Below are 144,179 nucleotides of genomic sequence, written 5' to 3'. Positions count from 1 at the left end.
CGAAGAATCTGTTCAAGCAACAGGTTGGTGCGTTCAGTTTGTCCGTTGGTTTCTGGGTGATACGCTGAGGAAAAAGACAGATATCCCCAATTTTTTGCAGAAGGCCCGCTAGAATTTAGACACAAACTGAGTCCCTCTGTCTGACACAATATTTGTGGGGACCCCGTGTAAGCATACCACCTGGGACAGGAAATATCTAGAGAGCATCTCTGCTGAAGGTAAACTTGTCATGGGCACAAAATGTACCAACTTAGAAAACCTATCCACCACTACCCAAATAACAGTATTACCACGGGATGATGGAAGATTGGTGATGAAGTCCATGGACAAGTGAGTCCATGGCCTTCCTGGGACTGGCAAAGGCACCAATTCCCCGGCAGCAAATCGACCTTAGAACGGGCACATATCCCACATGCTGCAACATGTTTCTTGATATCCGAAGCCATTAAAGGCCACCAAAAGACCCTTGCCACTGCTTCCCGTGTGGCGGCCATACCAGGGTGTGCACTCAACTTCGAATCATGGAACTCCCACAGGAGTTTGTTGCGCAAATGCTGCAGGACAAACAATTTATCTACAGGTTTGGAGCTTGGAGCCAAAGATTAAGCCCCCACAATCTCTCGCTCCAATTCCGATGACACCTCGGCAACCACAAGACTGGGTTGAAGAATGGGGTACGGCGGATCGGGGGTGGATAATGGCTCAAAACTACGCAATAAAGCATCAGCCTTTACGTTCTTAGACCCTGGCTGAAAAGTAATGGAAAACTAAAATCTGGAAAAAAAAAAAGAAAGTGACCAGCGAGCTTGCCTAGGAGACAGTCTTTTAGCAGATTTGATGTACTCTAAATTTTTATGGTCAGTGATAACCGTAACAGGATGAGCCGCCCCCTCCAAAAAGTGCCTCCATTCCTCGAATGCCAGTTTAACCCCTTTACCCCCAAGGGTGGTTTGCACGTTAATGACCAGGCCAATTTTTACAATTCTGACCACTGTCCCTTTATGAGGTTATAACTCTGGATCGCTTCAACAGATCCCGGTGAATCTGACATTGTTTTCTCGTGACATATTGTACTTCATGATAGTGGTAAAATTTAATTGATATTACCTGCGTTTATTTGTGAAATAAAAGGAAATTTGGCGAAAATTTTGAAAATTTTGCAATTTTCCAACTTTGAATTTTTATGCCCTTTAATCACAGATATGTCATGCAAAATACTTAATAAGTAACATTTCCCACATGTCTTTACATCTGCACAATTTTGGAACCAACATTTTTTTTTGCTAGGGAGTTATAAGGGTTAAAAGTTGACCAGAAATTTCTAATTTTTACACCATTTTTTTTTTAGGGACCACATCTCATTTGAAGTCATTTTGAGGGGTCTATATGATAGAAAATAACCAAGTGTGACACCATTCTAAAAACTGCACCCCTCAAGGTGTTCAAAACCACATTCAAGAAGTTTATTAACCCTTCAGGTGTTTCACAGGAATTTTTGGAATGTTTAAATAAAAATGAACATTTAACTTTTTTTCACACACAATTTATTTCAGCTCCAATTTGTTTTATTTTACCAAGGGTAACAGGAGAAAATGGACCCCAAAAGTTGTTGTACAATTTGTCCTGAGTACGCTGATAACCCATATGTGGGGGTAAACCACTGTTTGGGCGCACGGCAGAGCTCGGAAGGGAAGGAGCGCCGTTTGACTTCTCAAAGCAAAATTGACTGGCATTGAGATGGGACACCATGTCGCGTTTGGAGAGCCCCTGATGTGCCTAAACATTAAAACCCCCCACAAGTGACACCATTTTGGAAAGTAGACCCCCTAAGCAACTTATCTAGATGTGTTTTGAGAGCTTTGAACCCCCAAGTGTTTCACTACAGTTTATAACGCAGAGCTGTGAAAATAAAAATTCTTTTTTTTTTTTTTTCTTCACAAAAATGATTTTTTAGCCCCCAGTTTTGTATTTTCCCAAGGGTAACAGGAGAAATTGGACCCCAAAAGTTGTTGTCCAATTTGTCCTGAGTATGCCGATACCCCGTATGTGGGAGGGACCACTGTTTGGGCGCATGACAGAGCTCGGAAGGGAAGGAGCGCCATTTGGAATGCAGACTTAGATGGATTGGTCTGCAGGCGTCACGTTGCATTTGCAGAGCCCCTGATGTACCCAAACAGTAGAAACCCCCAAAAGTGACCCCATACTGGAAACTAGACCTCCCAAGGAACGTATCTAGATGTGTTGTGAGAACTTTGAACCCCCCCAAGTGTTTCACTACAGTTTACAACGCAGAGCTGTGAAAATAAAAAATCTTTTTTTCCCCACAAAAATGATTTTTAGCCCCCCAAATTTTTATTTTCCCAAGGATAACAAGAGAACTTGGACCCCAAAAGTTGTTGTCCAATTTGTCCCGAGTACGCTGATACCCCATATGTTGGGGTAAACCCCTGTTTGGGCGCACGGGAGAGCTCGGAAGGGAAGGAGCAGTTTTACTTTTTCAACGCAGAATTGGCTGGAATGGAGATCGGACGCCATGTCGCGTTTGGAAAGCCCCTGATGTGCCTGAACAGTGGAAACTCCCCAATTCTACCTGAAACCCTAATCCAAACACACCCCTAACCCTAATCCAAACGGTAACCCTAACCACACCCCAAAACCTGACACACCCCTAACTCTAATCCCAACTGTAAATGTAATCCAAACCCTACATCCAAACAGTTTTTAATCGCTTTTTATGCCGATTTTTGTGAGGCAGAATGACCAAAAACCAGCTATTCATGAATTTCTTTTGGGGGAGGCGTTTATACCGTTCCACGTTTGGTAAAATTGATAAAGCAGTTTTATTCTTCGGGTCAGTACGATTACAGCGATATCTCACTTATATCATTTTTTTATGTTTTGGCGCTTTTATTATACGATAAAAGCTATTTTATAGATAAAATAATTATTTTGGCATCGCTTTATTCTGAGGACTATAAGTTTTTTATTTTTTGCTTATGATGCTGTATGGCGGCTCGTTTTTTGCGGAACAAGATGACGTTTTCAGCGGTACCATGGTTATTTACATCCGTCTTTTTGATCGGCGATACGATAATAAAGCGTTGCTTTTTGCCTCGTTTTTTTTTTTTTTTCTTACGGTGTTCACTTTATGGGTTAACTAGTGGGACAGTTTTATAGGTTGGGTTGTTTCGGACGCAGCGATACTAAATATGTACTTTTATTGTTTTTTTTTATTTAGATAAAGAAATGTATTTATGGGAAAAAAAATTTTTCTTTATTTAGGAATTTTTTTTATTTTTTTTTTTACACATGTGGCATTTTTTTTTTTTTACTTTGTCCCAGGGGGGACATCACAGATCGCTGATCTGACAGTTTGCACAACACTCTGTCAGATCAGCGATCTGACTTTACAGTGCTGCTGGCTTACCAGCGCCTGCTCTGGACCCGGAAGTAGTCCCTGAAAGACTCGGATGCAGCCCCACGGCCATTTTGGATCCGGGGTCTGCAGGGATAGGAGGTAAGAGACGCTCGGAGCAACGCGATCACATCGCGTTGCTCAGAGGGTCTCAGGGAAGCACGCAGGGAGCCCCCTCCCTGCGCGATGCTTCCCTATACCGCCGGAACACTGCGATCATGTTTGATCGCAGTGTGCCGGGGGTTAATGTGCCGGGGGCGGTCCGTGACCACTCCTGGCACCTAGTGCCGGATGTCAGCTGCGATAGTCAGCTGACACCCGGCTGAGATCGGCCGCGCTCCCCCCGTGAGCGCAGCCGATCGCGCTGGACGTACTATTCCATCAGTGGTCATACGGGCCCACCCCACCTCGACGGGATAGTACATCCGATGTCAGAAAGGGGTTAATAGCCAGGAACTCTGTTGCCTACGTCATAATTTTTCTCCGCCGGAAAAAATTTGTTAGAAAAATAGGCACAGGGCCTGAGATTCATCAGAGAAGCTGGTCCTTGCAACAAAACTGCCCCACCCCCACCTCAGAAGCGTCCACCTCAACCACGAATGGTTTGGAAGGATCCGGTTGGACAAAGATAGGAGCAAATGAAAAACAGTTATTTAGCATTAGAAAGGATTGTTTAGCTAAAGAGGACCAGTTTCTGACATCTGCCCCTTTACAAGTGACGTCTGTGAGAGGCTTAGTCACCTGTGAAAAACCTTTAATAAACTTGCGATAATTTGCGAATCCCAAGAAGCGCTGGAGTCCCCTAAGGTCACGGGGCTGGACCCACTCCACAATAGCTTGAACTTTCTTGGGATCTAGGCGAAACCCCTGATGTGAAATTATAAGACCTAGAAATGACAATTCCTGAACAAAAAACAAACATTTCTCAAGTTTGACGAACAATTTGTTTTCTCTGAGCCTCTGAAGCACTGTTGTAACATGCAACAAAAGGGAAAATCTGTCAACAGAATATATCAGGATATCATATAGGTATACCACCACAAAATGACCAATGAGATTCCGAAAATACCACTGATAAAATTCTGAAACACCGCGGATGTGTTGGTGAGCCTAAATGGCATTACTAGATTTTCAAACAACCCCTCAGACGTAAGGAAAGCCGTTTTCCACTCATCACCTTCTCATATTCTTATTAAGTTGTAAGACCCTCTCAAATCCAGTTTAAAAAACCATTTAGAACCAGAGAGCTGGTTACAGAGATCAGGAATCAATGGTAGGGGGATATGTGTTCCCAACAGTAATTTTATTTAGTTCTCGAAAGTAGAGGCAGGGACGTAGGCCGCCATCTTTTTTCTTAAAGAAAAACCCGGCTGCTACCGGGGAAACTGAGGGTCTTATGTGCCCCTTATGGAGACTTTCAGAAATATACTGTTTCATAGCTAGGCGCTCGGGGCCCGACAGATTGAACAGCGAAGCTTTGGGCAATTTGGCTCCAGGAATCAGATCGATGGCACAATCAAATGGTCTATGAGGGGGTAACACCTCAGCCTCACTTTCAGAAAACATGTCCTCAAAGTCTCTCAGGTACTCAGGAATACCCTCCAGACTATTAGAAGACACAGAGACAGGTTTTGCGATTTTCACACAACAAATTGATTTATGGTAACAGTCAGTATACTTGGACGCCCACTTAATCTCCCCAGATTCCCAGTCAATCACTGGATTATGGTACCAAAGCCACGGCATGCCCAGCACCAGCCCTGCTGGTAACTTATCCATGACAAAACATCTAATCTCTTCCACGTGGGAAGAACCAATTTTCAATAAACTTTTTGGAAACAGAAATGATCCCATTTCGGGTAATAGGAGATGAGTCGATAGCCATGATTTTAAGTGGTGTAGGAAGCCTGACTGTCCCTATCTGGTATTGGAAAATGACATCAGAGCTGACCAGGTTGAGTGATGAACCACTGTCTACCATTGCTGTAGAGAAAAAACGGACATTGTCTACCAGCAGTTCAACCCTTAGAAAAATTTTAGGACACGAGGAAGAAAGTACCTGCACGTCCGGGCAGCCTCCTCGACCATTACCCAGACCTAGTCGTTTCCCATCGCTTTGGAGAACGATGGGCACAAGAGGCAATCCTTTTTCCAATGACCAGAATCCCGGCAATAAAAACAGAACTGCTTATCCTCTCCATGACAGAAGTGGGACCAATCTCCATGGGTTCAGGAGCGACACCAGTCTATTTGCTGCTGGAGAATAGGGATGTCTCAGACTGCATGACACCCCTAGCCTGAAGCCTGCGGTCCATGCGCACAGCCTGAGTAATGGCATCCTCTAAGGTGTCAGGTGGTGGATGGAGGGCCATAGCATCTTGGAGGCGTTCAGACAGGCCTCTGTGGAATAAGCCCCGAAGGGCTGCATCATTCCATGAGACCTCTGCTGCCCAGCATTGAAATCTGCACAAAACCACTCAGCAGAGCATTTATCCTGACGCACACTCATGACCATATATTCAGCCATACGTACTCTGTCAGGCTCATCATATATGCGGCCCATGGCTTCAAAGAAGGCATCGACTGTCATTCTCTCGGGGGCAGTGGGAGACAGAGAAAAAGCCCATGCTTGGGGGGCACCCCGAAGTAAAGAAATAATGACCTCCACCCTCTGGAACTCATCCCCAAACGGGTACGTAAAGAAAAGAAAAAAAAAAAAAGCTTCCATCCCTCCCTGTAGGACATAAACTCCTTTTTATCCCCTGAAAAAGAATCAGGCAATTTAACTGAAGATTCAGGGGATACCACGGATACATCCCTACTCCCGGAACCAGGAGACCCTGCCGCAACGGCCCCCTGCACGGTGTCCACCAACTGCTGTTGGATATGGGCCATCGTGTGCTGTTCCACATTGAGCTTTTGGAACATTTGGGTTAGATGCTTGACCTGATCGGCCAAAGCCTGCAGGGGATCCATGCTGCTAATTTGAACAGAAAAACACACAACTTTCCCCAACCTAAAAAGGTATGGTCGCTTATAATATCAGGATCCTGTCAGCACCGGCGCGCTGCCACGGCTGAGCAGGGTGACTCACCCACACTGCGGGAGACCCCGGGGTCAGATGCCACGGGGAAAGCTCAGGCAGACGGGACCTGAGCAGCGTGCTGAAGATAGCAGAAAACAGAAGGGGCTTAGCATCCTGCTACTGGAGATGAGTGCAGGATTCTACAGGCACCCTGAAGTAAAGGAGAGGGGAACTCAAGTCGTACAAACGAGGGTCATACATGGAGAGGGCGGCGTGGTACAGAAGGGGCAAGCAGAAAAGAGTCAGAACGTAGGCAAGGAGTCATACACGGAGATAGCAGCGCAGTACAAGAGGGACAGGCAGAACTCTAAATGGGGACAGAGCCAGATCAGAACCAGACAAGCATAAAGTAGCACAGTCACACACACTCGACCAAGGGTCAGAGTATAAGCGACGAGGAATGAGCCAACAATGAGGCTATAAGAAGCCTCCCAGAATCCCATTGTGAGGCCGCCCAGATTAACCTCTGAACTACCTAACCCAGTGATGGCGAACCTATGACACGCGTGTCAGTGCTGACACGCGTAGTCATTTTCAGTGACACGCCGGCCGCGGCCCCATAGAAATTGCTTCTTTCCCAGGGTCTGAAGGAGAGGAAACTCTCCTTCAGGCCCTGGGAACCATATTAATATGTAAAATAAAGAATTAAAATAAAAAATATTGCTATACTCACCTCTCCGACGCAGCCTGGACGTCCGCGAGGGAACCGGCAGCGTTGTTTGCTTAAAAATCGCGGTTTTCCTTCCTTACTTGAAGTCCCGGCTTGTGATTGGTTGCGTGCCGCCCATGTGACCGAGACGCGACCAATCACAGCAAGCCGTGACGTAATTTTAGGTCCTTCAGGATTTTTAAATTACGTTCCGGCGTTGTGATTGGTTGCGTCGCCCATGTGACCGCACGCAACCAATCACAACGCCGGAACGTAATTTTAAAATCCTGAAGGACCTAAAATTACGTCACGGCTTGCTGTGATTGGTCGCGTCTCGGTCACATGGGCGGCACGCAACCAATCACAAGCCGGGACTTCAAGTAAGGAAGGAAAACCGCGATTTTTAAGCAAACAACGCTGCCGGTTCCCTCGCGGACGTCCAGGCTGCGTCGGAGAGGTGAGTATAGCAATATTTTTTATTTTAATTCTTTATTTTACACACATTAATGTTGTTTCGATACCGATACCACAAAAGTATCGGATCTCGGTATCGGAATTCTTGCGGTATTCTTGCGCATACTTGCGGTATCGGAATGCTAAAGTAAACAATGGCATCCGATCCGATTTTTTATCGGATCGGATGCCATGCAGGAGGTCTGTGGGTCCAAACAACAGAGCTCCGGTGCAGAGCGTCTAGGCCTGGGACTTCCGGTAGGCCAGGCGCAGCTCCCGGAAGTCCCAGGCCTCTGCGTCGGATCTGTGTTGTTTGGGCGACATTGCGCTGCTCCCTGCTGCGCCGACCAGAAGTCCCAGGCTGCACCGACCAGAAGTCCCAGGCTGCACTTCTGAGGCCTGAGGAGATAGCTGTCTGGACTCAGGCCCTGTGATAGCTGTCTGGACTCAGGCCCTGTGATAGCTGTCTGGACTCAGGCCCTGTGATAGCTGTCTGGACTCAGGCCCTGTGATAGCTGTCTGGACTCAGGCCCTGTGATAGCTGTCTGGACTCAGGCCCTGTGATAGCTGTCTGGACTCAGGCCCTGTGATAGCTGTCTGGACTCAGGCCCTGTGATAGCTGTCTGGACTCAGGCCCTGTGATAGCTGTCTGGACTCAGGCCCTGTGATAGCTGTCTGGACTCAGGCCCTGTGATAGCTGTCTGGACTCAGGCCCTGTGATAGCTGTCTGGACTCAGGCCCTGTGATAGCTGTCTGGACTCAGGCCCTGTGATAGCTGTCTGGACTCAGGCCCTGTGATAGCTGTCTGGACTCAGGCCCTGTGATAGCTGTCTGGACTCAGGCCCTGTGATAGCTGTCTGGACTCAGGCCCTGTGATAGCTGTCTGGACTCAGGCCCTGTGATAGCTGTCTGGACTCAGGCCCTGTGATAGCTGTCTGGACTCAGGCCCTGTGATAGCTGTCTGGACTCAGGCCCTGTGATAGCTGTCTGGACTCAGGCCCTGTGATAGCTGTCTGGACTCAGGCCCTGTGATAGCTGTCTGGACTCAGGCCCTGTGATAGCTGTCTGGACTCAGGCCCTGTGATAGCTGTCTGGACTCAGGCCCTGTGATAGCTGTCTGGACTCAGGCCCTGTGATAGCTGTCTGGACTCAGGCCCTGTGATAGCTGTCTGGACTCAGGCCCTGTGATAGCTGTCTGGACTCAGGCCCTGTGATAGCTGTCTGGACTCAGGCCCTGTGATAGCTGTCTGGACTCAGGCCCTGTGATAGCTGTCTGGACTCAGGCCCTGTGATAGCTGTCTGGACTCAGGCCCTGTGATAGCTGTCTGGACTCAGGCCCTGTGATAGCTGTCTGGACTCAGGCCCTGTGATAGCTGTCTGGACTCAGGCCCTGTGATAGCTGTCTGGACTCAGGCCCTGTGATAGCTGTCTGGACTCAGGCCCTGTGATAGCTGTCTGGACTCAGGCCCTGTGATAGCTGTCTGGACTCAGGCCCTGTGATAGCTGTCTAGACTCAGGCCCTGTGATAGCTGTCTGGACTCAGGCCCTGTGATAGCTGTCTGGACTCAGGCCCTGTGATAGCTGTCTGGACTCAGGCCCTGTGATAGCTGTCTGGACTCAGGCCCTGTGATAGCTGTCTGGACTCAGGCCCTGTGATAGCTGTCTGGACTCAGGCCCTGTGATAGCTGTCTGGACTCAGGCCCTGTGATTGCTGTCTGGACTCAGGCCCTGTGATTGCTGTCTGGACTCAGGCCCTGTGATTGCTGTCTGGACTCAGGCCCTGTGATTGCTGTCTGGAGGCCCTGTGATTGCTGTCTGGAGGCCCTGTGACTACTACAGCAACCATCATCCAGTGAACTGTGGGGTGTGTTGAGTCCTCTTCCGTCCCTGGCTTCCTGGATGTAGGGATCCAAGTAAATGACACGCAGCACAAAGGTTGTGTGGTCATAAACAGGGTTAGCCCTGGAGCACGCCTCCTTCACTGGGCGCTGCCCCTTCTTTATATAGTAAAAAGTTAGGCATTTTACAGACATGCGCACAAGCGCTCATATTTCACAATCACTTACAAAGCAAATCTATTCTAGTGAAAAGTTACAATATCTGGTATGTGGATGAAAGGCTACAATTTCAAGGAGAAATGCGCGCGTGATTACTTTCCATTAAAAGAAAATGTCAAGTTTGCTCAAATTTCTTGTTGTAAACCAGATTTCTCAGGAGGAAGACAAGATGGATTCTTTGGTTCAGTCTGATCTCCACAATTCCCCCCTTTGACATATTCTTTTATAATCTATCACAAATTCTTGCATAAAGTCTATGCATTTTCTTCTTTATACAGCAGTATACTAAAATATAAAAAACAAAAATTAGTTCGGCAATAATAATTAGAATCACTAAAAGATAACATAAAAACTTTATACTCTTGCATCTATTACACAAAATTTATCGGTGCATACTGAGATACCCTTGAGCACAATCTTGAATAATACATATATGATTACAATAATCATAACTATATGTATAATGCTCTGCATAATCCCAGCAACCCACCCACCAATCCCTCTGAACCAGTTGGCTGGGTTGAGAAAAGAAAAGGTATCTGACCACCAGCTATCCTTATTCTGGTCATTGTCTTTGTCATACTGATCTCTGAGTCGTTGTACGTCCTTTAATTTAAATGTCATACTCATAGTACTATTCGGGTCTATATAATGACAGCAGGTGGGTCCAATGATTTGACACATACCCCCTTGTGAGGCAGTTAGGTAATCCAATACCAGGGTATGTTGGTTGACGACTATTATAAGCTGATTCTGTACAGCTATACTAGTGTTTAGTATATCCAATATATCCCAGATCTGATCATCTAGATAATCTGTGGCTCTAACTAATTTATCCCACATTTGTGTTAACATAGGATAAATAAAAATGGTACTAACAATTTTGTTGGGAATTCCCATTTGTACTATATGTGGCCTCCCCGAGGGGCGTGGTGAGTTATCTGCAGCTCTTTTATACAGTGTGTGCTTGGGCACGGCTTGCATATTTACTTGTTTATTTGAAATTATAAAAGTAGCCGGGGTTAGGCGTCCTAACGTACAAGTACCCTTTATACCTACGGGAAGCCATTTATATGCTCCTTCTCCGCATATCCAAAATGTACCTTCAGGCAGATCCCATAGAGCTGAGTGCTGCAATACCAATCTGTGAGCCAAATCCACAAAACTAGATACATTCTGAAGCATACACCAAGAGGGTTTTTGTCCCAAGGGGCTACAGTACCCGGCTGCGGGATTCCCACATACAAGCATTCCGTTGACATACTCATCGGATTCATTACAAACCAAGTTCCCTGGCTTACTTGTACAACTGTTTGCATCACCTTGGGGGAACAACTCAGAATGTTCCCATTTTCTATTATGTATGTATCTTTCCAATACTACAGGTTTGAAAGCATCAGAGGGATCGGCGGTTGTACTGAAACTGAGCTGTAGATTTTCTGTGGGGACCTGTCCTAAATTAGTTAATCCAGTCTTATTCCTAGGTACCCAGGCCCCACCCTTATAGGCCAAATATTGTAGATGTGTACCAGTCCCTGAGAGATTACCCTGCCACCAAGGAAATTCTACCCATCCCACAATTGGTATGGCGATTGTAGTATTCCACAGCCTAGTATTACCAGTTTGGTTGTTGGCCAGGTTGTCTGAACAATTAGGCCAAGCGAATATTTCTTCAACTGACACGGGAACTGCTAGAAAAGGTATACTTGTGGCTGATACTGGTGAATGGGTACAGATCCAACAATCTGCCAGGGGTTGCGTATTATTTAACAAGTCATGTACTAATTTTCTATGATGTTGTACAAATCTATTGTTCAAAGGGGCTAGAGAATTCAGTCTATCCCATGCCTCCGTTGAGGTTAACATTATTAACATCAATATCATGAGTTTTGTCCTGCTTTTTTGCAATGGCTTGCATGTATCCATGATGCCTTTCCTTCAAGCTTGACTGATGTAGGTGTTGTCAACAGGACTTGGAAGGGTCCGTCAAATCTTGGTTCAAGAGCCTTTCTGGTGTGTCTTTTTACATAGACTTGATCACCTGGTTCCAACTTGTGACTTCCTACAGTGTTGTCAGGATCTGGAAGGGAAGCAAAAACTTGTGCATGCACCTTAGTTAATTGTTTCTGAAGATTTTGTACATAAGAAGTCAATGACTCAATATTTAACACAAGTTGCTGTGGAAAATAACATCCTAAATTGGCAGTCCTGCCAAACAAAATTTCATATGGAGACAGTTTAGTCTTACCCCTTGGGGTATTGCGTATTGAGTAAAGGGCCAGTGGAAGGCATTCTGTCCAAGGCTTTCCTGTTTCAGCCATGGCTTTCTGTATTTTTAATTTTAAAGTTCCATTCATGCGTTCCACCTTACCAGAACTTTGTGGATGATACGGAGTGTGTAACTGACTTTCAACACCCAACATTTTCAGTACATTTTGAAATATTTCTCCAGTGAAATGAGTACCCCTATCTGACTCGATCACTTCAGGGAGACCGTAACGGGGCACCAGTATAGGCCTCTGGCCACCCCGAGAACATGTCCACACACACCAACACATACTCATACCCATTACTTTTTGGCAGCTGGATAAAGTCTATCTGTAATCGCTGAAACGGGTAGAGAGGTCGGACGTGGTGCTTCATAGGGGTCTTTGTTGTCTTTCCGGGATTATGTGCCAGGCATATAACGCATGCAGCACAATAGTCTCTTGCATAGTTGCCAAAACCTGGAGCCAACCAGACTTGCTTTGCCAGTAGTGTCATTGCATTTGCAGACACATGAGTAGGGTGGTGCAATCCACCAACTACAATCGGGTACCAGGCTCTAGGTAGACATATTAGTCCATCTTTCTTCCAAATTCCTGCTTGTTCTCCTGCCCCTTCCTTTTTCCACCTGTCCCTCTCCTCTTCTCCTGCATCTTCCTGTGCTTGTCTCAGTCTATCTTCAGTATTTTCTGTGGGGTTTACAGTATGAACCTGTTGTAAGGGTTTGACTGCTGCTGCTTTGGCTGCTTTATCAGCCCTATCATTTCCCCTAGATTCCCTAGTGTCGAGTCTCACATGTGCAGCTACCTTGATTACTGCTACTTCTTTTGTTTCTTGTACAGCCTCTAAAATCAGTTTGATCAGAGAAGCATGTTTTACAGGTTGTCCTGACGCTGTCATGTAACCTCTAGCTCTCCAGATTACTCCAAAATCAAACACAATACCATGTGCATACCTAGAATCAGTGTATATATTAGCTGTCTGATTCTCAGCTATTTTTAGCGCTTCAATCAATGCTGTTAGTTCTGCTTCTTGTGCAGACTGTTTCGGTGGAAGTGGTTCTGCTTTGAGAGTTTCAGATTCTGATACAACTGCATACCCTGTATGGAAGTTACCTGTGTCATCTGCAAACCTACTACCATCTATAAACAGCTCTAAATCTGGATTTTGAAGTGGTGTTTCGGATACATTGGGTAAGCCTACTGTTTCTTGTAAAATGAGCTCTGTACAGTCATGTGTGTCTGTAGGGAAAAAATTTGCGTGTGGATCAGTGTCCTTATTCCCCCCTTCAGACTCGAGAGGTAGCAGTGTAGCTAAATTGAGAGTCTGAAGCCTTGTAAATGTGATAGTAGAGGGGAGCAGCAAAGAACACTGCAGCCGCAAATGTCTGGCCATGGAAATGTGTTTTGGTTGGACCTGGTTTAATATCCCATAAACATCATGTGTAGTTTGAACTGTGAGTGGATGCTCTAGGACAATTTCTGATGCTTTGTCCAACAATAGTGAGACAGCAACAACTACACGTACACAGGTTGGCGCTGCTCTAGCTACGGGATCTAACCTTGCTGAAAGATATGCAATTGGTCTTTGTTTCCCTGCATGCTTCTGGGTAAGAACTCCTGTAGCATGGGAATCAACTTCTGCAGCCATAAGCTGAAATGGTTTAGTGTAGTCTGGTAGCCCTAACGCTGGAGCTGAAACAAGGGCATCTTTTAATTGTTGGAACGAAATCTGACCTTCTTTTGTCAACAAGTAAGGTTCACTTTTTACACAGTCATACAGTGGTTGCATTAGTTGACTGGCATGTATAATCCATTGTCTACAATGAGACACTATTCCTAAAAATGCTCGTAGCTGTTTATGATTTCTAGGCTCATTCATCTGTCTTATTGCTTCAGTTCTTTGAGGTGTAAGATGCTTTTTACCTTGAGAAATGCAATGACCTAGAAAGACCACTTTGGTCTGACAAACTTGTAGCTTTTGTCTATTCACTTTACACCCTTCTTTTTCTAGAAAACATAGTAAACTTACAGTGGACCTTTCTGCAGTTTCTAGGTCTGGGCAGCAAAGTAGTAGGTCATCCACATACTGCAAAATTACTACCTGTGGTTCGGGTTCAAACCTCTGAAGGACTGTTTGTAGGGCATTTGAATAAAGAGTAGGGGAGTGTATCATTCCCTGTGGAAGGCGTGTCCACGCCAACTGTTTGCCCTTAAATGTAAATGCAAACAAATGCCAACTGTCTTGGTGTAAAGGAACCGAGAAAAATGCATTTGAAAGATCTATTACAGTAAACACTTGAGAACTGGCTGGTATCTGTGATAGTAACGTATGAGGATTGGGTACAACTGGGGTGATTGGATCTAGAACTTTGTTTATTTCTCTTAGATCATGTACCATACGATATTTGGGCATAGAACTCTTATCAAGAGTTCTCTTCTTGACTGGATACAGAGGAGTGTTAGCAGGTGATTGTATCTCTACCAAAACTCCTTTCTCTCTATATTCCTCTGTTTTGTGATCGCTAGTTCCTGCTGGGCACTCACAGGGTATTGTCTGAGCTGTGGGAGAACAGTTCCTGGTTGCACAGATAGTTTTACAGGAGCTATATGCAATAGTCCTACATCAGTATCTCCCTGTGCCCACAGTGTTTCTGGGACCATTGAGAGGTCTAGATCTGTGGTGTACTCTTTTTCTTCAGTATAATCCTCAAAAGCCTGAATTCTGACATATTGTTCTAATGTTTCTGCATCATCAGGGATAGTCAGCATAACTGTGCCATCTTCCCTAAAATTGATATTAGCTTCTAATTTCTTTAGGACATCAGTTCCTAACAAACATGTTGGGGCACCTCTGACATACAAAAATCTGGATGCAAAACATTTAGGTCCTAATGAGACCTCTAGGGGCACAGTATATGGCAGTGTTCGAATTACCCCATCATAACCCTCAGCAAAAGTTGTTTGTTGTGAAATATCTTCCGGATTCGGAAGAAAATCTTGATTCAAAATTGAGGAAGTTGCACCTGTATCTATCAAAAATGGAATCTCTCTCCCCCCTACATTCACCTGTATCATAGGTCTTCTAGCTGGTAGGGAGGTTTGTAACACATTGAGTCAATCTGAATCTGGTATGGGACCATCCACTATGGATGTCTGTTGGATGTCTGAGGGTTTATTCTTTGGTACAAATTTTCCTGATTTTATGTCTGCCTGCTTCTTTCTACATTCTCTCTGGAAATGTCCTGGTTTCTTGCAGTAATGACAAGGAAAATTATGTCTTGCTCTCCCTCCTGTTGTGTTTGCTTGCGCTATTCTGACAGGCTTATGATTTTCTCTTAAATCCAACTCTATCCCTACAGCTTTTTGCCTAGCCAAGTGTGGGTCTTCCAAGGTTCTCCAATCAGGAGTTGCGGCCTTAAGTTTCTCCTTCACTTTTGGAGACAATCCATCTATGAAGGTTTTTGTAATTAACCTCATCATTCCTGGAGTGGTCAGATCTATTCCTTCATCTCTAAAGCTATTTTCTACCCCTAGATAATACTCATCTACTGATTAACCAGGTTTCTGAGCCACCACTCCCGTTGTTCCTCTCTGCCTCTGTTTCTGCCTCATGAAAATTATTAAGTGGTCTACGAACTGATTGCCTGATTCTACCGTTTGTAGGGCACCTTCTCCTGCTTGTCCTACTTGTCCTGCCTGTCCCACTTGTCCTGCCTGTGGCCTATGTCCCTGTAGATATGCCAGTAATTCCTGGAAGAGACCAGGAGTCATTTTCATTCTACATAATTCCTCTCCATCCGCCCAGACTCCTGCGTGAGTCTGCATAATTTGCTGTATATATTGTGCAAATCTGACTGGAAACTGGGTGGGGTCTGGCGCGTTATGCAAGAGAGACATACCTTCAGCAGGGGACCAAGGGAAATATTGCCGAGTTTGATGATACCTAGTTCCCATTACCCCGTCAGCATTTGTTTCCCTAAAAGGTCTTGGTACTACCCTAACAGGAGCAAGTACAGTGCCATGTCTAGGCGCACCACAGGCTAGGCAATCATTCCTCCAATCTGGATTTTGTTGTCCACAGTGTGAACATACCCATCCTCCTACCCCACCAAGATTGGGATACAAGGCTGGAAATTGTTTTCCTCCTTCTGCTCCTCCAGATGGTACAAATGATTGGGCATTTGGATCTAGGTAAGGGGGTGGGATTATGTCACAACATTTTCCCTTCCCCATGATCCATTTGGAAGTGTCTGGATCGTACTTCCAATTCTCCTCTTTAGCTGTTTTTGAGACCTTTATCATACAGTGTATGATTTCTTCCCACCCATTGTCTTTGATAATTCCACCTCGTTCTTTACTCAGTCTTTCCCATTCTGTACTGAACATAAGTGCTTCTGAAATTCCCAATTTTTCTCTTACCCTTCTAATCTGCCTTCTGACTGTCTTTCCACATCTTTCCTGTATGATATCTGCTGCTTCCACTTGTCCTAAGACGGTTTTTGTCTGTTTATTTCCCATTTTGTCCCAATACTAGCTATGACTACCCTAGGTGACGTTTGGACAACCACTTCCTCTGTTGGTGGCGTCTCGTTGCCTTCTCTCCTAAGGAGCTAAAATATTGAAGGGCTTGTCTGCTCCGTTTTTTCTAACGTGTAAAACGTACTTAAGTGCTATTATGCACATGCAAACAGACCTAGCAACACCATACAGATCACAAAACTCTCAATCTCAGATATCATACTTGTCCCAGGCTCATGGGTCCGCGTCCTGGGCTCATTCTATCAAACCTTATCCAGAAATAAAGGGTTTCAAGCACTTAGAGAGAGTCAAGCATGGGCGGAGGTCTCCCCCGAAAGGACGCAACCACATGACCCAGTTAGGCTGACTTTCGTGTATAAGGCTTGTGTCCCAAATATTTTGGCTTATTGTTCTACGTACTTTTGCTCTTCTTTCACAACATGCCACAACCTTCACACTGTTCACACACTGCCAGGGACAAGACTCATAAATCTATACAATATGGTAACCCGAGTTTTATAGGTATCTACTCACTACTAGACTAACCCAGCGTGACACGGCTCGTAGAGATCTTCCGGATAATACAGGGCAGATAAAAGAGAACTAATAATGTCTCTTACCTGGCCAGGTTTTTCAGTTCATTTGCCGTCCATTATCCCAGATCTCCGTTGTCCGTATCCGCAGGTGAATCTCGAGCAGATACTCTCGCCTCGGGTCCCTGTTCGGGCGGCCAAGAAATGTTGAGTCCTCTTCCGTCCCTGGCTTCCTGGATGTAGGGATCCAAGTAAATGACACGCAGCACAAAGGTTGTGTGGTCATAAACAGGGTTAGCCCTGGAGCACGCCTCCTTCACTGGGCGCTGCCCCTTCTTTATATAGTAAAAAGTTAGGCATTTTACAGACATGCGCACAAGCGCTCATATTTCACAATCACTTACAAAGCAAATCTATTCTAGTGAAAAGTTACAATATCTGGTATGTGGATGAAAGGCTACAATTTCAAGGAGAAATGCGCGCGTGATTACTTTCCATTAAAAGAAAATGTCAAGTTTGCTCAAATTTCTTGTTGTAAACCAGATTTCTCAGGAGGAAGACAAGATGGATTCTTTGGTTCAGTCTGATCTCCACAGGTGTCATTGGCCATTACTGAGATAAGTGAGAGGGAGGCATCAGTGATGGCGAACCTGTGGCAGTCCAGCTGTTGCAAAACTACAATTCCCATCATGGCTGGCCATTCAAAGCAAAGGCTTTGGCTGTGAAGACATGATGGGAATTGTAGTTTTGCAACAGCTGGAGTGCCACAGGTTCGCCATCACTGGAAGAATTCCCCCTCCCCCTCACTTATCTTAGTTCACGGCACCCCACACAAGTTAAATAATAGCAAGACCAACAAAAGAAACCAACTGACAGATGAACAAAGAAGTCACTAAGCAGGTAAGTTAATTCTAATTATACATATTTGTTATTTAAACTATACATGTCGCAAAATTATGTTTTTTTATCAAGGTGACACACCACCCAAGTTATGCTCGGTTTTTTGGCGAATTTTGACACACCGAGCTCAAAAGGTTGCCCATCACTGACCTAACCACACAAACTATGCAGATCATGACAGTTCCCCACTGTGTCACCTAATTTCCTGAGGGCTCCCTTCCCCACTGTCACCTAATTTGGAGGGCCCCCTTCCCCAGAGGTGAAACTGTGGGAGAGGGGGGCCCACAGGAAATTAGGTGACACACTGGGGGAGGGGCCCACTTGAAATTAGGTTAACCAGTGGGGTAGGGAGACCACAGGAAATTAGGAGACAGTAGGGAAGAGGGCCGACAGGAAATTAGAAATTTTCTATGGGAGACCACCACCTTGTGTCACCTTTAGATTGCATGGGGGCCCCCTCCCCCTCAGTGGCTGGAGAACTATGCTGCAGGTATCATATATTTTACTTGCCCTCACACTACAGGCTGCAGTCAAACATCCTTCAGCTCCTCTATATGATATTGCTGTGCTGCTTGGGCAGGACAGCTGACCAATCACAGCACAGCTCATTGCCTAAGTTGTGAGGTCACACAAAGAAAACTAATGCTGATTGGCTGCATGTCAGCCAATCAGCATTAGACCACCTCTGTCCAGTTTTGAATAAGAGCCGGAGACACAGGCAAAAAACAGGTGACTGAGGGTCAGCTGTTGCGTGTTTGTCATCTCTGACTCAGCTTCAGTCAGCTGTGCCTCTGACTGTTCTGGCTGAAGTGAGAATGGCACTCCACACACGGTGCACCACTCTTAGCTCATCTTCCATAGAAGTCAGCAGTGGCAGCAGGTGATGTGAAAGCTGCAGCGCGGCTACACTTCATATCATTTGTACAGCCTGCTGCCGACTATAGAATAAAGTCTGCACCGCTCGGTGCACACTATTGTCATGCAGGGCAGGGATGAATGAAAGAGGCAGGAGCTGAGCCCACCAACGGATTCTCCGGTGTCCCAGTCTGACGCTGCCCTCACTGTCAAAGTTTTTTCTAATATCTAATCTGTATCCCTCCTTTCAGTTTCATTCCATTGCTTCTCATGTTTTCATTAGCAAAAGAGAATAAGGGTGATCCTTATACAGTGACATCTCTTCAGATATTTGTTGCGTTAAGTCTCCTCTTAGCCTTTTTTTGCAAGCTAAACATTCCCAGATTGTTTGACCGTTCCTCGTAGGACATACTGTGCAGTTCGCTCACCATCATGGTAGCTCTTCTCTGAACTTGCTCCAGTTTTTCAATGTCTTTTTTAAAATGTGGTGCCCAGAACTGGACACAGTATTCCAGCTGTGGCCTGACCAAGGAGGAGTAGAGGGGGATAATTACTTCATGTGATCTAGACTCTATGCTTCTTTTAATAACATCCTAGAACGGTTTGCCTTTTTTTGCTGCTGCATTAAACTGTTGACTCATGTGCAGTCTGTGATCTATTAGAATACCCAAGTTTTTTTCACAAGTGCGGTTGCTTAGTTCTATATACCATGGACCACTTACATGAGCACACTGTACGCTATGTCCTCTCATACCTTTCCTACAATCCCAATGAAACTAATATTTTCTCTAGGTTGAATATTTCCAGGGACTTCAAGGTTCCTCCAAGAGAGACAAGAGGAAAAAGACCTTGAACGTGAATTGCGACATCAGATCAATTATGAACTCCATTGCACCACTTTAACAGAATACTTACGTGGCCAAAGAATCCCAAGGGGTCTCAGGGTCCCAATTCGCCCTACTCTGTTCCGTGACTCTCCTGAATACTGTCAGAAATTTGAACATTCACAATAAGTGTTCGTTTGACTTGACTCTGACAGTGGAACTTACAGAAAGCCATAGCTTCCACAAAGGAAGAGATCAAAAATACTAAGACTCAATTAGCTTCCGCCGGTATAACTGAGGAACTTGTAAGATACTGACAGACCAACACCGGAGGGACACTGAAATTTAACCTCGTTCTGTTCTAAGAGACGCTGTCGATTACGAGAAAGACTGAGTATACCATTGGTAGAACAGATCTAACTCCCAATCTTATCATACCAGATTTGATTACAGGTCTTCTACTGACATCTCCACCTCGGGTTCCGAATCGGAGAGATGAGAAACCCCTTGTAGGATCCGGCCATTTTTTAGGCCAGAGAGGAAGACGCCAAAGAGGAAGAGGATCCGCTAAGGGCAACAACAGAAGGGACACAGACTCAACCGGAGTGACCCGCTCGCAGGTACATGTCCACTGGTTATAAACCTATCCTCATGGACTTTGAGCATTGCTGAATATAATTTACTACAAAAAGGTCTATCATTTTGTCCATCTTACAGGTTTAATACCTTTAATATGGACATGGAATTACGTTTTTAATCGCCTTCTTAAGCTGAGAGTACATTTTGCCCACAATGAAATAATTCCTTGTCCAACTGATTCTCCTACAAATACTACTCTGACAGCAGCCAGTCTTGGCCTACGAGCCAAAAGCACCTACATTTCACCACGAGGCTCACATGCCCTTGAAACTTTTATTGGCTTTAATCGATACAGCCTTCCATAAACTTAGACAGGACATAGAAAACGGTAGACTACATTTTCCACCCAATTTAAATACTTTAGATTTCCAAGCTCTACAATCACTCCGTGAGGATAGATTGAAATAATCCTGCAGACAAGGGTGCCCCACCTATAGCCCCTATAGTTGTAATGAACAAAACCAATTATTTGAAGATAGCATACCTCCAACTTAACGATTACACAGTATACACTAAGCTCTCGACGGATCCCACAAGGGAAACTCGGGATCTTATTGATATGATTCTAACAGATTTTACACATCGGGGCGTCAGACTCTAAAACACGAGAATTCCTAAGTCAAATCCCATTAGTCCAGTGTTCTACACTCTACCGAAAGTGCATAAGAACCTAGAATGCCCCTCTGGTCGACCCATTGTGGCATCTACTGAGTCTATTCTTTCACCACACCACCTTTTTGGAGAAAATACTTACCCCACTCATCCGCGAGACATCCTCCATTCTGTTGGATACAGGTGATTTCTTATAGAAAATCAGATGTAGGACCCTTACCTGAGGAGATCATCTTGGTCTCTTTCGATGTAAAAGATCTACACACATCCATTCCCCATAGCCAGGGCATACCATGTGTACATCAGCTACTTTATTCATCTCACATGCATATTGACAAAATTGAACTCTGTCTTGAGCTACTTACTGTTGTTCACACTAGGGGACTGCTATGGGCTCTAATGTAGCCCCCCTTATGCCAACTGCTACATGGCATGTTTTGAAGAGGAGATTGTATACACTGACCTCCTCTTCCAATCCCATAGCTTGATATGGAAAAGGTATATCGATGACATCTTCTGTATCTGGAATAGCACACCGGATACTTTAGATACCTTTTTCCAGAGATAAAACACAGCATGGCCTGGCCTTAAGTTTACAATCACCATTCACCAGTAGTAAACAAGTCAGATTCCTGGACACAATGATACTGAAAGATAATCTTGGAAATTTAAGTACGGACCTTTATACCAAACCTACAGATTGGAACAGTCTTCATTTTAATAGCCTACATCCTCCGGCAATAAAAAAAAAAAAAAAAGAAGAAAAAAATCAATTCCACGATCACAATTTAAAAGGACTGCCTTGCTGTCCTCCAGGGTTGGGTAATTTTTAGTTGAATACATGTGGGGATTCCCTAGCAACCAGGCAACCCCCACATGTACTTATGCTGGCTAACAGATGTAAATCATTCAGTTGCGGCACAGAAAACAATCTCCGAGCACTAAAAAATACTCAGAGGTCACCCGAGCATGCTCGGGAAATCTCGAGTAACAAGTATATTCACTCATCACTAGTAATTTTATATCAGCCACATAAATAGCATAAAACATTCATACTTATTTTGGCAGGCAATCACACGTATGTTCATATTAGGTTAGAAACGGTAAAGAGAGGGGTGCAATAACAATTAGTTTACTGCAAGGTAAAATTCTCACCTTTACATGTTGTGAGTATGCACAACACATATATTAAGTATGATAGGAGAGCTGCAGATGGCACCGGACCCGCAAAGGATCTTCAAGAAATTCTGGATAGGATATTCAAGATGCCGACAATTCCACGCTCCTCCAAAATCAGGAAAGGGAATCACAGAGTTCAGAAGAGTTGCATACTTTATTCAGAGCTATAAAACTACATTTCGTGGAAGTCCTGTCCACTTCCTCAGGTACATAGCCAATCTATGGCATCTTGAATATCCTTTCCAGAATGTACAGTGGGGCAAAAAAGTATTTAGTCAGTCAGCAATAGTGCAAGTTCCACCACTTAAAAAGATGAGAGGCGTCTGTAATTTACATCATAGGTAGACCTCAACTATGGGAGACAAACTGAGAAAAAAAAATCCAGAAAATCACATTGTCTGTTTTTTTATCATTTTATTTGCATTTTATGGTGGAAAATAAGTATTTGGTCAGAAACAAAATTTCATCTCAATACTTTGTAATATATCCTTTGTTGGCAATGACAGAGGTCAAACGTTTTCTGTAAGTCTTCACAAGGTTGCCACACACTGTTGTTGGTATGTTGGCCCATTCCTCCATGCAGATCTCCTCTAGAGCAGTGATGTTTTTGGCTTTTCGCTTGGCAACACGGACTTTCAACTCCCTCCAAAGGTTTTCTATAGGGTTGAGATCTGGAGACTGGCTAGGCCACTCCAGGACCTTGAAATGCTTCTTACGAAGCCACTCCTTCGTTGCCCTGGCGGTGTGCTTAGGATCATTGTCATGTTGAAAGACCCAGCCACGTTTCATCTTCAATGCCCTTGCTGATGGAAGGAGGTTTGCACTCAAAATCTCACGATACATGGCCCCATTCATTCTTTCATGTACCCGGATCAGTCGTCCTGGCCCCTTTGCAGAGAAACAGCCCCAAAGCATGATGTTTCCACCACCATGCTTTACAGTAGCTATGGTGTTTGATGGATGCAACTCAGTATTCTTTTTCCTCCAAACACGACAAGTTGTGTTTCTACCAAACAGTTCCAGTTTGGTTTCATCAGACCATAGGACATTCTCCCAAAACTCCTCTGGATCATCCAAATGCTCTCTAGCAAACTTCAGACGGGCCCGGACATGTACTGGCTAAAGCAGTGGGACACGTCTGGCACTGCAGGATCTGAGTCCATGGTGGCGTAGTGTGTTACTTATGGTAGGCCTTGTTACATTGGTCCCAGCTCTCTGCAGTTCATTCACTAGGTCCCCCCGCGTGGTTCTGGGATTTTTGCTCACCGTTCTTGTGATCATTCTGACCCCACGGGGTGGGATTTTGCGTGGAGCCCCAGATCGAGGGAGATTATCAGTGGTCTTGTATGTCTTCCATTTTCTAATTATTGCTCCCACTGTTGATTTCTTCACTCCAAGCTGGTTGGCTATTGCAGATTCAGTCTTCCCAGCCTGGTGCAGGGCTACAATTTTGTTTCTGGTGTCCTTTGACAGCTCTTTGGTCTTCACCATAGTGGAGTTTGGAGTCAGACTGTTTGAGGGTGTGCACAGGTGTCTTTTTATACTGATAACAAGTTTAAACAGGTGCCATTACTACAGGTAATGAGTGGAGGAAAGAGGAGACTCTTAAAGAAGAAGTTACAGGTCTGTGAGAGCCAGAAATCTTGATTGTTTGTTTCTGACCAAATACTTATTTTCCACCATAATATGCAAATAAAATGATTAAAAAAACAGACAATGTGATTTTCTGGATTTTTTTTTCTCAGTTTGCCTCCCATAGTTGAGGTCTACCTATGATGTAAATTACAGACGCCTCTCATCTTTTTAAGTGGTGGAACTTGCACTATTGCTGACTGACTAAATACTTTTTTGCCCCACTGTATATTAAGTTGACATTTCGCATAGTTCACATCTCAATACCTTCATTATATTGCTAGGATTATCATTCTTAAATTGACATTTAGGTGCCTCACATATGCCCAATATGAGGTCCACAAACTCTACTAACAGTGGAGAGCATGTAAATACCTCTTCCCCCTCCTCACATACTTTGTCCGGGAAGGAATGCATATACTGCTGGTATGTGGAATGCAAGATCGCGTCACTTCCGGTTGCGTACTTCCTGTTAGTGTGGATGGATGTCCCACCTCCCGTCTTTTTAAATGTCACAATGTGGACGCTCTCCCATCCAACAAGCGGTGTATACCGCCTTGGAACAGGAAGTCCTCTCACCACGGTAAGCTGTAGTTTCCCCTACTCTTATCCATATTACCACATATGGCACGCACGACTTGAATACTATGGTATAGGGTCAAAAGTAAATAACTTTTCACCTGTACTTTTACAGCAGTGGGCTCATTAACTGCTTGTCCCACTATCAATTATTAGTACAACAGTGCAGCATTATCAACTTACAACATGTGTTAGCTGCAATAATAGACATGAACCTTATAACTTTCCACTTTCTACACACAACCTCTAGCAGTGGTATACATACATCATTACACATATATTTTTCATTGTCTCTCCATTTTCCATACCCGGTAGGTCTTTGGTGACAATGTTAAGGGCACTACGCCCGTTCCATTTGCAACATATCACATGTTGCAGGTACTACTTTATTATACTAATCATAAAATTTCTATAGCAATCGGGTAGGTATCTTGGCCCCATTTCCCCATTGTTCTTAAATCCTTACTCATCATCCTCCTAAAAAAAATCATTAATTGTATATAATATATTCTTTATTGAGAGAAAAGGCAGTTTTATTTTCTTTGTTTCTTCATTTTAAAGTTACAGGATAATATATATATATACACACACACACATATACACACACACATATACATATATATATATATTTACATATTTCTTTTGTCCTGTTTTCTGGGTTATAATAGACTGATGAAGGTCTATGTATGACCAAAATGTTTTTGTTATGTTAAACAGACTGCATTAAAGTTTCTTCTGGATTTTTTTGAAGTTGAGTGCCAAGTTTTACTTTAATTCAAGTTGCTTAGTTCTATTCCTCCCATACTGTAGATGTAATTTTTGCTTTTCTTATTTTTCATTTCTCCCTGTTAAATACCATTCAATTAGTCGCCGCCCATTGTTTAAGCTCATCTATATCCTTTTGAATCCTTTCTCTCTCTTCTCAAGTGTTAGCTATCCCTCCAAGCTTTGCATCATCTGTAAATTTGATTAGTTTACCTTCAGATTACGACACGTGAAGTGTTCTTGCCTCTTACATCAGTGAAAAGTAAAGTGGCTGCTGCAAATGGAGAGGTAGCAGTAGAGGTCTTCCGATCTGCAGATAGATGCGAGATCTGTACTTACCAAACACACAGGATCTCTCATGAAATATACCATAAATACATTAAAATGTGAACAACCCTTTAAGAAATATATAACACCTTGGATAAGATACTGTACATGGCATTGCCAAATCTGGTAGTGTCTCTGCAAAGAGGACTTGTGTTCTAATCTCAAAATTTCTTTCAAGAAAATGTTATTAATTGTGTAACACTCAATATGTTAACATTTACAGTAAAAAAAAAAAAAAAAATGGATATTAGACATCTGACAAACCACTCAATGAAGCCTAGATCTCACTAGTTGTTAGAGATGCCATATTAACATTAACTTGTAACTCCATTATTGCAACATCGATTAAAAAATACAATGAGATTGCAATGCAGTATTTGCTTTAATGCAGAGTTTTTTTTATTTTTTATAAACAATAGACAATTTATTTACAAGTAGCAGGGTTTTTCGTTCATCCAAACTGTTGCTATTTCGGAAATTGACAGGGACACTAAAACCCCTAATACTTTTAAAATAGGAGTGGATAATCTGGCATTTAAAAAAATAAATAAATAAAAATAAAATATAAAAATTGAATGTGCTGCTGTTGTAACCCTAGTCTTGTCACTTTCGCTGGCATATTGCATATAGGTATTCAAAATAAAATTTATTTCAGAAGAACTAATGGCAGTCATATGCACACAGACTCTTTATGTTCCAACATGGGCTGGCATTGGGAGGTATAAAAGGTCTCTCATCTTAACCTAAAATAGGAATTATACTCTAGGACATGCTTATTGCTGCGCTGACTTTCTCCAAACACACAAAAGATTAAACACTCCCTCTTAGATCAGATCCAGCCCATTTTCATTGTAAACCACAAAACATTTTTTGCCATGGCTTTTGATTTTTATATATTGTACTGTGATGGTAAAGAATAAACCTATAATGTTTTACCTGCAGTCTTTATTTTGTGGACAGTGAAAAATTTAAACTAGTATTAGTCTAGAAGTTTTGTAAAAAAAAATAAAAAAATAAAAATATATAACTTGATTTAGATCTGTTCTTTCCACAATCACTGATTAAGACCACCGACAAGACTACCAAGCATAAATAGATCAAGAGTTAGAATTACCGTAACACAAGTTAACTTATAGTTTTGTGGGAAATTATTCTGTTTGTGTTTCTCCCACCTTATTATAACTTCTGCTGGCAGATTGCATGGCTTTTCTAAGCGGACAGGTGCTTATTACAGCAACCCCTTTTTACGGGGTTATATGGGACTTTGGATCTTTTAGCTATAAAAGTTACCAGAAGATATTTGCTACCTGCCTGCTTGTTCTGCCCTGCAACTACTGTATCTGTGCCGGCTCATAATGGTCACGGACCACGCTGGCTGGCAATGTTATGTCGACAGAGCAGTTCTCTCTCTTCTGGTCTGCTCTGTCAACAGGGGGTCATGCTTCTGATGTCATGCTGATTGATAACTGACTGCCCACTGCAGCGAGTCGGCTGATTCAGCAGGACTTCAGCATTGACCCCACATTGACTGAGCAGACCAAAAGAGACAGAACTGCTTTGTTGATGTGAGGTCAAATTAAGCCAAATCACTGCCGGAGGAGGGAGAGAACATCCATGGGCAGAACAAGCAGCTAGTTGGCAACTATCTGCCGATAAGTTCTTAGCCCTATAGCCAAAAAAAAAGTCCTAGAAAACCCCTTTAAGCGTTGACAATAATCAAACGGACATATTTGTCTTTTTGATTACCCTAATATTGAACACTTTTCCATTAAAGGAACCGCTACATTTTAGGGTTATTCTTATGTTGGATGCAGCCCACTAACCATTGCAAGCCCTGACAACCAACTGACCAAAAGAAACTATTAAGATGGTTCATTTTCTTATTTCATGTGGTAACTACTTGCATTGTCCAAATACTCAATTTTGAATTCTAAGGTTTCCTGATCTCGTTAGATTTGCTACCATTAGTTATATGGAGTATGTAATTTACACACACAACAAAATCTAGCCACCAAGTTATGGGGACTCTTGCATTTTCAACACAACTCCATTACATCCTTCCACTGCCTGTATTACGAAACTAATGGTAAGTGAACCATTGCTTTTGTCTTCTGGAAAATCACAAGCAATTTTAGGCTATGTTCACACATAGTATGCCCAGAATACCATTTTACATAGCTTCTTTAAAAATAGAAGCCATAATGCCAAGGTGAGCAATGAATGCAAGTCTGGCTTACATTATTGCCTACCCATTTCTGTAAACAATATTGAGTGCTCATAGTCGATATGGTTGTACCGAGCACATGTATGATCAATAGCTGCACTACATGTGATCATGTAAAAGCATTGTGCTCCACATTTGTAAGAAATCTGATGTTTTTTCTTTTGACCCCTATGTCAATGACACATAAGCATTCACACGAAATATTGAAATAACGCACATATGAGATTTAGTGCAATATCGCCATGATGGTCCTTAATGCCACATTGCACCATCATCACATGGGTCTACACCGAAACTGAATGGTCAGCTATTTTGCCCATGTATACTAGTAAAAAAAAGTGCTCAGCATACTGCACGTTTACAGGAAAGCACACTGATATTTCTTCATTTTCAAATTCTTATTATTTAGTGCACAACCAACCATTGGACAAAAAGTGGAAATCGGGACCATTTTGACAACTTATTCATATAACTGTGGAACCAACGGCTGCTACAATATGGTCACGTGTTACTATTAGTGATGAGTGAATATACTCGTTACTCGATATTTCCCGAGCATGCTCAGGTGTTCTCCGAGTATTTTTTAGTGCTCGGAGATTTAGTTTTCCTCGCCGCAGCTGAATGATTTACATCTGTTAGCCAGCATAAGTACATGTGGGGGTTGCCTGGTTGCTAGGGAATCCCCACATGTACTTATGCTGGCGAACAGATGTAAATCATTCAGCTGCGGTGAGGAAAACAATCTCCGAGCACTAAAAACTACTCGGAGACCACCAGAGCGTGCTAGAGAAATCTCGAGTAACGAGTATATTCGCTCACCACTAGTTACTATCTTAATCCATGTGGAAACATCACAACTGTCTCCTCGCATAGTTCATTTATTCATTATATTTTAACAATTAATTTTATTACAAAATGTCAAAAAAGCAAAAATAAACATCCTACAATACATGTCCACATTAGACTGCCATTTTAGGACTAAAATTCTGTGCCTAGATAGATTATTCAATTTAATGTATAAATCAACACAGTTTTCCCCTCATCTAGGTGGTTGCAGATATTCAGAAGTCCTCTAATTTCAAAGGGAAACATGTCCAGAAACACTGTACCTTCAGTTATATGGGTAATCTACAGGCAAATAGCAGATAATCCTGTGAAGCTGGCTTACTGGAGCAGTGGCAACAGAGAAATTGAAATTATATTCTCCCTGTAGCCACTCGCTTTCAGTCATTGGGGCTGTGCAGGGGGCTACTACAGTCACCACTCACTATACAAAGAGTGCTTTGCAATGACTCCCCTGCCCTGTGTGCACAGAGAAGTCTGTTAATGTATATGGGAGTGATTACAGCATGTTCACGGTGTAGTGAGCAAACACTAACTGTTCTTGCACAGCCCCGATGACTTGAGTCAAGCAGCTGTAGGAAGAATATAACTTAATTTTCTCCTTGTAGCCGCTGCACCAGTAAGCCAGATTAACAGGATTTTAATCACTATTTACCTGAATATTAGCCCTATATCTGCAGTTTATAAAAAAATAAAATAATAATCACATTTTTTGGATAGAACATGATCACTTTAAAAGCAAAAGTCCACCAATCCCCCCCCCCCATATACCCTTGTATTGGCCAATATTGAGGATTAATGTAAAAGCTATTGTGTATGTTTGTTTTAGTCGATGAGTGCCATTTTGGAGTTGCTTGTCATCTTGGTCCCTTTCTCCCTTGGATATGCAGATGGAAACATACATTTCACATGATACTGCTGGCTGTGCAGTGCTGGAGTCTCAAACAGCACTTGTAATGCTGATTCCTGTGTAAAGACAGCAGTGCGATCAGTGACAGAACTGATGAGACTCCCTACTGTAGAGTCTCAGTACATTTATGAATATTCAGTGTCTCTTGGGACTCCTGCTTGAATTAGGTTTCTCCCAGTCAGCTCTTATAAACAAAATGCATGGAAAGTTGTGTCAATATGCATTTCAGACTGAAAACACGTACTTAACTGGTGGTATGACTGGAGGTCACATCACACAAATGCCTAATATGAAGTTCAAAATGTATGGTTATAATATTTCCGGTGAGCTACTATGTGTCAAAAATTGCTGGAGTTCCACTTTAATTTTAAGGCTGAACCTAGATTTGGAGCTCTGCAATAGAAAGAAAGAGCTCCAGCATCGATAAACATTAAGATATTCTTCAGCACAGAATTTAGACAAAAACTTTGTTGGCAGCAATTAAACAGTAACTTTGTTTTACATTTAGAGGGCATGTTGTCAAATACACAAATCTTTACAGAATCACATAGCCCATTTACAGTAAAGGCAGCAAATTCAGGGCATAGGACGTGCATTGGAATGTCTCAAAATATGTTATAATTTAATAAAAAAAATAAATCCATAGCCAAGACTACACCTGCTGCACTACATGCAGATTCATTAGCACTTCGATAAGCACTATTATTGCAGCATAACAGGTGCTTTACTAGTGCAGGGAACGGTAACATCCGCAATAGGCAGCTACTATTATCTCATTACACAAATAGACTTATTGTACAATCTGAACCATAGCAAAATATAAACACCCAGGTTTACCAAAAGTAACATGTATCCTTTTCTCTATCAATGCCTCTTTGTAGGACTGGCCCATGAACATGCATTAAAGAAACAATAGCTATTTTACATTAATGAGTAGACATGATACAAGTGAATTCACAGACAAGAGAAGTGCAAGTCTCCTCAGTCACTAAACAATACCACAAGGTCCGCTTACATACACTGTAAATGCCCTGTCCCCCTCATTACATCATTTATACTTCTGTCTTAGAATGGTCTGCTGGGCTACAGTCATCATATGTATAACGTTGGGCAGAATAGAGTGGCTTGTTCTGCTGTAACCTTCAGTTCTCTATGGGAAACTGCTTGGCAGAAATGGGGGGTCAGTAAGAAAGACCAGAGAATATCTGCTGATAAAAAAAGCCAAGAGCGCACTGAGGTCATATGCCCCTGTCTAGTCACTCAAAAGCACTTCTGACTTATAGCATCAAGGAAGGTCAGACTCACACCCATGTTTAATTGCCAGTAGGTCAAAAATATCCAGTACACTAAATAGTTCAACTGGTTTTGAGTTTGAGAACAGCGGCTGAAAATTTTATAAGGAAATTCTTTTCATTTTCTTGCCCACTGGGCATTTGGAATGCAGACCAAGACCTCAAAATAGAAAATCAAAAGAAACATTAAAAAAAATAATGATTGAGAAAGGGGGTAATTGACCGTACTTGCTGCACAATTTTTGTAGTTTTTTTTTTTCCGACAAATAAAAGTGGAATCAAATTCTGGTTTTGACAGGTTCTACTTGGTGATTCTACCCTTCAGGTCTTCCTAGATCACATCATTTTTGATTTGAGATAAAGGTCAGTTTCAAAAGAGCATATTACAGTCACATTTGTGCACCAATATTACAGCTGTAAGTTTATATACCTAAACAGTTGTCAGCTTGCATCCTTAGCCCTGCAGCCAGGCCAATGCATAAATAGGTCGGTAATATACTTGTCTGAAACTGGCCTTAGTCTAATGAAAAAGTAGTCTGTCCTCAATTTATTCTACAACCCCTGGCAAAAATTATGGAATCACCAGCCTTGGAGGATGTTCATTTAGTTGTTTAATTTTGTTGAAAAAAAAAGCAGATCACAGACATGGCACAAAACTAAAGTCATTTCAAATTGCAACTTTCTGGCTTTAAGAAACACTAAAAGAAATCAAGAACAAAAAATGTGTAATCAGTAATGGTTACATTTTTTAACCAAGCATATGGAAAAATTATGGAGTCACTCAATTCTGGCGAAAAAAATTATGGAATCACCCTGTAAATTTTCATACCCAAAAATATCACCTGCATCAAATTATATCTGCTTGTTAGTCTGCATCTAAAAAGGAGTGACCACACCTTGGAGAGCTGTTGCACCAAGTGGACTGACATGAATCATGGCTCCAACATGAGAAATGTCAATTGAAACAAAGGAGAGTATTATCAAACTCTTAAAAAAAGGTTAATCATCACGCAATGTTGCAAAAGATGTTGGTTGTTCACATTCAGCTGCATCTAAAATCTGGACCAAATACAAACAACATGGGAAGGTTGTTAAAGGCAAACATACTGGTAGACCAAGGAAGACATCAAAGCGTCAAGACCAGAAACTTAAAGCAATATGTCTCCAAAACAGGAAATGCACAACAAAACAAATGAGGAACGAATGGGTGGAAACTGGAGTCAAAGTCTGTGAACGAACTGTAAGAAATCGCCTAAAGGAAATGGGATTTACATACAGAAAAGCTAAAAGAAAGCCATCATTAACACCTAAACAGAAAAAAACAAGGTTACAATGGGCTAAGGAAAAGCAATCGTGGACTGTGGATGAAAGTCATATTCAGTGATGAATCACAAATCTGATATGGGCAAGGTGATGATGCTGGAACTTTTGTTTGGTGCCGTTCTAATGAGATTTAAAGATAACTGCCTGAAGAGAACATGCAAATTTCCAGTCATTGATGATATGGGGCTGCATGTCAGGTAAAGGCACTGGGGAGATGGCGGTCATTACATCTTCAATAAATGCACAGGTTTATGTTGATATTTTGGACACTTTTCTTATCCCGTCAATTGAAAGGATGTTTGGGGATGATTAAATCATTTTTCAAGATAATGCAGCCTGCCATAGAGCAAAAACTTTGACCTTATGTGTCTATTTTCAAGGATTGTTTTCAATGTCATGGCCTGCAAATAGTCTGGATCTCAATCCAATTGAAAATCTTTGGTGGAAGTTGAAGTTAATGGTCCATGACAAGGCTCCAACCTGCAAAGCTGATCTGGCAACAGCAATCAGACAAAGTTGGAGCCAGATTGATGAAGAGTACTGTTTGACACTCATTAAGTCCATGCCTCAGAGACTGCAAGCTGTCATAAAAGCAAGAGGTTGTGCAACAAAATACTAGTGATGTTTTGGAGTGTTTTTTTGTTTGCTTTTCATGATTCCATAATTTTTTCCTCTGCATTGAGTGACTCAATAATTTCCCCCCTATGCTTGGTTAAAAAAGTAACCATTACTGACTACCACATTTTTGTTCTTGATTTCTTTTAGTGTTTCTTAAAGCCAGAAAGTTGCCATTTGAAATTACTTTAGTTTTGTGCCATGTCTGTGATCTGCTTTTTTTTCTACAAAATTAAACAACTGAATGAACATCCTCCAAGGCCGGTGATTCCATAATTTTTGCCAGGGGTTGTAAAAGGGAACCGGTCATGTCCCCAAACACTAACCTGCAGATATAGGGTTAATCTGCAGGCTAATCGTGTTCCAGCGAGCTGCCAGTCAGAGGTATGCCGGCTAGTCATTACTCACAGTATTGCGACTGATGGCTGTGGCACTACTATTAACCTGCAGATTCACCCCATAGCTGAAAGTTAATAGCATTTGGAGACAAGACAGGTTCACTTTAACCAGGAACATTTCATACCAGAGGGAACAAGGACATACTTCCAAAAGCTTCCTTTCCTAGGATCTATTCCCAGTTTGTAGAGAATAAAAACAGATGGGAAAAGAGGCCTCTCAGAAGTTATTGGGGCCAAACCAAGATGTCATTTCAGAGAAAGTTATAACAATGCAACAATGACAATTTAGAAGCAATACAAGCTATGAAAAACAATAAAAGATCTTTAGAGAGTAATTTCTGGTGTCCAACCACAAGAATTTGTAAGTGTGCAGGTCCAAGATCAAATACGACTAAACAGGTCAAGAGCTTTGTAAATATGTTCAAATTTGCAAGTAGTGCCCGTATTTTAAATTCTATCCAGCAGTTTCTAATAAGCTGTGCCAGTGCCTCACCCTTATTCTCCGATCAAACACTGTACTGCCATTTTTGACAGTATTTATTCATAATTGACACACCTAATCTACGAGTATATCAATCCACTCTTAGTGCCTGAAATGCTTATAATTCATCTTGTGTTGAAGTTTAGAGAGGTGTAAGGTCTCCCAAATTATATAGACAATTCAAGGTAGAGGACCATGCATAATAACTGATCTATACGAATTGATTGGCGGATTTGGCTATGAAGAGCAGCTATCTATATTTATATTATCTATATCTACACCTAGATATGCATTGGCAGACATCTTGCTACGTGGCGTAGACGGAAGTCTACGTATGAATAATTGAACAACACTAGAAATTTATGTAAAACTAATGATTTGCAGATAACCTGTACAATTCCTCATAGCCATATCAGGGGATATACCGGTCTTTCTTCTTTTCAGCCAATGACAGGTAGACACTCAAAATGATGGCACATCTAGCAACTCAGTCAGTCACATGGTATACGCTCATGGCACATCTTCTAGATTCCATCTTCAGGTTATTTAATATCAAAAGGTTCTTTGGCCATATGACAGAATGCCAGATATTAAATAAGCCATTTATTTAAATGTCACGCGCTTTTCTATATTATAGTTATATTATAGATTGATGGGCTGCATTATAAATGTGCCCAATTAGGTAGCAAAAATGGGAAGAAAAATATACATAGCTAAACAAGACCAAGGGCTAGTTAAATCCAGATTGGCTTGTCTGTGCCGGTCTTCATGGCGGGGGGGCGTTATGGAGTCAGATGCTCCTGATTGAGGGAGAGGCGTATGCCCCTTCATGAATCAGGAGAGCCGGACAAACGGAATACACCATAATGTGCACCTCGCCACCAATCCTACTCCAGCCCCTGCTGGAGTTAGATTTGTGGCGTGGTGAACGCCGCCGCTTGTCATGAATTTGCTGACCGGTGATCACCATCACCCCTCGTTGCTGGCACTGCCAATTTTAGCGGTCGTAGGAAAAACTGGAGTGAAAGTAACAGAAGTGGCAAAATTAAGCACAGCTCCGACTTGCATCTAAACTTTGCGACTTTTCAAAGCTTTTACAACAGAATTCTTGGGTAACGCCTTGATGAATTGGGCAATAAATGTAGTGTATTGAGTGAATTACATTTAGATGATCCCACCTCCCCCCAGAAATTACCCTTTCCAATTCTCCATTCAGTAGAAAAGATTTATGAAATAAAAAAAAAAAATGGGGAGGTAGAAAAAGGAATGCATATACATACTGCACATTGTATGTAAAAAGGATAAAAATGTCTCTTTTGAGCACCTTGTAAAGAAAATCCAATCATGCATGTCTAATAATTCAATATCTACACCACAGATCATGGCTCCCAGAGCAGCCTCTCCCTATAAATTTATTCTGTACCATTTCCTTACCATCACACCCAGGACGATACAGGAGATGCTATGCTTGTACTCCGTTTCCCTTGCAGGGTGTTAACCCCTCAGGTCACGGCCATTGCCACTCCCCACAGAAATAATAATAAAATGGGAGCGGTCAAAGATTTAATTGGAGTGAGTCATTTTGGCAGAGTTTGAAACTCTTATAATGCAACGAGCCATAACAAAACAGGGCAGTGTCAAAAATATCTCCATATTCAATTGTGGACACAGGATTACTACACTAAAGGAAACAGATTAGTTTTCCAAAACTATTATAGGGCTTTTTAGTGTTTGTAATAGAAAATTAGGCACAGGAGATAGAAATATAAATTTTAAGTTCACTGGCATTATTTGGAAATCTTGAAAATTGCCTACATATACAAGCCAAGCAAGAAAATAATATGGACACACCAGGCCCCTTGAACCATGTTAAGCACCATCCATATCGGAGATTCTTATTGGAATCTGTTAGCTACGATATCTATTTTTTGGGAACAATATGAATTTTATATACTCTTCAATTAATTATCAATTAGGCTACGTTCACATTTGCGTTGTGCGCCGCAGCGCACAACGCAAACAAAAACGCAGCAAAACGCATGCACAACGCTGCGTTTTGCGACGCATGCGTCCTTTTTTTGGTTGATTTTGGACACAGCAAAAATGCAACTTGCTGCGTCCTCTGCGCCCGGACGCGTGCGCCGCAGTGACGCATGCGTCGCAAAATGCAAGTGCAACGCATGTCCATGCGCCCCCATGTTAAATATAGGGGTGCATGACGCATGCGGCGACGCTGCGGCGCAAACCGCAAATGTGAACGTAGACTTATAAACTATAAAGTTTATAACAGCATTCATTGCTTCCCAATATCGGTGATATGTAATATGGAGTGATCATTGAGGGGCGATCACGGACAGTTACGATGATTGCAGTTAAGCAGCAGGGAGCCAGATGTCAATCAACATGACATTGGCAGTGACGTTCCGTCGACAGAGCATAGCGGAAAGAAGGCACTGCTGTCAATCATGAGTCATGTGACGTCATGGGGAGCAGGAAAATTCATCCTGGATAAGTGCTTTAACTGTAAATCAAAAGATAAACTAGAGTTTAGTGTGCGTCATATGAGCTGAGCACCTTAGTAATTTGCAATGGTGCCCCAATAAATTAAATGCCAAGCCTATAAAACGGGTATGTATGATGGACATTGCTTACAGCAATATCATGACATTAAATCATATACTGTATAATACCCAGTTTTACTCACAGATTTAGAAAGGATCTTCGGGTAAAACAGCAATAAACCGATAGCATCCAGGCATAATGCAAATAGGACTTAGCGGTCAATAAGATTGACTTCTAAACCAGAAACCTGCATTACAAAATAAATTAAAACCTCAGATTTTCTCCATTTTAGAACCTTTCATTCACACTGTTAAGGGCAGATTTGTGTAATTCCCACTGACTAATAGGATGGTGGTGTTGTCATGGGTGATCATCCCTTAAATAATTTCACTGCTTGAGCCAATTTATTCTTGTTATCCGTAATATTCTAAGCAATCGGAGCCTCAATGATGTGAAATAACTCACAGAACATAGAACTGAATGCTGTCAAACTGCCACAATAAACCACAACATTTTCAAAGAACTGATGAAGATACAGACGTGTACCAACACATCAGGACCATCTCTTTCATTCAGTCTACATTTAGATTGTAAATTACTATAATTATGAAACAAATAATGTGTCAGTTTGATTTCAGTGATATGAAACATGGAATTTTCAATGTAAAGAGATACATCGCTATTTTCATCCATAAAACATTTGGAAGAGAAAGCTGAGCGTATTCGGTTTCTAACGCTAGTATGGAAATTCCCCAGAAAATGAAAATGTTTTGTATTATCTGAAACTCATTTTGTCCTAAGTTCTGAAATACGACCGTTCACCAAATTTGTCATCTTGAACCAGACACATGATGTAATTTCGTCTGCAGAATTAGTTTTTGTTAAATCCAAGTGGGTGTTGCGAGAGAGTTTTCAATGGGCACATGTACTTCTTCCCCTGTATGACTTTGCCCAATCATAAACCAGCAGCAACATGCAGGAGAAAAAGAACATGCCCCACAATAGCTCAGTTCAGGCTACTCCTGCGTGAGATATAATGACATTGTGCACTGCTCTCACTACAGAGCGATCTTTAGCTTCCATGAGCACAACTGACACAAGTGTGACCACTGACATCTCTGGACAGGTAGTGTGTGTGTGTGTGTGTGTGTGTGTGTGTGTGTGTGTGTGTGGGTGTGGGTGTGGGTGTAGCAGTGTAGCAGAGGTGGCACTGCTATGAGAAGAGGAGAGTTGATCGAAGGGTGTGTAATGTGACACAGCTAAACTTAACTGCGCTTGACTACCTAACCACACTGACTGCCGTGACCTTATCTGAAAGGTGCTAGAAAGTAGAGCACAGGTGACTAATCATGCAAAAAAGTGAAATCAAAAGATCAGGGATGTCTTTTTAAAACATCTCACACACTGACAAATTTGTTCTAAGAATTAATGGGGCGTGTTTTTTCTCCTGTGTGCTGCTGCATGTTTATGATTAGACAATTTAATTTAGGGGGAAGAAGTTAATCCACCACAGTGAAAATGCTCTGATTACACCCACTCGCTGTAAAAATTAAAAGGGGTTGTCCAGTTAAAACCAATAAGTGTGACTGCAGGCTTATGAATCCCCCCAGTGCACGCATTGTGTGCTGCATGAATTTGCTGTTTCAGACCGGGAAACTGAGGGTATGTATAAGTTATACATACTGCCGGCCAGGCTCCACATACTTGTATTGAGCCAAGGCGGCGCCCCGACCAGAGACACGGATGGCCAATAGGCGGGGCCGACTAAAGGGCGAGGCGGCTCCCACTGGTCGGGGTATGTATAACTTATACATACCCTCCATTCCCCGGTCTGAAACCGGCGAATCCCCGCAGCGCACACTGTGTGCGCTGGGAGGATTCACAAGTCTGCAGTCACACAGAGTGACTGCAGACTTATCGATTTTGACAGGACAACCCCTTTAAGCAGTTAGGTGCCATATACTGTGATTGCCATTGCCCTCATAATGGAGAGGCAATAATAAAAAAAAAATCATTATTATTTAAAATACTATTATTTTTGTACCCTTAGCCCAGATTTCTTTACGCTGCAGCCCTCATTCAGAGGTCACTACTATTTACTAATACATGAAAACATGTACCAATGTTCAGCAGTGTTTTGAATCAGATTTTGATCAGAGTTTCATGAAACACTAGTCAGTGTGTCAGTTTTCTCCAGGAGTGATTTTTCATTGCTGAAAAAATTAATCTGCAAAGCTTCTCATATATTTTTAAATGGTAATCACAGACAGCACACGGATTTCACAATGATGCCATCCGTGTGCAGTCAGCGACTTTCACAAATCCATAGACTTCTGGGCAATTTTGATTGCGAGTTGGATCAAAAACAGACGTTTCCGTGATTCATTGGGGATCACTCGACCAGCAAAAATAACAGACATGTGAACAGCTCCACAGATTATAAAGGGTACTTGCACTATCCGTGAAAAACACTGATGGAACATGTAATTGATATCTGAATAAGACCTATGAAGTAAACCTTGTTATGTCAACTCTAGGACATATCAATGGACTAACACAAGTAATACGGTTAAGGGAATGGATTACAGTTTTAACATGTAACCCATGCCGCAAATGAACAGTGATTAATAGACTCGTGAGATGTGTCTTTGAGCCCCAGTAAAATGTCAGTTATATCGGTCATTAAGGGAAATATGGATTTTTTTTGCATTAAAAATAGCCTTCCAGCACTAACATAGCCCTTAACTGGAGAACTTGTACTATACATTTGTGTATAAATGGTAAAGGACTGTAAACAGAACAGCAGGACTGCGAATAAGGACTACGAGCCAACTATTTTAGGCTTCAGTGGGCTACCTACTCTTGGCTTATACAAGGATACGGCTGTTAAAATTTTATGCAAAGTACAAGAATTTTTGTTCTTTTTGGTTCCTTCAAATGTTATCTGTACACAATATGGTTTCACCATATGATAATGATCAAGACTGTCATTTATGCCAGTGTTTTAAGTACTGGAGTGCTGGGGTAAGATGTTCCAGATTCATGAAGAGGCGCATCACCACAAATCCTACTCTAGTCCTAGCTTTAATAAGTTTCATGGCATAGTGAATGGCACCGTTTTTCATGAATTACGTCAGAGCTGGAGGAAAATGGTGTGATGAATTGTGCCCAAAGCTTGTAAATGTCATGGCTCATGCTGTCCATAGACACAAATTGGTGCATGTGCTACAATTGAAGTTTGGAACATGCCAAATTACAGCCAAAAGTTAGATTTATGCCATCAATATAATTTAGAAAATTATACCAATCATGTAGTACAAATGTAATAGTGGTGATAATATGACCTTCCACCATGCCGCACAAAAAACTAAAAATTTGTCATGTATAGTGAACCTACCCAGTGCTTTCCGTTTGTCTCCTTCTCTCTTTGCTGAGACCGATGTTCGTTACCCGGGTCTATGCGTGCCGTGGTGAGCACGATAGTTTAGGTCAATTCACAAGGACCAGCTAGCGCCAAATTTGACCTCTGATGGTACTTTTCCAGACTCGAGGTTGTTTAATTGCTTGTAGACCCAGAAATACCAAAGCAAACGGTGAGTACTGAGAAATTTGTAATATAGATTGCTCCGTGCACATTGGCTACCACTGTTCTTGTCAACCAAAGCCCTGTTTACACAAGATGATGCACAGCTGAGAATCAGGAATTTCTTTTATATGTGCAAAAAAAAATGTCAGCAGATGAACGAGCATTTTGCTTGTTCATTGGGTGATCAGCAGCCTATTAACACGGTAAGATAATAGTGAAACAAGCGTTCAAAACACTAGTTCACAATTATTTTTCATTGTACATGCAGCTTAAAGTGGTATTCAAATCTCCAAAATCTTCTCCCAATATGTATTAAGTTGAATAATAATATTAGCAAATACCTCCAATTAGAAATGTAGCATAGTTCTTCTGATTCACTATGTCGCTTACCCCATGTGCAGGGCTTTGTAGGAGTTAGGTATCCATGGTTACAACCACTAACAGCTAACTGACTCACTATATGAATGGTCGTAACCTTGGATACCTGAGCTACTGCAATGTCCTGCATATGGGGTAAGCGACATAGCGAATCTGAAGAACTATACTAAATTTCTAATTGGAGGTATTTGCTAATATTATTACACACTGGCGATGGGAATACCCCTTTAAGTCTGAACAACACCTTTCCTGGAAGCATGGTTCACAGTTACAACTACTTTCTATGTCACAGCAATCTTGACTACAGGAGGACTGTAAAATTGGCCTCAGCCAAGGCAGCAGGAGACAAACAGAGGGCACTATGAAGAGGTTGAGTTAAAGATCAGGAGATCAGCAGCTGGCCTGAAAGTCGCACTCTGTACAGAGGCTGTGAAACATGGATATATGAATACTGTCTTACAGTGCAGCCAGCATCCTTACGGGCTAGGATATAATGCAGCTAGCAGTATGGCACTTTCTGTGAACATTGAAAATTCGTTGATGCATTAGTTATTCTGAACTAGACTACAGGAAATAGTGAATTTATTAAAACTTTGAGAAATCATGGTCACTTATACATCACAAAGTATAAGGCCTAGAGAATCTAAAAATAAATAGTGACAAATGATATTCCATATTAACAATGCCTTTTTTTCTCTCAGAAAATAAACTGCTATGATATTTAGCATTTTTGGACCATAAGACTCATGGGAAGACATGCAAGTTTAGTTGGAATATAAGTAAGGAGTGAAATTCTATGGAATAACTGCATTTAAACAATGTAAATATTTCCTTTGGATTACCACTATGTAAGCCGATGGGAAATTTGATCATCCAAACATACACAAAAGCAGCACCGATTCTTTGCATACACTCTGTGCAGGAATTGTTTTAGGCATTGTCATATCAAAGCACCCTTCTAACAAAGAGAAACCCATTTTTGTTTTGGGCTAGCTGTCAATGAAGATTTTATGTCAAATGCATCTTCAAGTGATGCACCCTAGAAACTAAAAAGAACTCGTAGAATACAGTAACAATACATTGTTCTATTACCATGCCTTAAAACGTTGTAACACCTTTGCTCCAGGAATAGAAAACTATGCTGTCAAGATAAAGACAGCTAAAACTGTAACTAAATTTAAAGATCATCTTTACATGTGACATGTTCTCTCCATGCCTAATAGAATGGACAACCATAAAGAGTGAAAAAAACAACATGAAAATCGACTAACAGAAAGGTAATGGCAAAACATGGTGTAGTACTGACTGACCATATTATGGAGGATGCGTCATGAGGACAACTAGTAATTAAAACAAAAATATTGGACTCAATTGCTGTAACTTTAGACTGGTGGATTTAATGGTACCCTCACTGAATGGCCCTTAAAAGGGGGCTTAAGTAAGCACAGGAAGCAAACCATGAGGTCAGTTGTTAGCTGACTGGCCAGGAAGGATCTCGAGAGTCTCCACTATAAGGAAAGTGCAAAGAAACCTGTAAAAGAGATCCTATGTAAGGCAATCAAAAAACAAGGATCTGCTGATTTGCGTACAGTACATTTGGATGCCCCCTCCGACCTAAAAAAAAAAAAAGTCACCACCTGTATATAGTTAGTTTAATTGTATAAGAAAGTGCAGCAGAGTAGCCTTTCCTATAAAGAGGGCTGATGCAACAAAGGCATACGGAAGCCATAGCATCAATCCAGGCTGCAGCCGTTATCGAGTGTAGAAGCTACACCTGACAGCTACCAAAAACACCATAGCCCCAATTCATTAAGACTGGCATTGAACATGCCAGTCTTAATAAAGAGGTGTGGTGGAGTAAGAAGAGTCCACTCCAAAGAGTGTAAAGAACGCCATGTCTAGTAATGAATTAGATGGCTGCGTGTTGCCACGCCATTGACCCGCCCCAGCTCTGTCCGCTGTGTTGAAGATGGCTGGGAGTGGCGTGAAAAATCGCAAAAAAAAAAAATAAATAGATCAATCTAAGTGCAACTCTGCTATGTGTTAAAATTTTGCGACTAGCATAAACACTTTCAGGTGCTTGTGAGGGTACTATTGCACCAACTAAGATCGTGTTAGAAGTACGGTTAATGTAGTCTGTGCCTTAACGTATGAAGTGTCATGATCACAGATCCTCTGTAAATGGAGTCTGTCAGGCGCTCGCTGCGCCTTTGGTATAGCCGAGCAGTTCCTCACACCTGCTTCTTTTGCATCTCTGCCCCCTTGTGGCTCCTGTTAAGGCAGCACTGTAATTCAAGGAAGAAGAGGGAGGAAACCGATGGAAATCAAGTATTTCGGAAAGCTCGCTGAACTGCATGGCCATGCCAAAGGTGCTTTGCGCAGTCACTTTGTGACAGATTACCATTTGAGTGAATCTCCACTTTACAGCCATTTCCCCACTTAAATTAGGGAATTGCGTTATCAGCACTTCTGGTACCATTATGAATAGAAAAGAAAATCTCATTAGTAAGCCCAAGAGACCAGAGACCCTAAAATGCAATCTGTACTATATAGGAGCCTCTATTCTGGAAATGAACTGATAGTAATTACTATCCCTATAATAAAATATTAGGGGGTTTGCTCATAATACTGTTGCCTAATAAATTATTAAATGTGGCAACAAACCACCGCTCCATTTCCAGTAGGGAAGCTACCCATGTATTGGTTAGAAGGTGCAACAATTTGAGGATTAGTCTCTTAACACCAATCATTTGGTTGGACTTGTCTGGGCTATGCAGTTTCCACATTTTCTGCAAGTATACAATGATTCACTGCTTTGTGCATCAGGAGGCTACGCAATGTTCTGTATGTTGAGATGGAGTCTCCATAGCACAGTCCCCTAAATATTTCAGAGGAAAGCTCCTTTCACATGGCAATTATTAATCTTTCAGCTGCTGACTTGCTGGCATAGTCAGCTCTGTTGCATGACCCTCTTCCCGGTTAGAGTAACAAGCCATATCCTCTTCTGCATAGGTACTGTCTGCTCCAGTGTTGTCGATGATATATTCCTTAAAGAATAAATGTGTCAGCAGCATCGTTGTTCAGAGACATTGCTTGGTAGCATTTCATACAAAATCAACCACAAAATAGTCCTGAACCCAGAAAAGGAAGGACGTGCAGTTCAGGATCTTTTCAGAAAAGCAAATATGAACTTATGATATAGGAACTGGGCAGAGCCACTACATACAGCAAACACCATCTTGTAGTAATTGCGCAAAGACTGATGGCTACAGCTCAAGCCAGATCAACAACCAGCTGGCGCGCCTAGTGCCACTATGTACACTCTGCAGGACTGGAGAAGCAGGATGCATTTCCTCTTGTCTAGCACTTTAAGGGTTCAAGGCACTTTGCACAATTCTCTTTAACCACTAACAACTAAAATTAGTGAAGTGACAGTATTTGATTCCATCAAATGCATCAGGTTCACGATATGAAGGCACGCTGGAGTCAGGTCATCGCGGGTAACATCAATCTATTGCTTTAAATAACCTAGCTCCATTCTGCCTCGTTGCTAGAAGACCATATGGCACCATTGGATTCCAAGTAAAAGTGGCAAGTAATCAATTTTTCGTGGCAGGTGAAAAACAGCCTTCTCTCTGTAATCAGGATATGTTTGACTTTCCTAATGAAAGTATTCCAGAACTTGCATCTGCACATCACTACAGAACAATTGGATGACCTGAAGTTAGAGTAAGCCATGTTCTTGTGCTGGTTATGTTCCAAGGATGAGAATGTCTTGTGTGGAACATATTACAAAGGAGCATTGTCAAGGGAGATCTTTGATGCTCGCATTTTACCTCGTAGATTCTTGGTTATTTAATTCAGAATTTAGCTTTTGTTTAAGGCTCAGAACTTTGTCTTTTCTTGTAGCTCCTTTCGTACATTTTTTGCAGTGTACATTCATTCTATTCCAGTGAAGCAAGGGGCTCAGCTTCATTTTTCTTCTGCCAGCAGTATTGCATTTCAAGTCATCAAAAAATTTGCCGTGGCAATCAGAGGAGACCTGCTGAAGTGGTGCTCTCTTACATTTCCACAACATGCAAAACAATGGAATACTGTCCAATGTGATTTCCACATGGGTCACACAGGACCTCAACAGGGTTGTCAGTTTATTTTGAGGTACCCTTATTTCAAAAGGCTCAAGATTCCAAGAACCAACTCTTGAGCCAATGAGGTACAGGAAGTGGCAAACAAGTCACATTTTGATGAATCCACTAGGAAAGCTATGCGACAAGTCATCAGGCAAAATACATAGTGCGCAAAGTGTCTTGATGAACTTGCACTGCCTTAGCTAGGGCCTGTGGATCTCTTCCATTACTTTGTCCAGAAATGTGGCTGCCTTCTCCGCTGGAAAAAAAAAAACCAACAACTCAGTTTTAATGGCAAACAAGTAGCACTGAAACAGATCTCATGACTCACATATGATGAACTTCTCTAGTTGTCAATCAAAAGTCACAGTGTGGGCTTTTTAATTCAGATATCTGAGCATTTAAAGGGAATCTGTCACCACATCTGACATATCTAAATGACTAATATGGCCATGCAGGTTATAGAATGCTGAAAACATTCCTACCTGTGGGTCTCATATCAGATACCTTGTTGCTGAGAAATAATCTTTTATAATTTTATGTAAATGACCTCTTCCAGGCTATGGGGAGGATGGTGCCTGAGGGATAACTCTGCCTCTAGAGCTTATTTTAAGTATAAGTGGAAAATACCAGTGTGAGACCAGTAACTACCAGAGAACAGGAGAACTGAAATTTGTCTTCTTGCTAACACTTTTTTGCTTCCCTCTCAGCTCTGCTGCATTACAACAAATTTGCATCTGTCTGCCTGTGAGATGGAAGCTGAGAGCAACTTGCAGATTTGTCAGGTATAATCACACACAGCTCTGCAGTGAGATCAGGTGATCAGAGAGCGGCCATTACACATCACACTGGTAACTCCCCTTCATGTAAAATAATCTCTGGAGGCAGAGTTATCTCCAGGCAGCCTCCTCCCCACAGCCAGGAAAAGGCAATTTATAGAAAGAGATAATAGATGATTTATCCACAACAAGGCATCTGATATGAGACACACAGGGAGGACTGTTTCACAATTCTATAACCTGTATGTCCATATTGATAGTTTAAACAGGTCAAATGTGGTGACAGATTCCTTTTAATGTTGTTGTGATCCCATACAATTCCAGAACAGTAATACATAGAACAGTCTAATTAGTATCGATGGGATGTGACATTAGCTTGGCGATAATTATAGCAAGCAATCTCGAAGATAAAAAACAAACAAACAAAAAAAAAACCAAAAAACAAACAAAAAAAACACCCCACAAAATACAGATGAGTCGACAAACCTTGTGTATTAAACACTGCAACATTTTAGAATCCTATTCTTTTAGATACAGATTGGGAAAATTGTGGTAAATTTCTGCGCTGCTGAATAACTAGAATTCCAGAATTATTAGTACATTTGGCTTTAATATTCTACGCGTTTCAGAGTTCAAGACTCCTTCATCAGAAAACACCAAAGGGACATGTGGTGTTTTCTGATGGAGTCTTGAACTCTGAAACGCGTAGAATATTAAAGCCACATGTACTAATAATTCTGGAATTCTAGTTATTCAGCAGCGCAGAAATTTACCACAATTTTCCCAATCTGTATCTAACAGCTGGTCCTTCCTGAACTCGTGGATCTGCTGCAGCGAGCGAATCCTTTCAATGCTTCAACTCCGCTACATCTGGTGAGTGCAATCTTATGGATTAACCCCTTTCTGACCTCGGACGGGATAGTATGTCTGCGGTCAGATCCCCGGCTTTGATGCAGGGCTCCGCGGTGAGCCCGCATCAAAGCCGGGACATGTCAGCTGTTTTGAACAGCTGACATGTGCCCGCAATAGCGGCGGGTGAAATCGCGATTCACCCGCCGCTATTAACTAGTTAAATGCCGCTGTCAAACGCAGACAGCGGCATTTAACCGGCGCTTCCGGCCGGGCGGCCAGAACTGATCGCATCGCCGACCCCCGTCACATGATCGGAGGTCGGTGATGCTTCTGAATAGTAACCATAGAGGTCCTTGAGACCTCTATGGTTACTGATCCCCGGCAGCTGTGAGCGCCACCCTGTGGTCGGCGCTCATAGCACACCTGTATTTCTGCTACATAGCAGCGAACATCAGATCGCTGCTATGTAGCAGAGCCAATCGTGTTGTGCCAGCTTCTAGCCTCCCATGGAGGCTATTGAAGCATGGCAAAGGTAAAAAAAAGTAAATAAAATGTGAAAAAATAAAAAAAATAAATATAAAAGTTTAAATCACCCCCCTTTCGCCCCATTCAAAATAAATCAATAAAAAAAATAATCAAACCTACACATATTTGGTACTGCCGCGTTCAGAATCGCCCGATCTATCAATAAAAAAAGCATTAACCTGATCGCTAAACGGCGTAACGAGAAAAAAATTAGAAACGCCAGAATTAAGTTTTTTTTGTCGCCGCGACATTGCATTAAAATGCAATAACGGGCGATCAAAAGAACGTATCTGCACCAAAATGGTATCATTAAAAACGCCAGCTTGGCACGCAAAAAATAAGCCCTCACCCGATCCCAGATCATGAAAAATGGAGACGCTACGAGTATCGGAAAATGGCGCAATTTTTTTAGCAAAGTTTGGAATTTTTTTTCACCACTTAGATAAAAAATAACCTAGTCATGTTAGGTGTCTATGAACTCATACGGACCTGGAGAATCATAATGGCAGGTCAGTTTTAGCATTTAGTGAACCTAGCAAAAAAGCCAAACAAAAAACAAGTGTGGGACTGCACCTTTTTGCAATTTCACCGCACTTGGAATTTTTTTCCCGTTTTCTAGTATACGACATGGTAAAACCAATGATGTCGGTCAAAAGTACAACTCGTCCGGCAAAAAATAAGCCCTCACATGGCCATATTGACAGAAAAATAAAAAAGTTATGGCTCTGGGAAGGAGGGGAGCGAAAAACGAACACGGAAAAATGGAAAATCCCAAGGTCATGAAGGGGTTAACCTTTTAACCTTCTCAGATAAGACACTATTTGCGCTCTTTCCTACAACAGTTTTCATAGAATCCTATTCTTTGACATAGTTGGGCAAATTTAGACGCAGTGGGGAAAATCCATGATGGAGTCACATGTGATGAAACGTGGGCTTTCATGCTGTGCATTTTGCTTATACAATACAGCCTGTCTCAAAAATAAGATCCCACAAGAAGAAATGACAATGACACCGCATACCCTAAAATATGCAGATTTTTTCCAAGAGTGAGAAGAATTTTTTAAGAATCCTTTAACATTTAAATCATAGAGATGCTTTCCAATTTACAATAGTTAGGAGATTTTGACCCTTTTGTAAGAGCAACAGTGTCATCAGTTTGCACTGAGCTGGAAAACACTTGCACATACCTGTCATGTTCCTTGTCTACAAGGTGATAGCGTGCTCTGAAAGCGACCAGTCGAGCATAATATGCAGGAGCTGGTATGGATACAGATCGGGTGCAGCGCACATACGTGTGACAGAGTTGGTACGTGAGGATCTGCAGCTCATCTGCTGTGAATCGGTTGTCATCCCAAAGAACGTAGTAATGTGAGGGACGGCTAGTGCCCTGCAGATAGGAAAAACCACCAACAGCATTCAGATTTCAAAACTGTAGTAGCTCTTTATGCATAGCTATAACACGGGGTGATGGATGCAAAAAACACTTTTTTTTTTTTTTTTTTTTTTTTTTTTTTTACACAAACCACGGGGCCGCTATTTTCTAATGTATAGATGCAGCTTGACGAGTTTAAGACTATGTTGAGAATGTGAAAAGTAATAAATATATTACCTAGCTTATTAAAGCTAGTCTTGTATCTGCAGATATCCTCTAAGTAAACTGAAAAATGTGAAACATCATCCTACATTTACATTATATACAGTATAACTTTTCAGATTTATCAGAACTGGCGAGAGAATGAAAATCTTGTTTTACGCATATCTGGCATGTATTGTATGTATATGTAATATGTATTATTATATAACAATACTTTGGACTGCCTTTATATATTTCCTTGACTCGATAAGGTTTTTTCATGACATATACTATTAACATAAAGCTAGATATTTATTTTTTTTAATCACTTAGTGACCAGGCCAATTTTTTACAAATCTGTCATGTGTCACTTTATGTGGCAATAACTCTGGAATCTTTCAACATATCCAGGTGATTTTCAGAAATGTTTATTCATGACGTTATATTTTATGCTACTGGTAAACTTAAGTCAATATATTTTGCATTTATTTATAAAAACAGACATTTGGCAAATTTAAGAAAATAGCAATTTTCAAAACTTTGAATGATTATCCCTTTAATTTTTGTGTGTGTGTCTTTTTGATTACTTTTTATTCCATCTTCACTGAGACAAAGTGACATAAAAACAGGAAAATGTGGCTTTTTTTTTTAAATAGCATGATCAACAAAAATTATCAAAACCCATGTGCTTACATATGCGTTGCCATATTTTTTTTAATCAAAATCATAATACTGCAAATCAGGCTTTATTTTTATTATTTTTTAAAATCTTTTAAAGGTTGTTATGGACATGAAGGTACAAAGCATGTATCATTTATGTACACTTCATTATATTTAAGTTACATTTCTTAACATCTGTGTTTTTTGAAAAAAATCCCATCTCCACAGATTTTTGCAGCATATTTACCTGGATACCCGCATGACTGCACAGATAAAAATCAAACTCGAAGGGATGTGTGATGTTAGTGTCAACGGTGGTCCCTGCTGGAATGTTACCACTTTTTCCAATCTGCATAAAAAAAAAGAAAAAAAAAGAAGAGCTATAGACAGGTCTCAAAAGAAGAAGACACATGCAGCAATTTAATATATTCTATATATTTCATATGTTTACCATTATATATTGATCCAAAGTCATTTAGATTGTTTCATTGGTAAAATAGGCATCCTTATGAATTGCTTATGGAAAATTATCACACATCCAAGAGCTTGCAACAAATGATGAGAATGGTATAGTTACTCTAAAGTAATATACTCTGTATACATTAAATATTTTCAGAAAGCACATACCCGCTCACTGCGGTCTGCACAAAACAGGCGTGTGTGGTGCCGCTTTTGGACAACAATGTAAGTGATGCCAGGCTGGTAGTCCTTTTCCAATTTGATACATGCATCCCTGATAGCTAGCAGCTCATAATGTAGAATCTTAAAGGGCAGAAATAAAGTTACACAGACCACGCAAAAAATATAGTAAAATTGTTCAAACCATTTATAGCTATGTATTTACCTGAGGGAGCTGCCCTTCTGGCACCCCATCTCGATAAAAGATTATCCTAGTGGGTTTAAAACGTGTAGACTTGTAAAACTGGATGAGAAGTTCCCTCACCATGTATGAAAGGTCCTCAATGATCTCCTGCCGAGGACGCTGCACCCTTACTGTAGCACAGTATCTGCTTGGATGAGCATCCATACTACCAACAACCTGTAGAACAACAAAAAAGGGAATTCGTTCCTTCTTTGTATCTATCAAATTATGCATCAGATCAATATACATTGTTTAGTTTCTGACCGCCGTGATCGAGGGCTTCTTCCCATCACCAGCTGGTGGGTGTGTAACGTCAGCTCCAAGGAAAATGACTGGCTGCTGGAAGACCGCGGAGCTGTCACAAGGCAAAACAAGCAACTTAACTATGCTTATTCAGGAAGACAGAGCAATAGGCACCCTACAGCTGAGACATACTAATTTCCAACAGTATACAGAATGCCTAAAAGACCTTCCTAAACGTAAACTAAGGATGGATTAGACACCGTAAATTTATATTGACAAAGAAAAAAAAAAAAAAAAGTAAAAAACATTGCCAAAACTATAAGTAAACTATACGGTAGAATGTGCAAATACCATAATGAAAGAAGCAACTGGGCAAGAACATAAAAAAAACCCATCATTACACTTTCATGTACTGTATTTTTTGGACTATAAGACGCACCTGACCATAAGACACCTCAAATTTTCAGAAGGAAATAGGGGGAAAAAAATGAATGTGTCAAATGAGGGTCGGTCTTAAAGTGCATATTCAGCTTACTGGGGGGATGATGAGCAGCGCTGGTGGAGTGTGGTCACAGGGGCTGTTCGGTGGTCCGGCAATATGACTCCCATCCCAGGCTGGGGCGGCTGGTGTAGGCAGGTGCGGCTGGTGTGGTGGCGGTGCTCTGTGGTGTAGTGGGGCTCTGCCGGCATTTTGTGAAAACCCGGAGGCCCCGCACATCCATTGCTGCGACGCGGTGGCCTCCGGGAAAATGGTCACCGGGGGTGGCACATACTCAGATTGAGATCTCGGGAGATGAGATCTCGGGGCAAGATCTCGTTGCCGAGATCTCAATCTGAGCATGTGCCGCCCCCGGCGGCCATTTTCCCGGAGGCCACCACATCGCAGCAATGGATGTGCGAGGCCTCCGGGTTTTCACAAAATGCCGACGAGCCCTCCTGAACCACAGAGCACCGCTGCCGCACAAGCCTGGGAAGGGAGTGTGATCACCGCCCGGTAGCGTCAGATCAGGACCGCTGCAGAATCGCCCTTCTCCTGCTGCTGCCACATTAATTGCAAGTATATTCTGACTATAAGGGCTTGTTTCCACATGCGAGAATCACGTCCGTGTCTCGCATGTAGAAACCAAGCTCTGGCGCCGGCACTCAGGAGCGGAGCTGTGCGGCTCCATGTGTTCCTATGCGGCCGCACGCTCCGCTCTGGAGTGCAGACACCAGAGCTTGGTTTCTACATGCGAGACACGGACGTGATTCTCGCATGTGGAAACAAGCCCTAAGACACACAATTTTCCCCAAAAAAATTTTGGGAAAAAAGTGCGTCTTATAGTCCAAAAAACACGGTATGTATGGAACTCCAAAATAAATGTATTGAAATGACTGCCATCTCTCAAAAGGTAGCAGGTAGGGAGCTATGGTTTAACAAATTAACAATTTGGACCATTTCTTGTTAAGTAAATAAATGGCAACTAAACTCTTTACTGTTGCATAAATGTTAAGGCGGCCATACATATGAGGTTGAGGTCATACAAGCATCTAATGTGTATGGGTGGCTGTAAGATTTCACCTTTTAAAGGCCAAAAAGCCTGTCTGCCTGATCCTTTTTTTCTTAGGGGAAATAAGGTGCAAACAGAAGTCCCCCATCGCTTACGCCACTCTCCCTATACAGAACACATACACACTCAGCTGAGAATGCATTTGTTTAGTCAAATGTTTCAAACCAGAAAAATATATTGAAAACAAAATAGCAGAGGGAGTAAATTCCATCCATTGGGTAAGCATCCCCAGCCTACATTACCTGCCTATTGACCTACATAAGCCTCATCTAGACAAACTAACAGTTGGTCCTTAAAATATTTAAAAGGAGTTGAGCATTCTCCCAGCTTCAAAGAGACATTGATAGTTTACCACTGAATGAATATTCCAGCTGCAAATCTTTATTCATTACTTAGTGGAATGCGCCGAGAACAATAAAACATAAAAATGATCAATGTAAATCAAAATTAATATCCCATGGAGGCTTGGAATTGGAGTGATACTCAAAATCAAAGTGGAAAATCAAATTACAGGCTGATCCAACTTCATTGGAAGGGTACCTTTGGCTAGCACATGGAAGGCTGTGCGACTATCCAAAGAAATGCCTTTTCCCCCCCATTACTGACCCACTGCCAATACCCTGATAATACCCAAAAAGAAATAGTGTGCTCTAATCAAAGGAGCTGAAGTGTCATCTGGCAGGCCAGTCTCCCAACTTAAGCAAGTTCAGGCCTTGGGCTAGTCATCACAACCAAAGCCCATAAACTTTTAAAGAGATTCATTTACTATAAAATATGTGTGTACATGCACAATTTGCTACTACCGATACAAAGATCAGGGGGTGGGTCATAACTACTGCATGAGAACGGACGGAGCATACAGAAAGGGTGTACAAGAAGGCACATCTTAAGAAACCTGTTGATTCCCCCAATCTGCAGGCACCAAGCAGGTAAGACGATGGAAATGGGTCTGGCATCCCTATACTAGAGAATACTTATTTTCTAGGGTATCACTATAGTGTTTAATGTGAGGACATGTTCAGTTAAAACAAACAAAAATGAACACATACATACCGTTGATGAGGCACTAGAATATTGTTGATTCCACCTAGTTTGACATTAATTTTTAGGCACAAATTGCTTAGGGTCTGTGGGGAGGTCTTCACAACATTTTTCACCTGGACACACTGGGTTGCCATGCCAAGAAGAGTGTCCCCAACGCGCTTCACTTCAGCTGGAAAATAAGCAATTGTTAGCTCAACACAAACTGTCCAACAAAAGAAGAACATACGATATACAATCATGCCAAACAGTATTGTTACCGGCTTGCTAGAACACAGTAGTCCCTATTTACACAAGGCAAAAAAATATTTCAAGCAGAGGCAATACATGGAGCTAGAATAAAATTATTTTCTTTCTAGAAGCAGACCACTATTTTTGCCAATCGTTTAATAGCTATGTTTTATTTTAGAACTCCAATTCTAAAACCGTTCTGAAAATGTAAAGAAAACAAGAATGCAATGATTTGGAAATCCATCAGCTATATTTAATTCACAACAGAAGATAGAATACAGATCACAAGTTGAAAATAAGACATTTTTCTATTTCAATTGAAAAAAAATGTACCGTAATTCTTTAGAAAGTGATGGCAGCAACAAGTGTCAAAAAAATGTTGGGACATGGGGAACAAAAGGCTAGAAAAGTGGTAGGAATATACAGCTGGAGGGTCAATTTTCAGCTAAGTCATAGGACTAAAAAAAGAGAGCATGTTAGAGAGACAGAGTTTCACCACGCTGAACAACCAACTGTGGATCAAACTCAGAAAAACGTTCTTCAATGTAAAATTACAAAAACTTGGAATAGCCACCATCTACATAAAATCAAAAGATTCAGAGATCGGCTCATGAATACTTCCTGCTGTAACTAAAATGTGGCCATAAGAGATTTTTATCATTGCATTCTTGTTTTCTTTTTTTAGAATTTAGTTAGACTTCCTTCTATTGTACCAATAATGTCTGTAGGACAAACAGGTCTTTATTCTTACCATATACTGGTGTCTTTCCTGGCAGTATGACGATGATAAGCTGCAGCCCCGAATATGTGTTTTTGAGGTGTCTGAACATTGGCTCCACACTGTCCGCGCCCTGTGCATATTTACAGAAGCATGGCTGGCCCTGGATCGGCATTCCGGCATCCTTTGAGATTTTTCTGAGCTGATCAGTAAAATTCCTAGGAAGTTTATTAAGAAAAAAAAAAAGGAATCGCAAGAAGATAATTGCCAGCATAAAAAAAAAAAAAGCACCACACAAAGCAAAAAAACAAAAAACAAAACTACACCTGGCCTGCAATGTCATGGCTCATCAAATAAAATATGGTCCGTTTTCTAACGCTACTTTAAAAAAAAAATTTTTTTTACACTTGTCTGGCTATCTTCAGAGACATACATGTTGTGTCGACCATGAGCAGATACTTACTTTAGTACTTCCTCTCTGCATTGTTTCTGTGGAGCAAAACAAGCAATGGCCCAAACTTTAATTTCAATGCCATTGTAGAACTGTTTTCCTCTCATGTCCCACACACCTTGGTTTGGCGTTGCAATTGCTCTGTTCTAGGAAAATAAATTATACATTAAAAAAGTATTCAAAGGGATCACGTCACATTTGCTGCCCATTGAGGTCCATTGAAAGAGGAGGGAGCTGCTTGAGCTGGACAGAGGCAGAAAGGTTCCTGCTGCATCTAATGAGACGTGTTCTCTCAGCCCATTACTGGATTCACAGCTACACTGTTCATTTTTGATATTTAATGTCCTTAGTTTGCCCATAAGAGTATGCTTTAGAGTGTTACGCCTGCAGGTCAACTACTTTTCAGTGTGTACAATAAATGGAAGACCTCAAATCAGCTCCCACTCTGGTGCTGAAGTCAAGGAAAAGTGACAGATACAGAGGCAGCAGAGAGGAAAATTGCTGAAACAATGTACCATACAAGTCAGAATGTCCAAAAATGGTGTCATTATAAAGTTATGGTTTACTATTCCATAAACAATACTTAATACGAGAATACCAATTAAGGTTATGTGCACACCGTGTGATTTTTTTTTTTCATGCGGAATTGGCCCAGAAACGCTAGGGAATCCTTACACCAGCAAAGTCAATGAGAATCCTGAAGTGATGTGCACATGATCAGCATTTTTCCTTTCAAGATTTGTGCTGCTTTTGAATCTGCAGCATGGCAATTCTTCTTGTGTTTTTTCACCCATTGACTTCAATTAAGTCAGTCAAATCCACAGCAAAAACGTAGATTTGCTGAGTTTTTGCTTGCGCTTTTCGGATTTCCTATGGTGTTTCCACGCTGTCATCTGTGTGACAGCGTGTAAAACACTAGTGGCTCTGATTATCTGTAAGATCGCTACGGCCGGTCAGAGCGCTGCGGGTACATGCTGTCCAATGTCAGTATGAACCAGCAGCTGTGACTCACGGTAAAAAGCTTACCACCAGTCACAGGTGTTGGCGGATGAGAAACTACTACCTCCCATCAGCCTACACCTGCTGTCGCTGAGAGCAGGCGCCGCTGATGGGCATAGTCATTCTGTGAACGCTCCTACATAGGCTGGCTACAACATATGACATCGCTTTAACCCTTGGATTACAGTCGGCTCTGGGGTGAGTATATTGGGTTAGTTTAAATGATTAAAATATGTGTTTTAATTTCAAATAAAAGGATTTTATTCTCAGTGTTTAAGTTTATTTAACTCTTTACTTACAGGTCTAGTAATTTGCAGCCGACAAATTCCTGGAAACGCAGAAACGTTGCAGAAATTTCACATGCACATGCCTTAAAAGCATATCAGTAGTTTGGAGTCCCACAAATTGATCTGCTCATCTCTAGTTTTCACCTTGCAAAGTAGCAGATATTCTTAGTAGGTATATAAACGAGGAAACAAAGTATCAAATGGTAGTTTCCTAACACTGTAGTGTACTGGACGCCTGAGGCACAGGATTTTTTTCTTCCAGCTCCTACATGGCTATGTTTAAATTGGCTTCCTGGTCATCTATCTGCTGACAAATTCCTTTTAACCAAGCCATCCTTATAAACAGACACCAATGAGCCAAGATGTTCTGGGAACATTTAACAATGTTCATTAAATGCCAATGCAACTCATGAAAACGGCAAAGTATGATTCTCAATATGAAGATTTACAGAAAAATCAGCAGCAAGAAAGTGGTGGTCTTACTCTTCCTCCATATTGCAATATGGGTGCCGGGAGGACCCTTCCTGTAACCTCTGTCATGTCATCTTTAACTTTGATTCCAAACTCCTGAATGTACGGATCCAGATTGTAACTTGCATTCTTCATCTGAAAGTGACAAATAATACGGTTAACATAATACCAACAGGTGCAGATATGGAATAAGCAAGAGTGTTACTGAAATTCAATTATGCGTTTTATGTTTAAAAGAATTGTCCATTGACCAAAAAGTTCCCTTTTATAGCTCACTAGTATACACCATCACTCTGATTCATGGAGGGTCAACCTCTGGAACCCGCAACAATTCTGAGAAAGAAAGGAACACCATGCTAGCTTAATGCGGTGTCCTTTTCTCCATTTTTTTCTGCACACTGGGTTGGCTGGTAAAAATACCATGTTGTGAAAAACTAGACAGCATTACACCAGTCTGTTTTCACAAAAATCATTTAATGCAGGTACCAGAAGTCAGACACCAAACGTTTGTAACATGATGACATATCCAGGTGTTTAAAAAACAAACAAGCAAAAAAAACAACTGTACTAAAATTGGCGACTCTAGGACTTGGCCAGCACATCTTTGTGATATGCCACTACTTTAATGACTATAAATCTCCATTAATTTCCAGTGAGAAGAGGGGTGCAAGGCCAATTCATTCTCAATAACCAGAGTGGCCATAGTGAATAATGCCCTATTATGAGAAACCCTGTTAAAGGAGATCCTTAAAGCAATGCTCAGTCACTGGATCATCAGTGGTCCCAAGGGTGGGTATCACTCTCCATTGAAGTTCAAAAAGGTGCAAGTGAGATTTTAGGCTATTTACAATAAAACATACCTTTCACACACATTAAATAACGTTCATACATTTATAAAGTTATATCATATGCAATCCAGAGAAATGATCATTCATTTTTTTCTTGTTGATGTATTTCTGAACACATTCAGGTTGTCTTTAGACTTCAATGCAAATCATTCTGGATGACCTTGAAATAACGCCCCAAACACAGACATACGTTGGCCAAATCCACCAATTTCAGCGTGGGAGTTCGATATTTGTATGTGGGACTTCCGATTCTCCCGACAGATGTCAGGGGAGAGAAGGATCCAGCTGGTTGAATTTCAGCAGCCAATTATTTTGTTCTCCCTGGAATTCTCACATAGCTGAGCATTCTGTGTATGTGGAGTCTAGAAAGTAGGAATTAGTCCTACCGGTAATATTGTTTCCAGGAGTCCATCATGACAGCACCACCAGGAGGTTGTCCTTCGTATCCTTGATAGGAACAGGAACACAGAAGAGGTTAAATAGCCCCTCCTCCCCATCACCACCCTTTAGTGTCTTTTCCAAGTACCACACCAGGATGGGATGCAACATTATTTTATTGAATTTCCCACTACACATGTTTACACCACATATCAGATAGGAATTTTAAGGGAGGGAATATAAGGGGTGCTGTCAAGATGAACTCCTGGAAACAATCTTACTGGAGGACTAATTCCTACTTTCCAGGACGTCGCTCCTGACAGCACCACTAGGAGAAGTACCAAACAACTCCTATTGAGGCGGGATTACTGCTTGGAGGACTTTCCTCCCAAAGACCGTCTGTTGGTTTGACAGAACGTCCAGTTTATAATGCCTGCAAAAAGTATTTATTCTAGACCAGGTTGCGGCCCTGTAGATTTGGTCCATGGAAGCCACTGCACTCTCTGCCCACGAAGCCAAGACTGCTCTCAGCAAGTGAGGTCTGGGGTTTTTCGAGGGAGTTTTTCCTGCCGAAGTATATGCCGCGGTAATAGATGATTTTATCCACCTGGCTAAGGTGGCTTTTGATGCTTTTCTTTCCTTTGTTCTTTTCCTGCCCTGAGGAATATTAGGATCCTTACTGGAAGGATATTGGGCCTGCACAGTATGAACAAAATCCCCCCCCCCCCGACTTTGAGGGTATATAGATGAGGTAACAGGCTTTCCACTCCTTTGCAAGGTAGATATGACTGACTCGACAAGCCCCTTGATCTCAGGATCTCCTTCTCAGGATCCAAGCTGAAAGCTGCAAGTCTGTATTCTGATGAACGAGAGGGCCCTGCGTCAGAAGATTCCATTCTAGGAGAATTGGCTCTTCTAACGCCCTCTGTTTCAACACCGGGAACCAGCTCCTTTTGGGCAAAGTACAGAACTATTAAAAATAACAAAGTCTGACTTTCCTGGATTTTCCGTAGAACCCTTGGTATTAAGGGCAGTGGAGGGAAGGCGCAAGCCAGCTCTATATCCCATTCCTGTGCTAAGGCGTCTACCGCAGTCAGATTGTTGCCTGTATTTAACGAGAAGAAGCCTTTTATTTTTGTATTTCTCTTTCTGAGGCGAACAAGTCTATTTCTGGAGAACCCCAGACCCTGGTAAGTTGAGCAAAGACCTCCTGATTTAAGGCCCACTCTGCGGGTAGTATTTTCTTCCTGCTGAGAAAATCTGCTATCTGGTTGCTTTCGCCTTTCAGATGTACTGCCGTTATGGATCTTGCATTGAGTTCTGCCCAGGAGAATATTGTTTCTGCTAAATCCTGCAGGTGACGGTGTCTCAGACCTCCGTGATGTAGCAGGAAGGATACTGTAGTTGAGTTGTCAGAGAATACTCGGACTTGAAGATTGCGTAGCCGTCTCTGACATCTCCTTAGCGCCTCCCAAACTGCTCTGAGCTCCTTGAGGTTTGATGAGCTGTTGTGCACTGATGTGGGCCACATTCCCTGGAGGTAAGCGTCCCTCTATGTGGGCTCCCCAGCCACTGAGGCTTGCATCTGTGGTAATGTTTATGCATGGGAACAACCTCCAGGGTCTCCCCTGCTCGAAATTTGTTATGTTGGTCTACCATGACAGAGAATGTCTTACTTCTCTGGATATTATCATTCTGCCGTCCAATTAAGTTTCCCTCCCATCCCATGCAATGTGTATGTATCCATGTAAGTGCATTACCTATGTATGTTGTACGTAGTATTTCCTGAAGAAGGGGTCCTAATGACCTTGTAACGCATTGAATAAACTACCTTTAAACTTCATCACTCCTCAGGAATTGCATTACTTTGGCAGTGCGGACGTAATCCACATTTCCTATGCGGTATACTTTATTCTTTCGATATTATTATTCTGCCGTCCAATTAAGTTTCCATCCCATCCCATGCCGAAAGGATCTCTCATTGTAATATCCTTGAGAGAAATTGGCTCCATTGGACGCTTGAAATACATGAAGTCATTAGGCTCAGAACTCTCATGGTCTTCCTGATAGAGATTCATTTTCGATTTTGTAGTGTCTGAGCTTCCTGTTTGACAGCTCGTTGTTTGTGGGATAGAAGGAATGAGTGCTCCTGTTCTGAGTCTAAGATGACTTGTCATCTGCTGTCTTGAGTCTGCCACTAGCAGCAGGTCGTCCAAGTACGCGATTATGAGAATGTCCTTTACCCTTAAGAAGGCCATCACCTCTGCCATGGGCTTTGTGAAGACTAGAGGTGCCGAAGAGAGACCGAATGGCAGGCATCGGAATTGGAAATGGAGTATCCTTCCTTGGTCTTTTATTGCAAACCTGAGGCACTTCTGATGTGAGGTATGGATGGGAACATGGTAATAAGCGCCTTTGAGGTCTAGCGTACACATTACCGAATTCTTTCTTATCAGCGGTATGACTGATTTGAGGGTTTCCATCTTAAAGCGCTTGCAGGACACCCATTGGTTTTATGGCTTCAAGTTTATTATTGTCCGGTATTCTCCTCCTGTTTTTTTTTTTGGAAAACAGATTGGAGTAATGTCTATGAAATTGCTGTGAATGGGGTAGAGGAACTATGACTTCTAATCTTATAAGTTCATGTACGTCCTTTAAAAGTCTTTGATGGACCACGGGGGATTGGCTGCTTGTTAGGCAATATCTCCTGGGGGGGGTATCTGGGTGAGTTCTACCCTGTATCCCTGAGCAATTGTCAGCAGGATCCATTGATTCTGGGTTATTTCCTGCCAGCTCTCTAGGAAGTATTGAAGTCTCCCCTGATGCGTCCGGCATCATTGTCTGCCGGACACAGTCCCCGGATCTCGAAAGGAGCTCCTACCCTTGGGGTAGCTCCACCTTCCGTTTATACCCTTGCCTTTATACTCCTACCTCGGGTGAGATCGAGTCCTCCGAAAGGACGGTGTCTTCTTTGGCTTTTGTTCTGGGAAGCTCTTTTTCTTATCTGATGCCTTCTCCAGTAACTCATCTAAAACTGGTCCGAATACATGGAGACCGGAAAATGGTATCGAGCAAAGTTTATTTTTTAATTGGGTATCCCCTGACCACGATCTCAGCCATAAAGCATGCCTTGCTGTTTTAGATAGTGCATTGCTTCTAGCTGCAAGACGGACTGACTATGCCGAGGCGTCCGCCATAAAATCATTCTCCATTTTCAATAATGGTAGGGATTTCAGGATTTCTTCTCTGGTGCTTCTGTTCCTGATGTGGCTTTCTAGCTTCTCTACCCAGAGAGTCATTGATCTGGCTACTGAAGTCGCCGCTATGTTGGCTTTCATGATGGATGCGGATGCTTACCACACTTTAAGGAGGTCCTCCGCTCTTTTGTCCATTGAATCCTTAAGGCCCGATGAGTCCTTGAATGGAATAGCTGTCTTTTTGACACTAGCTACGGGTATATCAATTTTTGGTATTGATTCCCAAATTTTAGTTTCCTCCAGATTAAGGGAAGGCGGAACTTGAAGTCCCTTGCGACAACCAGCTTCATCCCCATGTCTTCCCGTTCTTCTAGTATCATTGCAGTTATATGATTATTCATGGGAAATACCCCGTTCCTACGAGCCCTCAGGCCACCGAACATTTCATCCTGAACTGTTAATGGCTCCGTGAAGTCATCCGCTTTCATGGTACCCCAGACCGCCTGCAGTAAAGTGTCCGTATCCTCAGATGAAAATAGGTATCTCTTCCGTTCTTCTGAAAAATCTTGAGGAACTCTTGCCTTCGCCCGAGTCTGGGTCAGAGTAGCCTGACACTTCCCCCTTCCTCCGAGCTTGGACCCATGTCCCATCTGGGTCTCTTAGGAGAGATTGGGATGGTCCTAGTGCAGCGACAATAGCCTGAACCTCTTCCCTGATCATGGCCCGTATGTTGGTTAGGACAGAGGTCTGCTCCTGCTTAAGGAGCTCGGTGATGCATGTTTCACACAGTTCTTTTGTCATATGCTCCAGGAGGTTTGGTGGAGCATAATGGGCACTTAATGGACTTCTTTTTGACTGCTGTCGTAGATCACTTAGGTGTCTCCTTGTCCTAGAAACAATATGGAAAGGAAGGTCCTGTAGCTATTTGGCTATAGCTCAGTTGATAGACCCTCGCTATGCCCCACTCATGTGGTCCAAGGATGGCTCTAAGGACTGAACGTCAGGACGGCTAGCCCTCTCCATCTTCACCAAGTCAGTTGGGCTGTCAGCTGTCTGTCTTAAGTAGCCGCCTTACCCAGCTTCAAGACATCTGATTCGTCCTCTTTCCGAGCTCAGCTGCTGTCAATATTGGTGCTGCAGTTGTTCAGCCAGACTGCACGTGCGCCCAGTGGAATGCACGCTGACTGGAGCGGACGCACCCCTGCTAGCATCTGCTTCTCACGAGGTCCCGAAGACACCCCATGATCTGACCCGGCACGCCCCCCGACAACGAGGAGCGCCGGAAGCCCTGGCTCCTGAATCCCCGGACACACCTCCCTGAAGTCATCACCGGCGCGTGCTCTGCCGGAAGTGAAGCAGGGAGATGCCGGCCGGTAGCCTCTCCCAGCCCAAGAGGCTCTGCCCCCTGGAACTCACCCACGGCATGCCTCCCGGCCAGAAGTCTGGGCCTCGTGGCCGCCCGTCCTGACGCCGCCGCCACAGTAGCTGCTGCCCAGAGCCCTTTGAGGAGAGATGTGGCCGACGCAGGGAGCACACAGCTCAACCGGCCGCTGAGAGTCCTCTTGCAGTGTCAGCGATGCTGTGGGGCTCGTGTCACCGAGCCTCCACCACCCCAGAGCTCCCTAGGGAGGGATAGCATCTCGCCTGGAGCCTTCCTGCACGACCGGACTCCAGGTATCCGTCTTTGCACCTTCCGTTCTCCTCTCCTGCGTCTGTCCCCGATAAGAGACAGGAAAAACACTGAAGGGTAGTGGTGGTGGTGAGGCGCTATTTAACCTCTTCTGTGTCCTTGTCCCTATCAAGGATACGAAGGACAACCTCCTGGTGGTGCTGTCAGGAGGGACGTCCTGGAAAAATAGCTGTTCGGCCAACAGCTATATGTATGGAGACATTAAAGTAATCATTTGGGGTCCTCTTTTATAGAAGTGGAGAACCCCTTTAAAGATAAAATAACGAGACCGTACTCCCTCCCTCGCCGACTTGCTCCAACCTGTGTTTTGGCTGCAACAGTGACATTACATCACCGAGCTCAGAGCCTATGCTTATGTAGATGGCACAAGAGGCTGATCTCAGAGAAACAGAGTAACATTGGTCTTTCTTATTTTACATTCCAGGAATTGTTTTGAGGTAAGTTGATGTAAAGTGGAAAACCCCTTTTAAAGCTTAACAGGAAAAAGCCATCCAAAAAAAAAAATCTTCATATGAAAGATGCATGCGAGAACTGCATAGGTTTAGTATTTGATTGAGAAAGGGCTATTCAAAAGTCTGTTACTAACATTTCAGAACAGTTTCTGAGCTCAATAGACCTTTGCTTAGCTGCGTTGTCAAACATTTAGGTACAGAAATTCATAAGCAGTGTGAAAAAGGCTTTAATAGACCATTTTTTTTCTCTAGCAAAATGGCGCCACCTGCGCAGTAGCATTTATTGGATCGCTGATAGATGCTACTGCACAAGCGGTACCTTTTTGAAACAGAATTTTTTCCTAAGTTTATTTATACCAGCAAATAAAATAATTTAATGCACATTATAGATGCAATCATGCTGCAGCACAGGTACCGCCTCTGCATGCTGAAGGTGATTTTTTTTTTATATATATTATATTCAGTATGTAAAATAGCGGGCAGGTCACTGGGGGATCAGAGACCCTGTCATAAGCCATACAGATGCATATGTAAGCAGAGCACCACCTAAAGACCCCCCCACAGGCCGCACCGGAGCATGAGAATCTCATTAACTAAAAATAAAGATTAAAGAACAACCACAAGACGGAGTTCATCATCCCACGTATCACTTTAATCAGTATAACGGCGCCGACCTGACACTGGGTGTGGGTTACTGTGCACAATCCTGCTGATGGGCTTTAAACGGAACCTCCTATTCTGGAAGTCCCAGATGACACTTTACTAAAGAGAAACTAGCAACTTGGCTTGGTCTGCAAACTGTTCGTGTAGTGTAAAATGCCCCACAAAAATATTTAGAATTGAGAGTCCTCAGTGGTTGACACCTTTTAATGGCTAACTGAAAAGATGGTAACAAATTGCAAGCTTTCAAGACTACTCCGGTCCCTTCATCAGGCATAGCCATTAAAAGATATCAACCACTGAGGACTCTCAATTCTAAATATTTTTCTATCCACTGGCTTACACGGTACCAAGATATATATCTTTCCTGCCACAAAAACTAATGATGAATGCTGTAGCCTTTTGCTTGAATATTGTACAGATGCAGGAGAATTGAAACAAATATTCAGTGGGGTGTACACTTCAGAGGAGGAGCTTACTTTTTTATGCCTAGTATCATCCTCCTAGTGGCAGCAGCATACACTCATGGTTCCTGTGTCCCCCAATGAAGCAATAGAGAAATATTCTTAATTTCATTAACATTGTCTACTTCTGTGCATCACTGGCCTAACAGAAACAGAGTGCGGTTGTCTGTGTATGTTTACGTAGCTGCATCAATGCATTTCCATATATGCTGGCCATCCAATAAATACTGCTAAATTTTGTGCCACTGTGCCCAAGATATCCTGTTAAGAAAAGCCAAAGAGCTTTCTAGAATATAAACTATCGTGTTATATATTGTGCTTATTCTACGGTGGATGATGAAGATACATAGCTTGCAAGTGTAATATGTTAATATTATTTTATAACTCCTAATTTTACACCAAATAAAGAAAAATTATAAATTACAATCACCCACCAGTCTACTGATCTCTTCCTGTCTGTCGGGGGCAGACCTGGCAGTTGCTTTGATCATAGTGGAGGTCTGATTATCAGTCAGCTTCTTGATACATCTCTGGCCTGCTACAATGTTACAGACCTGGAATAAAAATGAACGTTTAAAAAGGAAATCTGTCAGAACCATTCCCCAGACACAAAAAAATAAAAATCCTGCAGTTTTATTTCAGATGAAATTTAAATGGGGGATATCGGGGACTTACTTAATAAAAACAAAGAATGTATATAAACACTAAGGGTATGTGCCCACGATCAGGAATTTCTGCGATATTGATGCTGCTTATTTATGCAGGGTCAAAACCACAGCAGCCAGATGTTACAGCATAGTGGATGGGATTTCTATGAAAGACACGCTGTGGAAACTGACATGCGGCACGTCAATCAGGACCACAGATTGTCAATTTCTCTTGTGGAGACTCTTGTCTCCGCAACAAAAATTTAATCAATAAAATGTACTGAATGCAGATTTACCTGCGTTCAATATAACAGCGTTTTGGGAGCAGCGAAAATACGCTGCATCCAAAGCCCCTGCTACTTCCAGATTGTGGGCACATACCTGCCTGTTAGTGTAATTGTAACTTATCAGCCTGTTGTGCCTGGCGCCGATCTTCCACGGCACAGAGCGGTCATAGACCAGATGTCCTAGGACCCCTTCTCTTCTCAATCTATACACTTGGCCTGGTACAACTCGAAGTCCTATGGCTTCCAGTACCATCTATATGCTGATGACACTCAGATCTACCTCTCTGCCGTCCAGATGTCACCTCTCTGCCGTCCAGAATCCCAGAGTGTCTATCAGCCATATCCTCCTTCTCCTCTGGTTTCCTCAAGCTCAATGTGGACAAATCCAAACTAATTATCGTTCCTCCATCTCATGGATCTTCCTTACCTGATCTATCTATCACAATAAATGAAATCACACTTTCCCCTGTCCCGGAAATCCGCTGCCTTGGAGTAACCCTTGACTCTGCCCTGTCCTTCAAACCGCACATCCAAGATCTCGCCACCTTCAGCTCAAAAATGTTTCCAGAATCCGTCCTTTCCTCAACTCTCACTCTACCAAAATGCTTGTGCATGCCCTAACCATCTCCCACCTCGACTACTGCAACATCCTTCTCTGTGGCCTACCTTCAAACATGCTTGCACCCCTCCAGTTCATCCTTAACCCTGCTGCCCGACTTAATCTCTCTCCTCGCTACACTCCTGCTTCCCCTCTTTGCAAATCCCTTCACTGGCTCCAAATTTCCCAGTGTATCCAATTTAAACTATTAACACTGACCTACAAAGCCATCCATAACCTTTCTCCTCCATATTTTTCCGAACTAATCTCACAATATCTTCCCTCACGTAATCTGATTTTGTTTACTGTAAGTGATATTTGTATTTTGATGTAACCCCGTCTAATGTACAGCACCGTGGAAACAATGGTGCTATATAAATAAATACTAATAAACCACTCCTGCTGGGAAATCAACTGTCTCTGGTGACGTGATGGGGCAGGACTTCTGTGGTCATTCTGACTGACAACAGGCACCCCCTGCTAGGTAGCGGGGATCCGGCTGTCAATCAGAATTATGTTGAAAGTCCGACCCAGTCGACAGAGCAGAGCGGAAGACATGCCCCCGCTCTGTAGATGTGACATCAGCAGAGGTGTCCGATTCCCGGCAGGAGCTGTCTGTGCCGGTAGGAACGGCGCCGGGCACAACTGGCAGGTATGTTGCTATTACCTGCATGTTAGTGGCTAGATCCATTTCTTGTTTTTTGGTAAAGTTCTGGATTAAGTTAAAAGGGGTTGTCCAGTTTTGTGGTGAAAACTTGCAGTCACAATATGTGACTGCAGACATTTGAACGTGGTCAGGATTCTCTGCTATCGCTCCCGAGACCAAGCGGTCATGCTATTTGCATATATGCTCACATGAAATCTGGATGTGAATTAAGCGACGTCTAGTTGGAATGTGGCTGGAAGTAAGCAAAATTGTACACTACTGTTCAAAAGTTTAGGGTCACTTAGAAATGTCCTTTTTGAAAAAAAGCAGTTTTTTCCAATGAAGCATAAACTTGTTCAGAAATACACTGTACATTGTGAATGTTGTAAATGACTATTCTAACGCCAAACGTCTGGTTTGTAATGCAATATCTTAATAGGTGTATAGAGGCCCATTTCCAACAACCATCACTCCAGTGTTCTTATGGTACTCTGTGTTTGCTAACTGTGTAAGAAGGCTAAAGGATGGTTAGAATGCCATGGAAAACCCTTGGGCAAGTATGTTAGCACAGCTGAAAACAGTTTGGCTGATTAGAGAACCTTTAAACCTGACCTGCTTTTGAGCTAGTTGAGAATCTGGAGCATTACATTTGTTGGTTCCATTAAACTCTCAAAATGGCCAGAAAAAAAAACAAAAAAACTTTCATGTGAAACTCGACAGTCTATTCTTGTTCATAGAAATGAAGGTTATTCCATGCGAAAAATTGCTAAGAAACTGAAGATTTCCTACAACGGTGTGTGCTACTCCCTTCAGAGGAGAGCACAAACAGGCTCTAACCAGAGTAGAAAGAGAAGTGGGAGGCCCGCTGCACAACTGAGCAAACAAGACAAGTACATTAGACTCTGTAGTTTGAGAAATCGACACTTCACAGGTCTTCAACTGGCAGCTTCAGTAAATAGTACACGCAAAACGCCAGTGTCATTGTCTACAGTGAAGAGGCGACTCCGGGATGCTGGCCTTCAGGGCAGAGTGGCAAAGAAAAAACCATATCTGGGACTGGCTAATAAAAGGAAAAGATTAATATGGGTAAAAGACCACAGACATTGGACAGAGGAATCCAAGTTGGAGGTATTGGGATCACACAGAAGAACATTTGTGAGATGCAGAACAACTGAAAAGATGCTGTAGGAGTGTCTGACGCCATCTGTCAAGCATGGTGGAGGAAATGTGATGGTCTGGGGTTGCTTTGGTGCTGGAAAAGTGGGAGATTTGTACAAGGTAAAAGGGATTTTGAATAAGGAAGGTTATCACTCCATTTTGCAACGCCATGCCATACCCTGTGACAGCGCTTGATTGGAGCCAATTTTGATTGGACCCAAAGCACACCTCCAAATTATGCAAGAACTATTTAGGGAAGAAGCAGGCAGCTGGTATTCTATCTGTAATGGAGTGGCCAGGGCAGTCACCAGATCTCAACCCCATTGAGCTGTTGTGGGAGCAGCTTGACCGTATGGCACACAAAAAGTGCCCATCAAGCCAAACCAACTTGTGGGAGGGGCTTCTGGAACCATGGGGTGAAATTTCTCCAGATTACCTTAGAAAATTAACTGCTAGAATGCCAAAGGTCTGCAATGCTGTAATTGCTGCAAAGGGAGCATTCTTTGACGAAAGCAAAGTTTGAAGGAGAAAATAATTATTCAAAATAAAAATCTTTTTTTTTGAACCTTGTCAATGTCTGGACTAGATTTTCAATTCATTTGGTAACTCATTTGATTAATAAAAGTATGAGTTTTCATGGAAAACACAAAATTGCCTGGGTGACCCTAAACTTTTAAAAGGTAGTGTATACTTGTGGTCACATGATCTCCCAGTCTCAACAGCATGCAGTGCAGGCGCTGTAAGGATTCAGAAGTCTGTAGACTTTCCCAAGACCAGACAGCCCCTCTAAGTGCTCTATATGTGATCAGAGCACTTCCCAAGTCTCTGCCTGCTTGCTATATTAGCTGCCAGCCCCACTTTTCTCTGATTGACTGACAGCTCACTGGTATTACTACACAGCCAGTGAGCAGTCAGTAAAGCAGGGGAAGGTGGGGAATAGAGCCAGGAAGGCAGAGACTTGGAAAGTGCTCTAATCACACTCAGACCACTAAAGCATAATTTGCATATGAAGTTACACAGTGATTTTTTTCCAGTGAGTGTGCAATATATTGCATCACTAAAAGGTGTGGATAACCTTGTTTGAGTGAGCAACATAGTCATATAAACAATTTGGGGGTCTTGGATCATTCTGACAGATTCCCTCAGTTGTTTAGTAATTGTGACTGGTGTTAATAGTCAGAAAAACTTTAAATGGGCCTGGACATGTGCTGGCATGAGCAGGGGGACCTTGCATGCCCTGCAGGATTCCAATCCATGACGGTGTAGTATGCTACTGGTAATGTCTGAGACTGTGTTCCCAGCTCTCTTCAGGTCATTTACCAAGTCCTCCCATGTAGTTCTGGGCTGATTCCTGACCTTTACCAGAATCATCCTTACCCAATGAGGCGAGAAATTGCATGGAGCCCCAGACAGAGGAAGATTGGCAGTCATCTTGTGCTTCTTCCATTTTCTCATAATTGTACCAACATTTGCTGCCTTCTCACCAAGCTGCTTGCCTATTGTCCTGTAGCCCATCCCTGCCTTGTGCAGGTCTACAATTTTGTCCCTGGAGTCTATAGACAGGTCTTTGGTTTTGGCCATGGTGGAGAGGTTGGAGTGTGATTGATTGTGTGGACAGGTGTCTTTCATACAGGTTGAATGAGTACAGGCAATGAATGCAGAGTAGGAGGGCTTCTTTATATATATAAAAAAAAAAAAGGGTTTGTGAGAGCCAAAATTTCGGCTGGCTGGCTGGTAGGTGATCATGTAATAAAATGCAGTTTAATTATTTAAAAATCATACAATGTGATTTTCCGTTTTATATTTTTAGATTCTGTCTCTCCCTCAGTTTAAGCGTACCTGACTTAAAAATTACAAATCTCTCCATTCATTGTATGTGGGAATACTTGCAAAGTCAGCAGTTACATAAATGTCAAATACTTTTTTTCATGCTGTACACTGTTCTTGCACAGGGGCCACCTTCTGTCTGTGTCTGCCCCTTCATTGGCTGTAGCTTTGATGTCACATTGACAGAACAGAAACCAAACTATGAACTTAGCGGCTCTGAGAACAGCATTCTAGTGTAGATGGGACACCAAAATGCATCACAAAGACTCTGCTAACCAATCTGAGAGCAGCATGATGTATAAGCAGAGACCTTGACTCCATTTACTGGGCTGCTTGCTGCAAATCTATCAGTTCTCTAAATGCTGAGCTCCGTATAACCCAGCCCCCATCACTGATTAACAGCTTTCTGCCCATGCACAGTGTACTCAGAAAGCTGCCAATCAGTGGTGGGGGGCAGAGTTATACACCGCTCATGAATATGGAGAAATACATGGCAGCAGGCTTACTAGCCCCTCTAGTGATAAAATAGGGATTTCATTAAAACCTACAGTAGGAAGGCCAGTAATAGACACATCGCTGGAATCCGGTCTGTCACCAAACCGCTCCCAGATTAGATGCAAACAAAAAAAAACCTGGTGATAGAATTCCTTTAACAGCTACATGAGGAATTTTTTTTTTTTTTCATGCGACAAGATGTAGTTTTCATTGGTTCCATTTTTGGGTACATACGGTCATGAAAGTGTTGTCACCCTTAAAATTGTCCAGTAAATGAAATATTTCTCCCAGAAAAGTATTGCAATTATACATGTTTTGTTACATACATGTCTATTTGCTTTGTGTGTATTGGAACAACACGACAAAATAATTAAAAAGGAAAATTGGAAATAATTTCACACAAAACCCCAAAAATGGGCTGGACAAAATTGTTGGCATCTCTCTAAAATTGTGGGTAAATAACTTTGTTTCAAGCATGTGATGCTCGTTTAAACTCACCTGTGACAAGTAACAGGTGTGGGCAATATGACAATTATACCTGAAAACAGGTAGAAAAGGGAGAAGTTGACTCAATCTTTGCATTGTGTATGCCACACTAAACACGGAGAACAGAAAGAGGAGAACGGTCCAAGGACTTAAACAAATCCAAAGGTTACAAGTCCATCTCCAGAGATTTTGATGTTCTTTTGTTCACGGTGCGTGACACAAGACATTTACAACCCATAGCACTGTAGCTACTCTCTCTGGATGGTAGGGAAAAACTGATGAAAGGTTACAAAGCAGAATAGTCCAGATGGTGGATAAGCAGCCCCAATCTAGTTCCAAAGAAATTCAAGAGTGTCCTGCAGTCTCAGGGTGCATCAGTGTCAGCAACGAACTGTCAACATTTGAATGAAAAGAAATGCTATGGCAGGAGACTTAGGAGGACTTAACTGCTGACACAAACATAAAAAAAAAGCCAGACTGCAGTTTGGCAGAATGTACGCAAGTCAAAATCCTTCTGGGATAGAGTCTTGTGGACAGATGAAACCAAGATAGAGACTTTTGGTAAAGAACATCATTGTACTGTTTACCAAAAACAGAAATAGGCCTACAAAGAAAAGAACATTGCACCTATGGTCAAATATAGTGGGGGTTCAAATATGTTTTGGGGTTGTTTTGCTGCCTCTGGGTGCCTTGACTAAGAGCAAGGCATCATGAAATTAGAAAATTACCAAAGGATTCTGGGTTGCAATGTAGTGCCCACTATCAGAAAGCTGGGTTTGTGTCCTAGATCATGGGTCTTCCAGCAGGACAATGACCCCAAATATACTTTAAAGGGAACCTATCACCCCGTTTTTTAAAAATTAGATAAAAATAGTGTGAAATAGGGGCAGAGCTGGGCTTTACATTAGTGCCTTTTTGGTGCCTTTACACCCCCGTTAGGCTGCCGAAATACCTTTGTGAAGTGGCCTATTAATAAAAAAACAACAACATAATCACGTTCCTCCATCATGTTCTCATACACTTTATGCAGTTAATAGCCCTCTGTGTCTGTACTGCTACATACTTAGGCAGTTAACTGGTTCATGCAGCTTTACATGAACACCCGAGCCTTACACTATGGCTGGTCCAAATAACTAAAGCAATTGTTACCATCCACCTCTCGTGTCTCCCCTTTTCCTCATAGATTGTAAGCTTGCGAGCAGGGCCCTCATTCCTCCTGGTATCTGTTTTGAACTGTGATTTCTGTTATGCTGTAATGTCTGTTGTCTGTATAAGTCCCCTCTATAAGTTGTAAAGCGCTGCGGAATATGTTGGCGCTATATAAATAAAATTATTATTATTATTATTATTATTATTAAGTGGCCGTTTTGTCCTGTCACTCAAGTTGGTCAGGTCGGATGGGCGTGGTCACAGCGCTGTTTCTCCCCCAGATCAGGCTCATCATTACGTTGGTGGCGTAGTGGTGTGCGCATGTCCAAAGAGAAGATCCACTGCCCAGGAGATTCAAAACAGCGCGGTCTACGCTATTCGCCGTTTACCGGTGGGCGCGGCCATCTTTCCTGTGGCCGCGCGTGCGCAGATGGGGCGCTCTGCTGCCCGGGGCTTCAGGAAAATGGCCGCGGGATTCCGCGCGTGCGCAGATGGAGATCGCGGCGGCCATTTTCCTGAAGCCCCGGGCAGCAGAGCGCTCCATCTGCGCACGCGCGGCCACAGGAAAGATGGCAGCGCCCACCGGTAAACGGCGAATAGTGTAGACCGCGCTGTTTTGAATCTCCTGGGCAGTGGATCTTCTCTTTGGACATGCGCACACCACTACGCCACCAACGTAATGATGAGCCTGATCTGGGGGAGAAACAGCGCTGTGACCACGCCCATCCGACCTGACCAACTTGAGTGACAGGACAAAACGGCCACTTCACAAAGGTATTTCGGCAGCCTAACGGGGGTGTAAAGGCACCAAAAAGGCACTAATGTAAAGCCCAGCTCTGCCCCTATTTCACACTATTTTTATCTAATCTTTAAAAAACGGGGTGATAGGTTCCCTTTAAGAAACACCCAGAAATGGATGATAAAGCACTGGAGAGTTCTGAAGTTTCCAGCAATGAGTCCGGATCTAAATCCCACTGAACACCTGTGGAGAGATCTTAAAATTGCTGTTAGGAGAAGGCACGCACGAAATATGAGACACCTGGAGCAGTTTTCAAAAGAAAAGTGGTCCGGAATTCCAGTTGAGAAGTGTTATAACCTTGTTTATGGTTATATAGGAAGTGATTGATTGCAGTTATTTATTCCAAGTGGCCAGCAACCAAATATTAAGTTGAGTGTGCCAACAACTTTGTCAGGCCCATTTTCAGGGTTTTGAGTGAAATTATGTCTAATTTGCCTTTCCTCTGTTTTTGTGCAGTTCCAATAGACACAAGGAAAAACAAAATGTGTATAACAAAACATGTGTAATTGCAATAATTTTCGGGGAGAAATACTTCATTTTCTGGAACAATTTCAAGGGTGACAACACTCTCAGCCACTCTGACTTCGAGGTTTTTTTTCTCCACTTTGTTTTTTCCCTTCTACAAAAAATAATTGCCATGATTACGTGTGTTGCCCATGTGACATAACTAAAGATAGAGTTTTGTACTATGGGTCAATATGAGAACAGTGATACCCAACTAATAACTTTTTAAGTTTACTACTTTTGAATAAGAAAACGTTTTAGAATTTCTTTTTCTTTTTTAATTTGCCACAACTTTTTATTGAGTACAGAGAGGTTTATGTAGACTTGTTCTTTGCATAAAGATCCATAGTTTTTATTGGGGTCCATATGACTGATGTTTTTTATTTTATTTTAAGTGGGACTGGATGAATGACACATGGCAATCTGGAAAAGTTTTTCTATCTTTTATTTTTTTTTCCAGAGTTCACGGTGTGAGAAATAATAATTGTACTGTTTTTTTTTCAGAGATGTGGCGATAGCAGATTCGTCTTTGGGACATTAGCATTTATTAGATTAAATGGACAGCAGGCAGTGTCCACCTATCTGCACGCATGGCAGGGCAAAGGCTTTTGGAGGCTGTCCTGGTGTCAAGAAAGGCAGCAGAGAAGCCACTTAATGAATGGCCCCCATTGTTTTGTCAATGGCAGGGCACTTTCTGAATAACTGTACAACAGGCAGAACACAATGTACTAGTTGTACCTGGAGTTTTGCACGGTTTCATAGTTACTATTGTGTTAGCTCTTACCTCCAGAGGTAGATAAGTGTGCTTTTGCTCTTGCCCAACCTGCAGACAGGGAAGATGAGGGTATTTCAGCTGCAAGTTGTATTTCTGTTTAAAGTATTGTGCTACTGTGCACTCAACAGTCTGACCGCTCTCCAACTGCAGTGGGAACCTAAAACACAAGATAAGATGCAAGACTTGTAGATATCTCGGGTTAAAAACCAATGTGTTTAAGAACCTCTGGCTTTACTTACGTTTGGTGGCTGGCAGGCCTACGGGTCACATTACAAACTCTGTATTTTCTTTTCATCTGTCCGCAGTGTGTTACTTCCACTTTTAAACCTATCCATAAAACAAGTATTAAATGTCCGCAGCAGTAAAACTACAAGGCCTATTCTGCAAGTGATGATTTTGCTGAATATGAAACCTTACAGTTTAAGTAAGGCAGTGTTGACCTTATGTGTTCCTGATGCATTTAACACCATGATTTTATTTTTTTTTTTAAAGCATGGTTTTCATAAAAAAGCAGGGGAAACGCATGTGATCACAGACTAATAAAAAGAAAAAACAAAAAAACAACAGCTTAGAAAACTTGTATATTGTAACCATTCTTACTAGCCCTACAATGACTTACCTTTGATCTCCTTAGTGAATCGCACCCGTTGAGAGTCAGTAAGAGGTTTGGGTTGCTCATCAATGTTTCTAATATCAAGAACCTCACACATGAATTCTATGACTGGCTGTGCCTTGTAGAAAGCTGTAGCAGATACTAAAATAGGGAAAACAAATGGGTCAAGTATAAAAGGAACATAAGCATTGATCTGTTCTTTTTTCCATGAGGCCAGTTATAACCTCTTATCTTGATGGCAGCGAGTCCCGACTACACTACGCTCCTTTTCATGAGGCCAGCCCCATGTGTTGGAGATGTGGCGATGCAGAATGTGATCTATTATACTTTTTTTGGTCATGTAAGTTAATCTCTCCTTTTTGGGACAAAATTAGAAACACAGCACACCCTAGAATATGCGCAAATCACAATAAATATCATATATACCAATACCGTAGAGAATAGACAAACACTCAGGGTGCGCTGTGAAGACCAACAGTGGGAACCACTGTAAAGAGGAGACCAAAACCAAAGCAATACGGAACACAGGACCACCAGATAGTATGTCAGCACGAGAATAATTAAAATATGCCTTTATTTGTAAAAGTGGCAATGATTACATAATAATAAAAAAATATAAAAATATATGTATACAAAAGTGCGCAAAAGCAGGAGTTTAAATAAGACAATAATTATGATTATTCTCAGCAAAACCCCCCAAATATTAAAATAAAAGGATTTTTGTTTCAGCTGTGCATATCAGAAAGTGCCAGAAAAGATTTTATATATAAAAAAAATGGGTGTAAGTTTGTGCAAAAGAGTCTAAAAAACATAATGATACAAGCAACAAGGATAAAGTGCTAATGTGCATCACTTAGCCAAACCAATTATAATTGGGTGTATATACAAAAACAAGCCGAATAAATAAAGTGCCAGAGTGCAAAGACCTAAATTAAGGTCAGACAATGTGCCAACTACATAAAAAAAAGTCAAAAAATAGGTATAAGACAGCACAGCAATATATAGATCATATACCTGGGGGGTAAGCTGAGTCCCGTGCCTGCACACACCCGACGCGCGTTTCGGAAAACGATCCTTCATTCGGCTTGTTTTTGTATATACACCCAATTATAATTGGTTTGGCTACTGATGCACATTAGCACTTTATCCTTGTTGCTGGTATCATTATGTTTTTTAGACTCTTTTGCACAAACTTACACCCATTTTTTTTATATATAAAATATTTTCTGGCACTTTCTGATATGCACAGCTGAAACAAAAATCCTTTTATTTTAATATTTGGGGGGTTTTGCTGAGAATAATCATAATTATTGTCTTATTTAAAAAACTGCTTTTGCGCACTTTTGTATACATATATTTTTATATATTTTTTTATTATTATGTAATCATTGCCACTTTTACAAATAAAGGCATATTTTAATTATTCTCGTGCTTACATACTATCTGGTGGTCCTGTGTTCCGTATTGCTTTGGTCTTGGCCTCTTTTTGGGACAAAGTTCAATCAGTGACTCGAAGGTTCATAGATCTCGTGCTTGACCTGACTCATGAGCTTTTCTTGTCCATCACTGCGACATCTCGCTAAAAACATATAGGCATTCGATAATGAGGCACTTAATCCTGACGGCTCGGGCGCGCATCTCCCTTCTCTGGGAAAAAATAAATAAAATACCACTCCAACAATCGTTCTTTGGTTGACTAAAATAAATGAATTCATGTTAATGGAGGAACTGACCGCTACAGTCAGTAACTCTTATGACAGTTTTTATAAAACTTGGTTTTCTTGGCTCGATTTTAGATCTTCCACCGAATATCGGACATATAAGCGAGAATCACTGAATATAGGACCCTTAGTCTGATTAACATCCCCCCTCCCTGCTAGTCTGCCCTTGTTTCCTTTCCTGTTCTCTACTTTTTTCTATCTGCTTCTTTCTTGGCTTGGATCTTATATTTGGTTGATGTTATAGGGAAACTTCACATCATTTCACTTTATTGAATAATTGTTGCTAAAGAATTTATTGAGTATGACTAACGATATTGATGTCAATATGTTCTGTCACATTCCTTACCACAACCTTTATGGCTATTGTACTATGTCACATGCTGTTAATTCGGATTGTGGCGTACTCAGTGCCTTAGGTCTCTGCCGTTTCATATGCAATTTAGCAAAGTAAAAAGAGCATAAAAAAGGGAACAGATTTCATAACTTTATTCAATCATTAATCTAGAGAAATAGTGTAGAAAACAGAAGCAATTAACAAGGTAGTGTTTGCTTCAGTAATGATCAAATGGAACTTGTATGATGTGTGTTACTTGTTTTAATAAAATATAAAAGGGGAGTAAGTATTCCCTCTTACCATCAATGTTGAGCATCATGTTCCACATGGCTGGGCGTACAGATTGATGGAACCCAAACCAGACCTCACGTCCCCCTCCCAGGGGGTGATAGTAACCTTCAGGTGGTGAGAAGAAGGAGCGGCCCACTGGAGTATACCTGTAAAGAAATCACGTGCATTCCAGAAACGGTAGCATTAACCTGACATTCCCTCACATGCCAAATAGTGAAATGCACTGAGAGAGATTAGGCCCTTACCTCATTGACGCGAGGTGCCTCATCGCTACATCTAGGGCCTGCACAGATTCTAGAGGAAGCTGAATTCTTCCACTCCCCAGAGCTTCATGTAGCATCCGCCAGCTTACCACTGCCATCCATTTAATGGACACTTTGAATATCCGATCCTTTCCCTCACCAGGTATGGTTACCTCAAAATCAACCTGCATATCAAAACATGTATAGGATGAAGCTGTAGCCACATCATCTTATGGAATACCGATTGCTCCCCAAGTGAAATGTAAGGCTTTACCCGTTCATGACCAATAGGCAATGCTGTGACTGTGTATATGTTCTTCTTTCCATCATATACTGGTTTCCGGTCTCCAAATATCTGTGGCTTGAAATGTTGAACCATATATTCAACAACTTCCCTGAAAGCATAAAACAGGATTAGGGGCAAATTTATACGATAACAAATAAGAATAAGCAGCATAATGTAGAGACAGAGAACCCAATTCCAGCAATGTATCACTGACTGGGCTGCTTTCCGCAGTTTTTATATAATCCCCATTTTATTTACTGCAGATCTAGAAGTTCTCTAAATTCTGAGCTATGTACAACCTCGCCCACACCACTGGTTGCCAGCTTTCTGTGTACACTGTGCATAGACAGAAAACTGCCAATCAGTGGGGAGGACGGGTTTATATAGAGCTCATGAATATGGAGGACTACATGGCAGCAGGTATACTACTCACTAGTGAGAAGATTCCTGTTTTTTTTTTCAAGCAGGATTTTAATGAAAACGACAGCAAGCAGCCCAGTAACTGACATCGCTAAAATAAGGGTCTCTGTCTACATTATGTTACTCTCAGGCTAGCTGGCAAAAAGCTAGCAACAGATTCCCTTTAAAACAGCATCAGTTTTTTTTCCTTACTAAACAGCACTGTATAACACCCAGGGGGCCATAGAGGGGTACGATATTAGGCAGCCAGTAAAAAGTCACTTGCTGGAGTTGATGTGTTTGAAAGCATAAAATATGGGCTGGTATAAAGATTTAAGTGACTGCAGAAAATATGGGCTGGTACAGGGATCTAAGTGCCTGCAGAAAATATGGACTGATACAGGGATCTAAGTGCCTGCAGAAAATATGGGCTGATACAGGGATCTAAGTGACTGCAGAAAATATGGGCTGGTACAGGGATCTAAGTGCCTGCAGAAAATATGGGCTGGTACAGGGATCTAAGTGCCTGCAGAAAATATGGACTGATACAGGGATCTAAGTGCCTGCAGAAAATATGGGCTGATACAGGGATCTAAGTGACCGCAGAAAATATGGGCTGGTACAGGGATCTAAGTGCCTGCAGAAAATATGGGCTGGTACAGGGATCTAAGTGCCTGCAGAAAATATGGGCTGGTACAGGGATCTAAGTGACTGCAGAAAATATGGGCTGGTACAGGGATCTAAGTGCCTGCAGAAAATATGGGCTGATACAGGGATCTAAGTGACTGCAGAAAATATGGGCTGGTACAGGGATCTAAGTGCCTGCAGAAAATATGGGCTGGTACAGGGATCTAAGTGCCTGCAGAAAATATGGGCTGGTACAGGGATCTAAGTGCCTGCAGAAAATATGGACTGATACAGGGATCTAAGTGACTGCAGAAAATATGGGCTGGTACAGGGATCTAAGTGACTGCAGAAAATATGGGCTGGTACAGGGATCTAAGTGCCTGCAGAAAATATGGGCTGGTACAGGGATCTAAGTGACTGCAGAAAATATGGACTGATACAGGGATCTAAGTGACTGCAGAAAATATGGGCTGGTACAGGGATCTAAGTGCCTGCAGAAAATATGGGCTGGTACAGGGATCTAAGTGACTGCAGAAAATATGGGCTGGTACAGGGATCTAAGTGCCTGCAGAAAATATGGGCTGGTACAGGGATCTAAGTGACTGCAGAAAATATGGGCTGGTACAGGGATCTAAGTGACTGCAGAAAATATGGGCTGGTACAGGGATCTAAGTGACTGCAGAAAATATGGGCTGGTACAGGGATCTAAGTGACTGCAGAAAATATGGGCTGGTACAGGGATCTAAGTGCCTGCAGAAAATATGGGCTGGTACAGGGATCTAAGTGACTGCAGAAAATATGGGCTGATACAGGGATCTAAGTGCCTGCAGAAAATATGGGCTGGTACAGGGATCTAAGTGCCTGCAGAAAATATGGACTGATACAGGGATCTAAGTGACTGCAGAAAATATGGGCTGGTACAGGGATCTAAGTGCCTGCAGAAAATATGGACTGATACAGGGATCTAAGTGACTGCAGAAAATATGGGCTGGTACAGGGATCTAAGTGACTGCAGAAAATATGGGCTGGTACAGGGATCTAAGTGACTGCAGAAAATATGGACTGATACAGGGATCTAAGTGACTGCAGAAAATATGGGCTGGTACAGGGATCTAAGTGCCTGCAGAAAATATGGGCTGGTACAGGGATCTAAGTGCCTGCAGAAAATATGGACTGATACAGGGATCTAAGTGACTGCAGAAAATATGGGCTGGTACAGGGATCTAAGTGACTGCAGAAAATATGGGCTGGTACAGGGATCTAAGTGCCTGCAGAAAATATGGGCTGGTACAGGGATCTAAGTGCCTGCAGAAAATATGGACTGATACAGGGATCTAAGTGCCTGCAGAAAATATGGGCTGGTACAGGGATCTAAGTGACTGCAGAAAATATGGACTGGTACAGGGATCTAAGTGACTGCAGAAAATATGGACTGATACAGGGATCTAAGTGCCTGCAGAAAATATGGGCTGGTACAGGGATCTAAGTGCCTGCAGAAAATATGGGCTGGTACAGGGATCTAAGTGACTGCAGAAAATATGGACTGATACAGGGATCTAAGCGACTGCAGAAAATATGGGCTGGTACAGGGATCTAAGTGACTGCAGAAAATATGGACTGATACAGGGATCTAAGTGCCTGCAGAAAATATGGGCTGGTACAGGGATCTAAGTGACTGCAGAAAATATGGGCTGGTACAGGGATCTAAGTGCCTGCAGAAAATATGGGCTGGTACAGGGATCTAAGTGCCTGCAGAAAATATGGGCTGGTATAGGGATCTAAGTGACTGCAGAAAATATGGGCTGGTACAGGGATCTAAGTGACTGCAGAAAATATGGGCTGGTACAGGGATCTAAGTGACTGCAGAAAATATGGACTGATACAGGGATCTAAGTGCCTGCAGAAAATATGGGCTGGTACAGGGATCTAAGTGACTGCAGAAAATATGGACTGATACAGGGATCTAAGTGACTGCAGAAAATATGGGCTGATACAGGGATCTAAGTGCCTGCAGAAAATATGGGCTGATACAGGGATCTAAGTGCCTGCAGAAAATATGGACTGATACAGGGATCTAAGTGCCTGCAGAAAATATGGGCTGATACAGGGATCTAAGTGACTGCAGAAAATATGGGCTGGTACAGGGATCTAAGTGCCTGCAGAAAATATGGGCTGGTACAGGGATCTAAGTGCCTGCAGAAAATATGGGCTGGTACAGGGATCTAAGTGACTGCAGAAAATATGGGCTGGTACAGGGATCTAAGTGACTGCAGAAAATATGGACTGATACAGGGATCTAAGTGACTGCAGAAAATATGGGCTGGTACAGGGATCTAAGTGCCTGCAGAAAATATGGGCTGGTACAGGGATCTAAGTGCCTGCAGAAAATATGGACTGATACAGGGATCTAAGCGACTGCAGAAAATATGGGCTGGTACAGGGATCTAAGTGACTGCAGAAAATATGGACTGATACAGGGATCTAAGTGCCTGCAGAAAATATGGGCTGGTACAGGGATCTAAGTGACTGCAGAAAATATGGGCTGGTACAGGGATCTAAGTGACTGCAGAAAATATGGACTGGTACAGGGATCTAAGCGACTGCAGAAAATATGGGCTGGTACAGGGATCTAAGTGACTGCAGAAAATATGGACTGATACAGGGATCTAAGTGCCTGCAGAAAATATGGGCTGGTACAGGGATCTAAGTGACTGCAGAAAATATGGGCTGGTACAGGGATCTAAGTGCCTGCAGAAAATATGGGCTGGTACAGGGATCTAAGTGCCTGCAGAAAATATGGACTGATACAGGGATCTAAGTGCCTGCAGAAAATATGGGCTGGTACAGGGATCTAAGTGACTGCAGAAAATATGGACTGGTACAGGGATCTAAGTGACTGCAGAAAATATGGACTGATACAGGGATCTAAGTGCCTGCAGAAAATATGGGCTGGTACAGGGATCTAAGTGCCTGCAGAAAATATGGGCTGGTACAGGGATCTAAGTGACTGCAGAAAATATGGACTGATACAGGGATCTAAGCGACTGCAGAAAATATGGGCTGGTACAGGGATCTAAGTGACTGCAGAAAATATGGACTGATACAGGGATCTAAGTGCCTGCAGAAAATATGGGCTGGTACAGGGATCTAAGTGACTGCAGAAAATATGGGCTGGTACAGGGATCTAAGTGCCTGCAGAAAATATGGGCTGGTACAGGGATCTAAGTGCCTGCAGAAAATATGGGCTGGTATAGGGATCTAAGTGACTGCAGAAAATATGGGCTGGTACAGGGATCTAAGTGACTGCAGAAAATATGGGCTGGTACAGGGATCTAAGTGACTGCAGAAAATATGGACTGATACAGGGATCTAAGTGCCTGCAGAAAATATGGGCTGGTACAGGGATCTAAGTGACTGCAGAAAATATGGACTGATACAGGGATCTAAGTGACTGCAGAAAATATGGGCTGATACAGGGATCTAAGTGCCTGCAGAAAATATGGGCTGATACAGGGATCTAAGTGCCTGCAGAAAATATGGACTGATACAGGGATCTAAGTGCCTGCAGAAAATATGGGCTGGTACAGGGATCTACGGTAAGTGACTAACGGTGACCGAGTTAGAGCATATCCAAATCAGGAGGTTCTGAGGGCTGTTCCCAGAATGCACTGGTTAGTACCCACCAAAAATGATCTCCATATACACAAAGTTTAAAAACTGTATAATACCAGAAGTATGGCAGGCACTATTATGAAACAAGGGCTGCACAATCTTCTGACTGTCGAGTATACTGCATAGCATAGCCATCATATTACAATCTCCTATATTTACAACTGTTAGCTCCACAGCTAAAACATTAGTTGTGTTTAAGATTCACCTGTTGACACGCCTGGGACATTTGTCTGGCTTAATATCCACTTCATAATGGTAGACATCAATCTTGGGAATGTCCACTTCAAAATAGTTGGCAAGAAGTTTTATTGGTTTCCCAACTGTGCCAATTCCAGGACGACGTGGGGCTTGGAACACTTGCTGCAATGGCGGGACAAGCCCACTTGGGGCTGTAAGGAGGAAAAAACAAACAAACACACACATGGATTACATGTACAATGGCTAGCAGATTCCCTACATTTACATTCTCAGGGTGAATTGAGCACAAGTGAACAAACATTTTCTCCTACCATTTTCTCCTAACCCTTACAGGCTGATCTTTACCTAAAGTATGAGTAATCATCATTATAATTTTTATTTCATTAATCAATAGTACACATCACAATAAGGAGCTTTAGAAAATATCTTACCTAAGAAGTTTGCTTCTTTCACCTTTAGACTTATTTGTCACACAATTCCTGGGGAAAAATCTGTATTCAGTAAAAACAGATTTTCCCATTAAGTAACAGTTGGTGCTTTTAAAATTCTATGGGAGCAAGGGAGGAGATAGAAGGAAGGAGCTAGAGGTAGACCCTGACATTCTGCTGCAAGTTGTTCTGAAACCAGTTACAGTTCTCCATAGAACTGTATGAGCACCAGCTTTCGCTTCCTATCCCAGCAATGGGAAAATCTAAATTTTCTAAAGACAAAATTTTACCTGTGAACTGAGATTGAGTGATCAGATCAGGATAAGAAAGTGGATTTCTATAATAAGGTATATTGCTAATCTATTTATTGTCAAGTGTACTATTGATTTATGAAAAACAAACATAATGATGGTCACTTTTTAAAGAACAAATTGAAATTAGAAGATGATGCAACCACTCGTCTCCATTGGCTGCATCATCCAATCAAGCCGAGTGGTCAAACACCACGGGCAAGAGTGGCATTTGGTTATTAAAAAAAAAAAAGAAAGGATTTTTACTTGATCACTGAAATGGAAGGCAAACCTGCTCCAAGTTGCTCACTTTAAAGGGAACCTGTCACCCCGTTTTTTCAGTATGAGATAAAAATACCATTAAATAGGGCCTGAGCTGTGCTGGACAATAGTGTATTTTGTGTACCCTGATTCCCCACCTATGCTGCCGAAATACGTTACTAAAGTCGCCGTTTTCGCCTGTCAATCAAGGTGGTCAGGTCAAATGGTCGTGGTGAAATCGCTTCTTCTCCCCCAGATCTTGCTCATCTTTCTGTTGGTGGCATAGTGGTTTGCGCATGCCCAACAGGGGAATGCACTGCGCAGCTGAAGAAAAAGAGCGCGATCTGCGCTATTCACCGCTGGCGGAGGCCATCTTCCTGAGGCCGCGCGTGCGCAGTTGGAGCGCTCTGCTGCCCGGGGCTTCAGGAAAATGGCCGCAGGATGCCGCGCGTGCCCAGTTGGAGATCGCGGCGGCCATTTTCCTGAAGCCGAGTTCGCATCTCGGCTTCAGGAAAATGGCCGCCGCGATCCCCACCTGCGCACGCGCGGCATCCCGCGGCCATTTTCCTGAAGCCCCGGGCAGCAGAGCGCTCCATCTGCGCATGCGCGGCCTCAGGAAGATGGCCGCCGCCAGCGAAAAAGCGGTGAATAGCGCAGATGGCGCTCTTTTTCTTCAGCTGCGCAGTGCATTCCCCTGTTGGGCATGCGCAAACCACTATGCCACCAACGGAAAGATGAGCAAGATCTGGGGGAGAAGAAGCAATTTCACCACGCCCATGTGACCTGACCACCTTGAGTAACAGGCGAAAACGGCGACTTTGGTAACGTATTTCGGCAGCATAGGTGGGGAATCAGGGTACAAAAAATACACTATTGTCCAGCACAGCTCAGGCCCTATTTAATGGTATTTTTATCTCATACTGAAAAAACGGGGTGACAGGTTCCCTTTAATCTACTATATAATTGCCTAAGGGGTACTTCCGTCTGTCTGTCTGTCCCGGATATTCATTGGTCATGGCCTCTGTCTGTCATGGAAATTCAAGTCGCTGATTGGTTGTGGCAAAACACCCACGACCAATCAGTGACGGCCATACTCTGGCAGCGAAATGGCCGCTGCTTTACTCCCCTGCAGTCAGCGCTGAGCGCTCACACAGGGTTAATGCCAGCGTTAACACACCGCGGTGTAACGCACTCCGTTAATGCAGCTATTAACCCTGTGTGACCAACTTTTTACTATTGATGCTGCGTATGCAGCATCAATCGTAAAAAGATCTAATGTTAAAAATAATAATAATAGTAATAAAAAAAATTAAAAAAAAAGGAGGTTATTCTCACCCTCCGACGTCACGCGCTGGCTTCGGCAGTGCAAGCAGCAGGTTCCGGTGCCAAGGATGCTATGAGAGAAGGACCTGCCATGACGTCATGGTCATGTGACCGCGACGTCATCACAGGTCCTGCGCTCATACCAACCCTGAGACCGGAAGCTGCCGCGTGCACCGCACACAGGCGCCAGGACTTCAAGGGGCCTTCGGAAGGTGAGTATATGTTTATTTTTTATTTTACATATTTTTTAACCACGCATATAGTGCCCATATTGCTACATACTACGTGGGCTGTGTTACATACTGCGTGGGCTCTGTTATATACTACATCTCTGTGCTATATACTATGTAGCTGGGCAATATACAACGTGACTGTCCAATATACTATGTGCTCTGTGTTATATACTACGTAGCTGTGCAATATACTATGTGGCTGTGTCGGTTCTGTTATATACTACGTCGACTGTGCAATATACTACGTGGCTCTGTTATATACTATGTGGCTGTGCAATATACTACGTGCCTCTACAATATACTACGTGGCTATGTTATATACTACGTGGCTCTGCTATATACCATGTCGCTGACCAATATACTACATAGCTGTGCAATACACTACATAGCTGTGCAATACACTACGTGACGGTTATATACTACGTGCCTGTGCAATATACTACGTGGCTATGTTATATACTACGTGGTTCTGCTATATACCATGTCGCTGACCAATATACTACATAGCTGTGCAATACACTACGTGACGGTTATATACTACGTGCCTGTGCAATACACTACGTGGCTATGTTATATACTATGTGGCTGTGTTACATACTACGTAGCTATGTTATATACAACGTCGGTTGTGTTATATACTACGTCACTGTGCAATATAGTACGTAGCATGTACTACCTACATATTCTAGAATACCCGATACATTAGAATCGGGCCACCATCTAGTATTATAATAATAATCTTTATTTTTATATAGCGCTAACACATTCCGCAGCGCTTTACAGTTTGCACACATTATCATTGCTGTCCCTGATGGGGCTCACAATCTAAATTCCCTATCAGTATGTCTTTGGAATGTGGAAGGAAACCGGAGAACCCGGAGGAAACCCACGCTAACACAGGGAAAACATACAAAATCCTTGCAGATATTGTCCTTGGTGGGGTTTGAATCCAGGACTCCAGTGCTGCAAGGCTGCAGTGCTATCCACTGAGCCACCATGCTGCCCTAATATTGCAGAATATTAACAATAACTATATGATACTTCAATATTGTATGAGCATTAACCTAGTAAGTTTCAAGAGCTAAAATAAAATAACTACATATTTGAGGAGAAATTGAAATCCTTCTGGATGGGCCTTCAGAACCCACACCAACTAAATCGGAGGGCTCTATGGCACATTGGCTGGTGGTCAGTCTTTAGATAGAAAAACTACTGGGAGGATGAGAGGGGGGCTGCGCAGTGGCTTAGATTTTAGTTGAAATCTTGCAATAGAAGGCCAAAGATCTGCATCATCATCTTAATGTGCCATGGTAATCCTGCAAGGGGCTTCTGAGCTGTTTTTCCAATTTCAACAATTATGGGCACGCATACATGAGCTTCTTCACCTTCGCTTCACTGGACACCAGACGGCCTGAATTCTTTGCTGTGAAAATCTAATTGTGCTGTGAAAATGAAGCTCGCTACTGACAAATTATAATGGGGTAAAGCCAGGCTAGTGCACACGTCAACTAAAAGATTAAAGTGTGTTCATATAATTTCCTGAAATGTGTGGTAATACAATTCGACAATGCAAGGCTAACACTAAAATATGAAAGCAAAAAATATACATAATAAAATTAAGAGCATTCAAATCAGTAAAAGACCAACCTTGATTTTAAAGTGCGAAAAATAATTTCAAATCTTAATACAGTATTTTATAATTTTTTTTAGATCTGTACTTAAAGGGAAGGTACCGCGTTTGTAGATCATTAATAAATCAATGCAATGTAGCATAACATGCTGTTATAACCAAGTTTTGATTGAATTTTAAACATATTTTGTGTGTTATAGGAGTCTAAAGAAGGCACTGGGGGCTGACATCTTGCTTTCACAGTTGCAGCACAACACTTTCAGTGTCATAAAACGGCACCCCATGGTCATAGGAGATAACAGAGGGACTCCAACCCTATGTATTGTAATAGAACGGTCACTGCTGTGAGCTGGGCACGCCTCTGTGGGCTGCACAATTCACAGTAGTGGGAGTGTTCTGCTGCCATATTCATGGAGCCCTCGGATCTGCTAACATAAGCATTACTGCTTCCAGCAGAACAGATCCTAGAATGATGGCTGATGGGAGCAAAATGCAGGAGAAAAGTACAGGCAGAATAGAAGACATCAAGGAGGAACAGTGTAGCATTAGCATTATTGGAACAGGAAGCTGTGATTAATCCCTTCATAGGGGAAGATAAGGAGCTGGGGGTCTGCAGTGAATGGCCAGACGTTATGGAGGGGGGGTGAGAGAATCATGTAATCTGGATATGAGAGAGAGAGAGAGAGAGAGAGAGAGAGAGAGAGAGAGAGAGAGAGAGAGAGAGACACACTAAAGGTACCGTCACACTAAACGATATCGCTAGCGATCCGTGACGTTGCAGCATCCTGGATAGCGATATCGTTGTGTTTGACACGCAGCAGCGATCAGGATCCTGCTGTGATATCGCTGGTCGTTGATTAAAGTTCAGAACTTTATTTGGTCGTCAGATCGCCGTGTATCGTTGTGTTTGACAGCAAAAGCAACGATACCAGCGATGTTTTACAATGGTAACCAGGGTAAATATCAGGTTACTAAGCGCAGGGCCGCGCTTAGTAACCCGATGTTTACCCTGGTTACCAGTGTAAAATGTAAAAAACCAAACAGTACATACTCACCCTCTGATGTCCGTCACGTCCCTCGCCTTCCGCTTCCTGCACTGACTGAGCGCTGGCCATAAAGTGAAAGCACAGCACAGCGGTGACGTCACCGCTCTGCTGTTAGGGCCGGCACTCAGTCAGTGCAGGAAGCGGACGCCGGGGGACGCGAAGGTGAGTATGTACTGTTTGTTTTTTTACATTTTACACTGGTAACCAGGGTAAACATCGGGTTACTAAGCGCGGCCCTGCGCTTAGCAACCCGATGTTTACCCTGGTTACCCAGGGACCTCGGCATTGTTGGTCGCTGGAGAGCTGTCTGTGTGACAGCTCTCCAGTGACCAAACAGCGACGCTGCAGCGATCGGCATCGTTGTCTGTATCGCTGCAGCGTTGCTTAGTGTGACGGTACCTTAACTCCTGGTGATAGCAGATCACAGGGCAGTCACCCACAAAATGGCCCTGCCCTGTGATGCTACTCTTCATTCTGCCCCAGGGATTCTAGACCACCCAAAAGGGGAGGGAAATGGTGATGTCAGCAGTACTGCCCCAATTTTGCTGCTAACAGTAAAGCTGGTAAGTCTTACTACACTGTGTGCAGAATTAGGGTATGTGAACACGCTGCGGATCCGCAGCGGATTTGACGCTGCGGATCCGCAGCAGTTTTCCCTAAGTTTACAGTACCATGTAAACCTATGGAAAACAAAAACCGCAGTGCACATGCTGCGGAAAATTCCGCGCTGAAACGCTGCGGAAAAAAAGTACCAGCACGTCACTTCTTTCTGCGGATTCCGCAGCGGTTTTCAACCTGCACCAATAGGAAAGTGCAGTTGAAAACCCGCAGAGGAATCTGCGTGAAAATCCGCAGTGAAAACCACAGAGGTTTTGCACTGCGGATTTTACAAATCCGCTGCGGAAAAATCCGCAGCAAAATCCGCAACGTGTGCACATACCCTTATTAGTCAAGTTGTATTTTAGAGTATTATTTTATTATTGATCAACAACTATGTTCTCAATCAACCCAAAAGACTCAAATATCAAAGCTTAATATTTTTGGAAGTTGGAGTGTTTTTTTTGTTTTGTTTGTTTTTTTTTAGATTTGGCTATATTAGGAGGCTATCTGTTTGTGCAGGTAACTATTACTGTGCAGAGTTAGGCAACTTAATAAACACCAAATATATTCCCATCTCACTTGTTTATTTTCACCAGGTAAACCAATATAACTGCACAAAATTTAGAAATAAACATTTCTGACATGCAAAAACAAAACCCCCAAAAATTTGTGACCAATATAGCCACCTTTCTTTATGATGACACTCAACAGCCTTCCATCCATAGATTCTGTCAGTTGCTTGATCTGTTTACGATCATCATTGCGTGCAGCAGCCACCACAGCCTCCCAGACACTGTTCCGAGAGGTGTACTGTTTTTCCTCCCTGTAGATCTCACATTTTATGAGGGACCACAGTTGCTCTATGGGGTTCAGATCAGGTGAACAAGGGAGCCATGTCATTATTTTTTCTTCTTTGAGACCTTTACTGGCCAGCAACACTGTGGAGTAGTTGGAGACACGTGATCGAGCATTGTCCTGCATGAAAATCATGTTTTTCTTGAACGATACCGACTTCTTCCTGTACAACTGCTTGAAGAAGTTGTCTTCCAGAAACTGGCAGTAGGTCTGGGAGTTGAGCCTCACTCCATCCTCAACCCGAAAAGGTCCCACAAGTTCATCTTTGACGATACCAGCCCATACCAGTACCCCACATCCACCTTGCTGGCGTCTGAGTTGAGGTGGAGCTCTCTGCCCTTTACTGATCCAGCTTCTGGCCCATCCATCTGGTCCATCAAGAGTCACTCTCATTTCATCAGTCCATAAAACCTTTGAAAAGTCAGTCTTAAAACGTCAAGACTGGGCCAAGAAATATCTTATCTTATGTTTCTAGTTCAAAGTTGGTAAGTTCCTTACCTTGGCCATGTCCATGAATATCGCACACCTTGTGCTTTTTGCTACTCTAGTAAAGTTGCAGCTCTGAAATATGGCAAAACTGGTGGCAAATGGCATCTTGGTAGCTTCACGCTTGATTTTCCTCAATTCATGGGCAGTTATTTTGCGCCTTTTTTTGCCCAACACGCTTCTTGCGACCCTGTTGGCTATTTGCCATGAAACGCTTGATTGTTCGGTGATCACGCTTCAAAAATAGAATTAGACTTATCGGTAATTCGGTTTCTAGGAACCTTCCACGACAGCATAGGAGGATGTCTCCATTCCCTAATGGGGGACAGGAAGCACAAAGAGGTTAAAAGGCCCCTCCTACCTCCAAATCGCCAGTGACTTATAACGGATACCATAGCACTAGCTACCTTAATAAACCCAGGATAAATCCAAAGGAAGGGAGGGAATTAGTGCTGTCGTGGAAGGTTCCTAGAAACCGAATTACCGGTAAGTCTAATTCTATTTTCTCTAGTCACCTTCCACGACAGCATAGGGGGAGTACCAACCAATTCTGCACTGGGGGGGGGGACAATAGCCTGGAGAACTTTCCGGCCAAAGACTAGATCCCGGTTGGACAATAAGTCCAGTCTATAGTGTTTGGTAAATGTATGTGGTGAAGACCAACTTGCGGCCCTGCAGATCTGCTCGATGGAGGCGCCCGCTCGTTCAGCCCATGAAGTTGACGTAGATCTTGTAGAGTGAGCTCTGACTCCAATTGGCGGTGTTAATTTTTGGGCTAGATTATTGTATAGCCCTCTTAATCCAGCTAGAGATGGTGCTTTTTGCCACCCTCTTCCCTTTTTTCCGACCTGACGTATGGATAAACAGGTTTTGGTCAATTCTACCGAGAGCTACCAGTATGGTAGGCACCTGGTTCCTCTCGTATCTTCCGCAGGACTTTCGCCAACAGAGGAATTGGTGGGAAAGCGTATGCCAGTCAGAAGTTCCAAGTCTGGACCAGGGCATCTACCCCTCTGGGATTGTCCCTGGGGTTTAGGGAAAAAAAGGTTTTCACTTGGCCATTCTGACCTGAGGCAAAAAGATCTACTTCTGGAAGGCCCCATTTGTCCACCAGCATCCTGAAAGATCTTTAGTTCAGGCTCCGCTCCCCAGGCTGAATGTCCTGACGACTCAGGAAATCCGCCTGGAAGTTTGATGACCCCTTCAGGTGGACTGCTGTGAGGGAGAGAAGGTTCTTTTCTGCCCAGCAAAAAAATTCGACTCGAGACGCCTGCCAAGCTGTTGAATTTTGAGCTCCCCTGATGTTTGAGATGGGCGACAGTAGTTGTGTTGTCTGAGAAAATCTGGACATGGCTTCCTGAAATTAAGCTGCTTGCTGCTATGAGGGCTTCCTCCACTGCTTTCAGTTCCCTGAAATTGGAGGATCTGGCACTTATTGTTTGACTCCAGAGGCCCTGAAACGGAGTATGCAGGATTACTGCTCCCCAACCCAGCTTGCTGGCGTCGGTCGTGATTGTCACAAGGGAAGATTGTGACCAGCTTACCCCCCTGTGGATATTTCTGGGGTTCAACCACCATGCAAGTGATGCCTTCACGTGACCTGGAGTAAACACTGTTCTGTTTAGGGAACACGGATTCCCATCCCAGTTTGCGAGAATGTGGGCCTGAAGGACTCTGGAATGGGCCTGAGCCCATGACACTGACTGGATACATGCCGTCATGAAGCCCAGAACCGACATGCTTTCCCGTATGGTTGGAGATCTGCTTTCTCTGAAATCTATCACCATTTTTGTTAAGGCCCGAAGACAGTCTTCCGGGAGAAAGGACTTCTGTTTTACCGAGTCCAGCAGGACTCCCAGGAACCTTCTTGTCTTGGAAGGTTGTAATTGGGATTTCTTTAAATTCGGGAGCCACCCTAATGTTTTGAGAATGTCCAGGGTTCTCGCAACATGATTGGTGAGAACCTGAGCTGAGGGGGCTATCAGCAGCAGATCGTCCAGGTAAGGGATGATACAGATTCCCTGTCTGTGGATATGAGACACTGTCTCCGCCATTATCCTTGAGAAAACTCTTGGGGCTGAAGAGATTCCAAAAAGGAGCACGTTGAATTGAAAGTGTCTCACTTGTTGATTGAATTGAATCGCAAACCTGAGAAATTTCCTGTGACGGGGGTAAACGGGTACGTGAAAGTAAGCGTCTTTTAGGTCTATTGTTACCATAAAGAACCCTGGACCTATTAGAGGAATGGCCGATTTCACGGATTCCATCTTGAATCTGCGGTATACAATATGATGATTCAGCTCTTTCAGGTTTATTATGACTCTTGGTTCCCCTGTTGGTTTCTTTACCAGGAATAATCGGGAAAAGTTTCCTACACCCCATTCTTCTGGGGGTATCTGGGAAATTGCGTTTGATTTTAGCAGGTCCCTCAGGCCTGTCATCATCATTGAGAAGTCTCTCTGAGATGACGGGGAGGTAGCCCTTAACTTCCAAGAGGGGGGAGAATAGGAATTCTATTAGAAGGCCCTCTTGTATTATATTGAGGACCCACTGAGATTCGGAGATGGCTCGCCAGTGATGGATGAATCTTGCGAGCCTCCCCTCCTCCGGGACGGAGTCATTTCTCCTGCTGCTGCTGTTGGGGAATGAGGATATTTTTTCCCCTCCCTTTGGCATAGCTCCATCTCCCAGTTTTTCCTTTACCTCTTGTTTGAGGAGTACGAAAAAAACCGCTTCCTGATAGGAAAAAGGCTCTTCCAGAGCAAAAGCCTATCTGTGGCCTTTTCTAGAATTTTCATCTAGAGAGGGGCCAAATAGGTAGTCACCTTTAAAGGGTATCGAGCACAGCTTAATTTTGGAGGCGACATCACCACTCCACATCTTAAGCCAGAGGGCTCTTCGTGCTGAATTGGACTGGACTAGGGATCTAGCCGCAATCCTAATAGACTCCAAAAGGCTTCGGCCTTTCAGACGCCTCCATGAAGCATGGGTAGAGAATCCAGCAGTTCTCCCCTTGATTTGCCCTGAGAAATGTGCTTTTCTAGCTCATCTATCCAAAGAGAAAGGGCTCTAGCAACACAGGTAGCTACGATGTTAGATTTTAATCCAGAGGTGGATGTTTCCCAGGATTTTTTTAATAGACTCCATTTTCCTATCTAATGGATCCCTCAGCTGAGAGGAGTCTTCAAAGAGGAGCAAAGTTTTCTTAGCCACTCTCACCACCTGTATGTCGACCCTTGGCACATCCCAGGAAGGAGAACCTGCCACTAAGAGAAACCTGTGTCTCATTTCGGATGGTGTGATTAGACGCTTCTCTGGGCATTCCCACTCCTGAGATATCATATCTATGATGTTTTGGTGTACTGGGAACCCCATTCGCTTTTCTGACTTCAATCCTCCAAACATTTCATCTTGTATAGTTTGAGATATAGGTTCCTCCTGCAGCCCCATAGTGCTACGCACTGCCATTACTAGTTCATCAATGTAATCCGAGGAGAAAACATATTTTCTTGCTTCGGAAATTTTATAACTTGAAGGCTCTCCCCATTGTTCAGAGGAAGAATAGGAATGGTTAGAATCAGAGTCAGAATCGTCAGTTTGAATCCTCCTTTTTCTTTTTTAGGGTACGTTCACACAGGACTTTTTTGCTGCTTTTTTTTGCTGCTTTTTTTTATGCTAATTTTCAGCTGCTTTTTACAGTACCAGTAAAGCCTATGAGATTTCAGAAATCTCATGCACACACGTTGGTTTTTTGTTTGATCAGTTTTTTCTGCTTTGCTGCTTTTTTTGGACATAGGGCATGTCACTTCTTTCAGCGTTTTTGCTGCGTTTTTGCAGCGTTTTTTCACCCATTGACTTGAATGGGTGATGAAAAAAACGCTGCAAAAACGCTGAAAAAACGCATGTAGCATTATTTGCTGCGTTTTTTGTGCAGAAAATCATGGCCAGCAGGAAGGGATCTCACAGCCAAGAGCTTAGGGGTGTGGTTAGTGAGGTGTGAAGAGCCATTGTGAGCCATTGTGAGGTGTGAAGAGCCATTGTGAGGTATCCTGTTTGTGATCTATTGTGAGGGAGTTCCTGGTAGTGAGGTGTGAAGAGCCATTGTGAGGTGTGAAGAGCCATTGTGAGGTGTCCTGATTGTGATCTATTGTGAAGGAGTTCCTGGTAGTGAGGTGTGAAGAGCCATTGTGAGCCATTGTGAGGTGTGAAGAGCCATTGTGAGGTGTCCTGATTGTGATCTATTGTGAGGGAGTTCCTGGTAGTAAGGTGTGAAGAGCCATTGTGAGGTGTCCTAGCAGCTGAAAATTGGCATAAAAAAAGCAGCAAAAATCTGCAGCAAAAATCTGCAGCAAAAAAGTCCTGTGTGAACGTACCCAAAAAACGCACCAAAAACGCACCAAAAAAACGCACCTAAATTAGCATAAAAAAAAGCAGCAAAAAAAAAGCAGCAAAAAAGTCCTGTGTGAACGTACCCTTAGAAGGATTCTGTAGAGGAGGAGGCATAGGAGGATTGAAGGCAGCTAAGGAAGATTGTACTTTACTTCTGACAAGCGTATGGATTTCTTCGAGCAGGGAAGGCTGCTCGGCTCTAACGATTTTGTCCGTGCAGGCTTGACACAGTTTCTTCTCCCATAAGGAGGGAAGCTTCAAACTGCAGATTGCACATTTTGCTGTTTTTCTGGCCAGGTTTGTCTCCCTAAAATAGAGGGAGAGTGGAGTCAGGAACTAAAGGGGTCCCTATTACCCTGGGCTTGGACCCACCCTGCGACAGACTTACTGGAGCTGGGGCAGAGCTGGGCTCTACAGATGCAGGGCAGGAAGCACCATCCATACTGAAGCAATCAGTCTTACCTGGAGGTGTCTTCGGGCTGGTTTATGTAGCAATAAACCCAGCCCCCAGCACAGGTGAAAGCAGTCCCCTCCTCATCCTCAGGTCCAAAGGCAGGCCTCCACGTGGGGCAGCACGCCATCCGCAGTGTCTGGAGGCCCAGAGGCCGGAACAAGGCCACACCAGGAAGTGTGTGCGTTCCACAGGGTGTAACGCAGAAACCGGAAGTGACACGCGATTACTGCCGACGTCACATCCGGGATGCCGAGACCGCTGAGGATGAGGAAAATGTCGGTGAGCTCAGGAGGACACTGCTGGGGATCACTGGCCTGCTTTACCTCAATGAGTCATGGGTGGGCCAGGACAGGTCCCAGGTCCAGAGGAGACAGGAGCAGCGCATCATGTGGAGGAAGGCAGAGCCGACGACCACCACTGCCCAGTTAAAAACACAGGCATACCGCGGTCACCGGCCAAGCAGCATAGAACAACCTCTCCAAGCCCCATGGGGGACAGGAAAGACAATGGCGATTTGGAGGCATGAGGGGCCTTTTAACCTCTTTGTGCTTCCTGTCCCCCTTTAGGGAATGGAGACATCCTCCTATGCTGTCGTGGAAGGTGACTAGAGAAAGTGTGGCAATTTCAAGACTGCTGCATACCTCTGCAAGACATCTCACAATTTTGGACTTTTCAGAGCCCGTCAAATCTCTCTTCTGACCCATTTTGCCAAAGGAAAGGAAGTTGCCTAATACCGTATATACTCGAGTATAAGCCGAGATTTTCAGCCCAAATTTTTGGGCTGAAAGTGCCCCCTCGGCTTATACTCGAGTCACGGTCGGCGGGTGAGGGGGAGAGGGCGCTGAGGCATACTCACCTAGTCCCGGCGCTCCTGGCGCTCCCCCTGCCCATCCCACGGTCTTCGGTGCCACAGCTCTTCCCCTGTTCAGCGGTCACGTGGGACCGCTCATTAGAGAAATGAATAGGCTGCTCCACCTCCCATAGGGGCGGAGCCGCATAATTCATTTCTCTAATCAGCTGTAACGGTGACCGCTGATAGAGGAAGAGGCTGCGGCACCCGGAGACCAGCTGTCCGGGGGAAGGAGCGGGATGCCGGGAGCAGGTAAGTATCGCATATTCACCTGTCCACACGCCGGGCGCCGCTCTGTCTTCGCGTCCTCTTGTTCTGACTGTTCAGGTCAGAGGGCGCGATGACGCATATAGTGTGCGCGCCGCCCTCTGCCTGATCAGTCAGTGCGGAGAGACGCCGGGACGGGACGCTGAGGAGCTGCAAGCAAGAGAGGTGAGTATGTGGTGTTTTTTTTTTATTGCAGCAGCAGCAGCAATGGCACAGCTTTATGTGGAGCATCTATGGGGCAACGGTGCAGAGCACTATATATAAGGCACAGCTTTATGTGGAGCATCTATGGGGCAACGGTGCAGAGCACTATATATAAGGCACAGCTTTATGTGGAGCATCTATGGGGCAACGGTGCAGAGCACTATATATAAGGCACAGCTTTATGTGGAGCATCTATGGGGCAACGGTGCAGAGCACTATATATAAGGGCCAGCTTTATGTGGAGCATCTATGGGGCAACGGTGCAGAGCACTATATATAAGGCACAGCTTTATGTGGAGCATCTATGGGGCAACGGTGCAGAGAACTATATATGGCACAGCTATCTATGGGGCCATAATCAAAGGTGCAGAGCATTATATATGGCACAGCTATCTATGGGGCCATAATCAAAGGTGCAGAGCATTATATATGGCACAGCTATCTATGGGGCCATAATCAAAGGTGCAGAGCATTGTATATGGCACAGCTTTCTATGGAGCATCTATGGGGCCATAATGAACTGTGCAGAGCATTATATATGGCACAGCTTTATGTGGAGCATCTATGGTGCCATAATGAACGGTATGGAGCATCTATTTTTAATTTTGAAATTCACCGGTAGCTACTGCATTTTCCACCCTAGGCTTATACTCGAGTCAATAAGTTTTCCCAGTTTTTTGTGGCAAAATTAGGGGGGTCGGCTTATACTCGAGTATATACGGTAATTAAGCACACCTTATATAGGGTTTTGATGTCATTAGACAACACCCCTCATCATTACTGAGATGTACGTCGCCTGATTTACTTAATTAGTAGTTGGCTCTCAAACCTGAACAGCTTGGAGTAAGACAACATGTATAAAAAGTATCATGTGATCAAAATACAACTTGCCTAATAATTCTGCACACAGTGTATAGCTACTTGAGGTTTAAAACGGAAAATGCTTCCCCTAGTGGTAAATAAATATATTTGTAAGAAAACATACAATATTTTTCATATAGAAATGTTTGCAAACATTGCATTGATACATTTTAATTACTATTTTAAGCTTAACCCCTTCATGACCGTGGGATTTTTCGTTTTTCCGTGTTAGTTTTTCACTCCCCTCCTTCCCAGAGCCATAACTTTTTTATTTTTCCGTCAATTTGGCCATGTGAGGGCTTATTTTTTGCGGGACGAGTTGTACTTTTGAACAACATCATTGGTTTTACCATCTCGTGTACTAGAAAACGGGAAAAAATTCCAAGTGCGGTGAAATTGCAAAAAAAGTGCAGTCCCACACTTGTTTTTTGTTTGGCTTTTTTGCTAGGTTCACTAAATGCTAAAATTGACCTGCCATTATGATTCTCCAGGTCAGTACGAGTTCATAGACACCTAACATGACTAGGTTATTTTTTACCTAAGTGGTGAAAAAAAATTCCAAACTTCGCTAAAAAAAATAAAATAAAAAAAAAAATAGCGCCATTTTCCGATACTCGTAGCGTCTCCATTTTTCATGATCTGGGGTCGGTTGAGGGCTTATTTTTTGCGTGCCGAGCTGGCGTTTTTAATGATTCCAATTCGGTGCAGATACGTTCTTTTGATCGCCCGTTATAGCATTTTAATGCAATGTCGCGGCAACCAAAAAAACATAATTCTGGCGTTTCGATTTTTTTTTTCGTTACTCCGTTTAGCGATCAGGTTAATGCTTTTTTTATTGATAGATCGGGCGATTCTGAACATGGCGATACCAAATATGTGTAGATTTGATTTTTTTTTAATTGATTTATTTTGATTGGGGCAAAAGGGGGGTGATTTAAACTTTTATTTTTTTTTCACTTTTTTTTTTTTTTTTTTTTTTTTTACTTTTGCCATGCTTCAATAGCCTCCATGGGAGGCTAGAAGCAGGCACAGCACGATCGCCTCTGCTACATAGCAGCGATCTGCTGTTCGCTGCTATGCAGCAGAAAATCAGGTGTGCTGTGAGCGCCGACCACAGGGTGGCGCTCACAGCTACCGGCGATCAGTAACCATAGAGGTCTCAAGGACCTCTATGGTTACCATTCTGAAGCATCGCCGACCTCCGATCATGTGACGGGGGTCGGCGATGTCATTTCCGGCCGCCCGGCCGGATGCGGTAGTTAAATGCCGCTGTCTGTGTTTGACAGCGGCATTTAACTAGTTAATAGCGGCGGGTGAATCGCGATTTCACCCACCGCTATTGCGGGCACATGTCAGCTGTTCAAAACAACTGACATGTCCCGGCTTTGATGCGGGCTCACCGCGGAGCCCTGCATCAAAGCAGGGGAGCTGACATCGGACGTACTATCCCGTCCGATTTCAGTAAGGGGTTAATTTCACACACAAAAAAAAAAAATTACAAGAAGACTGGTGGAACCTTCCCTTTAAGAATCAAATACAAAGATTATGTCATCATGGTCCCAAGATCACTTATTGGTTCACTAGATTCTCCCATAATTTAATAAAACAAGCTACAATTCTCATATTACTACCAACAGGGCCGCCATCAGAGCACTACTACCCTTACTAGTGTAAGGTGCTCGGGGAGAAGCAAAGGAGGAGGAGCCCAGACTGCCTAAGACACACTGGCAGTGTGTGACCCAGTCTGGGCCCATCCTCTTTTGCTTCTCCTCACCGGGTCCCAGGGGCAGTCAGTCAGGGTTCCCTGTGTGTACAGAGTCCATGGCAACAAGCAAGAAAGGGAAGAGGTGGGCGGAGCCAGGTATGTAGGGGAATGAGACAGTGCTGAGGAGAGGGGGCGATGAGAGAAGCTGCTGAGGAGAGGGGCGATGAGAGAAGCTGCTGAGGAGAGGGACGATGAGAGAAGCTGCTGAGGAGAGGGGCGATGAGAGAAGCTGCTGAGGAGAGGGGCGATGAGAAAAGCTGCTGAGAGGAGAGAAGCTGCTGAGTAGAGGAGAGAAGCTGCTGAGGAGAGGGATGATGGGAGAAGCTGCTGAGGAGAGAGGTTACACAGTACTGGAGAGGGGGGTTGAGAGGGCAGCAGAGTAACATTCCAGGGGAAAGGGAAAAAACATGAAAGCACTTTCCCCAGTATGGCTGCTATTCACACACAAGAGCCCCCTCCCTCCTGTAATGCTTCCAGCTGCTTAGCAGTCGGGATGGGGGAGGCGTGCAGTGCTGACAAGAGGGCTCCCTGCGCTGCTGATTCCTAACTACATAAACCCCCCCCATTTCCAGCCCTTTATGATGAAGAAAAGAGTGAGTATATAATGGAGAACAGGAGAAGTCCCAGAAGACTGGAGAAGAGCAAATGTTGTTCCTATTTTCAAGGGAACTATAGGCCGGTGAGTCTGACATCTATACCAGGAAAGATCTTTGAACAAATTATTAAAACAACATGTATGTAAATAACTGGATAAGAAAGAAGTGATTAAACAGAGTCAGCATGAGTTTGTAACCAATAGGTCATGTCAGACTAACTTAATTTCCTTCAATGACAGAATCACTGACTGGGTGGATCAGGGATATGATGTAGAAATAACATATTTTGACTTCGGCAAAGCATTTGCAAAATATTTCACACAATCCTTATTGAAAAAAATGACTAAGTATGGAATGGACAAGGCAACTGTTAGGTGGATTCATAACTGGCTTAGTGATCGGACCCAAAGAGTGGTCGTAAATGGCTGATCATCCAGTTGGAAGAATGTCTCAAGTTGAGTACCATAGGGCTCTGTCCTGGGACCTGTACTGTTCAACATCTTTATCAATGATTTAGATGAAGGAATTGAGGGTAAACTGATTAAATTTGCTGATGACACAAAGCTAGGAGGGATAGCTAATACTAGAGATGAGAGAATGAGGATACAAAAAGATATAGATAAACTGGAGCAGTGGGCAGCAACTAAGGCTACGTTAACATTAGCGGCGGGCGCCACAGCGGCGCCGCATGCGTCATGCGCCCCTATATTTAACATGGGAGCGCATGGACATGCGTCGCACTTGCGTTTTGCGCCACATGTGTCGCTGCGGCGCCCGCGTCCGGGCGCAGAGGACGCAGCAAGTTGCATTTTTGCTGCGTCCAAAATCAATTAAAAAAAGGACGCATGCGGCGCAAAACGCAGCGTTGTGCATGCGTTTTTGTTTGCGTTGTGCGCTGCGGCGCCGACGCTGCGTCGCACAACGCAAATGTGAACGTAGCCTAACAGAAAGATTTTTAACAGGGAAAAATGCAAAGTACTACATCTGGGCAATATAAATGAAAAAAGCATATACAGAATGAAAGGAATAGGGCTAAGCAACAGCACATGTGAAAAAGACTTGGGTATACTAATAGATCACAGACTAAACATGAGTCAACAGTGTGATGCAGAAGCATACAGTCTAGATCACATGAAGTCATTATTGCCCTTTACTCCTCTTTCGTCAGACCTCATCTGGAATACTGTGTCCAGTTTTGGGCACCACATTTTAAAAAAGACATAAAAAAACTGTAGCAAGTTCACTGAAGAGCGACCAGAATGGTGACTGGTCTGCAAACCATGTCCTATGAACGTTTACAGGATTTGGGAATGTTCAGCTTGCAACAAAAAAAAAGTCTGAGAGAAGACTTAATAGCTGTCTACAAATATCTCAAGGGCGGTCACATTGTAGAAGGATCATCTTTATTCTCATTTGCTCAAGGAAAGACTAGAAGCAATGGGATGAAACTGAATGGGAGGAGACACAGATTAGATGTTAGAAAAAACTTTTTGACAGTTAGGGTGATCAATGAGTGGAACAGGCTGCCACGAGAGGTGGAGAGTTCGCCTTCAATGGAAGTCTTTAAACAGAGGCTGGACAGACATCTGTCTAGGATGATTTAGTGAATCCGGCTTTGAGCAGGGGGTTGAACCAGAAGACCCAGGAGGTCCCTTCCAACTCTAATATTCTGATTCTATGTACCGTATTTTCTGGTGTATAAGACGACTGGGCATATAAGACGACCCCCAACTTTTCCATATAAAATATGGAATTTGGGATATGCCTGCTGTATAAGACGGGGGTCATCTTATACGCCCAGTCATCTTATACGGCGTGTGGTTCCCAGGGTCTGAAGGAGAGGAGACTCTCTTTCAGGCCCTGGGATGCATATTCATGTAAAAAATAAAGAATAAAAATAAAAAATATGGCTATACTCACCCCACCGAGAAGCCTGGCTGTCACCGCTGCAAGCGTCTGCCTCCGTTCATAAGAATGCAGAGGGTGAAGGACCTGCGATGACGTCGCGGTCTTGTGATTGGTCCGTGACCGCTCATGTGACCGGTCACCTGACCGTGACGTCATCGAAGGTCTTTCACTCTCTGCATTCTTATGAACGGAGGCAGACGCTTGCAGCGGTGACAGCCAGGCTTCTCGGAGGGGTGAGTATAGCCATATTTTTTATTTTTATTCTTTATTTTTTACATGAATATGCATCCCAGGGCCTGAAGGAGAGTCTCCTCTCCTTCAGACCCTGGGAACATCCAGGATCGCTCCCTGCACACGCCGAACCCGGCGTATAAGATGACCCCCGACTTTTGGGACAATTTTTAGGGGTTAAAAAGTCGTCTTATACGCCGGAAGATACGGTATATACAGTGTGTATAGTGTGCGTGCAGGCTGTGTGTTTTAATATGTGCAGGGCCACAATTAGGGCGTTACTGGCTTATGGGGCCCCCTCTCTTCCGCTCACCGGGCTTCCGCGGCAGGATTCTGTCCGTGCAGTAACTGAACCTGTGTCTGAGACTAAGGTTCAGTTAAAGTCTATTGCCATGCAAGCCCACACAGCAATAGTTAAAAGCCAGCAGCCAATCGGAGGCTGGAAGCTGACATTGTCATTCGCCGGCGAGTCTGCGCTTGAAATGCTTGGAGTGGACGTTGCCGTTAGACTGCTGCCAGGTAAGGAGAGAGCGTTTTTTTTTTTTATTGAAAGTGGCAAGCCCCAATATATTTCGATGGCAGGATGGAGAAACATGGGGCACGATGGAGACACATGGGACAGGATCATGTGACAGGATGGAGATAGTTGGGGCAGGATCGGGAGATATGGGGCAGGATGGGACATCACATGGGGACAAAATGGATACTCATGAGGGCAGGATGGGAGAACATGTGGCTGAAGCCAGTAATGAGGCAAAAGGGGCCCAGGATTGTGGATATTACTGTAGGGGCTAATTAAGGGATATAATTACTGCAGTGATGCGTTTTATTTTTTGAGGATTCCGTTTTCAATGGGGGGGGGGGGGGTCCTGTTACTGTGCAGAGCGACACTATGTTGCAGTGCAGAAGTTGGGAAAAGATTAAGTAATGTGCTCTGCACGTGGTGCTCTAGATAACTTATTTCCTGCAGAGACAAATTCTGGCTGGGAGAAGTGATGGCGGTCTGTGCTGGATGAAGATGAAAAGCGAAGATGAAAGATAAAGATGAAAAGGGAAGATGAAGGACTGGTGAGTCAGTGTATTACATGTATATGCACACTATACACTGTATATTATATACAGAGCTCCTGTGTACAATGACACCAGTGATCACTGTATTGCCTGTACACTGAGGGGTGGGTGCGCGCCTTCCTGGACACAGACTGCGCCTCACTGCTGGTAAGGATTATGGTCTTATTATTTCTCATGACTATACTCCTGAAGACAGTTTGTATGGCAGTCTGAATTTACTACGGGAATGGTGGGTGTTGCAGTCTAGGCTCTAGCAGCAAGTTATTTCCCTTTTAGATTTTCTCCTATATACCTTGTAATTAATTCTATTTGTTGTGACTTTTTATATGGGAACATGGGATTATAATATTTACCACTGCTGGTGTGTCCAGTTTTGTCGCGCGTTTGCACGACACACATGTGGCAGTAGTGTCTTGTGTTATCATACCCCTTCACCAATGTCTATGTAATGATTAATAAAATGTGTTATTTTTTGAATGCTATTGACCTTAGTATCATCTTTTTCCGTGTGGGTACTGACACTATACACAGAGACCCTGTGTATAATGTCACCAGTGATCATAGTATACAGTGTCAGTGTACAGGTAATACTAAGTGCAGATCTCCTGTGTATAATGTCACTTACGGTGATATTAGTATTGTGCTTTACTATTAATGATCAGTATTGTAATAATCGGTCACTGTGATGGTCATTAATAATAATAAATATTTAATATGTGCCCTGGCCATGGTGCGGTGGTATTTGTCCTCTGTATGTGGTATTATTTGGTCACGATGTGGTGGTAATATGTGGTCCAGCCATGGTGTGGCGGTATATGATCCTTGCATATGGTATTACTCGGTTATTGCGGTGGTAATATGTGGCGTATTTGTTCCTTGTGTGCAATATTATTGGTCATGTCAAAAATTGAAAAATAAAAATATACCTAAAGAGTATTGGATATTTCAACAAATGTTTAATAAGTTACAGTAAAGTAGGGTATAGTAAAACAAAAGAAAAAAAGAGGCTAAGCCTCAGTCAGCTCACCGATACCACAGGTGCGCGGAACTCGTCCTGACCCGACGTGCAGTGGATACAATATATGGAATGAAGTGGTAGTTCCAGCTCCTTAAAATTCAAAGTCTTTATTTTCCAAGTTAAAACTTCATAGTCATCAAAGAATCCTTGTACATCATGGATGTATAGGCAGCAAAAAAGAAAGGTATAAGCAACTAAGTGCTGTGATAAAGATCTTAGTTGATCGAAACGCGTTGCTTATACCTTTCTTTTTCACTGCCTATGCATCCATGATGTACAAGGATTCTTTGATGACTATAAAGTTTTAACTTGGTAAATAAAGACTTTGAATTTTAAGGAGCTGGAACTACCACTTCATTCCATATACAGTAAAGTAGGGCCCAGCCAGAGGAGTCTAACTTGTGGTGTTGGATTAAAAAAAATGTTGGGGCCAAAACAAAAGCTGATGGTTATGTGAAATGGTGTTTGATGGGAACTGTTAATGTGTGATTGGTGAGGATGTGTTGCAGAAGTGGAGTTTTTCCAAGAGAGGACGGTGGGATGTTTCAGTCCAGGATGTGGACCTTTCTCAAGCAGTTGTAAAGTGCAAATGCATACATATATATATATATATATATATATATATATATATATATATATATATATATATATATATAGTGAATTAAACAAGCAAAGAGATTTATAACAATCAGTGAATAATACAAAATATGAAGCTAGTAAGAGATTCACAGAAAAAAAGATCAAAAAAATGCAGTGAAAGTGCAATAGCAAGTACAGAGGACACATCCAGTGTCTATTACAGCATAATACCAAATGACAGACAATTGCCAATAAAAATCAGCTGTGAATCATAAAATACTGGAGGCATGACTCACCCCACGTGTCTTAGAAGAGGAAGGAAAAAAAAAAGGCAGTATTCAGCGTTCCTAGGAAAGCATTGCACATGTCAGAAAGTTGTCATGCCATATAGTCCATCACATCCTGTTCAGGGGCAGATGGGAACTGTAGTTCACAGCACATCGCCATCTTTGGCCACTACAGTGCTGCTGATCGCAGCATAAATGTGTGAATCAAAGCAGGTGTCTGTTAGGAATATAATCCTTTGTATTACATAGTGCCGGGTGTCAGCTGTGATAATCAGCCGATACCCAGCCATGAGCGCGGCTGATCGCATATGTCGTACTATTCCGTCCATGGGGATTAGGTCCCAGGTCCCATGGATGGGATAGTACGTCCAATGGCAGAAAGGGGTTAATAACCAGCAGAGGGAAAGCCGACAGCTGAGGGCTGATGTTAATATTCTGGGAAGGAGCATAAAGGTTTCCAAGCTATTATTATCAGCTCAACGCTGTTTGCTTAGCCTTTACTGGCTAGTTTGCAAGGGAACCCCAGAAAAAAAATTGACAGTGTCCCCCTATGAAATCTAACCGGCAAAGGCTAGGCAGACGGCTGCGGGCTGATCTTAATAGCCTAGAAAAGGGCCATGGATATTGCCCCCCCCCGCTAAAAACCATCAGCTCTGAGCTGCTCCAGAAAAGGCGCATCTATAAGATGCGCCAAATCTGGTGTTTAGCCTCGCTCTTCCAACTTGCCCTGTAGCATAAAAGAACAGACCAGGAGGGCACTATTTATAAATAGACTTAAGAATACAACAGGGTTTACCTGAGGGATGCCAAAATACTAAATGAAAGGACAAAAGAAGAAACAAACCCATGAACAGAGACCACCGTTTGTAATAACAAATAAAAGTTATCACCCATAAACTGATGGCCACAGTGACAATATTGCACAACAGCATAAAAAATATATAATATAGCTGCCAGGTATAATATCCAAAACATGAAAGCCGGTACGAGTTTGTAAACAATTATAGTATGAGTGTTGGCATCTCAACTACACTCATGCAAGCACCCAGTCCCATAATACCTATAAAAGGCCACTAGCTGAATCCCACCTGTTGAAGTACTGATGAGCAGAAAAAATGTTGGGAATGCAGGGGTAACAGTATATAAATTCGGGATGATTAAACCTAGGTTTGCCTACAAACGCACTAATTTGTCTGATCTCCTAGTACGCAACCGTATAGAGAATTTACATAACAGTAATTGGCTCACTGCAGGCACTCCAAAAGGTAACTTTAGATGCGATAACTGTAACTTTTGTCGATATCGCCTGACCGGTACAATCGTAAAAGTCGGACACATCCAACATAGAGTTTCTGATTTAATTACATGTAGGTCTAAATTTGTGGTTTATATTACATTTTGCCCATGTTTATTTTTTTATATTGTAAAAACTATAAGATCAATGTTTATAAGATTTCGGGAACATTTCAATTCAATCTCCACAGGTAAAGGCTCGCCGAGGTTTATTAAACATATACAGGAGGTACATGATTCAGATCCCCATTGCCTGCGTTTCGCAGGATTAGAAATGGTTAAACCACCAAAAAAAGGTGGGTTGATCATAACAAAATTCTCCTACGCCAGGGGAAGCAAAATGGATCATTAAAACAAACGCGCAGGGCCCCTTAGGTCTTAATGAGAGGTTGGATTTTTCATGCTTCTTATAAATTCCTGTAATCTTTTATATGTATTTCTATAGTCCGCCTAAATAGTTTCATAATACTCTAATATTTGAGAAGAAATGTGATATTGATCAACGAAAATTGAAGGTTGGGGTTTGTTTTTATATCTTTTTCATGTTTGTTAAATGTTTCACAAAAACTTTTTTTTAATTTGATGAGGTCATGTGATCATGCTTAAAAGGAAATGACACACCAACCATTCTATCTGAACCCGTTGAAGCGTGGAATACGCGAAACGGCCATAGTCCGTTGATTACACCAGCTCTGTCTGCTATTCGTCCTGCCCTCTGTCACCTTGTCCACAGAATGTTGTTTGAATAAAGGACAAAGGTTTTTAATTGGAGTAATTTGTGTGGTGCTGCTACGTTCTTTGTTACCTGGACTGTAAGGCCATGCGCACACGTTGCGGTTTTTGCTGCGGATCCGCAGCGTTTTTGATGCTGCGGATCCGCAGCAGTTTTCCATGCGGTGTACAGTACCATGTTAACCTATGGAAAACAAAAACCGCTGTGCACATGCTGTGGAAAAAAACGGGCGGAAACGCTGTGGTTTATTTTCTGCAGCATGTCAATTCTTTGTGCGGAATCCGCAGAGATTTTACACCTGCTCCATATTAAAAAACCGCAGGTGTAAAACCGCAGAAGAATCCACACAAAAACCGCAGAAAATCCGTGATAAATCCGCAGCAAAAACGCAGTGTTTTAGCCCTGCGGATTTATCAAAATCAGTGCGGAAAAATCTGCACACCAGTCCACAGCGTTTGCACATAGCCTCACACTATACAAGACTACAATATATAAACTGCAGTAAGATAGACCAAATGCTAATGGTATAAAGCTCATGTGTAGTCCTGTATATCGATGCCTGTATATGCAGAAACAGCCAAAGAACAAAAAAGTTGGAAAGCAAGATTAAAGTAGAGGACTGGGGAAAGTTGGCCAAAACACGCAGGGTTAATAATACTATCCAACCCGCAAAGTTGCGGTAGTGGTGACGCTCCTGTAGTCCATAATAGATATGCTTAAAGGGAACCTGTCACCCCCAAAATGGCTGGTGAGGTAAGCTCACCGGCATCAGGGGCTTATCTACAGCTTTCTGTAATGCTGTAGATAAGCCCCCGATGTTACCTGAAAGAGGAGAAAAAGACGTTAGATTATACTCACCTGGGCGGTCCCGGTGCGGTCTGGTCAAATGGGCGTCTCAGCTCTGCTCCGGCGCCTCCCATGTTCATTCCATGACGTCCTCTTCGGGTCTTTACGCCGCGGCTCCGGCGCAGGCGTACTTTATCTGCCCTGTTCAGGGCAGAGCAAAGTACTGCAGTGCGCAGGCGCCGGAAAGGTCAGAGGCCCGGCGCCTGCGCACTGCAGTACTTTGCTCTGCCCTCAACAGGGCAGATAAAGTACGCCTGCGCCGGAGCCGCGGCGTAAAGACCCGAAGAGGATGTCATGGAATGAACATGGGAGGCGCCGAAGCGGACCGGAGACACCCATCCGACCTGACCGCACCGGGACCGCCCCTGGGTGAGTATAATCTAACCTCTTTTTCTAACCTTTCAGGATACATCGGAGGCTTATCTACAGCATTACAGAATGCTGTAGATAAGCCCCTGATGCCGGTGAGCTTACCTCACCAGCCATTTTGGGGGTGACAGGTTCCCTTTAAAGATACAGACTAGTCCCTTAGTGCAAAGTCACATTTTTTACCGCCGATAAGAACCTCTGTGCCGGTGTTTCCCACGCTGTCACACAGATAAAGAAAAAACGCAAACAAAAACTCAGCAAATCTGCACACATTTTTATACCTGCGTTTTTGCTGTGGATTTGACTGACTCAATTAAAAGTCAATGGGTGAAAAACGCTGCAGAAACGCACAAAGAATTGACATGCTGCGGAAAAAAAAAGCACTCCAAATACTCAAAGGACATTTACTGATCATGTGCACAGCACATCAGGATCGTCATTGAATTAGCTTGCATAAGGATTTCATAGCGTTTTTGGTCCACTTCCAAGCGGGAAAATGCACTGTGTGTACACAGCCTAAATCTGCACGTCACAAATAAGCAACGTGTGCATGAGAAGTCAGGCTTCTCATTCACTTTGCTTGGGTCAGACTTGATAAACGTGAATCTTTGCCAAGGCTTTTGAAAACATTAAAAACTTTGATGCAAAATCACAACAGTTCACATTAATACAGTGCTTACTGGCCGGCACCATGTCTGAGTTTGTCAGAATCCGAATCCCCGGAAAAAAGAAAAACCTGTATTCCAATGGGAACCCCCTAACAGAGCCACTTGAATGAAAAAAAACAAACAAAAACACTTTGATAACACGGCAATCATACCGATCCACAGAATAAAGTTAATGGGATGTATGGGATCATGAATGAGTAAAAAGGCAAATGTACAAGTAGGGCAGGCGTTATGTATTTTTTTTTTTTTTTCAATGAGTTTTTTTCTGCTGCATTTAACAGGCTAAGCAGAGTGGATGTGATTTCAAGGAAACTCCTGCGCAAGACATGATTGAACAGTGCATTCTTTCCTTATAAGTCTTTATGGGGAGCCTGAAAAAAAAAAAAAAATAGAATGAAAGACTTTCTGCAATTTAAAAAAAAAAAAAAAAAAATTTAAATACTGCTTCAAATCTGCACTAAAAACACATCAGATAAGGAAAAAAATTGCAGCAAAAGAAAAAAAAAAGTTCTAAATCTGAAGCTTGTTATTACATAGTTTGGTAGGGATACCTGCAGAATACATAAGGATAAAAAGCAGCATAAAACGCCCCCACAGCATTTATGCAGCATGTGAACACAGCCTAATACCTAGCTGTGCTGCGTATAGTAACTAATGCCAGCGCAGCTCATTTCTTACGAGCAAAGTATGGAATGAATGATGCTGGGTATTCGTTGCTATGGGCAACAGAAAACTTTTCCTTAGTTAATCTCACCAAAGGTGTTTTTGACCATTTCCCACCACTATTTTGCTGCTTTTTTAGCCTTCATTTCATATACATGTAATTAAAACTACCGTATTTTTGGAAAACGGCCTTGCACGGTGACAAACCACTTATACTATGTAGACGAGTGCCTGGCGGTGAATATGTAAGAATATAAAGTGATAAGCTGGAGCCTGAAGACCCTGAAGTTGAGCGAGAGTGCACCTATGATTAATACGAGGGGGTGACATCGATTCTCTGGAAAGGTTAGCATTTTATACTTGGAATCCTTTTTAGCCACTTGAGTTTAAGTAATCAGTCCGAGTGGTAAACGTTCATTATTGGAATGAATAGTAAAAAAGGCCGGGCAGGAGATCTCACCCACAAATCCCCATTTTGTCTTTTTATTCTAGCCCTGAATAAGAAGAAAAAAAAAAAAAAGAAGGATGAAAGGAGTTGGAAGATAAAAGGAGATTGAAACCCCCATTCTCAAAAGGAAGTGTGTTGCCAAGAAAAAGATGATCAGCTGTAGCAAAAACACGGGCACATTTTTTACCCCCCTTCAAATTGAAACTGCAAGACTTCACAAGTGCCATATTGTCATGCAAATTAGCTTGATGGGACACTATTTTGGCGGGAGACAGTAACGTAAGGATGTTCAATTAAACAGAGCATTAACCCCAAAGCTGCTGTACCAGGCTACATTGGAATATGTGAAAACATCACAAGGGTCTTAGTTATAAGTTAGGTTTTTAAATAAATGTTCAATAGGGGTGTGAGCAAATTGCAAAAAAAAAAAAAAGTCAGGTAATATAAAACTCAGTCAAGAGTGTACAGTGTATGATTGGAAGTAATGAAATAGGACTGACTTTTGTGCTCCTATAATTGTTTTGGGGGCCAATAAACATTATGGGGCCAGAGATCATGAAGACACAAAGCATGGGTTTCTCCACAACCCCTCCTGCTGGAGAGGCTGTCCATCTGTCAGACAGTTTGTGGGGGGGAAGGGTTACAGACACAGAAAAGAGAAGGAGTCACTGGGGAGACTAAGTAGGCGTCAGAGAAATAAATCACAACACTGGAAACAATTGCAGCAGGGTCAAATGCAGCATCCAGCAACATTACCCATCATGAATGGACACCAGAGAAATAACATTCATTGCAATTTTCATCACAAACGTTGAAACTGTCTGCTTACTATTTATAAAAACTAACGTCAGAAAGAAAAAAAACAAAAACAATGTATCAAAAATCACAAAAATGGTGAAGCTATATAAAAAATAACAGTATTAATAGAAAAAGCATAATAGTCAAGATCTACAGAACCCATACCATTATAAGAGGCGCAGTAGTACTGATCGCAAAAAAGGAAAAAAAAGTTCCAGCACCAGGCGTCTCCATTAAATCTTCAGTACTTTAGTCTCATGTCAACAAGAAAACATCATGTGGGGACGCAGCCCCTAACGCCTGATGCGTTTTGAACAAAGTTCTTAGTCATAGGCATTGCCATGAGAATAAGATACTGAAGATTTTATGAAGAGATGCCTGGTGCTGGAACTTTTTTCCTTTTTTGCTATTGCTAATGAGTGGTATCCAGGCACTTGTTCCTGGCACCTGCGTTCATTTGGATTCCGGTGAGGCACCACCAATCCCTTTCCCTGCTCCCTGTATGATGTTGCAGGAGTACTGACAATGTGCTTTCAGATGTCATTTCACTAAGTTTGCGATTTTTTGTTCAACTCACAAACAGTGAGATAGATTAAAACACACGTACACACCATACATTTTCCTTGCACAAGGTGGTGGTGGTGGAGGGGGGGGGGGGGGGGTGTCACACTATTGGGTACATTGACACAACTTAGGGTACTGTCACAGAGTCACACTTTGATCGCTACGACGATACGATCCGTGACGTTCCAGCGATATCCATACGATATCGCTGTGTCTGACACGCAGCAGCGATCAGGGACCCTGCTGAGAATCGTACGTCGTAGCAGATCGTATGGAACTTTCTTTCGTCGCTTGATCACCCGCTGACATCGCTGGATCGTTGTGTGTGACAGCGATCCAGCGATGTGTTCGCTTGTAACCAGGGTAAACATCGGGTAACTAAGCGCAGGGCCGCAATTAGTAACCCGATGTTTACCCTGGTTACCAGCGTAAAAGTAAAAAAAACAAACAGTACATACTCACATTCCGGTGTCTGTCCTCCGGCGTCTCAGCTTCTCTGCACTGTGAGCGCCGGCCAGCCAGAAAGCGAGCACAGCGCTGACGTCACCGCTCTGCTTTCCGGCTATGGCGCTTACACAGTGGAGAGAAGCAGAACGCCGGGGGACAGACACCGGAATGTAAGTATGTACTGTTTGTTTTTTTTACGTTTACGCTGGTAACCAGGGTAAACATCGGGTTACTAAGCGCGGCCCTGCGCTTAGTAACCCGATGTTTACCCTGGTTACCCGGGGACTTCGGCATCGCTCCAGCGCCGTGATTGCAACGTGTGACCGCAGTCTACGACGCTGGAGCGATAATCATACGATCGCTGCGACGTCACGGATCGTGCCGTCGTAGCGATCAAAATTGCACTGTGTGACAGTACCCTTAGTGCGGTCAGGTTTTCTTTCATCAGACAGCACACAGATCAATAGAGTTTCATTAATCCATACAGATCAGTTTTAAAAGTCACATCCATGAGTAATAATAATAATAATTTTATTTATATAGCGCCAACATATTCCGCAGCGCTTTACAAATTATAGAGGGGACTTGTACAGACAATAGACATTACAGCATAACAGAAATCAAATCACAGTTCAAAATAGACACCAAGAGGAGTGAGGGCCCTGCTCGCAAGCTTACAGTCTATGAGGAAAAGGGGAGACACGAGAGGTGGATGGTAACAATTGCTTTAGTTATTTGGACCAGCCATAGTGTAAGGCTCGGGTGTTCATGTAAAGCTGCATGAAACAGTTAACAGCCTAAGTATGTAGCAGTACAGACACAGAGGCTATTGACTGCATGAAGTGTATGAGAACATGATGCGAGGAACCTGATAATGCTTTTTTTTTTTTTAATGGGCCACACAGGAATAGTTAAGTTAATGCATTGAGGCGGTAGGCCAATATGAACAAATGAGTTTTTAGGGCATGCTTAAAACTGTTGGGATTAATCATATTAACCTAGGTAGTGCATTCCAAAGAATTGGCGAAGCACGTGAAAAGTCTTGGAGACCGGAGTGGGAGGTTCTGATTATTGAGGATGCTAACCTGAGGTCATTAGCGGAGCGGAGGGCACGCATAGGGTGGTAGACTGAGACCAGAGAGGAGATGTAGGGTGGCGCTGAGCCATGGAGTGCTTTGTGAATGAGGGTAGTAGTTTTGTACTGGATTCCGGAGTGGATGGGTAGCCAGTGTAATGACTGGCACAAGGTAGAGGCATCGGTGTAACGGTTGGTGAGGAATATGATCCTGGCTGCAGCATTCAGTACAGATTGGAGAGGGGAGAGTTTGGTAAGAGGGAGGCCGATTAGTAGAGAGTTACAATAGTCCAGAGGAGAATGAATAAGTGAAACAGTAAGAGTTTTTGCAGAGTCGAAAGGAAGAAAAGGGCGAATTCTAGAAATGTTTTTGAGATGCAGATAAGAAGAGCGAGCCAGTGATCGGATGTGGGGGGTGAATGAAAGCTCGGAATCAAGTATGACCCCAAGGCAGCGGGCATGTTGCTTTGGAGTAATGGTGGAACCGAACACGGAGATGGCAATGTCAGGCAAAGGTAGGTTAGTAGAGGGAGAAAACACGAGTTCAGTTTTTGACAGGTTCAGTTTCAGATAGAGGGAGGACATGATGTTAGAAACAGCGGTAAGACAATCACTGGTGTTTTCTAAAAAGGTCGGCGTGATAACAGGAGAAGAAGTGTATAATTGGGTGCCGCCAGCATAGAGATGGTACTGGAAACCAAATCTACTGATTGTTTGTCCAATAGGGGCAGTATACAAAGAGAAGAGGAGGGGGCCTAGGACTGATCCTTGGGGAACCCCAACAGTGAGGGGAAGGTGAGAGGAGGAGGAACCAGCAAAAGATACAGTGAAGGAGAGGCCAGAGAGATAGGAGAACCAGGACAGAACGGTGTCCTTGAGGCCGATGGAGCGGAGCATAGTGAGGAGGAGCTGATGATCCATAGTGTCGAATGCTGCGGAGAGATCCAAGAGAATTAGCATGGAGTAGTGACCATTAGATTTAGCTGTTAGTGGGTCATTAGAGACTTTAGTGAGTTTCAGTAGAGTGTAAAGAGCGGAAACCAGCTTGAAGAGGGTCAAGAAGAGAGTTATCTGAGAGACAGCGGGTAAGACGGGAGTGAACCAGGCGTTCGAGGAGTTTGGAGATGAAGGGAAGGTTAGAGACAGGTCTATAATTAGCGGCACAGTTTTGATTGAGGGATGGTTTTTTCAGTAATGGATGTATGATGGTATGCTTAAATGAGGATGGAAAAATACCGCAAGTGAGAGAAAGGTTGAATATTTTTGTTAGGTGAGAGGTGACAGCCGGGGAAAGGGACTGGAGGAGATGTGACGGAATGGGGTCACTGGTGCAAGTGGTCGGGCGAGAAGATGCAAGGTGCCTGATTACTTCTTCTTTAACTGGTTCAAAGTCAGAGAGTGAACTAGATGCAGTGGGGGGAGGGAGGACAGTGAATGGTATGAAGAGATTGGTAGATGATTTCCTGTCGAATGTGGTCAATTTTTTCTTTGAAGTAATTGGCCAGATCGTCAGCGCGGAGATCCGTGGTTGGGGCCTGCACTCTTGGGTTGAGTAGGGACTGGAAAGTGTCAAAGAGACGTTTAGGGTTATTGGACAGCTAGGCGATGAGGGTGTTGAAATAGGTTTGTTTGGAGAGGTGAAGGGCAGAGTTGTATATTTTTAGCATGAAATCTTCGGGTAGATTAGATTTTCTCCACAGACGTTCAGCGCACCTGGAGCACCGCTGCAGGAAACGTGTTTGCAGCATGTGCCACGGTTGTCGCCGTCTGTGCCGAGTTGTTCTATGTATAGGAGGTGCAGCTTCATCCAGGGCACTTTGCAGGGTTTCATTGTAATGCTTCAGAGCAGAATCAGGACATGAGATGGAGGAGATTGGGGCCAATGAGGACTGCAAGTTCTTCATAAGTTTCTGGGTGTTAATGGCCTGTATGTTTCTATAAGTGTGGAAAGTGGGGGTGACCTGAGCGGGATGGCAGTTCTTGATAGAGAATGAAAGAAGGTTGTGGTCAGAGAGCGGGAGAGGGGAGTTTGTGAAATCATCCACTGAGCAAAGCCGGGAGAAGACCAAGTCGAAAGAGTTTCCATCTTCATGAGTTGGAGAGTTAGTATGCTGCGAGAGGCCGAAAGAGGAGGTTAGAGATAACAGGTGAGAAGCAGATGGGGAGAGGGGAGAAGCAATGGGGATGTTGAAATCACCCATGATGAGGGTGGGGGTGCCACAGGAGAGAAAGTGTGGAAGCCAGGTGGCAAAGTGATCCAGGAACTGATGAGAGGGGCCGGGAGGACGATACACCACCGCCACTCGCATGGAGAAGGGGATGTAGAGTCTGACAGCATGGACCCCAAAGGAAGGGAAGACAAGTGAGGGTACTTGGGGGATAACTTGGAAGGTACATTTGGGTGAAAGGAGCAGACCAATGCCTCCACCTGCTCTGTTGTCCAATCTTGGGGTATGAGAAAAGTGTAGTCCACCATATGAAAGAGCAGCAGCAGCGGTGGTGTCTGACTGCTGGATCCAGGTTTCAGTAAGAGCCAGGAGGTTAAGAGAATTAGAAAGGAAGAAGTCGTGGATGAAGGAGAGTTTATTACACACAGAGCGAGAATTCCAAAGGGCACAATTCAAAGAGACAGAAGGCATGCAGGGGATATTAATAAGGTTAGAAGGGTTTCTGAGTGTAGCAGTTGGGAGGTTTGAGTCTCAAGATTTGTTTTGTGAATCAGTCTCCGCCATTAAAGTGCACGGGGGTCAGTATAAAAACATGACACACTGAAGATAAACTTTGTACTTCAGAGATCCTTCAACGTGTCATCCATTTCTCACAGCACAGATCCATGGTTAAGAGTTAAAGGGGTTGTCCACTACTAGGACAACCCCTTCTCAATCTAAACGTTTGACCCCGATAAAAAAAAAAAAAAAGCTTATACTCTCCTCCTGTGCTGGCATTGTACCAGCGGTGTTGCCACCCATGCGGTTGCATGACACGAGAGCCTGGTGCTCAATCAGCGCTGGGGTCACTGTCCCAGCATTCTGTCGAATTTAACATGAAGAGGAAGTCTGGGCTGCAGCTGATCTCTGGCTTCCTCTTCATGTTCAGTTCGAACAAAGATGGAGACCGTGACACTAGTGCTGCTTGGGTGCCAGGCACCACGGGTCGTGAAGCCGCACAAGAGCTCCGGGACCACGAGTACTGACAGCGCTGGAATGGCACCCACACAGGAAAAGAGTATAAGCTTTTTTATTTCATCGGGGCCAAACATTTAGATTAAGAAGGGGTTGTCCTAGTAGTGGACAACCCCTTTACTGGATAAAAGCTCCATCTACCTGCCTCAGTTCTGAAAAAAGGATGTGAAACAGAAGAGCACCAGATATCACACAGATGAAAATTGATCAGTTTCTCACCAATGTAAAAATTGACATAGATGTGTGAAAGTTGCAAAAAAGTGTGAAACAACTGAAATTATGTCTTATATTCTAGGTTCTTCAAAGTAGCCACCTTTTGCTTTGATGACTGCTTTGCACACTCTTGGCATTCTCTTGATGAGCTTCAAGAGGTAGTCACCGGGAATGGTTTTCAATTCACAGGTGTGCCCTGTCAGGTTTAATAAGTGGGATTTCTTGCCTTATCAATGGGGTTGGGACCATCAGTTGTGTTGTGCAGAAGTCTGGTGGATACACAGCTGATAGTCCTACTGAATAGACTGTTAGAATTTGTATTATGGCAAGAAAAAAGCAGCTAAGTAAAGAAAAACGAGTGGCCATCATTACTTTAAGAAATGAAGGTCAGTCAGTCCAAAAAATTGGGAAAACTTTGAAAGTGTCCCCAAGTGCAGTGGCAAAAACCATCAAGCGCTACAAAGAAACTGGCTCACATGAGGACCACCCCAGGAAAGGAAGACCAAGAGTCACCTCTGCTTCTGAGGATAAGTTTATCCGAGTCACCAGCCTCAGAAATTGCATGTCAACAGCAGCTCAGATTAGAGACCAGGTCAATGCCACACAGAGTTCTAGCAGCAGACACATCTCTACAACAACTGTTAGGTTATGTGCATGCAGCGCCCCAGAGTCCTGGTCGTTGCAGTAATGTCGCTCTTCCACCAGGGGGAGTGATATTACGTCTGATGGTACTAAAGGAGTTCATCTTTCCAGGTATCACAAGACACACACTACACTTCACACTCCAGTCCACCAGGGGGAGCCTTGCTTCTATCTATTAGGGCACTCCTCACATACGGGTAAAACTGGTGGGTTGGATCTAAAGTGAGTCAGAAGCTACCTGGGTTTGACCCAGAGAGGACCTGTCAGGCAGACAGGGGGAAAGGAGGAGCATCTGAGCTGCAGACAGAGGGTCCCTGACAGGGGTGGGATGCTGACAGAGGCCTAGCACGAGACAGAGAGACACGGAGCTGCGCCTGCCCCACGTGCGGCAGCATCCTAAGAAAGGACAAGAAAGGAATTGTGGAGAGTGAGAAACGAAGTCACAGCACAAGGAGATAATACCGGGAAGAGTTCTGCCCCAAGATCGGCAGCCTCCTTCTGAGGCACGTAGCCGGAAAACCGAGGGAGTAATTGACTCTACGCATTACTTCAGAGACTGGCAGGACAGTCAATTCCAAGTTGGCTGCCCGACCTTAATACCTAAGAAGACACGGTGGCAAATTGTGGGGGTCGGGGCGTGTCTAGGGTCCCCACAAACAAGCCCCAGGCTATCCCAGTCATACGGGTTGTCCTATCCATACCATCGGGGAGAGAGAGAGGGAGAGGGAGGGAGGGAGAGGGGGAGAGAGAGAGAGAGAGAGAGAGAGAGAGAGAGAGAGAGAGAGAGAGAGAGAGAGAGAGAGAGAGAGAGAGAGAGAGAGAGAGAGAGAGAGAGAGAGAGAGAGAGAGTGTGTGTGTGTGTGTGTGTGTGTGTGTGTGTGTGAGTGAGTGAGTGAGTGAGTGAGTGAGAGAGAGAGAGAATGAGAATCAGAAACATCCACGAAAGTTGTGAGGACTATCCCGTGGTGCTCAGCAGGGAAGTACTACAACACACAGGCGCCAGTAGGAAGGCTACTGATTTCCACCTGGTTAAGAGAACTCTTGATTTGCCTTCGGACCAGCCGGACTCTGCCTGCCCTGTGAACGGTACTCTGGACGCTGAAGTCTTCAGTAAAAAGGTAAAGAGACTGCAACCTTGTGTCCTCGTTATTCATTGCGCCTTACATCGTCCACCATCACCACCTACACATCTCTGAAGCCCTGGGGACATACTTCACCTGTGGGAAGGTACACCATCTAGCTGCCACTCCATCACCCCAGCGGACCCCTAGCAGCGTCGGTCACCCTGACCGAATACCACAGGTGGCGTCACGAACACCAAACTTATCACCTTTAATTGGACGCCCCTCAGAAGGGCCACCGTGACATCCCCAGAACCGAGAGAGATAGACCCGGTACCGAGTACCCCATTGCCCTTAACGCGGGGGCACTCCATGCACACGTACAAAGGAGCTCTGCGGATTTTTCCGCAGCGGATTTTAGAAATCCGTATGAAAAAGGCACTGCGTTTTACCTGTGGATTTACCGCGGTTTCTATGCGGATTTTGTGTGGATTCCACCTGCAGTTTTACACCTGCGGATTTCTATTATGGAGCAGGTGTAAACCGCTGCGGAATCCGCACAAAGAATTGACATCCTGCGTATTGTAACCCGCAGCGTTTCGGCACGTTTTTTTCCGCAGCATGTGCACTGCGGATTGCGTTTTCCATAGGTTTACATTGTACTGTAAACGCATGGAAAGCTGCTGCGCACCCGCAGCTGCAGATCCGCCGCAAAATCCGCAACGTGTGGACATAGCCTTAAGAGGACACTTTGTGCAGTAGGCCTTCATGGTAAAATAGCTGCTAGGAAACCACTGCTAAGGACAGGCAACAAGCAGAAGAGACATGTTTGGGCTAAAGAACACAAGGAATGGACATTAGACCAGTGGAAATCTGTGCTTTGGTCTCATGAGTCCAAATTTGAGATCTTTGGTTCCAACCACCGTGTCTTTGTGCAACACAGAAAAGGTGAACGGATGGACTCTACATGCCTGGTTCCCACCGTGAAGCATGGAGGAGGTGGTGTGATGATGTGGGGGTGCTTTGCTGGTGACACTGTTGGGGATTTATTCAAAATTGAAGGCATACTGAACCAGCATGGCTAACACAGCATCTTGCAGTGGCATGCTATTCCATCCAATTTGCATTTAGTTGGACCATCATTTATTTTTCAACAGGACAATGACCCCAAACACACCTCCAGGCTGTGTAAGGGCTATTTGACCAAGAAGGAGAGTGATGTGGTGCTACGCCAGATGACCAGGCCTACACAGTCACCAGACCTGAACCCAATCGAGATGGTTTAGATTGAGCTGGACCGCAGAGAGAATGCAAAAGGGCCAACAAGTGCTAAGCATCTCTGGGAACTCCTTCAAGATTGTTGGAAGACCATTCCCAGTGACTACCTCTTGAAGCTCATCAAGAGAATGCCGAGAGTGCGCAAAGCAGTCATCAAAGCAAAAGGCGGCTACTTTGAAGAACCTAGAATATAAGACATAATTTCAGTTGTTTCACACTTTTTTGTTAAGTATATAATTCCACGTGTTAATTCATAGTTTTGATGTCTTCAGTGTGAATGTACAATTTTCATAGTCATGAAAATACAGAAAAATCTTTAAATGAGGTGTGTCCAAACTTTCTCTCTCTCTCTCCTTTGCTTTTAAATCATACCGCTAAACAAAAACACGAACAAAAAGTCAAATGGAAATAAAAAACAAGCTGCCACACAGCTTAATCGGTGGAAAAATAAAAAAAGTTATAGTTCTCCGAATAAAGCGATTTGATGGTTTTTGTACATTCTGCCTCCCAAAAATCTGAGTAGAAAGCGATCAAAAAATGTCATGTGCCCAAAAATTGGTACCAATATATATACCAACCCATCCCGCAAAAAACAAGCCCTCACATGACTGTCAGCGGAAATATAGAAAAATTATAGCTCAAAATCTGGCGATGCAAAACATTGTTTTTGTAAAAAAGAAATTGTCTTTTAGTCTGCGACAGCAGACAAACATTAAAACCCGATATAAGTCTGATTTTGTACACCTCTGAAAAGAAAAACAGCGCTGAACAGGTGCCAGAGTACAGAGTAATCTGCTGCCTCATTAGTGAGTGGCTCCATTAGGGGTTTCATCAGAATCAAGTTTCTCGGAGATTTAGTTGAAAAGCACAAAGTAAGTGCTCAGCGTAGACTGCTGGATAAATGTGATCAAAGTTATGTCAAATGTTCACAATAAAAGCAAGCCCCCACTCAGGTCTGTCATCCGTCAACGGAAACATAGGGGGCTTCCACATTACTGGTAGTAGAAATGCTCTGTAAAAGCACTATGGCTCCTCGCTCCCCACCCCATAAGAAGAACAATGAATTCTGCACTCCCAAATCCCCTCTCGTCTGAGCCCCAGTGTGTCTAAACCAAATAGTGTGTCTAAACCAAATTTAACATCCGCATGTTTGGCATTTTTTGTAACGATGAGGGCCCATCTAATTTACGGGTGCGTGTCTCCAGAAGAATGAGCTGGGCACAACGTACAGATCACTACAACGTACTCGTCACTACAACGACAGTAGTCGAATCCCACCAAGGACAACATCTGCAAGGAGTTTGTTTGTGTGGGTTTCCTCCGGGCACTCTGGTTTCCTCTCACACTCAAAAGACATACTGATAGGGAATTTAAATTGTGAGCCCCATCAGAGACAGCGATGATAATGTGTGCAAACTGTAAATATACACGGCTCAAAAAAATAAAGGGAACACTAAAATCCCACATCCTAAATATCACTGAATGAAATATTCCAGTTGTAAATCTTTATTTATTACATAGTGGAATGTGTTGAAAATAAAACCTAAAAATAATCCAACGTAAATCACAACTAATATCCCACGGAGGTCTGGAGTTGGAATGATGCTCAAAATCAAAGTGGAAAATTAAGTTACAGGCTGATCCAACTTCAGTGGAAATGCCTCAAGACAAGGAGATGTTGCTCAGTAGTGTGTGTGGCCTCCACGTGCTTGTATGATCTCACTACAACGCCTGGGCACGCTCTTGATGAGGCGGCGGATGGTCTCCTGAGGGTTCTCCTGCCAGACCTGGACTAAAGCATCAGCCAACTTCTGGACAGTCTGTGGTGCAACATGACGTTGGTGGATGGTGCGAGGCATAATGTCCAAGATGTGTTCAATCGGATTCAGGTCTGGGGAACGGGCGGGCCAGTCCATAGCTTCAATGCCTTCATCTTGCAGGAACTGTTGACACACTCCAGCCACATGAGGTCTGGCATTGTCCTGCATTAGGAAAAACCCAGGGCCAACCGCACCAGCATATGGTCTCACAAGGGTTCTGAGGATCTTATCTCGGTACCTAATGGCAGTCAGGCTACCTCTGGCGAGCACATGGAGGGCTATGCGGCCCTCCAAAAAAAAGCCACCCGACACCATTACTGACCTACTGCCAAACCGGTCATGCTGAAGGATGTTGCAGGCAGCAGATCGCTCTCCACAGCGTCTCCAGACTCTGTCACATGTGCTCAGTGTGAACCTGCTTTAATCTGTGAAGAGCACAGGGCGCCAGTGGTGAATTTGCCAATCCTGGTGTTCTGTGGCAAATGCCAAGCATCCTGCATGGTGTTGGGCTGTGAAAACATCCCCCATCTGTGGACGTCGGGCACTCGGACCATCTTCATGGAGTCGGTTTCTAACCGTTTGTGCAGACACACGCACATTTGTGGCCTGCTGGAAGTCATTTTGCAGGGCTCTGGCAGTGCTCCTCCTGTTTATCCTTGCACAAAGGCTGAGGTATCAGTCCTGCTGCTGGGTTGTTCCCCTCCCATGGCCCCTTCCACATCTCCTGGTGTACTGGCCTTTCTCCTGGTAGCGCTTTCAGCCTCTGGACACTACGCTGACAGACACAGCAAACCTTCTTGCCACAGCTCGCATTGGTGTCCCATCCTGGATCAGCTGCACTACCTGAGCCACTTGTGTGGGTTGTAGAGTCCATCTCATGCTACCACGAGTGTGAAAGCACAACCAACATTCAAAAGTGACCAAAACATAAGCCAGAAAGCATTGGTACTGAGTTGTGGTCTGTGGTCCCCACCTGCAGAGCCACTCCTTTAGTGAGTGTGTCTTGATAATTGCCAATAATTTCCATATGTTGTCTATTCCATTTGCACATCATGTGGAATTGATTGTCAAACAGTGTTGCTTCCTAAGTGGACAGTTTGATTTCACAGAATTTTGATTTACTTGGATTTATATTCTGTTGTTTAAAGGGCCACTGTCACCCCCTCCAGCCGTTATAAACTAAAAGAGCCACCTTGTGCAGCAGTAATGCTGCAGTCTAACAAGGTGGCTCTTTTAGTTTTAGGTTCAAGCATACCCCAAATAAAACGTTTTTATACTTAGCCACAATTCCTGTCTCTAGCCAGGTAGGCGGGTCCTCACTCCCCAGCTTGGCCAGCTCCTCTGCCGTCACTCACATCTTCCTGCGCTTTCGGCGCCGCCCCCTCAGCGCTGTTATCGTTTCAAATCCGGCGCCTGCGCTGTGTACTGGTGTCCTGCGCAGACGCAGTAAGCTCTGGCCGTCTGATGTAATGGCTGATACCAGAGAACAAAAGACATCCACAGAACACCAGGATGGATCTGCTGCACAGCAAATAGCTGTAGGACCTGCGATGACGTCACTGCCATGTGATTGCCCTAATACCGCCGAAAGCGCAGGAAGATGTGAGTGACGGCAGAGGAGCTGGCCAAGCTGGGGAGTGAGGACTCGCCTACCTGGCTAGAGACAGGAATTGTGGCTAAGTATAAAAACGTTTTATTTGGGGTATGCTTGAACATAAAACTAAAAGAGCCACCTTGTTAGAATGCAGCATTACTGCTGCACAAGGTGGCTCTTTTAGTTTATAACGGCTGGAGGGGGGGTGACAGTGGCCCTTTAAGTGTTCCCTTTATTTTTTTGAGCAGTGTATGTTGGTGCTATATAAAAGATTCTTATTATTATAGTTTGAAATTTTCACTTTGACCGTGGCTTGTTTCTGGTAAACACTTAAGGTGTCAAAATAGTCACTGCAATGTGGTCACTTGAGGGGGAATTCTGCTCTTTTGGCACTTAGGGGCTCTGTATATGGAGTCCACAAACTATTCTACAATAATTTGTTCTCCAAGAGTTAAATAGCGCTACGTCCCTCCTGAGTGGAGTATTGTCATGTTCAGCAGAAATTGTGTGACATTTTGCCACCATTTTCACCAATTTCCAAGTGTGAAAATGTAAAATCTGGGGCTAAACCATTTCTTTGCGATAAAAATGTAATTATTTTTCTTCATTGCCCAATGGTATAAAATTCTGTGACACACCTGTGGGATCAATATCATCACTGCACCCCTAGATTAAGTCATTGAGCGGTTTAGTTTGTAAAATGGGGTCACTTATGGGGGTTTCTGCTGTTCTGGAACCCCCGGGGCTCTGCCAAAGTGACATGGCACCCTCAAATCAGTGCAACAAAATCTGCACTGTAAGGCTGCTTTCACACTAGCGTCGGCACGGGGACATGCCGACGCGTGTTGTGAAAATAATGCCCGACGTGGGCAGCGGAAGCAGTCTTACGACGCTTCTGCCCCATTGCAAGGTCCGGGGAGGAGGGGGCGGAGAAAATGGCGGACTCGACGGGCAAAAAAACGTTACATGTAACTTTTTTTGTGCCGACGGTCCGCCAAAACACGACGTAACCGTCGCACGACGGATGCGACGTGTGGCCATACGTCACAATGCGTCGGTAATGTAAGTCTATGGGGAAAAAAAACGCATCCTGCAGACAACTTTGCAGGATGCGTTTTTTCTCCTAAACGACGCATTGCGACGTACAGCCAAAAACGCTAGTGTGAAAGTAGCCTAACATGGCGCTTCTTCCCTTCTGAGCTTTGTACAGTCCCTCAAAAGTAGTTATCAACCACATATAGGGTATTTATGTACTCAGGAGAAATTGCGTAACAAATTGTACTGTTCGTTTTCTCTTATTACCCATTTTGAAAATTGCAAACTTGGTGTCAAATCAACATTTTAGTGGAAAAAAAAAATAGTAATATTTCATTTACTCAACCCAACGTTATACAAGTTTGTGAATCGCCTGAGGGATAAAAAAAAAAAAAAAAAAAAAAAACTCACTGCTCCCCTAGATGAATTCCTTCTGAGGGGTAGTTTACAAAATAGGTTCACTTGTGGGGGGTTTCTAATGTTTTGGCATGTCAGGGGGTCTTCAAATGGGACATGGTGTCCGAAACATATGTCAGCCAAAATGGCGCTCATTCCCTTTCCAGCCCAAGCAGTCGTCTTTCAACAAATATGGTGCATCGACATACTCAAGAAAAATTGCACAACACATTTTGGCATCTATTTTCTCCTGTTATGCTTGTGAAAATAAACCAAATTGGGGCTAAACACATTGTGGGAATTTTATTTTTTTATTTTTACGGCGCAACATTATAAAATTCTGTGAAGCTCCTGAGGGTTCAAGGAATTCAGCACACATCTAGATAGGTCTACGCCCAGGTGGCGAGCATTTTTATTGATATATGGTCTCCATCCTGGTATGTGCTGCTTCCATTCTGCGCCTTAATTTGTCATGTGCTGCTACCATCTTGTGCCCCCTTCCTGTCATGTGTAGCCCCCATCCTGCACCCTCATCCTGTTTTGTGCGCCTCCATCTAGTCATGTGCTCCCATCCTGCGCCCCAATTCTGGTATGTGCTGCCCCCATCATGGTATGTGCTACTCCAATCCTGAGCCCCAATCCTGTCATGTGGTGCTCTCATCCTGCGCCCTCATTCTGTCATGTGCTGCACCCATTCTGCGCCCCCATTCTGTCAACTCTATAGCATAAGAAAGCCCCCCACAGACAGACCCTGCAGTATAAGGCAGCACCCCACTGGCAGACCCTGAAGTATAAAGCAGCACCCCACAGGCAGACCCTGAAGTATAAGGCAGCACCCCACAGGCAGACCCTGTAGTATAAGGCAGCACCCCACAGGCAGACCCTGTAGTATAAGGCAGCACCCCACAGGCAGACCCTGTAGTATAAGGCAGCACCCCACAGGCAGACCCTGTAGTATAAGGCAGCACCCCACAGGCAGACCCTGTAGTATAAGGCAGCACCCCACAGGCAGACCCTGTAGTATAAGGCAGCACCCCACAGGCAGACCCTGTAGTATAAGGCAGCACCCCACAGGCAGACCCTGTAGTATAAGGCAGCACCCCACAGGCAGACCCTGTAGTATAAGGCATCATCCCACAGGCAGTCCCTGTAGTATAAGGCATCATCCCACAGGCAGTCCCTGTAGTATAAGGCAACACCCACCTGCAGACCCTGTAGTATAAGGCAGCACCCCCCCACAGGCAGACCCTGTAATATAAGGCAGCCCCCCATGAAGAAAAACAATAAATACTCACCTCTCTTCTTCCTGGTTCCTGCTCTGCTCCCACTCACCTCCGATCCGCGGGCGCTGGGCAGTGACATCATTACGCCCCCTATCAGTGTCGGCGACGTTAGAGGCTGACAGGGGGATGATGGGAGGAGCGTAGTACTCCTGCCCTCATGAATGCGGTCAGCTGCATTGGCTACATGCCGACAAAGCTGACCCTGCGATGACTGGCACCCCCCCCGCCTGCTCAGGGGCCCATAGCGGTCAGGCGGCAGAGCAGGGAGATCTATTCTCCCTGCTCTGCTGCAGAATGTAACTGTATTGGCGAGCTGTGGACGCCAATAAAGTTACAGTAGCGTAGCTCCGGGTGGGCCCCCTCCGAGCACCGGGCCCGGGGCGATGGCCCCCTCTGCCCCCCAGTAGCTACACTACTGCCGGATGCATAACTGTGGGGTCCAGACTGTGCAGGCACGTCGCAAGGTCTATAAAAGCTTCGGACAGAGTGACGCTCCTAGGTCTAGTATCCAAAATGGTGTCATTTGTGGTGGGTTTCTACTATTTAGGCGCATCAGGGGCACACCAAAAGGGACATTGCATCCAGCCAATTCTGCATTCCAAAACTCACGGTGCTCCTTCCCTTCTGAGCTATGCACCCAAACAGTAGCTTTCTACCACATACAGGGTATTGGCGTACTCAGGAGAAATCACACAACAAATTGTATGGGAGCATTTTTGTTCCTGTTACCCTTATTAAAATGAAAAATGTGGGGCTAAAGTAACATTTTTGTGGGGAAAAGTTAAATGTTATTTTTTTCCTTCCATATTCCATTAATTCATGTGAAGCACCTGAAGGGTTAATAAACGTCTTGAATGTGGTTTGGAGCACTTTGAGGGGTGCAGTTTTTTAGAATGGTGTCACTTTCGGCTATTTTCTGTCATATAGACCCCTCAAAGTCACTTCAAATGTGATCAGTTAAAAAATGGTTTTGTTAATTTTATAGAATGATGACAAATTGTTGGTCAACTTAACCCTTCTAACTTAATAACAAAAAGTAATGTTTCAAAAATTGGGCTGATGTAAAGTAGACATGTGGGAAATGTTACTTATTAACCATTGTGTGTGACATAACTCTTGTTAAAGGCAAAAAAAATTCAAGTTTGAAAACTACTAAATTTTCACCAAATTTCCGATATTTTCAGAAAGAAAATACAGTATGTCCAGGTTATTCCCTATCCATAGGGGGCAACTGACAGATTGCTGAGATTTTGACTGCTGGGAACCTCAGTCTCAAGATCGGAGATCTGCAGAGCCCAGTCTTGAAGGAAGTGGAGGAGCGCATGCTTAACTTCCACTCATCCACTACATATGGGAGTGCGGGAATTAGACGAGTGCTGTACTTTACTTTTTCTACATGTGTCATGGGCAATGAACAAAGTGTGGAGCAAGCATGCACCATTATCTCCTGCATATACTGTCGGCCAGTATTGTCCTCGGCAACTTTTCTGGAGCAAAAAACTTCATAGTAAATGGTCGCACTAAATACATAAACATATCTGCCAGACTGCTTTTACAAGTTCAGAGTTATGAGGTAGTTTTGGCTAAGACCTTGAGAACATTTTTATTGCATGACAATCACACATTTCTGGAGAGAGATGTATTACATGGCACTTAGTTGCTTTTTACAGCAATTCTCTACTCTGTGTAGTAGAAGCAGGAAACATCTAACATTGAGACTATGACTAAGGCCCCCTACACACGTTCAGGAATTGATGCAGAAAATTCCTGTGAAAATCCGGACATTTCTGCCGGATTTCCGCATGAAAACCGCATGCGTTTTTTAGCGAATTTTTGCGCGGTTTTGACGCGGTTTTTCCCGAACATTTCCCAATGCATTAGACAGTGGAAAAACCGCGAAAAAAAACGCAAAATTAATGAGCATGTTCATTTTTTTTCCGCAATGCGTTTTTCATGCGGAAAAACGCACATCATGTGCACAAAAATTGCGGATTTCATTAAAAATGATAGGATGCTTAATGTATGCAGATTATTTGCGGTTTTATAGCGTTTTTATAGCGCAAAAACGCTAAAAAACCGCAAATCTGCAACGTGTGCACATAGCCTAAGGGTAGGCACCCACAATCCGTAAACGCTGCAGGTTGGACGTTGCGTACTTGGGCAGCGTCCAGATGTTACAGTATAGTGGACAGAATTTTAAGAAATCCCATGACTACTATGCATCCAGAGACGCCCGTGGAGATGGACACGCGGTGTGTCGTCCCAGGCCACTGCATGTCAATTTCTCTTGCGGATACGCGAGCGTCTGCAAGAGAAATTTCAACCATAGAATGTATTGGACGCTGTGAATCTGCACAGTTCTGCGGACACATGCAGATTCACCTGCGTTCAATAGCCGGCATCGCTTTGGACGCAGCAGACATGCATTGCGGCCAAAGCGCTGCCAATTTCTGATAGTCTGCACATACCCTGAGAAATACATTTTTAGTCCACAAACACAAAATTAATCATATGTGTTTTTAACATTGCCAAATAAAATGTACAAAATATGTGCCATGTCACAGAAGCAGAAGAGGGCACAAGTTAGGCCATATCTCTTGCATATGCACAAAAACAAAAAAAAATTCCCTCATTTTAAAAAGGGAACCCGACAGCCGATTTATGGTATCAGAACGATGGCCAACATGACGGACACTGGCTGTGTGACTGCAGCCAAGTAGGTTATAATAAAAGGAGCACTCCCATCAAAGTAGTTCCTCTTAATATATTGCAGCCATCATATTATATATCACTGTATTTACAGTTGCTCATTTTGCCTTTCTACCCAGTCAAATTATTCTCTTTTCTCTGCTCTATGTAGAAACAGGAAATCTCTTGTCCCTGCATTTATGATTCCCCTCTTCAAGGCCTGCCCCAGTTGCTCAGCTCCTTTCCCTGCGATAGACTTGTGCAGTGACTCATGACTTGTGCAGATATAACGGACCTCCTATTTCTACATAGAGCTTAGAAGGATTCCGCTACTCAGTTTTTTTAATTGCATGAGGTCATAGACCTAATGGAAAAGAGAAGAATTAGCTGGGAAGAATTTAGGCAAAATGAGCAATTTTACATACAAGCGCTAAATAATATGACGACTATAATATACTAAGAGAATACAAAGTTTGATGGGCACACACATACTCTTATGCACTAAACTATTGCGGAAAAAAGGGACGGACGGGGTGGAGAAATTACCAGGATACGCCGCCCATCTGACCGGCAACAACTCATTTTAATATCCCGCCAAATTGAGGTGACAGGGTCCCTTTAATTAAAGGAGCAGCAGCGTTTTTATCGGACGCTTCTATAGACTCTTCATCTGGCAGCTAGAACAGCGAGCTTAACCAATACAGCTCGCAGAGCTCTATGGTTGAATTATTGGAAGGGTGATGCCCAATCCAGATCTAAACTCTGCTCCATACCCTGTGAGGGCGAGTACTTCTTTGGAAAAGTATAAGATGATATCCTGACTAAAGCGGGAGAAAGGTAAAAAGGGTTTCCTAATCCATTCATTCCTTCCTACAGAAGAGCATTCAGGAAGCCGACATTTAGCAGAAAATAGGACTATAAGGACTGATGGAACAATAAAGATTTCAGGCAGAAGGGAAACCTCTTTAACAGACGTCCCTTCAAGCTGGCAGATAGATTCCGCTTTTCCTGTAGGAGGCAGATTGCTTCATTTCGGTCATCAATGGAGGAAAATATCTCTTAACTCTTGGGCCATTAACATCAGGCCTATCCAGAGACTTTGTCAGGAGACCTCCGGACTCCTCCTTATTGACTTCCTTAAAATCCCAAACACAACAGGAAGCATTAGGGTACGTGCACACGTTGCGGATTCTGCTGCGGATTTTTCCGCAGCGGATTTGGAAAATCCGCAGTGCAAAACCACTGCAGTTTTCACTGCGGATTTTATCGCGGTTTCTTCTGTGGGTTTTCAACTGCACTTTCCTATTGGTGCATGTTGAAAACCGCTGCGGAATCCACAGAAAGAATTGACATGCTGCGGAAAATAATCCGCTGCGTTTCCGTGCAGATTTTTCCGCAGCATGTGCACAGTGGTTTTTTTCCCCCATAGGTTTACATGGTACTGTAAACTTTGGGAAAACTGCTGCGGATCCGCAGCGTCAAATCCGCTGCGGATCCGCAGCAAAATCCGCAGCAAAATCCGCAGCGTGTGCACATACCCTTAGAGATGGTAATTAAGAACCTTTTATCTAAACAGGTGTTAGTTGAAGTCCCGGCACACCAAAGAGGGAAAGGGTTTTACTCTCCCTTGTTTCTAATTCCCAAACCTGATGATTCATTCCAAACCATATTTAAGCTAAGAAAATTAAATACCTTTCTAAGAACTAAAACCTTTAAAATGGAATCTGTACGTTCAGCCATAAAAGTGTTATTTCCCGGTTGTTATATGGCGGTATTAGATCTTAAAGATGCGTACTATCATCTGCCCATACATAAATCACATCAGTTTCTTCGGGTAGCTGTCACAATGGTGGGGTCATATACGTCATCTACATGTCAAAGCTATGCCCTTTGATTTATCTATGGCACCCCGCGTGTTTACTAAATTAATGTTGGAGGTAATGTCGTATTTACGGGTTAAAGATACCTCAATTATTCCATACCTAGATGACCACTTAATAGTAGGCAATTCTTCCCTTCAATTTGAACAAAGACTGGGGGATATAGTTTCTTCCTTACAGGCGCTTGGCTAGTTGATTAATTGGGAAAAATCTAGACTACAGACTGTCACCTGCCAGATGTTCCTAGGCCTTCATCTGGACCCCGAGTCAGAAATGTCTGCTTCCTGATGCAAAAAAGTCAGCTATAATTAATAAAGTAGGCCAAGCAATTAGTAATCGTAGTATGTCTTTAAGGAAAGGCATGTCTTTACTGGGTTCATTAACCTCTTGTATTCCCGCAGTACAAGTCTAACCTCTACTGTTGGAAAAATATTTGAAGGGTTTCTGAAGGATGTTATTCTGGATTATCTCAATGAGAATAACTGTTTAACTCCATATCAGCAAGGGTTTATGAGAAATCGCTCCTGTCAAACCAATCTAATCAGTTTTTATGAAGAGGTAAGCTACAGGCTGGACCACGGTGAGTCATTGGACGTGGTATATCTTGATTTTTCCAAAGCGTTTGATACCGTGCCGCACAAGAGGTTGGTACACAAAATGAGAATGCTTGGTCTGGGGGAAAATGTGTGTAAATGGGTTAGTAACTGGCTTAGTGATAGAAAGCAGAGGGTGGTTATAAATGGTATAGTCTCTAACTGGGTCGCTGTGACCAGTGGGGTACCGCAGGGGTCGGTATTGGGACCTGTTCTCTTCAACATATTCATTAATGATCTGGTAGAAGGTTTACACAGTAAAATATTGATATTTGCAGATGATACAAAACTATGTAAAGCAGTTAATACAAGAGAAGATAGTATTCTGCTACAGATGGATCTGGATAAGTTGGAAACTTGGGCTGAAAGGTGGCAGATGAGGTTTAACAATGATAAATGTAAGGTTATACACATGGGAAGAAGGAATCAATATCACCATTACACACTGAATGGGAAACCACTGGGTAAATCTGACAGGGAGAAGGACTTGGGGATCCTAGTTAATGATAAACTTACCTGGAGCAGCCAGTGCCAGGCAGCAGCTGCCAAGGCAAACAGGATCATGGGGTGCATTAAAAGAGGTCTGGATACACATGATGAGAGCATTTTACTGCCTCTGTACAAATCCCTATGTAGACCGCACATGGAGTACTGTGTCCAGTTTTGGGCACCGGTGCCCAGGAAGGATATAATGGAACTAGAGAGAGTACAAAGGAGGGCAACAAAATTAATAAAGGGGATGGGAGAACTACAATACCCAGATAGATTAGCGAAATTAGGATTATTTAGTCTAGAAAAAAAGACGACTGAGGGGCGATCTAATAACCATGTATAAGTATATAAGGGGACAATACAAATATCTCGCTGAGGATCTGTTTATACCAAGGAAGGTGACGGGCACAAGGGGCATTCTTTGCATCTGGAGGAGAGAAGGTTTTTCCACCAACATAGAAGAGGATTCTTTACTGTTAGGGCAGTGAGAATCTGGAATTGCTTGCCTGAGGAGGTGGTGATGGCGAACTCAGTCGAGGGGTTCAAGAGAGGCCTGGATGTCTTCCTGGAGCAGAACAATATTGTATCATACAATTATTAGGTTCTGTAGAAGGACGTAGATCTGGGGATTTATTATGATGGAATATAGGCTGAACTGGATGGACAAATGTCTTTTTTCGGCCTTACTAACTATGTTACTATGTTACAATGGGCTCAGCTGCATACTAGGAAGTTACAGAAATTTATATTACAGGAAGATAGCACGCTACAGGGACAATTGGATCGTTCACTATTCCTGCCATCAGATATAGTCCAATCCCTTAGATGGTGGTTAAACCCGAATAATCTCTCGGACGGGGTACCTTGGGTGGTGGTTCCCTCAAACAATCACCACAGACGCTAGTCTATTTGGCTGGGGCACACATTTTAGGGATGAAATAGTCCAGGGCCGGTGGTCTAGAGCAGAGACTAGTGCCTCTTCTAATGTGAAGGAATTGAAGGCGATATATTATGCCGTTTTTAGCTTTCTTCCGCAGCTACAAGACTCTCATACAAGAATTCAGTCTGACAACATGACCTCAGTAGCTTACATAAACCATCAAGGAGGTACGCAATCAAACACCCTCATGACCATTACAGCAGACATTATGGATCTAGCCGAGAAATAGCTCGTCTCTATCAGCCATACAAGTCAGGGGCGTAGACAACACCCGAGCAGATATTCTCAGCCACCACACCCTACACCAGGGGGAGTGGGTGCTCAGCAGACGGATCTTCAGGATGATAACTGCCAAATGGGGGATACCTCAAATACACTTGTTTGCAACAAGAGAAAACAGGCAGCTCAAAACATTTGCATCATTGTACAGGCGAGACAATCCAGACAATCGATGCCCTGCGGATACCATGGACATTCAATCTGGCTTATGCCTTTCCCCAATGGAATCTTCTTCCTGTAGTCATCAGGAAGATAAGAGAAGAAGGGGCAAGGGTATACTTTTGATCTCCGTTTTGGCCAAAAAGGCCATGGTTCTCGTGACTAAAAAGCAATGTCGGTGTCCGACCCTTGGATTCTTCCAGAGATCTACTCTCACAAGGCCACTTCTTCCACCCTCAGGTCAAAGGTCTGAACCTGACGGCATGGAATTTGAGAGGCAATTCTTAAGGCTTAGAGGTTTTTCCGATGGATTAATACCCTCTTAAAAAGCAGAAAACCATCCACAACAAAGATTTACACTAAAGTATGGAATTTTTTTTTTAGAGATTTATACTTAAGATGTAGCTGCTGAAATTCCTATATATCCTATATTAGAGTTCCTGCAAAAAGGATGTGAATTAGGGCTTTCAGTGAACACCCTAAAGGTTCAAATTTCAGCTCTAGGGGCCCTTTATAATCATGATGTTGCAGGTAATAGATGGGTATCTCGTTTATATCTGCTTGCCAGCGTTCAGACCCCGTCCATGTACCACAGGTCCCACCATAGGATTTATATTTAGTTCTGGATGCCTTAACAGAGAGCCCATTTGAGCCTCTCCCTTTAGCCTCAATGAAATATGTCTCCTTAAAAACTATATTATTAGTAGCTTTAGTGTTCGCTAGGAGAGTAAGTGATCTTCAAGCTTTATCGATCGATCCTCCTTTTTTGACAATATTTCTTGACAGGATAGTGTTAAAAATAGACCCATCATATCTTCCCAAAGTGGCTACTACATTTCATAGGTCGCAAGAAATCTTCCTGCCTACATTTCATGAAAATCCTTTGACACCAGAGGAAGAGAAACTTCATACCCTGGACATAAAGACGGCTGTTCTGGCCTACCTGGATAGGACTGAGGCCTGGAGGCAGGGCAGGGCTCTCGGTGTCATTTCTGGGAAATAGGAAGGGTTCCAAGGTCACGAAAAGTACGTTGTCTCGCTGGATTAGAGATGCGATAATATTGGCTTATAAGGCCAGAGGAAGAGTTCCACCAGATAATGTGGGAGCAAACACTGCAAGGGCTATATCTGCTTCCTGGGCCGAAAGGGCGGACGTTCCAGTAGATCTCATATGTAAGGCCGCAACCTGGTCGTCGCCTTCCACCTTTTACAGACACTATAGACTAGATCTGTCTTCTTCATCTGATTTAGCTTTTGGAGTATCAGTTTTTGACACGGTGGTCCCACCCAGTTGAATGTCTCTGTAAATCTCTCAATGGGTGCTTTCGTGGTTAAGAGAAAAAAAACGGATTACTTACCGGTAATGCTCTTTTATAGAGCCCACGACAGCACCCACTCACATCCCTCCCTTATTATAGTGGCACGTGGTACTTTCGTGGTGAAAGGTCAATTGTATATTGTAGAGGCTGTACATAATGTAAAATTGTAGATATGTATATATTTTATTATGGAGTATATTAACTAACACCTGGTGGCGGATCCTCCTATTCACTGTAATACTACTGAGGAGTCTTTTATCTCTCTGTAGGTTTCCTGTTCCTAGGGGCGGATCCCCTCTCTCAGTGGGTGCTGTCGTTGGCTCTATAAAAAAGCATTACCGGTAAGTAATCCTTTTTTTAAAGGTGCGCGACATGAAAATCTTACCATATGTCAGTAACAACTCATCCAATCCATAAAGGCAAAGAAATCAAACCACAGATGTCCATAAATTAAATTCTGTGTAATAAAGAGAAACGACCCCAGGAAAAAGTATTGAACAAGGTTACTGAAATTTATTTAACCCCCTTCAACTTCAGTAAAAAAAGAACTCACAGAAAGTCAGATTCGTTGGGAATAATAATCAAAAGTATACTCAAAGAAAAATCTAAAATATTTAAAAAATACCTTTTATTATTAAATCTATCTAAAAACTGGTGAACACAAAACCATCACCATAGAAAAACAATATTTTATAGAAAAGACCTTAGGGGGTGCCTGACCCTAAAGGCCTAGCACTCTTTTGCACCCTGCCAGCAGGGGAGGTTGGCACCCTTGATCCTGCGCAGTGGCACCCCCGCTCACCGTAAGCTATCCCTTCTATTTTTATAATCCCTATAGGGAAGGGGTAGAAAGACAGGAGCGCTATAATAATGTGGTTGACTAAATCAGGATGTTATGGGCCAAGGGATATGAATAACCCTTCGTTCTGACACTGCCTTAAAGCGGGGGTTGGCACCCTAAATTATTCACGATATGTGGCGCCCCCACTCCTCGATGGCTTTCCCAATGCTGACCCTAATAGAAAAGCTTTCAAAAGGGACTATGAAAAAAAGTGCTTGAGTGCTGAAATAATGTAGCAAAAAATAGTGGCCAGAAAAGTGGGCTTATGGTTGTTATGTATTCACAGTGCAATAGTATTAACAAACTATTCTCTTATAATACAGTAATATATATTAAATCACACAAAAATCCATAACGAGGATGAAAAGAACTGACCCCTGTTAAAGGGTTCCAATCCAAGAGAATCCAATGATTAATATAAAAAAAAAAAAAAAAAACATGCCCCAAAGATCCAATGTGCTACACAACATGAATATAGGATAGGACTCGACGCATTTCCCCTCTACACGAGGTTCATCAGGAGTAAATATACATCTTGTTAATGGCTGCTACTTAGCTTAGATGTTATCAGATGTCCATAGCGATAGGGTAACAAGCACACAGGGTAGGTACCCTCCAGAAACGTGCTGTTTGGGCACATGGCAGAGCTCGTAAGGGAAGGAGCGCGATTTGGAATGCAGACTGATAGAATGGTCTGCGGGCGTCACGTTGCGTTGGCAGAGCCCCTGATGTACCTAAACAGTAGAAACCCCCAACAAGTGACCCCATATTGGTAACTAGACCCCCCAAGGAACTTATCTAGATGTGTTGTGAGAACTTTGAACCCCCAAGTATTTCACTAAAGTTTATAACGCAGAGCCGTGAAAATAAAAAATCATGTTTTATTTCCACAAAAATGATTTCTTAGCCCCCAAATTTTTATTTTCACAAGGGTAACAGGAGAATTTGGACTGCAAAAATTAGTCCTGAGTACGCTGATACCCCACACCCCTAACCCTAATCCCAACTCTAACTCTAACCCCAATCGTAAACGTAATCCAAACCCTAACTCCAACTTTAGCCCCAACCCTAATGGGAAATGGAAATTTAAAAAAAAAAAAAAAAAAAAAAAAGTACTTATGTTATTATTTTTCCCTAACTAAGGGGGTGATAAAGGGGGGTATGGCTTACTATTTATAGCGGGTTTTTATGTTTGGCTGCTGTTACACTAAAAGATGCTTTTTATTGCAAAAAATAGTTTTTGCATCACATTTTTAAGTAATAATTTATCCATATTTTGGCCCACAGTGTCATGTGAGGTCTTGTTTTTTGCGGGACGAGTTGACGTTTCTATTGGTACCATTTTCGGGAACATGACATTTTTTGATCGCTTTTTATTCCGATTTTTGAGAGGCAGAATGAACAAAAACCAGCAATTCCTGTATTTCTTTTAAGGGGGGCATTTATACCGTTCCACGTTTGGTAAAATTGAGAAGGCAGTTTTATTCTTCAAGTCAGTACGATTACAGCGATACCGCATTTATATCATTTTTTATGTTTTGGCGCTTTTACACAATAAAAACTATTTTATCTAAAAAAAGAATTGTTTTTGTATCGCTTTATTCTGAGGGCTATAACTTTTTTATTTTTCTGCTGATGGAGCTGTATGGCAGCTTTTTTTTTTGCGGGACAAGATGACGTTTTCAGTGGTACAATGTTTATTTATATCAGTCTTTCTTATCGTGTTTTATTGCACTTTTTGTTCAGCAGTGTGATGATAAAGCATTATTTTTTGCTTTTTTTACGGTGTTCACTGAAGGGGTTAACTAGTGGGATAGTTTTATAGAGCAGGTCGTTACGAACGCAGCGATACCAAATATGTGTACTATTGGTTTTTTATTTACATAAATAAATGGATTTATTGGAAAAATATTTTTTCTTTATATTTTTTAAACATTCTGATTTTTTTTTTAAACTTTTTAACATTGTCTCAGGTTGGGACATTACTACATAAAGTCAGATTGTTGATCTGACTCTTTGCATAGTACTGTGTCAGATCAGCGATTTGACAGGCAGTGTAGGAGGCTTGCCAGCACTGGCGCCGACAAGCCACCTCAGTGAAGGACCCCACGGCCATTTTGGATCCGGGGTCTCCATGGAGACCACCGGAACAACGCGATCGCATCGCGTTCTGGTAGGAGAGCACAGGGAGCTCCCTCCCTGCACGATTGTTCTCTATGCCGGTCACTACTAACAGCGGCATCAGAGGGGTTAAATGCCCACAATTAGCGCTAGAACCACCCGCACGCGATCACCTGGCGCTCACCCTGAGACCGTGCGATCGTGCTGCCTTACTAGCACTGCGGTTGTTCCCGCAGAGCAGTGCTAGCACAGCGCATGTCAGGAAGGGGTTAATACTTCCTAAACAAAAAGCCTTTGTTGGTGATGACAGCTTTAAGACAACCCCATTTTCCATACAAACAATCTTCAAATCCTGAAGGTCCTGCGGTCTTCCATGAACTCTGAGCTTTAGTTCCTTCCATTAATTTCCTATTGGATTCAGGTCATGTTATTGGCTGGGCCATTCTAGTGGCTTTATTTTCTATCTGAAACTAATAGGGTTTCCTTGGCTATGGATTTGGGATCATTGTCTTGCTGAAATGTCTACCCCTCACATCATCATCCTGGTAGATGGCAGATTTTCTATTAATAAGGTCTCGGTACATTTGCCCATTCTTCTTTCAATCATGTTAAGTTTGCTGAAAAACAGTCCGGCACCATAATGTTCCCACTTCCAAATTTCACTGTTGGTATGGTATTGTAACATGGTGTGTATTATGGCAGCCAAAGAGATCTTGGTCTCAACTGACCAGACTATATTTTACCCATCATGAGATGTCTCCTGTGCAGCACTTTGGTAATGAGACACCATTTTATAGGACATCAGTTGAACCAGCTGATATTTTTCACTAAATGGCAGGATTGCTTTCTAATCACTGATAGAGTTCAGCAAATGTCATGACTTTCCATGGCTTTTTGCACCTCACTTTCTTCATGTGTTCAATACTTTTTTTGTGTCACTTATTATTACACAACTTAATTTATGGACATCTGTAGTTTGATGCCTTTCCCTGTGTGGATTGGTCGACTCGTTACTTACAACTGGCGAGAATTTCATGTCGATAGCACCATTAGAAATATATTTACTTAGAAAATTGGTGACGTGTTTAATTCTTATTTCACCTGCTGGCTGTAATTAAATACACACCCTTCTTGTAAAGCCTGAAACATGAGTGACTTATCAATTAAAATCAGGAGGCAGGCAGCGGGCAGGGAATAGGTCAACAGGCAGGAAAGCTGAAAGAGCAAAAGCCACCATGCTGCACTTATAACTCATCAGTATACAAATTCAACTATGGATTTCTCTAAAAAGCAAAACAGATTTCTACAAAGGAAGGTAAAGCTTCAATCCACATTAAAGCACCTTTCTACACATACCATTAGTTTGGGATCCAGAATTCGGATGACAGGTTCTCTTTAATGAGCTTTCTAATAAATTGCATTAAATTGTCTCATGAATTCCTTCTACATGACAACAGAAATAGGTCCAGCACTGGCAGGCTCAAGCTTTCCAAATATCAAATGTGTATGATACATTTCGGTTATTCAGTAATAGTTAAAAAATCAGGGATTTTTAAGTTTATTTATTTATTTAGTAAACTGCCAGGGGTTCCAGGAGATGGACTTAAGGTACCGTCACACTCAGCGACGCTGCAGCGATATAGACAACGAGCCGATCACTGCAGCGTCGCTGTTTAGGTCGCTGTAGAGATGCCAAACACAGCAGCTCCAGAACGATGCAGGAGCGATCCTGTGACGTAACGGTGACTTATTTATCGTTCTCACAGGTCGTTAGCTCCATGTAAAACATTGCTGGCGTCGTTGCTTTTGATGTCAAACATGACGATACACGCCGATCTGACGACCAAATAAAGTTCTGGACTTCTAGCTCCGACCAGCGATATCACAGCGGGATCCAGATCGCTGCTGCGTGTCAAACACAACGAGATCGCTAACCAGGATGCTGCAACGTCACGGATCGTTGTCGGTCTCGTTGTAAAGTTGCTGAGTGTGAAGGTACCTTTAGGCTACTTTCACACTAGCGTCGGTACAGAGCCGTCGCGCTGCGTCGGCCCGACGCATACTGTGAAGAAAATGCCCGACGTTGGCAGCGGAAGCAGTCTTAAGACGCTTCCGCTGCTTCATTGTAAGGTACGGGGAGGAGGGGACGGAGTCTCGGCCACGCATGCGCGCTCGAAAATGGAGCGCTCGAAAATGGCGGTCCCGACGCACAAAAAAACGTTACATGTAACTTTTTTTGTGGCGGCGGTGCGCCAAAACACGACACAACCGTCGCACGACGGTTGCAACATGTGGCACTGCGTCGCAATGCGTCAGTAATGTTAGTCTATGGGGAAAAAAACGCATCCTGTAGACAACTTTGCAGGATGCGTTTTTCGCCACAACGACGCATTGCGAGGTGCAGTGCACGACGCTAGTGTGAAAGTAGCCTTAAAGTGAACCTGTCAGAAGGATTGTGCACCATAACCTACAGACAGTGTCAGGTCGGCACCGTTATACTGATTACAATGATACCTTGGGTGATGAAATCCATCCTGAGGTTGTTCTTTATTTTCAGTTTTGAGTTAATGATATGCTCGTGCTCTGGGGCGGCCTGTGGGGGCTTCATGTGGTGCTCTGATTAGGTATTCATCAGTATGGATTCTGAAAGGTCACTGATCCCTCACTGACCTACCCCCTAGTTTACATAGTGAATATTACATATATTTCTTGGAGAAAAAAAATCCCCTTCTGCAGTCAGGCAGCGCACCATGATCGCATCCATAATGTGCATTTAATTATAAGTTTTGATGGTATAAATTAAAAAAAAAAAAAAAAGTTTGAAAATGTTGAAAATGGCGTCGGCCCAGGAGCAGCTGTCAGCAGCACCATCTTGGAAGAAGCAATTTTTATTTTTTATTTTTTTTTTATCTAGCAAGATGGAGCCGCCAGCGCTTGCGTAAAACACCAATATTTCATGGTCAAAGTATGAACTGCTATTACGAAACTGACTGCAAGCATCCTTTAACATCCCTACTTAGGAGAATGCAACCAAGGCTTAGCCAACAGCTCAAGATAGACCAATAATTCTATGATTTGGAGTTTGTTGCCAAAGGTAGCGGCCACCTCTGCAGTCTATGAATTTGCAAGCCTTTTGCTACACAACTATTAAGTACTGCTCTGAAGATGTCAGTTCGCAAGATCCAGATAGCTTCAATGCCCCTGAACTCCTCAGTTGCCTTTATTAGCAGCATCTGAGATCGCAATGTGCAGGCCAGCAGATCCATCATGTCAAGAGTCCGAACTGTAAATCATCAAATGCTGGCAAGAAGGCAGCTTAGAGGCAGGGGAGACCCAGAGACAGCCTCTGAAACAAGTAGTTTATCTTCAAAGCACTGATGCAACACACCTAGCATGCATATTAGGTTATTAATACATTGTCACTACTCTTATAGTGTGTGGTATAAATCTATACACTGCTCAACAGTGAAATCGCAGTTGTGAAAGTTAAGGAAATCACAGGATGAAATGGCATATTAATGATATGCAGATGAAACACCTCGACTAACTAGAAAAGAAACAATAGTCAGCTCACCTGCTATCCGGATTACTCCTCATTCCTTCCCGCATGGAAAATGGTTGAGCAACCAGTCCAATGTGCAAGAAAACAGAAGAATTCCAGCGGGAAACAGGGATCTTATTAAAAGTCCAACATTTATTGTGCAAAAATTAAAGTATAACCGCCAACGCGTTTCGACATAGGTCTTACTCATGGCATGAGTAACGTGTCATGGCATGTCAAGACGAGTTGGCGGTTGCTGTGCCTAAACGCAAATATGTGCATGGTGTTGTAGCAGCTAGACTTATATTTTTTGTGGTGTACCTTATGGGTTATATTTTAATAAATATTGCATTTTCTTGCATTCGGTGGGCACGTCAAAACGACGCACGCAGACACATCCGCATACAAAGCATGTCCCTGCGTACCCAATGTTAAAGATAGGTAGGCAGGACGCACGTGGAAGTACGCAGAGTTTAAGGAAAGAAGTCCGCAGCACCACGCTGCAGACTCAAACGCTAATGTGAACTTAGCCTTACACACCTTTGCATGTCATCACTGAGGGTATTAATGGCCGTCTTGAAAAATATTCTGCCATGCGGATTGCACATAGACACGCAAATAGTCAAGAGCTGTTGCTGGTAGCTCCCTTTGCGATTGCTGACTAAGCACGTCCTAAATATGCTTGATGGGAGACAAGTCAGGAGATTCTGCAGGGCAAGGTTGAACATTTAGGCCACACAGTAACATCAGCAACATGAGGTCTGACGTGCTGAAAACGGCTCTTGGGACACTTTGGAGAAATGGCCATACCACTGGTTCCGTCACCAAATTAATGTAACGTGGAGCTGTTAAGGTAGTATGAAGCCTACAGGAGTCCATGCAGCACACAAAAGGTCCTCCCACACCATAATCCTGGGAATAGCACTAGTGTGAAGCTTCCCAGTCTTGGACACAATTATATGTAAAGACTAGTTTGGGAACAACATGGGCAATGCTATGTAGAGGCCTTCATAAGAACACGTGAACGAGGAACTGTTTTTTTAAAGTCATATCGCCAGGTCACATGTTACTTTCACTACTGCAAGAAGCTTTCATGGTCTTAGAATGCTCCAGTTTTATCATTCAATGTGCACATCTGTGAGGTCAATAGGGAGCAATTCCAAAGGAAGCTGCCAGCAGTAGATCTTGATGATTTGCATGCCCAAGTGCATTCAGTGTCAGTACATTTCTCAGACAACCATTAATAACAATAACATGCCAAGGTGTGTAAGTGCATGTATTTGTGTGTGTGGCGCCCATGCTCCATTCATGGAGATGTTTTGAAAATACTGTTTCCATCTTTTTATCATTTACATGTCTATCAAATCTGAGATTATATAACGCCACGACTTTTCCTCATTGGTATTGCAATGTTGAGAAGTGTAGATATTTTTCTCGCTCCAAACCAATATCTTTACCATTATACATTCAACTACCGTAAACTGATACAATATGAATACAGGAAAAACTTGGCTATGGGAGCCAATAAAGGGAATATTTTGTTAAACTTACCAAGTTTTACAGGTTTTTCATTGTAGGTACCTTCCAAAATGTGCTTTTCCTACCCTGTGACAGAGGCATTTGGCCCACATCCAACATCCCTAGAGAGGTTTGTGTTCACTCAGTAAAAGGTTAGATGTGCAAGGCTCCAGTTACTTAATTAACCCTCAACATTCGTACCTTTTGCAACATACATGACATTTAATCTCAGACCATAAAAAAAAAGCAAAAGCTAAAATTTCTACTGACAGGTCTGATATTCTTCAAGCACTTTAGAGCCGGGTCTGTGAGTGTCTTTACAGCCTTTAGCTTTCATTTTACTAATACAATTAACAATAGCTGAAATATGTCGCTTTCTGCAAGACCTGTTATACTTTCAGACTGGTGAAAGAAAGTCCCTGCAATTGGGGACTGAACTTGTCAGGGAACGCAGCTGCAGGGGGGGGATGGGGTGCTAACATATGGACTGTCAATAGGAGCTGCTCTATGGACTGAATACATCCCTGGCTCATGCACTTGTGGTCTTTGCTGACTAGTGTGAATTCACAAGCGGCAGGTACACAACTGATGGCCTGTGCAATGCTTTTACTAAAGCCTGACTAGGCAAATACTGTCTATTGCTGCACATGTATTTTCAGGGAATAACATTTGATGTTATAGTCAGTAATTAAAAAAATAAAATAAAATAAAAAAAAATGATGAAGACCAGTGGTGCACATCCCAGAAATAGTTTTTCTAGATTTCTGGCTGCACAGGTCACATTTTCTTATTACACATGGGGTGAACCTAAACTCCGAGCAGAAAGCCCAGCAGACTTCAATGATCACACATTTCCTGATTGGTTGCCATACTCTGTACTGAGTGTTGCTACATATTATTATGCGGTTCTTCTTCACACTTGTCCACATCACAGCTGGGATTGAGTAGCATGCAGCCCCCATCACAGGGTAGAAAGACACCTTTAACGTAGAAGGCAAAATGAAGACATGCCAGTGACAAGGCGCTGTGCAGATGTGGCCACATGGGCTGATCATTGGCTAGACCACCAAGTCTCTGCTGTCCCAGAATCCACAGCCATGACACAGGGGATAGATGAGGCTGCTAAGCACTGCTCCACAACACAGCCCCCTCCAGCAATCCATGTGGCCACATGGGCTGATCATTGGCTAGACCACCAAGTCTCTGCTGTCCCAGAATCCACAGCCATGACACAGGGGATAGATGAGGCTGCTAAGCACTGCTCCACAACACAGCCTCCTCCAGCAATCCATGTGGCCACATGGGCTGATCATTGGCTAGACCACCAAGTCTCTGCTGTCCCAGAATCCACAGCCATGACACAGGGGATAGATGAGGCTGCTAAGCACTGCTCCACAACACAGCCTCCTCCAGCAATCCATGTGGCCACATGGGCTGATCATTGGCTAGACCACCAAGTCTCTGCTGTCCCAGAATCCACAGCCATGACACAGGGGATAGATGAGGCTGCTAAGCACTGCTCCACAACACAGCCCCCTCCAGCAATCCATGTGGCCACATGGGCTGATCATTGGCTAGACCACCAAGTCTCTGCTGTCCCAGAATCCACAGCCATGACACAGGGGACAGATGAGGCTGCTAGCACTGCTCCACAACACAGCTCTCCTCACAGCACTATCTGATGCCAGCCTCCATCATGTGCAGGGCTGACACAAACTTCTGAGAAGAACTCCAGCCTGCAAGTTCTATCCTGGCCAGTGCACCTGTTCCAATCCCGCGGACCCCACATCCCTTGTAAGGCCATTGTTTACCCCACCCCCTCCTAATTAGCATCTCTTTAGGGGCTTCATTACCGTTACTTGCAGAGCCTCTTTTCCCTCCTCCTTTACACTGCAGCACTCCCTCTCCTCTGGTAGCGCCCCGGCCATTGCTCACCTGGTGTAGAAGGTCCAGCTTCCATCCCATCCACCCAGCTTGTGCTCAGCCCCTCTGCACAAGGTTGGATGGTCCCTAGCTGCAGCTGCTGCCTCTGTTCCCTAATCCCTAAGCCTCCAGCATGCCCACGCAAGCGCAGCTGAGCCCCCGCCGAGCAGCCAATCACTGAGCCTGGCATTTTTTTTTCCAGCAACCAACTTTATTGAGAAGCACACGCGCGGACAAGGCTTCTATGTGTGTTTTCTGCTGTCTGCTCGCTCTTGCCTGTCGGGGAGCGGACGTTTATGTGCGCAGATGCGTTTTCTGCTGGCATTGGAAACCCACAAGTCTCCAGTGGTAGAAGAATCCTTTAGAAAAATGATTGTAATTACTGATGGTGCACACACACAGGACCACCAAGCGGTGATACGGAGTGACCACAGAGCTATGGAGTGTTCATTCCTTCTGCCTTCATCTGCAAATATACAAAATACCCACCAAAATATTTCTCACAGGGGATGTCCTGTCAGAAAGCTTTTTTTCTACAAGATCCATTATTAGGCCGTGTTCACACATTCAGTATTTGGTCAGTACTTTACATCCGTATTTGTAAGCCACAACCAGGAGAGGAACAGAGAAAAGGTATAATAGAAGCAGTCACCACTCCTGGGAGGTAAGCAGGGCGCCGCTTGTTGTTCTACAACCCTATTAAAGAGTGACTAAACCGTTATAAGGTTAGGATTCTCTCCTATTGGCGTCATAAATACGGCGAGTGCAGTGCGCTAAAAATCGCATTGCATTCGCATCCATGTTATTCAATGAGGCAGTGTTCATCTGCAAGTTTTTCCTCAGCTGGAAGTGGGCTGAGGAGAAAAAAATCGTAGTATGCTGCGTATATCAGACAAGACTTAACCAATGCAAGCCAATGGGTGTGAGAAAAAAAAATGGACAGCACTTTGACCATCGTATGGAGTCTGATTTTTTGCACACAAAAGGAACCAGGAAATTGCATCTGTCAAGCACAGGAAGTTCACAGCCAGAACCCTCCTGGCAACCAAGAGAAACAAACATATAATGATATAGACAGATGCAGGGCCGGCTCCAGGTTTTGAGGGCCCCGGGCGAAAGAGTCTCAGTGGGGCCCCCCCCCCCTTTAATACATACCACGATTCATGATCGCATATAACACAGCCATGTAATACAACAGCCCACGTAGCATATAACACAGCCGCATAGTATATAGCACAGCCCACATAGCATATAACAGCCCATATAGTATATAGCACAGCCACATATATATATATACTACGTGGGCCGTGTTATATACTAACAGCCATGTAGTATATAGCACAGCCCACATAGCATATAACAGCCCATATAGTATATAGCACAGACACATAGTATATAACACGGCCCACGTAGTATATAACAGCCCATATAGTATATAGCACAGCCACGTAGTATATAACAACCCAAATAGTATATAACACAGCCATGTAGTATATAGCACAGCCCCCCTCCCCCAAGAATGGCCCCATAGTCCAGTACTCACTGTTATAGTTACAAAAAAAAAAAAAACACTCCTCACCTCTCAACGTACCCGCGCTGCTCCTTGCTTCAGTCTCGGCGGCTGCCGCTACACTGCCTAACACACAGCGAGTGTGCGGTGTGTCATGTGTCATCGCGCACCCGCAGCGGCAGTGTCAGAGGCAGAGTGGGGAATGATGGGAGAGGGAGCGTCCGGTGACGCTCTCTCCTCCATCATTTGCTTTGAACTTTACTGGCAGACGCTGGTATAGTTCAATGCGGCGGCGGGGGAGGTGGCGCTAGCGACAGGCGGCCCCCCTGCCTCACAGAGGCCCCATAGCGGCTGCGTGATGTTCCGCTAGCTGAGGGCCCCTGGGGGAGTGGGGGCCCTAGGCAGCTGCCTGCCCCTAATGCCGGCCCTGAATGGGCCCCCGTCTCGCCAGGGCCCCGGCACTTGCCCGGGTACGCCGGGTGCTGACGCCGGCCCTGGACAGATGATAGATATTAGATATATAGAATAAATAGATATCCTGCAGGTATATTTGATAACTCGCCCGACGCCTACATATTATAAACTAGCACCCTCTAATGCTTTTCATGTGGAGTTTATTCTCCAGTTATTTAGGCTTGTTTTACTTAAAAAATAAATACATGGAAAAACCGACACATGGTCCCCCCATTTTATAATAACCAGCAAAGGTAAAGCAAACCGCTGTGACCTATTATCAGGCTGGAAAGGTCCATGGTTATTGGAGCCCGTCCCAACCTAAAGATGCCGGCCATCAGGCACCTTAGAAGTGGAGCATCACATAAGATGCTTCAAGTATGGCGCTTTGCCCAGCTCTTCCCTGATGCATTGCCAATCGGGGTACTGGGGCTTGGGGTTGCGGTCAGTTGTGAATTGTCCAAAAACACTGCTGCCATAAGGCCCTGGTTTTAGTAATGGAGAGGTGTCTTTTCAGACACCCCCATTACTAACCCAGTAAGTAAAAATAAAAACACAAAAATACTTTTAAAAAAAAGAAACTGATGAGCTGTGACATCAGTAACGATACAGCTCTTCCCAGATGCTGGGTCTCGTGGAACGCAGCGCGTGAGTGGCTGCTGCTTAAAGCATATGGTGTCTCAGAAAAGAAGCTGTATAGGCGTTGATCAATGGAAACGGGGAACGTCGTGGGAAGTGCTGGACTACGTCGGACCTGCGTGGGAACTTTGTTTTCTGATAAATTAGTGAATGAGGGACAGTGTCTTGTTTTTATGTCTCTTCTTTTAATGTTTTTCAGGTTTGTGGCCTATATCAGATTTCCCGGACTCTGTCGGACCTACCTGTTTTTTTGTTTCTACAAATTTGTGAACCAGGGAAAGTGTGGGGGAGTGTTTTGTAAAATAAAGTATTTTTTGTGTGTTTTTTTCTTCTTACTTACTCGGTTAGTAATGGGGGTGTCTGATAGACACATCTTCATTACTAACACCAGGGTGTCACGTCCCCTCCTCCTGCCTACGTGCCTGCCGCGCCTTCCCCTGATCCCCGAATACTTACCCGTCCCGGCGCGCTCCTGGAGTGTGCGCGCGTCAACCTATCTTCTCTTCCTGTTTCGCCGCCGGCTTCTGGGT

General features: G+C 43.4%; 1 protein-coding gene across 1 annotated transcript; it reads right to left on the bottom strand.

The window, feature by feature from the left end:
- Window positions 1-43,884: 43,884 nt before the first annotated feature.
- On the bottom strand, window positions 43,885-141,226 carry LOC143815970 (protein argonaute-1). The gene is made up of 19 exons (XM_077295817.1): window positions 141,060-141,226; window positions 80,721-80,904; window positions 75,806-75,926; window positions 75,535-75,716; window positions 75,299-75,435; window positions 72,950-73,084; window positions 72,570-72,657; window positions 72,340-72,487; window positions 63,394-63,513; window positions 55,283-55,405; window positions 53,526-53,659; window positions 53,096-53,280; window positions 52,126-52,285; window positions 49,544-49,634; window positions 49,262-49,456; window positions 49,045-49,179; window positions 48,665-48,766; window positions 47,372-47,571; window positions 43,885-44,287 (listed from the first exon to the last, which is right to left on the bottom strand). The coding sequence occupies exons 1-19, from the start codon at window positions 141,082-141,084 to the stop codon at window positions 44,179-44,181; spliced, it is 2,574 nt and encodes an 857-aa protein (XP_077151932.1). The 5' UTR covers window positions 141,085-141,226; the 3' UTR covers window positions 43,885-44,178.
- Window positions 141,227-144,179: the final 2,953 nt, after the last annotated feature.

This window comes from Ranitomeya variabilis, chromosome 3 (assembly GCF_051348905.1).
Source record: "Ranitomeya variabilis isolate aRanVar5 chromosome 3, aRanVar5.hap1, whole genome shotgun sequence".
Lineage (NCBI taxonomy): Eukaryota > Metazoa > Chordata > Amphibia > Anura > Dendrobatidae > Ranitomeya > Ranitomeya variabilis.
This window is presented reverse-complemented; position numbering and strand designations above follow the sequence as displayed.

Excerpts from the sequence above, each read along its gene's own strand:
- LOC143815970 (XM_077295817.1), bottom strand. The coding sequence starts at position 141,084 with ATGGAAGCTGGACCTTCTACACCAG. Across the intron at positions 75,927-80,720 it reads TGTCCCAGGCGTGTCAACAG|GGAAGTTGTTGAATATATGG; the intron begins GTGAATCTTAAA and ends TTATGCTTTCAG. Across the intron at positions 49,180-49,261 it reads CAGAAGGGCAGCTCCCTCAG|ATTCTACATTATGAGCTGCT; the intron begins GTAAATACATAG and ends CTGCCCTTTAAG.